At 40.6% G+C, this 144,179-nt stretch overlaps 2 protein-coding genes and 1 long non-coding RNA gene across 4 annotated transcripts; 1 reads left to right on the forward strand and 2 right to left on the reverse strand.

The window, feature by feature from the left end:
- Positions 1-5,219: 5,219 nt before the first annotated feature.
- msh2 (mutS homolog 2 (E. coli)) lies at positions 5,220-66,058 on the reverse strand. Its single transcript, XM_059985705.1, has 16 exons — positions 65,556-66,058; positions 64,286-64,440; positions 63,203-63,481; positions 60,266-60,412; positions 59,092-59,241; positions 57,857-57,990; positions 43,904-44,103; positions 41,074-41,183; positions 37,426-37,549; positions 34,593-34,743; positions 31,786-31,883; positions 25,627-25,872; positions 24,156-24,360; positions 16,697-16,944; positions 10,902-11,074; positions 5,220-5,733 (listed from the first exon to the last, which is right to left on the reverse strand). Exons 1-16 carry the CDS (start codon positions 65,767-65,769, stop codon positions 5,557-5,559), a joined length of 2,811 nt encoding a protein of 936 aa, XP_059841688.1. The 5' UTR covers positions 65,770-66,058; the 3' UTR covers positions 5,220-5,556.
- A 260-nt stretch (positions 66,059-66,318) lies between these two features.
- Positions 66,319-95,042, forward strand: LOC132402739 (uncharacterized). Of its 2 annotated transcripts, none has more exons than XR_009515056.1 (3): positions 66,319-66,610; positions 70,135-70,261; positions 93,406-95,042. It is a non-coding gene; the product is annotated as an uncharacterized LOC132402739 (long non-coding RNA). The 2 variants fall into 2 exon arrangements; XR_009515055.1 differs by lacking the exon at positions 93,406-95,042 and adding an exon at positions 72,344-74,893.
- Positions 85,851-96,218, reverse strand: epcam (epithelial cell adhesion molecule). Its single transcript, XM_059985706.1, has 9 exons — positions 95,972-96,218; positions 95,049-95,156; positions 90,617-90,869; positions 90,147-90,212; positions 89,629-89,689; positions 89,016-89,117; positions 88,532-88,744; positions 86,464-86,514; positions 85,851-86,382 (listed from the first exon to the last, which is right to left on the reverse strand). Exons 1-9 carry the CDS (start codon positions 96,042-96,044, stop codon positions 86,338-86,340), a joined length of 972 nt encoding a protein of 323 aa, XP_059841689.1. The 5' UTR covers positions 96,045-96,218; the 3' UTR covers positions 85,851-86,337.
- Positions 96,219-144,179: the final 47,961 nt, after the last annotated feature.

A 144,179-nucleotide genomic window follows, 5' to 3' on the forward strand; every position in this document is an offset into this window, starting at 1 on the left:
TGAGTTGAGAATCTGCGCACATAATTTCGGAGATGAAAATGTGGCGAGACGAACTAAAGTGCACAGTAATTGAATTGACCTGGAATTAAAACTGACACCTCAGTCACAACAGCAATTCTGATGATTGATGTGTACCTTAAAGGTCATAAAAACCTTTCTACAGCTGCTGAATGGCTTTAATTTCCTTTATTGCTATGATGGTTGTATAGGCATCCATTCTCTTAGCCACAACTTCCTCCAGCTCCAGAAAAGTCTGAAGCCATCTTTGAAATGCCGCAAGCCCCCAATCCTTGGCAATACTGCCATTCCTTCTCAAAATAAATGTTCAGAATAAGTGGCAATAGAAGTAGCATTCAACTTGCTCCTTCAACTGCACTCTGCTATTCTGCAAGATCGTAGCTGATTTGGTACCATAGCACCATTTTCCTGTACAGTATCTCTGTTCTGAAATGAACTCAATAACCCACTCTCCTTAGCCAGCCAAGGTACAGAATTCCAAAAATTCACCACCACCTGTCTTAAATCTCCATCCTTTTTCCAAGAACGTGACCCCTTATTCTAGACCTGATTCTATACTCTAGTAAAGGAAGCATCCTCCCTATTGAGCCCTGAAAGAATTCAATCTGATTCAATGAGAGCCCCTCTCATTCTTCTAAACTTCAGAGAATATTATCTAGTTTATTCAATTTCTCTTCATTCAAATCCACCATCCCTCAAACCAGAGACACAAGAGGCTGTAGATGCTGGAAGAACTGCTGAGTTTCTCCAGCAGCTTATGAGTGATCTCCCAGACTAGTCTATTATATTTTCACTGCACCCCCTTTATGGCAGGTATGTTTTAGGGAAGGAGACCAAGATTGTACACAATTGTACAAGTACAATCGATCCCTCTAAGACCCTATTTAACTGAAGACCTCTTTACTCCTGAACTATTCTCTAGTTGTACCTTATTCATTCTACTAGTCAGATCCTCAAAGAACTTAAGCACACTGTTCAATTTTGGTTTTCCTTTGGCTTTCTTAAGTTCATACTGACTTTGCTCAATCCAATTAGTCTGTACGAGACACCTCTGCATCTCTGATGTCAGGGCCACAGAAATCCCCAGTTCTCTTTTTTCCCCTTTCTTTTTATAGAAAGGTTCATATTTGCAACTCTCAAGACCACGGAAACAATACCAGAATCTGTAGAACTTTGCAAGATGATAAGGGTGGAGGAATTTAATCACTGGAGTATCCTGGATAATGGTTCTTTCGTGTAAATTGTTTACAATTGACATTGAAGACCTGGAGGAAAGAAGGAAATAGAAGGTTGCAAAGTTTGCCAATGATACAAAAATGCATGACGTGATGAGGACATTGTGATTCAGCAGAGAGATAGATTTGGGTGAAGATGTGCTAAAAGTTTAATGCGGAAAATATAAGATCATGTACTTGTAAATGGAGAGATACTACAACTGAGTGAAGCCCTGAGACCTAGATGTTTTATTCCATGAATCACAAAACATTAGCAGGCAGGTTCAACAAATGGTTAAGAAGGTAAATAACATTTTGGCTTTTATTGCAGAAAGGTTGGAGTTAAAGAATAGGGAGGCTTAGTTACAATTGTACAGGGTATTGGCAAGACCTAATCTGGAATACCCCCTTGCTCAACAGCCCACAGTAGAACCTGGAATGAGAGGTCTGTCCTATCAAAATAAGCAAGACCGTTTGGGAATGGCAAGGTAGACTTGAGAACTAAATTTGTAACGTGTTCAGTGTTTACCACCTTGATAGTAATCTCTTTCAAATCTCTAGTGCTTAGATGTTAGATATTTTAAATTTATACATTTTTAATTTCACTAATTTTTCTAGTACACTCAGACCCCACTTAATGCTGAGGATGTGTTCCACGGAGATGGAGCACTATGTAAATTAGCATTATGCAGGGTCATTATAACATTATGTAAATAGACATGTGTGCCTGTATTTTGAAAAATCAGACCTGAGATATATGATGTATTATTTTGTGCATTCACAGTAATGTGGAGTAAGAAACACGCAAATAGGCCTAACCTAGGAGCAGCAGCACATCGTAGCAGTGGAGGGAAATGGGTGGAGGTACATATTAGAGGAGAGACCAGGCTGTGGGTCCTCGAACTTTGGCTTTTTCTCAAGTAGGCGTCAACATTTGACTGCCTTTTCTTAAGTTTACTTTCATGAAAGTCTCAATGGCAGGAAATCATGTCAAGAACACCTCTTTTTGCCTTATTGCTTCGTTCCCAGTCAGGATCATTCTGATTATCGAGGTAGCCAATTTCAAAGAGGCGCTAACATCTACCTGACTCCAGCTTCCAAATGCCGTATCAGTTGCAGTTTCACATCCATGCTAATGCTTTTCCTAGACATCTTAGATGTATTGCCCTCACTGGAATTTGCAGGCCATTTTCTAGTCACTATGGGTGAAAAAATGGCAAGGGAGCAAGAACATTTACACACTTGGGGAGGCAGAATGTGAACTAATAAGTGGTTAGTTGTGAGTGGCACTGACAAGTGCTCTCATTGCCACTTTACAAGCATGTAAAGTGCTCTCATTGCCTGATAGAATGTTTACTGAAATGGCAGCTGCTCTTAAGCTTTAAGTGTTGTTTAGAATGAATTCTTGTCATTTAAAAAAATTTCAATAAAGGTAAGATTCCCCATGCGATGCTCATTCAGTAAGTAAGGAGCCATGGAATCCATGGAGACCTTGCTTTGTGGATCCAGAATTGGCTTGGCCACAGAAGGCAAAGGGTGGTTGTAGATGGTTTGCATTCTGCATGGAGGGTGGTGACCAGTGGTGTGCCTCAGGGATCTGTTCTGGGACCCCTCCTCTTTGAGATTTTTATAAATGACCTGGATGAGGAAGTAGAAGGGCAGGTTAGTAAGTTAGGGATGTTGTGGATAGTTTGAAGGGCTGTCAAAGGTTACAGCATGACATCGATAGGATACAGAACTGGTCTGAGAAGTCGCAGATGGAGTTCAACCCAGTTAAGTGTGAAGTGGTTCATTTTGATAGGTCAAATTTGAAGACAGAATATAGTATTAATGGTAAGAATCTTGGGGTCCAAGGTGTGTTGGCCATCAAGCATGTTCAAGAGCTGTGAGGTAATGTTACAGCTATACAAGACCTTAGTTAGACCTTAATTGAAGTACTGTGTTCAGTTCTGGTTGCCTCACTACAGGAAGGATGTGGATACTATAGAGAGAGTGCAGAGGAGATTTACAAGAATGTTGCCTGAATTGGAAAGTATGCCTTATGAGAATAGGTGGAGTGAACTTGGCCTTTTCTTCTTGGAGTGAAGGAGGATGAGTGGTGACCTGATAGAGGTGTATATGATGATGAGAGGCATTGATCATGTGGATAGTCAGAGTCTAGAACCTTCTGTAGCCTCTTGTGATCCAGTGCATTGGAGACTCCATACCAGTCAGAATGCCCTCACCATAAGTCTCTAGAAATTTGTAGGTCGTTTGTGACAAACTACATCTCCTCAGACTCATAACGAAGTGCTACACCCATGGTCTGTAAGCATCAGTTCATCTGAAACTTGTATAATTCATTCTATATTCCTTCGTATTTGTAACCAGTCTTCACTGATGTTCATTGAGCTGGGATATCCCACAGCCTACCTGCTACTGTCACAAGCTCACAGCTCTGCTCACTATTTCTGGATATAGAGGGGACAACCATGATGGTACCCCAACACCAGTAACTTGACTAATTTCTTTCCACATAGTTAGTAACTCCTTGCAGATGCAAGGACATTGTTCCAGCAGCAATTCTCCATGGTGTAAAGCTGACAGAATGGACTTTCTTCAGATGTACAGTTCAGTGGTGGATCAGTCAGTCAAGTGAGTATCCAAGCCTCAGGACGTTTTTGAATTGCTTATTTGAGTGTGAGGTTGAAGTAACCCAAGAGTTCCTGGGACATGAACTGATAGGCATAGTACTTGCATGCATGGCAGTGTGATTCTGTCCAATGAACTAAAATCTCAGTTTTATAATTCTAGTTCATTTAGATTACACTAAACCTTCATTTCCATTAAGGGTCAACTTCTATCCTCCTCAGCTCCTTCCTACCAAAGGGTTTCAGCCTGAAATGTCAACTGAGCTTTTTTCCATAGATGCTGCCTTGCCTGCTGAGTTCCTCCAGCATTTTGTGTGTGTTGCTAAGATTTTCTGGATTTGTTCTGGACACACAAAGCTGCTGCACAGGTTGATTAAGAAGGCATACAGTGCATTGGCTTTCATCAGCTGAGGGACTGAGTTTAAGAGCTGAGAGGAAATGTTACAGCTACATAGGACCCTGGTCAGACCCCACTTGGACTACTGTGCTCAGTTCAAGTCACCTCATTACAGAAAGGATGTGGAAACTATAGAAAGGGTGCAGAGGAGATTTACAAGGACATTGACTGGATTGGGGAGCATACCTTATGGGAATAGGTTGAGTGAACTCGGCCTTTTCTCCTTGGAGCAGCGGAGGATGAGAGGTGACCTGAGAGAGATGTATAAGGTAATGAGAGACATTGATCGTGTGGATAGTCAGAGGCTTTTTCCCAGTGCTGAATTGGCTAACACGAGAGGGCACAGTTTTAAGGTGCTTAAAAATAAATACAGAGATGTCAGGGGTAAAACTGTTCAAAAAAAAAAATGCAGAGTGGCAAGTGTGTGGAATGGGCTGCCAGCAATGGTAGTGGAGGCGAATACAATAGGATCTTTTAAGAGACTTCTGGACAGGTACATCGAGCTTAGAAAAATAGTGAGCTATGGGTAACCATAGGTAATTTCTAAGGTATGTTCGTGTTTGGTACAGAATTGTGGGCCAAAGGGCCTGCATTGAGCTGTAGGTTTTTTCTATGGTTCATTACAACTAAAGAGTATTCATATTTTATGTTGCTTTTTGTTTACAATTTGAACTTTCCTGATTAAACCATAATATCTCCCCTTAAAAATCTGCCTCTGAACAAGGGCTCAATGATTTCTCCTACAATTATTCAATTGACTTAATTTCATTTGGATTATATTTCTGGAAATAATCTGGGGCATAGATCTACATTAGAGGCAATATATAAATACAAATTGTTTTTTTCTTTCAGAATTCCAAAATTAAGGATTTTTTAAAAAAAAGTACTTAATGTGCATGACATTTTCCCCACTGCCAGGTGCAATTTGTTGTTACAAAAACCATAAAAAATATACAGCAATGGATTTTAATAATTTTATTGTAAATGTTATCTTTTTGAAAGAAAATCACAACAAAATTAACTGCAATGTGACTCACATTGCAATATACAGAATAAATGAAATAGAAAAAGCATGAAAAGCCCTCCAAGCAGACTTGTGTCTTCTGTGTAGATGGTGCACCTCTCAAACTCCGTTAAAATGATTAATGCAGCCATTGACAAGAACAATTCTTTTGTCTTCAGGTACACTTTTATACAGCAGCTTGTGCTCAGTGTGAAGGAATACTTCTGCTTAGTTTCCTTGACTGTCCATATTAGTTGCCAGGGATTCCATCTGTAAATTCATTCACTCTGAAGTTTACTTTAAAGCTGTCACCTTAGATCTTGCAACTATTTCATTGATGAAACTGTTATTCTGTGCCAGCACCTCAGACTTCAGCATCATCAGCTTCTGCTTTACCTGTTTTTCAGACAGGTCACAAATGGGCAATGCTTTGATGCTTGCTAGAAAATCAGCAATGATTCTTTCACCATCCTACAGAAATGGAAGGGAAATATTACTCCATGGCTGCAGTAAACACTGCACCATTTTCATGCTACTCAGTATGATTCAGTAATGACCACAGAGTGCTTCAAGTAAAATTATTTTACATGGAAGATGTTCTGATACCCATCAGAAATGCCAGTTGAGGTTCTTAAACTGTAGACATGGGCACACCTTATATTATACCTATTATCATAGAGGAATCTTCAGATTTTAAGAAGGGAGAAAGGATGGAGCCCAAAGTCCACATTAGCACGATTTTCCAAGATAAAACATAAAATTTTATGATATTCAGTAAGTCAGGTAGCATATACGAAGAGATAATGAACATTTTGAGTTCAAAGCCCTCTATCCGAACTGTTGTATCATCTCAGGGGTGAAATGTTAGAACGGTTTTCCCTTCATATATGAATGTTGAGTGTTTAACGCCGAGTCCATTCTGTGGGGCCTATCAGCAGCGGCAACAGAGGTTGGTGAATTAAATAAAAGTACAGAAGGGATAAGCAGAGCAGCCATTGTCAGGAGTAGGCCAGTGGTGAGAGTAGAAGTGACAGGCTTTGGCTCATTCAGGCTTCAGCAAGTGAAGTGGGAAGGTGGACTTCATTTTCGGTTTTCTTTGCATTCTTTTGAGGAATAGAGAGTATATCAGTAGGGTTATTATTTTGCTCTGGGTGTTAGATGTGGGAACTTGGGAATCTTCTGGTCTCCCAGATAGCCACATCTGCACCAGGTACACCGAGATGCAGTTCCTGAGAGACTGTATTAGGGATCTGGAGCTGTGGTTTGATGGTCTACAGCTTATTAGGGAGACAGAGAGGAGATACAAGGAGTTAGTCACTCCAAGGCTGCAGGAGTTAGATAAGTGGATGACTGTCAAGGAAGTGAAGGGAACAGCTTAGATATTAGAGAGCACCCCTGTGACCATCTCCCTCAGTAATCGTTATCTCGTTTCGGATGCGGCTGGGGGGGGTGTGACCTGACACAGGATGACCACGATGATTGGGTCTCTGGCACTGAGCCTGGTTCCATGGTGCAGAAGGGAAAGAGGAAGATGAGGAATGCGGTAGTCATAGGGGATTCCATAATGAGGGGAATAGACAGGAGGTTCTGTCAGCCTGATAGAGATACTTGCATGGTATGATGTCTTCCAGGTACCAAGGTACATGCCTAGTATTCTGAAAGGACAGGGTGAACAGCCAGAAGTCTTGGTACATGTTGGTACCAATGACATAGTCAGAAAGAAAGAGGAGGTCCTGAAGAGAGAATTCAGGGAGCTGGGTAGGAAGCTGAAAAGCAGGACCTCTACGGTAGTAATCTCAGGATTGCTGCCTGTGCCACATACTAGCGAGGGCAAGAATAGCATGATCAAACATATTAATGTGCGGCTGAAAGTGGTGTAGGGGCAGGGCTTCAGATTCCTGAATCATTGGGGCCAATCTGGGGGAGATATGACCTGTACAAAAAGGACAGGTTACACCTGAACCTAAAGGAGTCCAATATCCTAGTAAGCACATTTAATAGAGCTGTTAGGAAGGGTTTAAACTAATTTGGTAGGGGGACGGGAACCGAAGTGATAGGGTTGAGGAAGGGGAAAACAGAAATAAATCAAAGATAGCATGCAACAGAGATTATAAAAAGATTATATATGGGAGATGAGGCTTAATCACAGCCAGTGGCATCAGTTGCAGGGCAATAGAGGTGTGGTGTAGTTAAAACAGAAAGCAATACTGAACTGAAAGTGTTATATTTGAATGCACGCAGCATAAGGAATAAAATGGACGATCTTGAAATTCAGCTACAGATTGGCAAATATGATGTTGTGGCCATCTCTGAAACTTGGCTAAAGTATGGCTGCCATTGGGAGCTGAACGTCCAAGGATATATGGTGTATCTGAAAGATGTTAGTAGACAGAGGGGGTGGTGTGGCTCTGTGTATAAGAAATAATATTAAATCATTGGAAAGAGATGACATCAGATTGGAAGGTGTAGAGTTTCTATGAGCTGAGTTATGAAAGAGCAAGGGTAAAAGTACCCTAATGGCAGTTGTATACAGCCCTCCAAACAGCAGCCGGGATGTGGATTACAAATTACAGCGGGAGGTAGAAAGGGCATGTCAGAAGGACAATGTCATAATAGTCGTTGGGGATTTTAACATGAAAGTGGATTGGGAAAACCAGGTCAGTACTGGACCTCAAGAGAGAGAATTTGTAGAATGTTTAAGGGATGGCTTTTTAGAACAGCTTGATGTTGAGCACACTAGGGAATCGGATGTGCTGGATTGGGGGGTTGTGCAATGATCCGGAGGTGAAAGAGAGCTTAGGGTTGGGGAACCCTTAGGGAACAGTGATCACAATATGATCGAGTTCACATTGAAATTTGAGGGAGAAAAAATAAGATCAAATGTGTCGGTATTTCAGTGGAATAAAGGAAATTACAATGGCATGAGTGTGGAACTGGCTGAAGTTGACTAGAAAGGGACACTAGCAGGAAGGACAGCAGAGCAGCAATGGCTGGAGTTGTTGCGAAAAATGAGGGAAGACATATGTTCCAAATAAGAAGAAATTTTCAAAGGGACGAAGGACACTAGCGTGGCTGACAAGTCAGAGCCAAAGTAAAAGCAAAAGAGAGGGCACACAAGGAAGCCAGAGCTATTGGGAAGATAGAGGATTGGGAAACTTTTAAAAACTTGCAGAAGGAAACTAAGGTCATTAGGAAGGAAAAGGTGAATTATGAAAAGAAGCTGGCGACTAATATCAAAGAAGATACTAAAAGTTTTTTTTTAAACTATGTATAAAGGGTAAAAGAGAGTTGAGGGTAGCTATAGGACCAATACAAAATGATGCTGGACATATTGTAATAGCGGTAGAGGAACTGAATGCGTATTTTGCATCAGTCTTCACAGTGGAAGATATCTGCAGTATACCGGACATTCAAGTGTCAGGGAAGTGAAGTTTGTGCAGAGGAAAATTATGACTGAGAAAGTGCTCAGGAAGCTTAATGGTCTAAGGGTGGATAAATCTCCTGGACCTGATGGAATGCACCCTCCAGTTCTCAGGGAAATAGCTGGACAGATTGCGGAGATATTAATGATGATCTTTCAAGAATCGATAGATTCTGGCATTGTATCGAATGACTGGAAAATTGCAAATGTTACTCCGCTATTTAAGAAGGGTGGGAGGCAGCAGAAAGGAAACTATAGACTTGTTAGCCTGACATCAGTGGTTGGGAAGTTGTTGGAATCTATGTTAGGGATGAGATTATGGAGTACCTGGAGGCACATGACAAGATAGGCCAAAGCCAGCAGGGTTTCCTGAAAGGAAAATCCTGCCTGACAAACCTACTGCAATTCTTTGAGGAAATTACAAGTAGGGTAGACAAAAGAGATGCAGTAGACATAGTGTACTTGGATTTTCAGAAGGCCTTTGATAAGGTGCTGCATGAGGCTGCTTAGCAAGATAAGAGCCCATGGAATTACAGGGGAGTTACTAGCATGGGTGGAACATTGGCTGGTCAGCAGAAAACAGAGAGTGGGAATAAAGGGATCCTATCCTGGCTGGCTGCCGGTTACCAGTGGAGTTCCAAAGGGGTCAGTGGTGGGACCGCTGCTTTTTACGATGCATGTTAATGATTTGGACTATGGTATTAATGGATTTGTGGCTACATTTGCTGATGATACAAAGATAGATTAAGGAGTGGGTAGTGTTGAGGAAACGGAGAGTCTGCAGAGAGACTTAGATAGTTTAGGGGAAGGGGCAAATGAAATACAATGCTGAAAGTGTATGGTCATGCACTTGGAAGAAATAAACAGGCAGACTATTATTTAGGTGGGAGAGAATTCAAAATGCAGAGACGCAAAGGGACTTGGGAGTCCTTGTACAGGATACCCTAAAGGTTAACCTGCAGGTTGAGTCAGTTGTGAAGACGACGAATGCAATGTTGGCATTCATTTCTAGAGGTATAGAATATAAGAGTCAGGATGTGATGTGGAGGCTCTATAAGGCACTCATGAGACCACACTTGGAGAACTGTGTGCAGTTTTGGGCTCCTTATTTTAGAAGGGATATACTGACATTGGGGAGGGTTCAGAGAAGATTCACAAGAGTGATTCCAGGAATGAAAGGGTTACCATATGAGGAATGTCTGGCAGCTCTTGGGCTGCATTCCCTAGAGTTCAAGAGATTGGTGGGGGGGGGGAAGAGAGATCTCATAGAAACATCCCGAATGTTAAAAAGCCTGAACAGATTAGACATGGCAAAGTTATTTCCCATGGTAGGGGAATCTAGAACAAGAGGGCTGAATTCGGGACGGAAGGACATCCATTTAGAACCGAGATGCAGAGAAATTACTTTAGTCAGCGGGTGGCAAATCTGTGGAATTTGTTGGCACAAGCAGCTATAGAGGCCAAATCATTAGGTGTATTTAAGACAGAGATAGATAGGTTCTTGATTAGCCAGGGCATCAAAGGGTATGGGGTGAAGGCAGGAGAGTAGGGATGACTGGAAGAATTGGATCAACCCAAGATTGAATGGCGGAGCAGATTCAATGGGCTGAATGGCCTACTTCTGCTTCCCTATCTTATGATCTCATGCTTTAAAACATGTTGTGCTGACTTTCACATTTGAAGATAAAGTTGTTACAAACTTGCATACAAAACATTTCTCCTACTTTTCTATTTCTAATTGAAAGTATTTTATTTGTTGTCAGTTTGATTATGAGTTGGACAGTTTTTTCTCTCTGCCTATGGACATCTCCCACTCTAATAATCCTATTAAATAACATCAAAAATATTCCAATGCCCTACAGTGTGAAATGGTTGTCCATTTTAAAATCCTAGAGGCAAAAGAAGGATAAGTCCATAAACAAAAATTATTCACTTCTGGTCCAGTGATGCAAGATGAGCATGCCATATTCAAAATAATTTACGATCAAGAGAAAACATTTACTGTCAATGAAACAAATAATATAAATCTCTTTCTACTAATTCCGAAGCTCAGTTAAATTAGTACTCTAGAGGACTATGAAAAGAAAAGAATCCAGGCTAATTAGCACACTGAATGAAATTACAATACAGTACTAACTACAACAGAGGTCAGGTTTAATGCAAATTTCTGAGACAGCCTGTTCTGATAAATCAAAACTAGTTGGACACAATCACAAACCTGTTTTTCCTGACGAGATTTCTTGGCCAATGGTCCTTCCTCAGATTCTTCAGTTTTCCCTGTATTCTGGAACTCCTCAAGCTCCAGGGCTTTGTCCTTGGCATTTTGAATAACATGTTTGGGAAACTGAGCAAGCTCAGCCACATGAATCCCAAAACTCTGATCGCAAACCCCTAAGAGCAAATAAAAAATTTTTTTATCACTAATTTTTATTGCAACACCAACAAGTTACATTCAATATAACCAGTTGCCGATTACATTTTGACTGTTTAACATAGCCACCCCCGCAAACAAAGAGTACTTTTGAACTGTATTTTCCTTGTGAAGCAGTATTAATTACATCTGATTACTGAATTGCTTTTATTTGAAAAACACTCAATTGTAGCAAGAGGTATCACATTCATTGGTGTTATTATTGCGTTTAATCTGGGTGAAAGTTATAAGAAAATGCTATACAGATAGAGACCTTTTCATTAAGGCAATCCACCACTGAAAACACACCTAAAATTTGAAGGATAATGGTTCTTTGGTACACCATTCTAAGCAAGAATTCCCAAACTTTTTTTATGCCATGGACCCCAGATTGGGAACACGATATTTGCAGAGACCTAACAACAGAACACTTTGATGTACATAAGCAGCAATTCTTTCTCATAAATTCTTTCTTGCAGGACTGCAAAGGCTCAATTATATATATATTTAAAATCAATTTAATACAGAATGGTATAAATCCTGTTGATGCTTAACTGAGACCAAAAGAAATGGAGATACAGGCTGAAATAAGATTGCACACATAATGCATTATTGGGATGCTAGCTACTGAAGCAGCAAACAGAAATCTGGGTAATTTTCTATCCATGAGGCAAATGATTCTCAGATAAACAAATGCTTCATCTCGGTTTTTTTGCTCAACGGGAAAACACTTGGCACTTGTAAATCTTTGAAATCTAGCACCCTCATAATACATATTTTACTGGTATAATTAATATTTAAATAAAATTACAAAACTTGATCAAATGTTTTAAAACAGTAATCTGTAGACTAAATCTTGCTGCCTCAGTTCCAAGGGAGACTATTGAGGTGTGGAGTTTCCCAAATCCTGCCAAGATGTAAAGCCAACTAATAAGCAATAAAGCCCTCTGTTGAAAGTGGTACACCATGCAAGTTGCTTGCTCTTAGTTGTTAACTCTTTTAAGGGCAAGGGTTAAGTCAAGTTGTAAGCTCTTGTCTTTGCTGTACACCACAAAAGGATTGTGGTTAGCCACATCTGAAATGAAGTTTTTATGCAATGCAAATATACAAGTTTCCTTCTGGATTCTCAGTGATATATAACTGCAATAAGAGGGGGCACTGGTTCTTTCTTGTTCACTAATGGTACAGGCAACTGGAGCTAAAACTGGGAAACAAAGACCCATTAAGATGGTACAGGGCGCACTTTTTCATTTTTACTGTGTCACTTCTGAATAGTGACACCTAGTAATAAAGCTTCTTTATACTTTGGCCAAAGTAAAGCTCTTAAGAGCACAATTGTATGTGAACTACTCTGCATGTTGCTTTGAATTCCAGGTAGGCCATAAAAGAAATTCTAGAAAGCATTTGCGTATTTTATAAATACCTATCACAATTCACTATCTACATGTCTGCCTGTCACAATTCATGTGTCTTTGCTGATAAAAATACAACAAGATTAAAATGCAGGTTCAATCATTGCAGAGCAAAAGGAATGTTGATTGATATTACAAGTTAACTACAAATGATAGGAGCCCAGATCTTAAATCATATGATGCTCATTGAGCTATACCACATATTGTAATCAGTACTCTCCATGGCAGCAAAAAATTCAGTCCAAAGTCCAAAATATTATTGACAAAGGCAACATGAAAAGGAAAGGAGTCAATTGGAAAACCTCCTAGAGGACCTCAACTTTTCTGTAGTTTGGAGGCTTGCATGCCTCAATGACCCAGAGTGCCATGTTGGCTGGAGCCAGGGCTTTATGCTTCGGCTGTTGGTCAGGTGGCCCGTGCCAGACAGGCCAAAGGGTAAAGGCCAGACTAAGAGTGGTCCACCACTACTCCATGTTCAGAGGTCAGCTCTGAGCTAAAAACACTTACTGGTCAAACAAAACTGTCATGGAAAAAGCAATGAGGAACTCTTCTACACCAGGATGACCAAGGACAGACAGAGATGGAGGACCTTCATTGCTGCCCTAAATACTAGTGGTGTAACAGGCAGTAGTCACTGGAAAAGGTTCCTGAACTTTCAAGAAAGCAAATGGGAGAATACTTAATAATATTCTAGTGTCTAGAGTAGGTTACGTGGTTCGTACAACATTGTGGGCCGAAGGGTCTGTAACGTGCCGTAGATTATTCTTCTCTACATTTGTATTCTACATAGGTTCACAGAAGTGGTGGGAAAAGGTTAACAGTGAGCACAATTTCAAGTTAAAATAACGCAAGAAAACATAAAAGCAGGTTGTAGCAAGGTCAGGTGCAAGTGCACCAACTACATAATATGCTGTATTGTAGCGGTGTGTTACATGCAGCGCTGCAATAACAACACGGAGTTGGTGAGCTGCAGTTACAAAAGAGGTTTATTCAAACTTCACGGCCTCGCTTTAAAGCCTCACCGCCCCGCACGCGGGCTTTCCCCCTTGCTGGTGAAGTAGGCTTGGCACTCTCTTTAGGACCTGCCTCAATGAGGGCGCGCGCCACCTTGTGAGCCGGTTCGAGTGCGCTGGGAAGTGGGTCGCCACAGTATCATTAACTAGATTACACATTCAGGTAGTGTCAACAAAAGTTAAGACATTAAAATCACAATTAGAAGTTCTACTGCCATAACCTGGGAATAAAAGTAGATTGCTACAGAAAAAGAAAAATCAGCTACATTAGCCAAGTTCATCCATGGTTGATGCACAAGATAAATGGTCACAAAAAGAAACTACAGGACACCTACAGTGGCGCTAGAAAGTTTGTGAACCCTATAGAATTTACTCTACTTCAGCACAAATAAAACCCAAAATGTGATCAAATCTTCACATAAGATCAGATTTTCTCAATAAACAAGTATAATTGTATTGTGTTACTTATTTAATTGGGTTCTCTTTATCTAGTTTTAGAACTTACATAAAGATCTGATCACATTTCAAGTCATATTTATGCAGAAGTAGAGAAAATCTACAGGGTTCACAAACTTTCTAGCACCAATGTAGGCCTTTGAATATATGAGCAAGAGGATAGCAAACTATTGAAAATGTGGAAGAAAGAAGCAAAACTAAGCAAGCTGAAGCTCAAACAACTTTGAAAAGGAGTAGGAAGAAGGTAGAAGCAAAATCTTACGGTACAAATTGTATTAACAAGCATCCTGGGTGTCAACATCTCTGAAGATCTATCCTGGGCCTAATATATTGATGCAATTCCAAAGTAGGCATGACAGCGGCTATATTTCATTGGGAAGTTGAGGAGGTTTGGCAGGTTACCAAGACCCTCACAAATTTCTAAAAATGTACCATGGAGAGCATTCTGACTGGCTGCATCACCATCTGGTATGGAGTGTCCACTGCACAGGATTAGAAAAGGCATACTCAGCAAACTCCATCATGGGCAATAGCCCTTCCAACATAAAGGACAATTTCAAAAGGCAATGCCTTAAAAAGAAGGCACTTGTCATTAAGGATCCCCATCACTCAGAACATGCCCTCTTCTCATTGCTGCCATCAAGGTGGTGGTACAGGGGCCTGAAGATACACACTCAGTGTTTTAGGAACAGCTTCCTCCCATCGCCATCTGATTTCTGAATGGACAAAGAATCCATGTACATTACCTCTGTATATTTTGCAGTACATATTTTATGTGTAATGACATATGTGTATATGTCAGTGATATTAAACCCGACTCTGATTCTAAAGCAATATAGCTTTAAAGACATTGTGAACTCAATATTTTATTTCCAGTTACAAATGCTCCCTTCCCACGTTAATTATAAGCTTGAAATGAAGTGCCCACACTAATTTGCAAGGCTTCAAATCCACTGGCACTTACTGCTTTCCTAAAAAATGGTGACATTTTTCACAGATAGTCAATGTGAGCTGAACCCTTGTTCTCCAGCACAGCAAAAGTGTAGTCACAGCTACTTATAGAAACACAAAACGCTGGCAGAACTCAGCAGGCCAGACAGCATCTATGGGAGGAGGTAGTGACGATGTTTCGGGCCGAAACCCTTCATCAGGAGTGAAGTAACATGGGATAAGAAGTGGGGGGAGGGGGGATGAAGTAAAGAGCTGGGAAGTGATAGGCTGAAAGAAACATTTTCCTTCAGCCTATCACTTCCCAGCTCTCTACTTCATCCCCCCTCCCCCCACTTATCCCCCCTCGACCATCCCATGTTACTTCACTCCTGATGAAGGGTTTCGGCCCAGAACGTCGTCACTACCTCCTCCCATAGATGCTGTCTGGCCTGCCAGCATTTTGTGTTTTTATTTATTTCCAGCATCTGCAGATTTCACTGTGTTGCCTTTGAATTCACAGCAACTTATACTGGTCAACGCCAATTTCAATTTATTTATAAAACTGGAGCTGCTTTGCTATCAGGATCACTTTAAAACTCTTATTTCTTCCTCTGCTTTATTATAATCTAACATTTTGACTATTCATATCAGCTAAAGCAGTGTCTTGCTATGCTGAAAGCATCTCCCAGATCAATTGCCTCCAACAAAGAGGACAGCAGGGATTAGGGGTACATTCTCAACTACAGAGATCGACCAATTCAAATTATTCTTTCTTTGTGAAAATCCTGGCACTTCCTCCCCAAAAGCAACAAAAAGGTGAAAGCATTTCAAAGAGCCAACCCGTCATTACCGAGGGGATACCACATCCTGAAAAATATGAAAAACAAAACATCTGCTCTACTTGCATACAGTCAACAAGTAAACTATAGGTTGAGTACTCCTCATCCGAAATGCTTGGGGCAGGAATTCTTTCACATTTTTGAATACAGATTATATTGAGATAGCTTAGAATTGCCATCATTTCCAACTCTGACTTTACATGCTACCAGTAAGCAGTCTTTATCTTGAACAGCAACAAACAGCAGCAAGCTTTCAGTCTCCACCTACAATGCTGCATTTTGATCAAAGGATTACAGTACATTGTATTTGTATTTTACTTTTCTTTAAGGATTCATGTAAGGTATCAAAACAATCAGCATTGCAGATGTTCTGGTGTTAAGATTTTTATCAACACCAATCTTCACAAACTCAATGAATTTCTCTGCAGTTTTGTGACCAGCAGATGCTTTATCTTTAAAATTTGTTAAAGCCTTTAAAAATTTAATGCCATGCCATTTTATTCCTCCAACCCGCCTGCTGAATATTGACAATTTCCTTCAATTTTAAGTTCGTCATGATGGATCTTTGCTTGTTTCATAATCAACATACCATTACGATGCATATGTTTATTCTGACATTGACAAATCCACTCATTCAATACATGATCAAGATCTTAAGTTTTTGCTTTATGCAGTGTTTATCTATTTTTCATTAACTTCTGTTCATTACATATTTGAGGTCACTTCTGAGAAATGTATGTAGTGTATCCAAAGCTTGTGCATTATCTGGGAACCTTGGCAGTACCTTGTGGAATTTTCCATTTGTGACATTATGCCAATACTCAAAAATATTTTGCATTTTGGAGGTTTTCAGATTTTGGAATTTAGATAAGAGGTATTCATCTTGTATTATTAATTCTTTTTAGGCACATAACATATCAAATTAAACTGTTGCTACTCATGTCTATAGTTACCTTTCTTGACACGGTACAACATGGTTAGTGTTTCATCAGTGGTGAGGGCAGTCACATGCAAATTGTTCACTGTTGGTACTTGATCAGCCAAGGCAGTCAACTCATGAAAATGAGTGGCAAACATACAAAATGCACATATCTTGGTGGAGATATATTCTGATATGGCCCAGGCCAAGCCAAAGCCATCATAAGTAGAGGTTCCTCTTCCCAATTCATCAATAATGATCAGAGAGTGTTCTGTTGCTGATCTGGGAAAGAAAGAGTATGTCAAAATTATGATCACAGGGGTTAGCAGAAATCTATTTGCAATTAGTAATTTTCCTCCAACATTAAACAGCTGCATTCTACTTGACTATACAAGTTTGTCCTTTCCTTTTCTAATAGTTGGCCTCCTCGCTCACTCTTACACCAGGCTGAATTTAACTCCCTACATGGTTCATAATTCACACTGCAGTCTCTGTAACACACTACAATATATTCAAACTATGATTACATGATCCAATTTTAATTTATTTGGATTCAAAATTAGAACCATAGCTCCACCACCTGTTTCACCACTAAAGCCCTTTATTTTTTTTTTGAAATTTTTTATTGAAATTCAGCATCATACAAACATTACCGTAAGATGTATTTCAGATACTGTATGTATATCATATATTCATGTTTGCCACAAATCTCCACATAGTATTTATCTGAGGTATACACTTATAGAAAAGGAAGAAAAAAAAAGAACAAAAGAAACTATGTACATGTAGGGAGTAGTTTTTTTTACAATATAATCATTGATTTGTGAGAATAAAATCAGGCCTGTGAGGTAATCATTTTTCTCCAGTATGAATCAAATATGATTGACAGATGCTGCTATCTTTTCCACTTTGCAAATGTCCATTGTAATTTCCATCCATGCGTTTAAAATTGGGCTTTCCTGTGATGACCATTTCCTGGTAAGAGTCTTTTCACTAGCCACCAGCAATATATTCATTAAACATTTATCTCTTTTCAACCATTCTTGAGGTATATACCCAAAATATATGATCTTACTTTCTAAGGGTACTTCACATTTAAAAATGTTTTGTAGGGCATTGTGTATCCCACTCCAATAGTCTTTGATAATGGGGCAATCCCAGAAAATATGGTAATGGCTTGCATTTTGATTTCCACAATTTCTCCAGCAAACAGGGAGGTTACTATCATAATGGGATTTCTGAGAGGGTGTAATAAAATACCTTATTCTTAAAGAGTGGAGTGACATTTACAATCTTCCAGTCCTCCAGGACATGCCAGAATCAAATGAATCTTGAAAGTTCATGACCAGTATATCAGTTATCTCTTGAGCAACCTCTCTCAGGACTCTGGAATGTCTTATCCACCTTAGGACCTTTCAGTTTGCCTAGCACTTCTTCCCTTGTAAAAGCAATGACCACCCAAACTCCCTCCATTTCTGGTACACTTCCATTGATACCTCCATATTATTGTCCATTCTTCCTCAGATATAGTTATCCCTCCTTCCTTCTCCCATTTTGTTTTAATATATGGTTTTAATATATGAATTGTTTAATATATTAATTAATATATGAATTGTTTTAATATATGAAGTCGAGTGTGTTTTAAGATTTGACAGAACTTTATACACACTTGAAATGATTCTGCTACCATTATCGGAATTATATGCTTTTCTAAACAGTTCTATCAAACTTGTCCTTGCCTCAGTTACATTTTTCACCCTATTAACATAATGTCGCATCTGCAAATACCGATAAAAGTCTTGTTTTTCTAATAAGTGTTTCTCTTTAAGCATTTCAAAACTGAACAGAGTTCCTTCTTTCATTATATTGCATAGTAGTTATTCCTTGAGCTGTCCAATCCTTAAATCTAACATCTGGTTTATTCGGCATAAAATCCGAGTCACATACACACCATTTAAGAATTACAATATCTCCTCCTAGGTTATATTCTTTTATAATAGTTTTCCACATTTTAAGAGTCCATTTCACCCATGGGTTATCAATAGTATTTATATAGCTTGGTAGGTTGTTATCAGCCAAAATTGTCCCTGTATGGGGATGGAAGAGTTAAAGCCCTTTAATTTGGAGAATTGGAGTAAATGACAAATATTCCCTTTTTCTTTACCATTTCAACACACTAACATGCTGCTTTTTACCAATGTTTTGTTTTAAATTACAGAGCTGCATTTCATATAAGAAAACAAAAAAGTGGGATTTATTGTTTTTAACATTCAGAAGATTATGTCTTTTTCAAAAGACAGGGATCACTAACATGAAACCTTCAATTTCAAATGTTCGCAGGATATTAAAGTGTTATCAGTTATATAATGGTAGAGGAAACTGAGAGCTCTTATTGGACTGTGGAAAATGATGCTGGTGAGGTAGTAATGGAGGACAAAGAAATGGCAGAAGAACTTAATGGGTAGTTTGCATCAGTCTTCACTGTGGGAGACACTAGTAGTCTGCCAGAGGTTTGTGAGTGTCATTGCTATTACAAGGGAAGAAGTGCTAGGCAAACTGAAAGGTCCTAAGGTGGATAAGACACCTGGACCAGATGAACTACATTCCAGAGTCCTGAGAGAGGTTGCTCAAGAGATAACTGATATATTGGTCATGAACTTTCAAGATTCATTTGATTCTGGCATGTCCTGGAGGACTGGAAGATTGTAAATGTCACTCCACTCTTTAAGAATTCAGGAAGGCAAAAGAGATGAAATCGTAGGCCAGTTAGCCTAACCTCAGTGGTTAGGAAAGTGTTGCGTCCATTATTAAGGTTGAGGTTTCAGAGTACTTAGAGATGATAAGTCAAAATCAGCATGGTTTCAATAAAGGGAAATCTTGCCTGACAAATCTGTTAGAATTCTTCAAGGAATTAACAAGCACAGTGGACAAAGGAGAGACAGTAGATGTCATATGGCATTTGCTAAGGTGCCTCACATGAGTCTGCTTAACAAGAAAAAAATTCTCTGGTGTTGTAGGAAATATATTGGTATGGATAGAAGAATAGCTGACAGGCAGGAGGCAGCGAGTGGGAATAAAGGGGGGGCCTTTTCTGGTTGGCTGCCAGTGATTAGTGATGTTCCTCAGGGGTCATTATCAGGACCGCTACTTTTCACATTGTCAGTGATTTAAATAACGGAATTGATGGCTTTGTGGCAAAGTTTGCAAATGATACAAAGGTAGGGGGGGTAGGTAGTGCTGAAGAAGCAGTGTGACTGCAGCAGGACTTAAGACAAATTGGAAGAATGGAAAAAAAAGTGGCAGATGGAATATAGTGTTGAGAAATATATGATAATGCATTTTGGTAAAAGGAACAATACAGCAGACTATTACCTAAATGGGCAGAAAATTCAAACATCAGAAATGCAAAGAAACTTGGAGGAGTCCCTATGCAAGACTCCAAACTGTTAATTCACAGGTTGAGTCTGTGGTAAAGAAGGCAAATACAATGTTGGCATTTATTTCAAGGGGCATAGAATATAAAAACAAGGAGATAATGATGAGACTTTATTCAACACTAGTCAGGCTGCACTTGGAGCATTGTCAACAGTTTTGAGCCCCTCATCTCAGAAAGGATGTATTGTCATTGGAGAGTCCAGAGGATGATTTCTGGAATGAAGGGGCTAACATATGAGGATTGTTTGGCAAGTTTGGAATTTAGGAGGGCAGGAAACATCATTTCCAGATCTACTCAGTCTCACATCTTTTCAATGATGAGGGGCCCTAAACTGTTCACAGTACTCAAGGTGAGGTCTCACCAATGCCTTTTAAAGCCTCAGCAATACATTCTTGTTCTTGTATTCTGGACCTCTTTAAATGAATGGTAACGTGGCATTTGCCTTCCTCACCATCGACTCAACCTGCAAGTTAACCTTCAGGGTATTCTGCGCAAGGACTCCCAAGTCCCTCTGCATCTCTGATTCCTGGATTTTCTCCCTGTTTAGAAAATAGTCCACACACTTATTTCTACTATAAAAGTGCATGACCGTGCATTTTCCAACATTATATTTCTTTTGCCACTTTCTTGCCCATTCTCCTAATCTGTGTAAGTCCTTCTGCATCCTACCTGTTTCCTCAACACTACCTGCCCCTCCACCAATCTTCATATTATCTGCAAACCTGGCAAGAAAGCCATCCATTCCATTAGCTAAATCATTTATATACAGCATAAAAAGAAGTGGTCCCAACACTGACCCCCGCGGAACACCTCTAGTCACTGGCAGCCAACCAGAAACGGATCCTTTTATTCCCACTTGCTGCCTCCTACCAATCAGCCAATGCTCTACCCATGTTAGTAATTTTCCTGTAATACCATGGGCTCTTAACTTGGTAAGCAGTCTCATGCATGACACCTTGTCAAAGGCCTTCTGAAAGTTCAGATATATATAACATCCACTACATCCCCTTTATCTTTTCTAATTGTAATTTCCTCAAAGAATTCCAACAGGTTCATCAGGCAGGATTTTCCCTGAAGGAAACCATGCTGACTTTGTACTATCTTGTCCTGTGTCATCAAGTACTCCATAACAATTGACTCCAACATCTTCCAAACCACTGAGGTCAGGCTAACTGGTCTATAATTTCCTTTCTGCTCCTTTCCTCCTTCCTTAAGGAGTGCAGTGACATTTGCAATTTTCCAGTCCTCTACCACCATGCCAGAGTCCAATGATTTTTAAAAGAACATTTCTAATGCCACCATAATTTCTAACACGACCTCTTTCAGAATTCTAGGGTGCAGTTCATCTAGTCCAGGTGACTTATGTACCTTTAGGTCTTTCAGCTTTTTGAGCACTTTCTCTCTGGAAACAGTAACTGCACCCACTTTTCTTCCTTCACACACTAAAACATCAGGCATAATGCTAGCGTCTTCCACGGTGAAGACTGACACAAAATACTCATTTAGTTCATCAGCCATCTCCTTTTCCCTGTTATTATTTCTCCTGCCTCACTTTCTAGAGGTCCTATATCGACTCTCATTTTTCTTTTATTTTTAACACACTTGAAAAAACTTTTACAATCCACTTTGATATTATTTGCTAGCCTGCTTTCATATTTCATCTTTTCGCTTCTGATTTTTTTAGTTGCTCTCTGTAGGTTTTTAAAAACTTCCCAATCCTCTATCTTCCCAATAATTTTTGCTTTGTTTTGTTTGCCCTTTCGCTTGCTTTTACAATAGCTTTGACTTCCCTTGTCAGCCACAGTTGTACTATTTTACCATTTGAGTTTTTTTTCCATTTTTGGAATATACATATCCTGCACCTTCCTCATTTTTCCCAGAAACACACACCACTGCTGCTCTGCTGACATTCCTGCCAGCAGCTCCTTCTAATTTACTTTGGCAAACTTTGAATATATAACTACAACTTTTGCACTGTACTGTATAGTACCATTCAATTAAATTAAGAAAAAGGTAACTTTCTGCAGTCTGTATGGACAGGTGTAACACCTAGGCCGGTTGTAGGGATGTGCCTGGAGGGAGATTATTGGGAATGACAACAATAAAAGGGAATCACTGGGGGGGGTGGGGAGTGACCCCTGTGGAAAGCACCTCACCTCCATTCAGCCACCTTCTCCCTCACCTCCATTCAGGGACCCAAATGGACCTTCCAGGTGAGGCAACATTTCACCTGCAACTCTGCTGGTGTTGTCTACTGAGTACGGTGCTCCGGATGTGGCCTCCTCTACATTGGAGAGACCCATCGTAAATTGGGGCAACCACTTCATCGAGCTCCTCTGCACCATCCACCACAAGCAGGATTTCCTGGAGGCCAAACATTTTAATTCCGAATCCCATTCCTATTCGGATGTGTTGATCCATGGCCTTGTACCAAGATGAGGCTACTCTCAGGGGGTAGGAGTAGCAGCACCTTATATTCCATCTGGGTCGCCTCCAACCTATATATCATTTTCTCCTTCTGGTGAACAAATTGCTCCCACCCCCTCTATTCCCCACTCTGACCTTTCACTTCTTCTCACCTGCCTATTAATTCCCCTGGATCACCTCCTCTTTCCTTTTCTCCTATATCCCAATCTCTCCTCCTATCAGATTCTTTCTCCTCCTGCCCTTGACCTGGCTTCACCCATCATCTTCCAGCTAGCCTCTTTCCCCTATCCCCACCTTTTTATTCTGACATCTTTCCCCTTCTTTCTCAGTCCTGAAGAAAGGTCTTGTCCAAAATGTCGACCGTTTACTCTTTTCGATAGATGATGCCTGGCCTGCTTAGTTCCTCCAGTGTGTGTTGCTTTGGATTTCCGGCATCTGCAGACTTTGTGTTAGTACTTGACTTTCTTAATATCCAGCAGAGTCTTACAATCATAAGACGTGAAGGACGAATAATTACTTCATTAGCTGGAGATCAGAACGGTCACTGCAACTGGGTGCGCTGCCATCTGGATCTTTTATCATTCAAGAGCCCTGAGGTAATGTTGCAACCCCATAAAACTCTGGTAAAACCACACATGTGTTCAATTCTGGTCATTTTATTATAGTAAGGTTGTGGAAACTTTAGAGAAGCTTTGAAGAGGAGATATAACTGGAGTGGAGCATATCTTATGAGGACAGATGAGCTAGAGCTAGAGCTTTTCTCTTTGGTGTGAAGGAAGATGTGAAGTAAATTGATAGAGGTGTACAAGATGAAAAGAGGCATAGACTGAGTGGACAGCAGTCTTTTAGGCTATTGCTAGGGCAGAAATAGCTAATACAAGGCATAATTTTGAAGTGATGGGAGGAAAGCGAGGGAGAAATGTCAGTGGCAAGTTGTTTTTATACAGAGTTTGGTAGGTGCGTGGAACACACTGCCAGGGGTGGTGGTAGAGCAGATACATTAGGGACATTGAGGAGCTTCTTAAACAAGCACATGATGAAAGAAAAATTGAGAGATATGTGGGAGGAACAGGTTAGATTGATCTTAGAATAGGTTAAAATGATGGCATAACATTGTTGACTGAAAGGCATGTACTGAGAGGTACTGTTCTGTGATTCTAAGGCAGGTAAATGGTGCTCTGTTAAACTTTATTGACCAGTTAAGCAGATTAAAAGAGCTGTATAATTTTACCTGCTCTTATTTTTTCAGAACCCGTCAATCAAATTTCTGGGCCCACCAGTCTGGTTGGCATAAATTAAGCCATCAGCAATTGCTTTATAACCATGATACAAAATACATAGGTCTTAACTAGACATGCTGGGAATTTAATTACAGTGAGCTAAAGATCAATGAAAAGCCATAAGTATAGCATCATCTAGATTACCTGTCAGCACAGGGGACTCTGTTGCACCAAATAATTAATTCCATTTAATTCTGTTTTGGCTCTTCCATAGAAAAGATCTTCAGAACTCATAACTTAAAAGGCTAAAACAGATTGAATAATTGCTGACAGATTTAAACCTTTTTCTTAAAAACAGTGATTCACTTTTACGTAGAGCATTAAGATAGTTATGGGAGGTGCGTTCTTACCTCAGGATGGCTGCAGTTTCCAACATTTCCGCCATGAATGTTGAAACACCTTTAAGTTGACTGTCACCAGCACCAACCCGAGCAAGGATGCAGTCAACGATACTTATCTCTGCAGAATCACAGGGTACAAAACAACCAATCTGGGCCATCAGAACTACTACACCCGTTTGCCGGATATATGTTGACTTACCGCCCATATTCGGACCTAAAGGTATAAACAGAAGCAAATCAACAAAAAATAGAGTTTACAAATTCAAGATCCCAGAACATATTTATAATCTATCAGTTAATACAGGTTTTAGGATATCTACAGTGTGTGTTAAAAAACCCTCGTTGTACTTTGTCACTTTTAACTGAATGGCAAAGTTCTGGATCTCTACTGCCATTAGTGCACTGACAGTAACGATGCTTTAACTCATATGTACAGATCAATGATAACTAGCTGAATCACCCATATTTGCAGTCAGCTGTTGTCCTATAGTGAAATTACATTCTGTACGAATGTATAATAAGAGGGAAGAAAAATGAAACAAAGAGGAAGATCATATGATCAATGGACACATCAGCTGCAAGAGCAAAACATAGCCAATAGAAATTGCTGGAAACATTTAACAGCATCAAAACTACTTTTGATGAAATGTCATTAGCCTTTAACATTGGCTGTTCCTCTCATCGTGGCCTAGTGGGCAAGGCAACAGACTAGTAACCTGAAGGTCACTGGTTCAAGCCTCAGCTGAGGCAGCCTGTTTGTGTCCTTGAGCAAGGCACTTAACAACACATTGCTCTGCAACGTCACCGGTGCCAAGCTGCATGGGTCCTAGTGCCCTTTTCTTGGATAACATTGGTGGCATGGAGAGGGGAAGGCCTGCAGCTTGGGCAACTGCTGGTCTCCCATACAACCCTGCCCAGGCCTGTGCCCTGGAAACTCCAGGTGCAGATCCATGGTCTCTTGAGACCGATGGATGCCACCACCACCACTTCTCATCACAGATGCTATCTGACCTGTCAGTGTTTCTAGCATTTTCAGTTGTTCTAGTTTCTATTTCAGTTTCTAGTATCTGCAGCATTTTGCTTCCTGCTACAAGAAATCTGCAAGGAGTTAAACATTCCACTCAAAGCAAGGGATCACCTCTGTATACAACACTGTATTGATTGTTTTCTTACATAGTAACTTAGGTCAGCAAATTCTTCAGATACAATAAACCTAGTTTATAAACCATCACTCCTCAATAAAGATCAGAACAAGATTAAAACATCATGGGCCGCATCTCTGTAATGAATGTGTTCTGTTTATATGGGTGTCTGCAAGTTGATTTTGTCCATAAGTTAGCAAGCATGCAAAAATCATTTGATACGGTGACCATAGTAATGCAAGAGTGGAATCGAAAGCACATAGACTGATAAGAAAGAACAATTACTAATAAATATGTTATCTCACTCAAATATTTTATCTAATAAAATCATCAATTACCTGTTATTATATGAAACATTTGTATGTCTTTCTCAAATGTAACATCATTGGGTATAAAGGCCACATCGTCCTGGACCTCAATGCACGGATGCCTGGAAGCCTTTAGGATAATCTGCCCTTGACCCTTTGGAAGGATCACAGGCCGCACATACGGCACAGGTGCTCCATTAGCTACATGTGCAAAGCTGACCACAGCATCCAGTTGTGCAATTACATCATTTAGCGTCTGCTGAGGTTCGACATACCCTGAAAAAAAAGGGATATATCAATCTTTTGATATATTGTAAAAATCACAAACTTTGTTTGTAATGATTTTGGATAACTACTGCACAGATGCAGAGGATATTTGGAATAAAACTAAAAAAATGCAGTAAATATTCTGCAGGTCAAATAGTCTATAAGCAGAGAAAAAATTTAGTTAAGTTTTACATCAATAAAGTTTCATCATTCATTCTCATGAGATATCATAGACTCAAAACATTGTTTCACTTTCACAGGTGCTACCAGACCAACTATGTATTAACGGCATTTTGTTTTTCTTCAGATTTTCAGTTTTACTTCTTTATTAGGGTATGGAAACATACATTTAATGGGGAATTGGAGAAAGATGCAGAACACGTTAAAACTTTGAGAACATGAAAGCCAAGCAATCTCACCCTACCCACAGGCAAAGCCAGTGCCTTACCATAATGGGGAGGAGTGCAAAAAACGCCTGTGAGAGGTATGACAGAGCATTCTGACCCCATAACAAAAATACATTTTGAACCGATTTGTGATATACCAATCTGAATTTTTAATTCTATTTCTGCCTCTGAAAATGTTGCCCAACTTACTAATTTTCCCAACATTTTGTGCCTTTATTTGATACCCAATGATCCAATCTGCTCTATCTGACACTCCTGCCACCTAAAACTCCCTGCCCTATTGTCTGTTTCCAACCAGCTGGGACAGTTAATACTGAAGTTCCCAAGTTTTCTAATAGTATTCAACAGGCAAATTTACTCATATTTCAGTAAAGCACAAAAGATTCATTTAGAGTACTTACTACCTTACAGCAATTTTTGGGATTATTCTAGAGGAAGCAAGCAAAGTGTTTGCTTCCGCTCAACATATGATAGCCTTTTCAACTTCACTGGCTAGGACAGCTATTTTGCTACACTGGAAAGAATCTAACCCACCTACTGTTTTTTATTGGCTCTCCTCCATTACGTCATGTCTAAGCTTGGAGAAAATTAGAAGCCGGACATTTGATACATCCTTTAATTTTGAACAAGTCTGGCTACCCTTTATTCTATATTTTCACATGAAGCAATTTATTTATTTTTCTTTACTCTTTTCGGAACATCCTTATCCGTGAAGGTTTGGAGATGACTGGAAGGATTTTTTTTCCCTCGCTCTCTTTTTTTTAAATTTTATCCTCAATTGGACTGCCCCAATCTTTCTTTTTTCTTTCGTCTTAGTTAGTGGGTTTTTTTTCCTTCATTAAATAAAATTTCCAATCCTTTTTTTTATGATTGCTGTGAGGAGTTGTAGTTTTTTTTTAACCATTGTATATATAACAGCATAACATTTTACTTATCTGATTTTGACATTATAAATTTTGTTTTTTTATTGCTGTTTATATGCCTTTTATATTATCTGTTTGCTAAACTCCTTCTCTGATTTGTATATTCTTTATTTGAAAATCAATAAAAAGACTGAAAAATGAAATGAGAGTACTTATTACATCCATATGACCTGTGCAAGAACTAGCAGCACAGTTAGAATCTGAATTCTCAACCTTATTACCATTGGAAACACAACTTTGGGATATATTACCAGGATGAGATATTATTGGCTAATCTTGTCTACTGTTGAGCAATCAAGGAAATGAGCAAAACTAAAGGATTGCACATTGGAACCTTATGAGATTAATGGACTTGTGTAAATTCGCTCCACTCCATCCCCAACAAAAAAATCCATGAATAGAAAAGTATTGGATAATTGACGTAGACAAAATGTTAAATGTTAAAAGGCTATCATCGTATAAATCCCATATTCAAAATAGACAAAGATCTGTGTGTTAGGAAATCCATCAACTACCAATTTTTTTAAAAATTTAGAACCATCTATAATGCTTTAGAAACTGCATCCAGTTTTTAAACAAATGAGAGACTGACTGACAAACATCTTTTACCCCAATGCAAATTCAATCTAAACTGAAAGCATGAAAGTATACTCCAACAGGTATCAAGTCTGTCAATGAAATTAAACTACAGCAGTCTTAAAGCTGTTATGTTACATTATAACCCTTGACTGGTAATCTTTGCTCTGAAACTAATCAATATTACATCAGACTTACAAGCACTGTATGTACACACCGTCAAGCAACTGCTCCTGACCGTGTCCCCAGTACTTTACAAAAAAGGAACCAATACAGGCCAAGATGAATCATCACCCAAGTTACTCAGCAAGAATTCAGCAGAACATTGTACAGGACAGCACAGGAATTGTTATTTGGCCCATGATGTCTCTGCCAACCAGGATGTCAAAAGAAATTAAGCCCATCTGCATGCACAGGACCCATTTCCCTCCATTCCTTTCATGTGTCAGTAATTGTCACTATCATGTCTGCTTCTACCACCATCCATGCCAGTGTATTCCTGACACTGACCATTCTGTATAACAGAACTTACAAGTACTTCTCGCTTAAACATTTCCCTTTACACTTTAAAGACCTGCCCTCCTACATCTTACATTTCTACCATGGGGAAAAAAGGACTATGTCTACCCCATCTATACTTCAATTTCATAAACTTCAATAAGGTCTCCCTTCAGCTCCAAAAAAAAAACCAATTCAAAGCTATACAATCTCTCCCCTGCAAAGCCTCCAAATTCTCCTTGCATTGAGGTGTCTAAAATGAATGAACACAATAATTAAAATGTAGTCTTACAAGTTCTATATAGCTGCAATACAACTTCCTTACTCTTATACTTACTGCCCCAACCAATTAAGGCAAGCATGGCCATATGCCTCCTTTACTGCCCTATATACTCACTGCAATTTGCAGGAATCTATGAACTTGCACTCCAAGATCCCTCTGTATATTAGTGCTTTCTGGTGCCCTGCCATTAGTGTGTACAGTCCTCTCATTTGACCTCCCAAATTGCAATCACATTTGCCTGGATTGAAAATTTTGGTAGGATGATTTTTAAACAATTCTTAGATAAGATGACATCTGAATTGTCTACAGAATGGCAATGATCTTGTAATAGAAATTCAACATTTTCTTTTTTAAAAGAGGTTTGAGATTATTGTACGATCAGAATAATTATGGGGGTGGAGGAATGATGGCGCCTAACGGCGACTCCTTTGCTTGCATCTTCGGAAACAGCTCTATTTCTTCCTTTAATATCTTTATTTTTTCCTTTCAGGGTTCTTTTGAAGACCCTGACCTGGAGTTACACGCAGGTTTCAGTTCTTTGTGGGAATGGGACCCATTCTCAGGGTTCCACAACTGGCCACTGTTTGACATGCCAAGGATTTGGCCTGATAACCTTGATTGTGTTCAGAAGCCTAAGATCTCTGGGCTCTGAAGACGGGCGGATCAAGGGTCGGTGTCTTTTGCTGTGGGCCCAAAGACCCATGGTCTTTACAATCTTCGGACACAGTGCTCAAAAAAAGCGAAGAAATGGACTTTTAAGATCGTAAACGAGTTGGTAGTTATGTCTCCCACTCACTGTGAAAATGGGGGACACCTCCCTCTCACTTGCCAGGGAGAGAGAGAGAGAACCCGTGGGTTGTCGAATTCGGATGAAATGCGAGCTGCAAGGTCTGCGTCTTTGCTATCACTTAGCATATGTTTGGACTCAGTGATTGCACTGAAGCTTGTTTAATTTTGCTTCTGGGGGAGGGGGAATTGTTGCTCGCTGCTACTTACACGCACGAGGGGAGAGCTGGGGGGGGGGGGCGACTTTGGGGTTCTCACGTTCAACTGTCCATAGAACATAACAGCACAGAAACAGGCCTTTTGGCCCTTCTTTGCTGTGCTGAACCATTTTGCTGCCTAGTCCCACTGACCTGCACCTGGCCCATATCCCTCCATACACCTCTCATCCACGTACCTATCCAAGTTGTTCTTAAATGTTAAAAGTGAGCCCGCATTTACCACTTCATCTGGCAGCTCATTCCAACACTTCTACCACTCTCTGTGTGAAGAAGCTCCCCCCTCAATGTTCCCTTTAAACTTTTCCCCCTTCACCCTTAACCCATGTCCTCTGTTTTTTTTTCTCCTCTAGCCTCAGTGGAAAAAGCCTGCTAGACCCACCATAATTTTATATACCTCTATCAAGTCTCCCCTCATTCTTCTACACTCCAGGGAACAAAGTCCTAACCTATTCAACCTTTCTCGGTAATTCAGTTTCTCAAGCCCCGGCAACATCCTTGTAAACCTTCTCTGCACTCTTTCAACCTTATTAATATCCTTCCTGTAATTCAGTGACCAAAACTGCACACAATACTCCAAATTCAGCCTCATACAACCTCATGATAACATTCCAACTATTACTACACCTCCAATCTTTGTATCATTAGCAAATTTGCTGATCCAATTCACCACATTGTCATTCAGGTCATTGATATAGATGACAAATAACAATGGATCCAGCACTGATCCCTGCGGCACAACACTAGTTACTGGCCTGCACTCAGAGAAGCAATCCTCCACTCCCCCTCTCTGGCTTCTCCCACTGAGCCAATGTCTAATTCTGTTGTTCACACTTTGGGGCACTTCTCTGTTTTTGTGGATGTTTTGCAAAGAAAAATTATTTCAGGATGTATATTGTATACATTTCTCCGACATTAAACTTGACCTTTGAACCTCTGAGTTTGTTCTGCATAAATTCAGTTGGTTCCTGATCCTGAGGGGGACCAATATTCTCGTAGGCAGGTTTGTTAGAACTGCAGGGGAGGGTTTAAACTAAATTTGGCAGGGGGATGGGAACCAGACTGAAGGGACTCAGGATAGGATGGATGGTTAAAAAAACAAAGATAGTATGCAATCAGACTGTCAGGAAGGGTAGACAGATGATAGGGCAAAATTGCAGCCAGCAGGGTGAGTATCAGTGCATTAGGGATGCAGAATCAAAAAGGGTAGTGAATACTCTCCATACTCAAAGTGTTATATCTCAATGCACAGAGTATAAGAAATTAGGTGGATGATCCTTTGCACTTTTACAGATCGTCAGGTATGATGTTGTGGCCATCACTAAATCAAGGCTGAAGAAGGGCTGTAGTTAGGAGCTGAATGTCCAAGGTTGTATATTATATCCGTGGGATAGGAAGGTAGGCAAAGGGGGTGGCATGGCTCTGCTGTTAAAAAATGGCATCAAGTTAGTAGAAAGATGTGACATAGGATCGGAAGATATTGAATCCCTGTGGGTTGAGTTAAGACACTGCAAGGGTAGAAGGAACTTGATGGAAATTATATACAGGCCTCCAAACAGTAGCTGGTATGTAAACTACAGATTACAACAGGAAATGGAAAAGGCATATCAAAAGGGTAATATTATGGTCATGGAAGACTTTAACATGCAAGTAGATCAGGAAAATCAGGATCGTAATAGATCTCAAGGGAGTGCTTTTAACTGGAATATACTTTTGTTGAGCACTGTATTTTTAAAAAAATCACTTTTCAACTCTTCCACTGTTCTTCAACTGTCCCACTACATACCCTGTACTCAATCTAAGCTAGCAAGCTCCTCCTCCATCCTGTTGTGGTATCCCTTGTTTATGCAGATACACACTGGTTTTAAATCTAGCTACAGCACCCTTCAATTTCCAAGAGGATCTCTATCTACAAGATTGGTAACTTTACATGCTTCTTTTCATGGGACCAGATCTGAGATAGCATTTTCCTTTGTTGGTTAAACTTCTCACGAAAGGCAGTGTATACCAATGAGGCCACTTGGTTGTTATCTAAAAAAAATTATGGCTGCAGAACTAAATGTACAAGATATTTTCTTGATAGATTAATTCTGGCCAAGACAGCTGGAGAAGAGGTTTGTCTTTCAAGTTATGAATATCACTTATATGCAAGTGAATAGACCTGCTGGCCTTCCGTTCAATGCCTTACCTGAAATTTAAAAACATACAGTAAAATTTCTTCCAAAATATCCTACCTGCAGAGATATTGATGATTTCTTTAACAATTGCATTCTGGGCTTCTTCATACTCTTCTCTACTCTTCAGGTAGTCTTCATTATAAGAGCTCAGCTTACTAGAGGAGGATTCATAAAACAAGTTTCACAAATTCAGCACTTAAGGGATGAACATTCCTATAATGATGTAAGCAATACATTTTAAGGATACTGCATCTTTGCACTTGGGACAAGCAAAACATGAAAGCTGATGACCCTTTGGAATGAATTGAACATGGGGAAAGAAGGAAGAGACAACAGTGGGAGCTGGTTACATCAAACTTAAAAAGAGTTGGTATGTAACTTCAGAAAGAATTGGATGAAAATTCAAAGACACAAAGATATGTCCTAGATACTAGGTAGAAGAACAAAACCAAAAAATGCTGGAAATATTCTGGTCTGACTATCATTTCAGGTCAGTGACCTTTCAAAAGGAAAGTAAATGAATCTCACAACTCAGATACAAGAGAGACAGCAGATTCTGAAATCTGGGACCAAAAAAAAACAACTGAAGGAACTCAGTGGGTCAAGCAGCACCTGTCAATGCCCAGGGAGACTTGAAACAGATTTTTATTCCATTTAAACACTACTTGCAATATTGTGCTTTTGTCAAATACAACACATTGTCATTTTGATACACCTTGTATCAGAGATCCTTGCTCTTTCCATAACTCATCTTAGTGCTGGGTAATTTGTTTCTCAAAATCTATTACCCAAGTAAAACTGTTGCGTAGACCAATGAAGCATTAATAATGAAGAAGCAATACTTGACACACTCCAATGTTCAGCCCCTTGTACCAGATGTGACAATGGCATCCACAGCAGTTAACTTGACTGTATCAAGATGGTGCCAGCAACCAATGGCAACATCTTGCAGACAGTACACGAAACTGCTACTTCTTTTAAATATGCTTCTACTACTACTAAACTGCGTGCAATAGGAGCCTGTAATTCACATTTTATTATGTGTTTTTGGGCCGATTTTGAGCAATCTGGCGCTTTTGCTGTCTCTGGAGAATTCAATGAAGTTGAGAATGGAGTGTGTGGCCTAACGGTAGAGCAGGAACCCATGATCAGCTCCATTGCTCCTTGCCGATTAAAGTGCTGAGCACTTGAAATTGACAAAGACAAGAGTGGAAGGTGAGCGGGCACTCAGCACTGCCCGCCCGTGTTTGACCAGTATCCCTCTCCCTCTCATTCACTGCTGCCAGAGGAAGGTGCAGGATTCTTGGGTCTTGGGCAAGGTTTTATCAGTGTGACTTTTTTTTAAGAGAACTCTGCAGTTCATATTATCTGTGTTTCTGGTTACCCTTTTTTTATTGCTATTTCGCGCAATTGGATTGGGGCACTTTGGTGTGGACTGGGTCTGTGCCTGCAGCCAACAAATGTCACAGCAGTAAACCAAACTGAACATTCCTAGACAGTAGAGATCTCCGCAGTTTGGTATTTAATATTCTGTGTGTTATTCATTTGCTTTTTAATGTTTACATGATTCCTTCTTTCTTTGCACAAATTGGGTTTTTAATGTTTTCTTTGAACGGGTTCCATAGTGTTTCGTTTCATGGCTGCCTGCGGGAAAACAAATCTCAGGGCTGTATTCTGTATATATACTGATACTATATGTACTCTGAATCTTTGAATTAGGATTTTCAACCCATATTATTCAAATAGTACCAATCATTCACTTTGGGAAAATGGAAAATTGTAATGGTACAGGCAGCACAAAAGCTGAAGGGACAGAATCAGTGAATTCCATTATATGCTCAAAAGCATAGGTAGAACCTGGACTGAAAGAAGCAGTTGAGGTAGAATGATGAGCAAGGGAATAATTTTAAAAGGAATATTTCCTAGGCGAGGAGATAAGGTAAATGGGATTTAAGGCAGGTTAAGTTATAACTGAAGTTATGTGCATGCAAGAAACCAGCCAAATGGGCAAATGTCATAATTGTGTTTGAGGGTTTGGTGGGAGCAATTGGCTCATCTGTGATGACTGACATGGCAGCATTTGGACAGTACAGGGTGAACACAAACTGATGAGGCTAGGTGCTATGAAAATACCATGCATAGGTGTCAGAGAAGAAGAGGAATGCAAAGCAGATTAACCTATGCTATGTGCAGACTCGGAATGTTAGTAAAGCACACAATAGATAATGATTGGTAGGAAGCAATGGAACTATATTGCCAGATTGGATCAAGGCATAGAAGAAGACAAAGAAATGGAGGGAAATCCATTTGAAATTCACAGCTATATTTCCTTTAAACTAATGAACTCATTCATGCCCCTCCAAAAAGTAATCTGGATGCAATACTAGGTGGCTCTGCCAGCATTCTCCTTAACCCTGTTTTCAAGGTGCCATTAAGCAGAAGTGGCAAGATCAAGTGCAGTATGCAAGCTGCAACATAACCTAGTTCAGCATGTGCAGCACCAACAAAAGAACCAAAAAAAACCTTCCTCATATGGACAGCTCAGCTCTTCAACTAAAATCACACACTTCGGTGACTGTAACAATTTAACTTGCTCAGGCAGCTTCATTCTAAACTGAAAAGTTAGTAGTAAAAAGTCCTTGTTTACTCCAGCTATGTTTAATCACAGCTCCGGAATGTGTACCCATGTTTTTGAAACAAGTTCAAATTCTATCCATATAGCTCAACGTCAACTTACCTACAGTGACGAGCTTGATGCAATATAACTTTCAAAGAAATCACCATACATAAAGATTGTTTTGGGTATTCACCCAAATTTATCAATGATAAAAGCACTAAAGGACCAAACAAAATACAACTCTAACCTATTTGTGAACCGAACTCCATTCTTCTGAATATCTATAGTATTAAATTTCTTATTGTTGCGAAGGACCTTTTCCTCTTTGCAGGTGACGCGGAAGTAATATCCCAATTGAGCATTTGACTCCAGTTTCACAGTTTTTCCAGCTTCAAGACCTACATAAAAATTAATGAGACAATAAAAGAAAACCATCCCACAGGTATCCAATTACAAAATGCTCATTTTTTAATTATATTTTCTTCATCACTCGCAACACAATCTTTCTCAATCTTAAACTGTGGTAAACAAATCTCATTTACTAAAATCACATCAGTTACAAAGATCAGTGATTCTGCCAACAGAAAATTCTGGAGTTACTTGCAGTTCAATTGATCTGCTCTCTGCAATAGCTTTGTAGGGTGGAAAGGGATACAGCACTTGGATTTCAAGCTGCCAGTTATGGGAGGTAAAAGGAAAACAACTGAAATCTCTCCTAGCTTCCACAAAGCACGTTATATAAGCTTATTACAAAACTTTTGATAAGTGTCTTCCAGCGTGGAAAAAACGTGCAACAGAAAAGAAGCAGTGCAAGTTTATTTTAATTCTTCCCACCATAAGATCACTGTGCAAGCAGTTCTCTCGTAAAGTTTTCTTGGTCTTCCAGACCTCAACTTGACCTCCACTGCTCCTGTTAACTGCCATTTCTTAGTTATATTACGAACTGAGGAAACAGCTACCTGAAAACACTTTGTTACCTTCTTATAGCCTTCTCCTGCTTTGTGGACATCATTTATTTTAATTTTCAGTAGGCTAGGCAGCTGCTTAGAGGAGCTCATGGCTGCTTATTGTTGGGACAAGGTTTGAGGAGTCAGAGTATTTAAAAAGCTTTGAAATTTGCATCATCTGGCCTTTCCTAATGATGACCATGAACAAGCCATAGCTCTAACAAGCTAATTAAGTTCTGAGACCTTGGTAAAAGTTATCTGAGAGCTCATATCTCTTTGGGTGCCCAAACTTTTGCATGGTGCTCCTTCCCTTTTATTCCCACTCTAAAATTGTACAAAACAAAAATAATACACTAATCTTGCTTAAAATGGTGAAAAGAATGTTTCATCTTTAACTTTATGACTTTTGGAGATCAGTTCATCTTTTACTTGCTTCGCTATTCACAGTAACAGAAATTCTGACCAGGGTGCCCAAACTTTTGCGTGCCACTGTGTGCATGGGCTACAGCAGCAGAAGACCACAATGATACACTTGGTGGTCACTTTATTAGGTACGGTAGAAATCTAATAAAGTGGCCACTGAGTGTATATCATTCTTTGTCATTCACTTAAGCCACTTTCTTGAAGTGTAAGGTCCACTATATTATGCATCTCATCTCAAAAAAGAGGGATAACTTATATTGTCTACTATAGGGTAATAGAAACAATAAGAGTAATTGCAGCCCACTGTCTCTCCCAATTTTCCACACCCATAAGAAGTCCTTTGCCAGTTCACAAATCTCCCCACATGATATTGGGAACAACTAATGTCTGACAAAACCCTAGCTTTTAATATTAACAACTTGTAGATAAAGCAGTAAAACAGTATCCCCCAACTCCACACCTAATATTTCACAGTAGCACTGTCACTGAGGAAGGATGTAAGATTACAGGCAGGTGAAGCTAGGTAGGGGAGGTGAGCTGGGGCGGAGTTGGAAGGCTTTGGTATGTGAATGACAGATGAGGCAGACAGAGAGAGAGGAAGGGGGGGGGGGAATGAAGCAAGGTGGCAAAAAACACAAAACATTATCACAGATGGATTCAGATAAGTACAGAAGATGAGAATGGAAATCAATCCATAACCTATCTGTAAATCCTAGGCAAATTTTGAGTGGCTTTTCACTGAAACATGTTTTTTTCTTGAGAGCCATTTAAATCTACTTTACTGTAAAGTGAAGAGAAGGGAGATGTGACAGCTGGAACTAGATGGGGGTGGTGGGGAACCTCTGTGTGAAGTGAGTGGATGGAGCCAGGAGGAGGAATGAGGGCAAAAATGGGAGGACCAGAGGATGAGAAAGAGAAGGAGGAAGGGTTGCTGGGAAGGGACCCAAATAATCCTTCTAGATGAGGCAAATCTTTGGCTAGATCTCCTCTGGAAAGTGCCAGGGTTGAGGAGATTTGGGCTTGGAGGTATAAGCAGAACTTGGGAGTCTTGGAGAGAATCTCCCTGCAGAAGGCAGAAAGCGGTGGAGAGAAGATGTGGCTGATTGTGGGATCTTGTTGTAGCTGGTGGAAACAACAACTCATGGTGTGTTGGATGCAGAAGCTCACGGTCTGAAAAGTAGGAACAATGGGAATTATCTCTGGTCTATCTGAGATGAGGCAGGGTGAGAACATGAATATAAGAAACAGAATAGGAGTCCACCAACCACAGCAAAAGGAAAGCATGACTGCCCAAAAAAGGATTTTAGTTATCATGTAACACAAAACCTCATCTTGCGAGCAGATGTGGCAGAGACAGAGAAAATAGGAGAAAGGAATGGCATCCTTCCAGGAGACAGAATGGGAAGAAGTGCCATCCTGTGGGGAGTCAGTGAGTTTATACAAGTACTCGTGGATATTTTGTCTCCTGAGTTGGAGCCAGTGAGATCTACAAAATGGAGAGAATTGTTAGAAATGGTCCATAAGAATTTGAGAGCAGGCTGGAAGTTGGTGGCAAAGGTGATGTGCTCCTGGCAATGTCCTCCTTCCCACCCTCCAGATTCTAGCATCTGCAGTCCTGTAAAACATCTTAGGAACCTTTAATATATTAAAGCTACAAAACAAAAATTGCCATTGGTGTTGTTGTATGAACAAAAATAATCTATTTTATACCTAACTCTCTGGCTGCTTGGTTGAGAGCTGATTGCATACTTTTCTCCAGGTCATCCATCTTCTCCCTCAGTTCAGTTAGATTTGGATCAAAAGATGGCTTAACCAGAAACTCATGATTTTCCACCTGTTAAAATCAAGTGATTACATTCAATGTTGAGATAATTATCACAAAGATATCCAGTTGATTTATCATCACAAAGGACATTTAGCACACAGAAGCTCTTGCACTATTTCTGAGGTTGGGAAGGGAGAAAGGGGGAGAAAATATATTGTAATTACAGTAGATTAAGCAGCTTCTCTGAAGATAAAGTTTCTATTTCAGGTTGGTGATCTTTCTGATGAAAAGGTAATTGATCATATTAACTTTATCTTTCTGCAGATGCCTGATCTGCTTAGCATTTTCTGTTTCTTGAAAAAGCTCGACATGGATAATGAGGCAAAAGTGGAAACACAGAAAACCTACAGCACAATACGGGTCCTTCAGCCCACAAAGTTGTGCCAAACATGTCCTTATCTTAGAACTACCTAGGCTTACCCATAGCCCTCTAATTTTATTAAGCTCCTAAAAGCAAGAACAAATCTCTGTTTCTTAAATGGGATGATTAATATTTCAGGTGTTATACACTACAACAGTAATCCATCTGAATTCCTTCTTTCAATTAGAAGAGCATTTGGAAAAGATTTGAGAGCAGATTTTCACATTTTCAGGGAAGATATCGAAGATGAAAGGACCCCAGAACCGCAAATAACTCAGTAACTAAGAAAATCAAACAAATAACAGAATCAAAACTCAATAACCTTAAGATAATAAACAAACAGAACTGGACTATAATACAGACAATAATATTGGGGACATGAGTAACTGCAGATGCTACAATCCAGAGCAAAGAAGAACTGCTGGAAGAGCTAAGCAGGCCAGGCAGCAGCCATAAAAGGAAATGCATAGTGAGCCTTCCTGGTCGAGTTATATCATCTGAACTGAAAGATAAAGTGGAGGTACAGTAGTTAAAGTAGTGGAGGTACAGGATGATAAATGAAAATAAAAGGCTCATCTGTAATTTCAGACAGATGGAAAAAAAACAATGGCAACATGCAGTGAACTATCCCAGTGGTTCTTTCCTACAAACATGAAAAAGCAAATGCAGTTTACTGGGAACACCAGTAATGAAGCATAATGCTCACCTCTTGCACATTAGTGTGCAATGTCCTATCACACACTAATGAAGGCCGTTTCCCTTCATTCTACAGCACCTCTGCAAATGGGAGTTGGGTTCACTGAACCATGATACAATAAAAAAAACAATAATGCACATCACACAACCGGTTCAAGCAAGCACTCTCCAGGCAGACTTCCATCCCCAAATCCAATTAGTTCCTTGTCAACAGCACTTTAGGAAAACAAAACACTCAGGAGCTGGCACCGGCTCATTAAGATAAAACCAGCTCCAAGTCAGGTATTAGCAGTGCAGTTAGAGCAACTTCTGATCATCACAGGCATTTCCACGAATTGCATGCAATATGGATTTGACTGCACACCAAAGGCGCTATTTTGATGTTTATATTAGAGCTCTGCCCTCAAACCATGATACAACTTTACAATACAATGTGAGTAATTTAATAAGCCTTGTCAAATTTAATTTAGACATTTGAGAAATAAATTAATTTACTCACCTTAAAGGCTATTAGAGAATTATTTCCTTGTTTTTACTCTCCACAATGGCTGGATTAATTAATTTCACTCATTGAAAGACACTGCATAATTAGCAAATCTGATGTTATCTAATCCACAGAAGCTCTTAGAATGCTACTAGAGTGTCACAAGAAGTGCAAGTATGATCTCTGGAAAGCCATCTCTCAGGTGAATTGGAGATTCTGGACTAGACTGTAATCAATGAGGGATGCTAAAGCTAAATCTTGAACATAGGAGACAGCAGAGCTTCACTTCCAGATGAGCTCAAAGCCTTCTATGCTCACTTTGATCACCAGAAGAGGGTGGAACCATCACACACTGATCCTTTGGTTTCCCAATGATCCTTTGGCCTCAGTATCTGCAGATGACATGCCTTCAAGAGAGTGAATCCAAGGAAAACATCCGATCTGGACAGAATACCTGGCCGAGTACTGAAGACCTGTGCCAACCAACTGGCTGGTGTATTCAAAATATATCTTTAACCTCTCGCTCTGGCAGTGTGTGTTATCCAGCTGCTTCAAGCAGGCTTCAATCATACTGGTGCCCAAGAGTACCAGTACAACCTGTAAAAATGACCATCACCCAGCAGCACTTACATCCAGAGATGAAGTGTTTTGAGGGGCTGGTTTTGAAGCATATCAGCTCCTGCGAGTGGCGACTTGGATCTGGCCCAATTCATCTAACGAAGCATCTGCTGTAGACCTGTTGCTATCTCATTGGCTCTTCACACAACCCTGAAACATCTGGACAGCAAAGGTACATACAACAGGATGCTCTTTATTGATTACCACTCAGCATTTAACACCATCATCCACTCTAATCAGTAAACCCCAAGACCTGGCCTCAATACCCCCTTGTACAATTAGATCCTGGATTCCCTCACTTGCAGACCCCAGTCAATTCAGATTGGCAAAAAACATCTCCTCCACAATCTGCATCAGCATAGGAGCACCACAGGGATGCGTACTTAGCCACCTGCTCTACTCACTTTACATCTATGACTGTGGGGCTAAGTACAGCTCCAACACCATATACAAGAATGCTGATGATAGCATTGTTGTGGGCTGTATCAGCATACAGGAGGGAGACTGAAAATTTGACAAACTGGTGTAATAGCCACACGCTCTCACTCAATATCATTAAGACCATTGAACTAATAGTAGACTTCAAGAGCGAAACCAAAGGTCCATGAGCCAGTAATCATTGGAGGATCGGAGGTGGAGAGGGTCAGTAACTTTAAATTCCTGGGTGGCACTCTCTCAAAAGACCTGTCCTGAACCCATCATACACATATAATTGCAAAGAAAGAACAGCAGCAGTTCTACTTCCTCAGGAGTCTTCAGAGATTCAGCATGTCTTCAAAAACCTTGCCAAACTTTTATAGATGTGTGGTTGAAAGTGGGCTGACTGGATGCATTACAGACTAGTACGGGAACATCAATGGCTTTGAGTGGAAAATCCTACAAAAGGTAGTGGATTCAGCCCAATATATCACAAGTAAAACACTCCCAACCATTGAGCACATCTACTTGAAACACTGCTGTAGAAAAGCAGCATCCAAAGATCTTCACCACCCACTGTTTTCTTGCTGCTGTCATCAGATAGAAGGTACGAATACCTCAGGACTCCCACCACCAGGTTCAAGGACGGCTACTACCCCTCAAGCATCAGACTTTTGACAAAAGAGAATAACTATATTCTTTTAAAGAATCTTTTATCTTTGTATTTCATGCTCGTTTATTGCTATTTATTTAATACCTGCACTTGCATTTTTTTAAGTTACTGTTCTATAAATTTGCTATGTCTGCAGAAGTATCATCTCAGGGTTGTGTGTGGTGATATGTAGGTACTCTGATAATAAAATTTACTTTGAACTTTAAACTCTTACTTTCAATTTCCAGAGTTTGATTACATCTGTAAGATTTTTATACATCAGCTGCCTCAGCTATGTCACATACCTGATTTAGATCCAATGTGGTCTCAATTAACTCCTGAAACTTGGCAAAATCAGAGATAAGGTCAGTCAACGGGGAGATAAATACAGCTTTCAGTAACATCTGGTGTGCTCCTGTGGAAACAATCAGCAGCAATTACGTTAGATAAACTAAGGCCGTAACAGAGAAAATTTATTTTAATTAACAATATGTTAATGAAAATTGTAATAGTTAAGTCATTTCACTGAATGACTTAATTATGGACTTTTCATTGTACAATTAACAAATGTTATCAGTATTATAAAGTTCAAAATAAAAGTTAATATCAGAGTACATACATGTTACCACATACAACCCTGAGTTTCTTTCTGTGGTAACACGCATGCATTCTTAACAATTAACAGTTATCTAGGTCTTGTACCTACAGCAAAAACAGGTGAAGGCAAATGTGAAACTAAATACAGAAATCTATATTTGCTCAACAATTTCAGAAGAGGGAAACCAGAGGTCCATGAGCCAGTCCTCACCAAATGATCAGAGGTGAAGAAGATTAGCAACATTAAATTCCTGGGTGTGAGGGGGCGGGGGCGGTTGTAATATATAAAAAAAAAATTCCTGGGTGTTACTATTTCAGAGGATGTGTCCTGGACCCCGCACGCAAGTGCAATCGCAAAGAAAACACAACAGTACCTCTACTGCCTTAGGAGACTGCAAGATTCAGCATGACATCTAAAACGTTGACGAACTTCTATAGATGTCTAGCGGAGAGTGTATTGACTGGCTGCATCACAGCCTGGTATGGAAAAGCCAATGCCTTTGAGTGGAAAATCCTTCAAAAGTTAGTGGATTTGGCCCAGTACATCATGGGTCATTGCTGCAAACCCTGAGAGCATGACCTGAGTGATGAACTCCCTGTTGATGGATACTACTTTCCTGCAACACTCTGTGTAGATGTGCTCAATGATGGGGAGGGCTTTACCTGTAATGGACTGGGCTGTGGCCACTACTTTTTGTAGATTTTTCCATTCAAGGGCATTGGTGTTTCCATACCAGGCTGTGCTACAGCCAGTCAATATACTCTCCACCACACAGCTGTAGAAGGTTTGTCAAAGTGTTGTACGTTGTACTGAATCATCACAAACTCTGAAGGATGTAGGGGAGCTGCCATGCTTTCTTCATAATTGCACTTGAGTACTGGGCTCAGTACAGATCCTCTGAAATGGTAACACCTAGGAATTTAATGTTACTGAACTTCTCCATCTCTGACCCTCTGTGGACTGGCTCAAGGGCCTGTGGTTTCCTCCTCCTGAAGTCAATAATTAGCTCCTTGATCTTGCTGAGTAAGATGAAGTTGTTGCACCACTCAGCCATATTTCCAATTCTCCCCCCCCCAAAAAAAATTTCCAAGTATCATAATGTTTAGTGTAAATAGCAGTAAACAGTTTAAAAAAAAATTGTTTCAAGTTCCTGGGTGTCAAGATCTCTGAGGATCTACCCTGGTCCCAACATATCGATGTAGTTATAACGAAAGCAAGACAGTAGCTATACTTCATTAGGAGTTTGAAGAGATTTGGCATGTCAACAAATACACTCAAAAACTTCTATAGTTGTACTGTTCAACTGCTTCGTTAATGTATTATCTTTAACAATAAGATTAAAAATGAAAACGCTTGCTGATGTTGTTCATTTTAACTCTGTATAGAATGAGAGACTACAACAAAATCCAAAATGCGTTTAGGCACCGAATGAGAACTGGTAACATTCATGTCGCTATTTCTAACAAAGAATCTAATCACCTATTCTTGAAATTTAATATCATTACTATCACTTAAACCTACCCATAAACTTCCTGAGGGTCATGCTTAACCAGAAACTTAATGGACTAAAGAAATACTGTGGCTTCTTTATTATGTATTTGTCATTTGTAAGTGCAAGCATTGCTGTTAAGGTCAGCATTTATGGCTCATCCCCAATGGTACATGCTGGTGAACCTTCTTTTAAGCTGCTGTAGTTCACCTGGTGGAAATACTCATAAAACACTGCAGGGCAAAAGGCTCTAGAGGTAATGTGCACTTAATTTGCGCTTCTTTCAATCTAGTGTACTGCATTCTGTGTACTTCATGTTGTCTCCTCTGCATTGGGTAACTGCTTTGCAGAGCACCTGCAGTCAATCCGCAAGGATGACTCTAAGCTTCTTCTTGCCTGTTGGTTTAAATCTCTGTTCCACTCTGATCTGTCCGTCTGAGGTCTCCTAGACCGTTAAAGCTCAGCCCAGTGTTGCCACTACCTTTATCTAAATGGAACAAATAAAAATGGATACTCTAAACTGGACCACCTTCACTCACTATCAAATTCTATAACTTCCAGTTTGCATCAGAACTGGTTAGTTCTGCTGTAGGTTATCCATTGAATAGAATTAACTCAGTTTCCCTCTCTCCATGAGCATGAGCTAACCTACTGAACATTTCTTAGTCCTACACTTCGTAGCTTTTACCTTTGTCTGTGTTCTCCCTTTCACTAACTGCTCTAGTTTTGTAGCTTTTGTATTTCTTTACTCACATCTTTTTCAAACTGTTCTCTAACTTATGAAACAGATGACATCATCTAAAGTGCAATTCCGCCAGTGTCACACTATCAGAAATATTCCAAAGATTTCGTATCTCCCCTACCTTCACTGCAACTTAAAACTAATTTATTTTCTTTCCCAGATTTGACAAAGGGTCTTCGACCTAAAACAGTAACTCAGATTCTCTTTTCATAGATGGTGTTATATTTCTCTAGGATTTGAAGATTCTATGCAGAATACTATTTGCTTTATGTTGACCATTCAAATACTGTAAGTGTTACTTCTTACCTTGGTATCTTTCCAACACCTGCACCATATTTGGGAGATGATTGACAGCCTGGTAAATACGATAGCAGTCCTGTAGCACCGCTGCCTGACGCTGGAACTTCTTCGCCAAGCGATTGAGGTCAGGAAAACGCCGAAGAAGATCCTCTTGTAAATTCTGTCGAAGCTCTGTATCTTCCACAAAAGCCTCCACCAGGTTAAGCCTTGTCAAAGCAAATGATATGAAATCATTAGGTATTTGTTTCAATGGGTCAGTCTGAATTATTCAAAGATAATTTCAAATCAGAAACCCACAGACGACACAATATAAAATGAAAATATCCTTTTCACACAAAAATGGCAAATCCCAGAAGACAGGTCTGACCCAGGTGGGATTTGGAAAGATTTGAACCCTTACTATATCAAATTCAGTAGGTACCCAAGAGCTCATTGGTTGCACATCACTTCTGCTTACAGCTTTCATTCCTGGCCAAGAAAGAATAAAAGATGGATGAAGGACAAAATTAATGGAGACTTAAAATGAACAAAATGCCTCATCCCTTGACCTGAAGATGGTCAATTGAAATGAGAAGGCACCACCTTCACTCTGACTTGCTGTTCACAAAATAGAATATTTTTCCAACCTCCAGACAAAGTAGGTATAAACAATGCTCTCAACTTTTGAAATATGGTCATTATTAGACTGCAAAAGTTAACTCTGTAAATAAGATACAATAAACCTCAGCAATATATCCAATTAATGTCAAGGTTCTTCATGTCCAGATTACAGAGAAAGCAAGAAACCAGGACAAATAAACTCTTCTCAGGCTTCCAGCAGGGTACGATATCAATTATAACCAACGTTTAAGTGAGAAACTCTGCCAGCTTCTTCAGGGATGATGCCTAGGCATGTCTAGTCTGGTGGAATTTGCACCCCTGTGGTCCTTCCCTCTTGATCAGATGAGGACTAACCAATCAGGTTTCTACTCTCTCAACTTGTGTACAATCGAATTCTGGCGAGACCTTCGTCTTTTTAAAAATGCTTTGCCTCTCATTTTATTTCAGTGGCTTTCTTTACCAGGCAGTCCCAAAAGCCACTGGTGTGGCACTGTAGTTTTGTGCTGAAGTCAATCCTGTGGACATTGCAAATTCAAGGTTCTGCTACCACAGATTTCTCCAGGTAACCCAAACAGACACACCTTCCTGTGCTTCTTAATGTGGGTGTCCATCGTGCGTCCTGTCTGGAAACACCAGACATTCTGAGTCCCAGTTCATCTGTGACGTGCATAAGCTGTGACTTGAGCTTCCTTATGGGTTTTTGGATAGTATTAATCCACTATTTCTTCAGAATCCTGGCAATCTTTCTAGAAACTGAGGAAGCAGGCAGTAGCGACGGCCTCCTCCTCACTGTTAGGTGTCCTGGCTTTTCTGTCAGCCCTTTTAAGAGCCTGATCAATTTCTTTCACTTTGTAGCCATTCTATAGGAATGCTATGCATAATCATCTTATTTTCTTGGGGAGTCTCTCTGGGTCCGAAATAGATTTCACATGGTTAATCAAAGAGAGAGAACTGCTCTTCATTGGGATTGAAATAAAACTGGAGGAAAAGAATTTAACAAAGACGAAGGTCTTGCTCGAAAAAAGAACTGGATTGTAAACAAGGGGGGAGAGCAGAAAACTGATTGGATGACTAACCAATCATGAGGGACGGATCAAGGATATAAATACCACTGGACTAGACATGCCCAGGCATCATCCCGAAAGATGGCATTGAAATGTCAATTATAACTGATATCTAGAAGCCCAAGAAGAGCCAAAGGATAGTAAGGGATAAAGTTGGTCCTCTTGAAGATCAGAGTGGTTGGCTATGTACGAAGCCAAAAGAAATGGGGGAGATCTTAAATGGGTTTTTTGCATCTGTATTTACTAAGGAAACCGGCATAGAGTCAATGGAAATAAGGCAAACAAGTAGTGAGTTCATGGAACCTATACAGATTGAAGAGGTGGTGGTGCTTGCTATTTTGAGGCAAATCAGAGTAGATAAATCCCCAGGACCTGACAGGGTATTCCCTCAGACCTTGAAGGAGACTAGTGGTGAAATTGCAGGGGCCCTGACAGATATATTTAAAATGTCAGTATCTACGGATGAGGTGCCGGAGGATTGGAGGATAGTCACCTTGTTCCATTGCTTAAAAAAGGCTCTAAAAGTAATCCGGGAAATTATAGGCCATTAAGTTTGACGTTGGTAGTAGGTAAGTTATTGGAAGGAGTTCTAAGAGATAGGATCTACAAGTTTTTGGATAGACAGGGACTTATTAGGGAGAGTCAACATGGCTTTGTGCGTGTTAGGTCATGTTTAACAAATCTATTAGAGTTCCTCGAGGAGGTTACCAGGAAAGTGGATGAAGGGAAGGCAGTGGATGTTGTCAGCATGGACTTCAGTAAGGCCTTTGACAAGGTCCCACATGGGAGGTTAGTTAGGAAGATTCAGTCGCTAGGTATACATGGTGAGGTAGTAAATTGGATTAGACATTAGCTCAATGGGAGAAGCCAGAGGGTGGTAGTGGAGGATTGCTTCTCTGAGTGGAGGCCTGTGACTAGTGGTGTGCCACAGGGATCAGTGCTGGGTCCATTGTTATTTGTCATCTATATCAATGATCTGGATGATAATATGGTAAATTGGATCAGCAAATTTGCTGACGATACAAAGATTGGAGGTGTAGTTGGCAGTGAAGAAGGTTTTCAAAGCTTACAGAGGGATCTGGACCAGCTGGAAAAATGGGCTGAAAAATGGCAGACAAGTGTGAGGTACTGCACTTTGGAAGGACAAACCAAGGTAGAACATACAAGGTAAATGGTAGGGCACTGAGGAGTGCAATAGAACAGAGGGACCTGGGAATACAGATACAAAGTTCCCTAAAAGTGGCATCACAGGTAGATAGGGTTCTAAAGAGAGCTTTTGATACATTGGCTTTTATAAATCAAAGTATTGAGTATAACAGTTGGAATGTTTTGGTGAGGATGTATAAGGCATTGGTGAGGCTGAATTTGGAGTATCGTTTGCAGTTTTGGTCACCGAATTACAGGAAGGATATTAATAAGGTTGAAAGAGTGCAGAGAAGGTTTACAAGGATGTCGCCATGACTTGAGAAACTGAGTTACAGAGGAAGGTTGAATAGATTAGGACTTTATTCCCTGAAGCATAGAAGAATGAGGGGAGATTTGATTGAGTTATATAAAATTATGATGGGTATAGATAGAGTGAATGCAAGCAGGCTTTTTCCACTGAGGCTAGGGGAGAAAAAAAACAGAGGACATGAGTTAAGGGTGAAAGGGGAAAAGTTTAAAGGGAACATTGGGGGGGTGCTTCTTCACACAGACAGTGGTGGGAGTGTGGAATGAGCTGCTAGATGAAGTGGTAAATCCGGGCTCACTTTTAACATTTAAGAAAAACTTGGACAGGTACATGAATGAGAGGTGTATGGAGGGATATGGTGCAGGTCAGTGGGACTAGGCAGTAAAATGGTTCAGCACAGCCAAGAAGGGCCAAAAGGCCTGTTTCTGTGCTATAATGTTCTATGGTTCTATGAGTTTATTTGTCATATGTGCCAGGAAAGTACTACATCCTTTTTCAAGAAACCAAGATTCTAACTCCAAATTATTTTCTCATGCTATCCCCAACAGCAAGATTATTTGTGGTGCACCTCATTCACAAAGCGTCTATAGTATTACTGCAGATGTACATTGCAGAGACGATGCTAGAAAGGACAAGTAACACAAAGGGTGAGATTCTGTGAAATGGGTTAATGAGACAGTTAAAGTGTGATTTCAGTTTGCGTTATGTGTTGCTAATAGCAGGGCTGTGGGACATGCACAGCAAGTCAAGTTGTAATAGTGGAGAGAGAAACTGAGTCAGTATCACAGATGGACAGTTTCCAACAGGAATTGCCAGCCTTAATACAGACAAGGAAAACAAATGAGTATAGTTGATGAATTTTATATCATATTTGTAGGCTGCACTATGCCTGTATGACTGCAAATTATCCTTCAAGTTTGTTGTAACTATGCAGGAGACCACTGATGGAAAGGTCAGAGTGGGAAGGGATGTTAAATCTGTGTTTGCACATTATAAAAATTCCCACTCCCAATATTTCAACATACAGCTCCTTCCTAGCTTATGAACACCTGACTTATGTACAACCTTGTGCACATGAATTACAGCTGGGACGCCGATGGTATGGATTTGCCAGCTGTTGTGGGGTTGCAGGCATCTTCTGCTGCCTACGATTTTGGATCACGGCTATACACCTGGGTTGAAAACTGTTTGGATTATTTTAAAAAAGCTCATCTAGCAACTTGCATCAGGTTCCTAGGTATTATTCTACCACTATGTGGCTATAATGGTGAAGGATCAATAAAAAAAGAAAATAATTCAAAGGACCAAATATTTCTTCTCTTTCTGTTCCCCTGCACCTTATTTAAAAGGTACACTATTCTCTGAAACTGGTGTCAGAGACAGAGTGGTAATGATGGTATTTTGCTTAAGTCTTCAATGGGTCATGTCACTGGCTACAAGAATTGAAATGTCAGGTTATAACTGTACAGATCTTTGGCAAAATCACTTTGGAGTAGTTTCTGCTGTTTTGGGCAACAGCTAAAGGAGGGATATCATTAAGCTGGAAAGTAGACTGCAATCAATGTGGGCACTCACTTATGGGAGAGAAGTTTAAAATGAACTCTGGGCTTTTCAGGACTTTATGACACACTGCAATCATAATGATCTATTAGGCACTTGGCAAAAGCCCATAAAAAGCTAGGTATAAGCAGAGGGGTATGAGAGGGCCACTGTTAAGAGTGGTCAGGCTTTGGCTCAACAGGGTTAAGCTAAGTTAAGTTTCTAGTAAGAGTTTAACCCCCTCTGGCTGGAGTGATAGGGATAAGGATGAGGGCAATTGGTAGTTAAGTAGATGCAGTGTGACAGGCAGATGATAGGGTAAAATTGCAGTCAGTTTGATGTGCTGAAGTACAATATATAGGCAAAATTGAAAAGGGTGATGAATACAGGACTTCAGGTGTTATATTTGAATGCACAAAGTTTACATAATAAACTAGATCTTGTAACGCAGTTAGAGATTGCCAGGCATCACTGAGTAGTGATTGAAAGAAAATCACAGTTGAGAGCTTAACATCCAAGGATACATATCACATTGAAAGGACAGGCAGGTAGGCAAAGGGGATGGGGAGGCTCTGTCGAAAAAAATGAAATCAAATCCTTAGAAAGAGGTGACATAGGATCTTAAGATAGAATCCTTGTGAATAAAGTTAAGAAAGTGCAAGGGTAAAAAGACCCTAATGGAAGTTATATACAGGCCTCAAAGAAGTAGCCAAGATGTATGGTACAAATTGCAATGCAAGATAGAAAAGGGTAATGGTACAATTGTCATGGAGTAGATTGGGAACCAGGAATTCTGTAGAATGTCTATGAGATGGCTTTTTAGAGCAGCTTGTGGTTGAGCCCAGTAGGAGAAAATGGCAATTCTGAGTTGGGTTTCATGTAATGAACCACATTTGATTAGGAAGCATAAGGTACAGGAACCCTTAGGAGGCAGTGATCATATGATAGAGTTCAGCCTGCAGCTTAAGGGAGAAGTTAAAGTCAGAGGTATCAGTATTAAAGTGGAATAAAGAGAATTACAGAGATGTGAGAGAGGAATGGCTAAAGTTGATTGGAAGGGGACACTAGCAGAGATGACAGGAAAGCAACAATGGCTGTAGTTTCTGGAAGCAATTTGGAAGGTGCAGGATAGATACATCCCAAAGAAGTAGCAGTATTCTAAAGGGAGGATGAGGCAACCGTGGCTGACATAGAAAGTCAAAGACAGCAGAAATGCAAAAGAGAGGACATGCAACATAGCAAAAATTAGTTTGTAATTGGAGGATTGGGAAGCTTTTAAAAACCAGAGACAACTGAAAAGCAATAAAAGAAAAGACAAAATATGAAGGTAAAATATGAAAGAGGATACAAAAAGTTTTTTTCCAGATATATAAAGAATGAAAGAGAGTTGAGGGTGAATATCACACCACTGGAAATGACGCCAGAGAGATAGCAGTGCGGGACAATCTTAATAAGAATTTTCCTTCAGTCTTCACTCAGGGGTAGAAGTGGGTGTAGTTGCTATTATTGATGAGAAGGTGCTTGGGAAGCTGAAATAACTGAAGTCACCTGAACCATAAAATGTACACCCCAGAGTTCTGAAAGAGGCTGAAGCGATTGTAGAGGCATTAGTAGTGGTTTTTCAAGAATTACTAGAGTATGGAATGGTTCTGGATTGTAAATGTCACTCCACTCTTTAAGAATAGAGAGAGGCAGGAAAAGGAAATTATAGGTGAATTAGCCTGACTTCAGTGATTGGGAAGATGTTGGAGTCTATTACTAAGGATGAGGTTTTGCAGACATGATAAAATAGGCTTTAAGTCAATATGGTTTTCTTAAGGGGAAATTTCGCCTGACAAATGTGTTGGAATTCTTTGATGAAATAGTAAGCAGGATAGACAAATTAGAGTCAGTGGATGTTGTTTACTTGGATTTTCTAAAGGTTTTTGATAAGGTGCTGCACAATGAAGCTTAACAAGTTGAGAGCCTGTATTATTACAGGAAACATACTAGCATGGATAGAAGATTTGCTAACTGGCAGAAGGCAAAGTGGGAATAAAGGGAGCCTTGTCTGGTTGGCTGCCTAGTGGTGTTGCATAGGGGTTGGTGTTGAGATCACTTCTTTTCACGTTATATGCCAATGATGCAAAGAAAAATGGAGAGGCAGGTAATGTTGAGGAAGTAGGGAGCAAAAGAATGACTGAGACAGCTTATGGGAATGAACAACAAAAAACAGATGGAATATAGTGTAGGGAAATGTATAGTCATGCCCTTTGGTAGAAGGAATAAGGGGACAGACAATTTTCTAAGCAGGTAGAAAAAACTCAAAAAATTAGATGTGCAAAGGGACTTGGGAGTCCTCATGCAGGATTTCCTAAAGGTTAACTTGCTGGTTGAGTTGATGCTAAGGTATTTAAATACAATGTTACCAATTTTGAGAGGACCTTAATATAAAAGGATGTAATACTGAGACTTTATAAAGCATTGGTCCGACCACACTCGAATATTGAGAGCCCAAGATGTGACGACCTTTTAACCTGCTGTAAGATCAATCTAACCCTTCTCTCCTTCATAGCTCTCTATTTTTCTATCATCCATGTGCCTTTAAGAGTTTCTTAAATGTCCCTAATGTATCTGCCTCTACAAATGGCGACATTTATAATGTTTGAAAGACATTTACATGGGTACACGTGTAGAAAAGGTTTAGAGGGATATAGGCCCAAAGTAGGCAAAAAAAGACTAGCTTAGACAGACATCTCAGCTCGCATGGATGAATTGGGCTGACGTACCTGTTTCCATGCTGTGCAACTCTACATATTTCAAGATGATACTACTGCAGTCAAGATAGCTTATGTATAGTTTTGGTCTTCACATGACAGGAAAAAGTAATTGTAATGGAGAGGCTGTAGAAGAGATTAACGACATGTCAAGATTGGAAAATTAAAATCACAAGGAAGGAATGGATAGGCTCAAGTTGTTTGGCTTAAAACGGAGACATGAGAAGAGAATTAAGGTATATAAAATTTTGAAGACTAGGAACAAGTAAATAGAAAGTAGTTATTTTCCTTTAGCAGAGGAGTCAAAAACCCAGTGTATGGATTGACACTATAAGATATAGGAGCAGAATTAGGCCATTTAGCCTATTGAGAATGCTCCGCCATTTCATTATAGTTATTCCATTTTCCCTCAGTCTTCCCCACTATATGCCCTGATCAATCAAGAACCTATTGACCTCTGCCTTAAGTATGCATATAAACTTGGCTTTCTGGCTAAAGAAATTCCTCCTCATCTCCATTCTAAAAGGACACCCCTCTTTTCTGAGGCTGTGTCATCTTCAAGCAGAAGTATTAAAGGGGAACTGGAAAAGTACTTTCCAACCACAGGTTGATATGAATAAGAACTCACTGCCTGAAAAAGTGCTAAGAGGAAGAAACCCTCGTTTAACATGTGTACTTGAAAAGCCATAACTTGCAAAATACTGAATAATGAAGTAAAACAGGATTAGACTGAGGCTACATCCACACTAGTCTGGATGATGTTGAAAACGCCGGTTTCGCGTAAAAACGAAAGGCGTCCACACTATTGTGTTTTTGAAAATGTCTCTATCCACATTGAAACGGAGATTTCGGCGAATCTCCTCCTACTGTGCATGGCACTGACACATCTAACGAAAACAAGCGACATGTTTGGTGTCGAATCGCACTGTAAAAGTGCGCAATTGTGTAGTTTCAGACTAGAAAAACTTAAAACGACAGATAGTTGTTGGCTTTCATGCAGGAGAACTTCAAAGTAAAAAAAAACAAATACTGGACTGTACGGAGGCAACCGACAGGGAGTTTGTGGACAGATTGACCCAGCTGACGATGAACATTGGAAAAACTGACTAACTCTGTTGCATTAAATGTATAAAACATGTCTGCATCAGTGTTATCTTGTATTTCCATACAATGTTACATTAGGCTGTTACACACCTAATGTCAGAGAAGTACTTGCATAAATAGGTAAACCAACTTCATACGAGCAAAGACAGAAAACAGGACAAAGTGAGTACAGTATACTTATTTATTCAGTAAGTTATGGGTCAAAGTATTTGGTGAGTACATTTCTAACTCTTCTGGCTTCAGTCTCGTTGCAGTCTGTTCTGAAATTGTTAGGTTGAGTTCAAGAAAACTATGAAATAGCATGCTGCCATCTGACAGCATTTTCAAAAGTCTCAGGTTACCTCGTCCACACTGATCCGCCCGAGCAGCGTTTTCAAAAATACCCACCCTGGAAAGCGTTTCTGAAAAGCTCTGGTTTCGGGGGACGAAAACGCTGTTTTAGTGTGGACGAAGGGTAAAAACGAAGAGAAAAGCTTTGGTTACGGATTTATCCGGCGTAGTGTAGATGGAGCCTGAGTAGCTCTATTTTCATTCAGCACACACAATAGCCTGATTGCTCTTTTTCCATAATTGGCCTAATGACAATTGAACTTTGTAGGAAACACAATTAAGATCTGCATAACAACATTTCTGACAAAGGTATCTTAAATTCCCAATTATTTTTAGCATAACATTTTCCTGCCTTTTGCACATGCCACACTTATATCATTCACTGCCCAGATAAAGCATAGAGTAACTATATAACTGTATATCAAAATTTAATGAGATCAGCAAAAGTTTACTAAGTTTCAGATAATTTTTTTTCTGGCCAAAACAAAAAGCTTTTGAACCTATGGCTGTGCTACCAACACTCCCTAACCCACAGACATGAGATTGCAGATGCCAGGAACTCAGCTGAGGCTATAATTTACCTTGAAGGCCAGCAGGGGGTAGCCAATCCTACATTACATTCTTGCTAGTATTCTCCATTTCAAGAGAACTAAGTGAAGAACTAATGATATACAATACATTTACCTTTACAGAAGAAAAAGAAAGTATTTTATGAGACAAGAGGTTAAAATGGCTACCATGCCAAAGAAAGTGTAATGGAAAGACAATGATAAATACATGCTGTTTCTATCAAAATAAAGAGGCAACTTCTCCACAGTAAGCCACAACCATTCTGCTGGCCACAAGAAACAATCTAGTTATAGCCTAAAGACTGCTATAGTATAAAACATAAAAATGGGTAATTTATAAGTAGAAATGTCAGGCAAGGGAATTTACTAAGTGTAAATGACAGATGCAACTATCTGAAACAATGCATGCATTTCTATAGCTTCTGAGTATTTAAGTCAAAACACTGCTGTTCCCACAAAAAGGATGCAATGGGGAAAAAAAAAGAGAAAATAGATGGATCTGCAAGGTGTGATAATACAATATATAGTTTAGAAAAGAACTGACCATTATCTTCACTGGATTGCAGTTAACTATGTATAGGAACTCTACAAAGGCTACATAATTTTCATAACAGCAAGACCTTCACAAACACAAATCACTGTTGGTGGTTTAGTCTCCTGAAGCTTGTAAAACCATCTTAGCTCCTGCGCACCTTTGAAAATTACTTCTGGCGATATCTTGTCATTTCTGGCCAATAATTCTAATGCACATAGATTTTTCACATCTTAAAAAAGAATATGTGAGTCGACAATTCAAACTAGCTTCCAAGATTAAACAGCAGCCACAGCAGATCCGAAGTGCGCTTTAGTTTAAAACAGTTAATGTTTAACCATTAAACTGTCAATAATGAAGGAAACTTTCATGCCTAACTTTTGGCATCTGGAAATGCAGATGTGATGTCCTAGTTTTTTAAGTTTGCCTAAAGACAGTGTTACCTGTACAAGTCTTAGTTGAATGGGCTCTAGACTCTTGAATTTTCTTTGAATAGCTCTCCTCTTCAAAGATTTCCCTCCTTCTTCAGCAATTCTAGAGTTTCCTTTTCATTGTACAACCTGTTTCGGTTTTAAACCTAAAGGTGTTCATAAGGTGTTGCTTTATGGCAAGCATTTTCCTGATGTATCCTGATATCTCATTCTGAAATGTCAACTACCCAATTCCCACAGAGGCTGTCTGACTTGCTGAGTTCCAACAGTATTTTTGAGCACGTTGCTCAAGAATTCTAGTATCTACAGCATCTGTTATGTCCCTGAGCTGCCACAGGAAGTGGTGAGATAGGTATTGTACATTAAAATATTTAAAAGGCACTTGGAGCAGGTACATGGAAAGGAAAGTTTTAAAGGGCCACAGGCCAAATGCAAGCAGGTTCAACTAGCTTAGATGGGCTCTTGGTCAGCATGGACCAAAGGGCTTGTTTTGGTGCCCTATGACAGATAGGGCAAAATGTCTGGTTGGCAAAATGCTGGGGCTCAACTTTGTACACTTTTTATAAATGACAGATGAAGGATGATTCTAAATTTGTTGATGACACAAGGGAAGCATGTTGTGAAGATGACCCAAGGAATATAGCAGGAAAAGATTTGGTAAATGCAATATAATGTGGGAAAACATGAAAATTAGAAAACATTATCTAAATAGTGAGTGAAGAGTTCTGAAGATGCAAAAGAATCTGGGTGTTATAGTGCGTGGCAACCTAATAGTGTGCAAGTCACTATGTAGATTAACAGAATGTTAATATTTATTACTGGGGAACTGAATAGAAAATTAGTGAGATTGTGCTCCAGTTATGTAGGGCATTGGTGAGACATCCAATTCCCTGTGTCCAGTCTCGGTGCTCTTATTTCAGAGATGTAAATACGGTTCAGTGAAGGTTTACTAGCATGGTAACTGGCATAAAGTCAGGTAGACTGTGCCTGTATCTACTGTCATTAAAGAGGGAGACAGATTTGCTAAAAGCAAGGTCCTGAGGGGTTCAAACAAAATGGATACATTAGCATCTAGTTGAAATCCAGCAGCTACCTGGATACAGAATACAAGGAGATAGAAAGCTTACAGTGGAATGGTGTCAAGACAGCAACCTTGCTGTCAATAAGCAAAATTAAGGAACTGAATGGGGGGGATGGTTGAGAATTTCAAGTTCCTAAGTGTAAGTTTGTCCTGGTCCAAGAATGCTCAAGATGGTACCAAGCTGTGACCTCTATTGAGTTGCAGCTCAGAGATTTAGTGGTTGTTGTTGTTTGTGTTTTTTTTAAATTGTTCAATTTTTAATATTTTTTGGGTTCATAAGAACGGCTTTGGTCATAGAGGGGAGCTAGGGGTCAGCTTACAGTTTAGGAGCAGGGATGTGGGGAAATTAGAGGTCAGGCTAGAGTCTAAGTCTCCACTTTGCGTTTATAGACCAGTGATGTGGACGTAAGTCATCCATTGTTGGATGTTGGACCTGCAGAGGACCATCCAGATCAGTGAGTTGTTGGTGGATTCCAGACTCAGTGATTCATGCAGGCAGGAGGAGCAAGCTCCAATGACCGCCGGGTTCGCGAATCAGTGAGACCAGAGCTTGAGGCCTAGAGTTCAGTGATTGAGATGCCTTGTGGTCGATCTGCAGATGGGAGATCTGTTAATTCTTCTGTCCCTAAGAGGGGGAGTTGGGGATTTGGTGCTACTGTCGCTCGTCTTTTCTGCGAATGAGGGGGTCGGGAATTGTTATGCTTGGAGGATCGTTGATTGTGGCTGCTTTTGTTGCAGGCAGGAGAGGAGGGGGATTTTGGAGTCAGCAAGTTTCTTTTTTTCCCCCCATCAGGTTTGGGGGGGGGGGGGGGCAATTGATGGCTTTTCTTTCATCATTTAATGACCACCTGGAGTGGATAAATATCAGAGTTGTATTATACATGCACACTTTGACAAATGAACCTTTGAATCTTTAAGATACTAGTACTTCTTTGGGATTTACCTATCGTGCACCTTCTGAAACTCCAGCCATTGCTGCTCTGCCGTCACTCCGGTAGTGTCCCCTGCCAACCAAGCTTGGTCAGCTCCTCTCTCATACCCAATTCCCTTTACTTCACAATAATATTGACACATTTGACTTTAGCTTCTCCCTCTCAAATTGCAGGGTTATTATATCTTCTTATGATCGCTGCCTTCTAAGGGTTCCTTCACATGAAGTTCCCTAATCAAATCCGGTTCATAACACAACACCTAATTCAAAATAGCTGATCCTCTAGTGGACTGAACCATGATTTATTTTCTAAAGCCATCTTGTAGGCATTCTACAAATATGCCAAAGATAAATTCTTGATCTGCTAATCTACCTTGTCATTGCCCTTGCATTGTATGTAATCTGAATTTTCTCTGTAACTATAACACTTTTATTCTCTGTTCTCTTTTACTTTATACTACCCTGATGTACCTGCATATGATATAACCTGTCTGCATGGCAAGTATACAAAGCTTTTACTCTGTATTTTCAGGCTGATAATAAACCAGTCTGATAAACCAAGCTGAGTGCTTAAAAACAAAAATGTGCCAGAACTTGGCAGGTTGTCAACTAGTTGCTAACCTACTTGCACAAATTTGAAAGTGCTCTCTATTTTTCCTGCTAAAACCTGCCAGACAGATTAAATTGGGAATGCTTCTATCCTCTCAGATCCAGTGCTCTGAGATCCTTATGGCAATGTTGCTTTTAGCAAAGCAATTACAAAAACCTTCTCACCAGTAAATTAACTTAGTGAAATGATTAGGTTTAAACACACACAAAATAAAAGACCTCATCCTGTTTGATCACATTAAATCTTCAGCAAGTGAAACAAAACATCTCAAAAATTTTCCATATTTTGAATGTTCTATTTATCATTGCACTTACTGCAAGAATATATTTAGCCAATAGATGTAGTCATAATTTTTTTTTAAATTAAGAACAAATATTATATGGATGAAACAATGTCCGAATGAATTGGATAGATACTAAAAATGTCTGAATGAATGTAATAATGGATGCATTAAAATATATGTTCTTTCAGAGATGCAGTTTGTTTTAATGGAAGCTTATTTGGTAAAACAGCAGTTTGTTCAGGAACAATTTTTCAATGTAGACCATTAAATTTCCAAAAACCCTTACAAGTCTCTGCAACAACAGAATATGGGAGCAGCAGTAACAGACTTTTCTTCAAAATAATATACAGTCAACCTCTGAATAATGAAGAACAATAATCCCATGCTTTGTGATATTCATTCTTCCTCATTTTTAATCTAAACTGCAGTATTTACAATATCTACTATTGTGTTTTTGTGGGTAACAGGTTATGGGTAAAATGAGCTAGACTTGCTGGAGTAGAGTTCACTGATGACCATGTTAAATTTCTGCAAGGATAACACACTCAGCAACTGCACGTAACATTTAAGAAAACCATGAGGTTTCTCCAGGGCCTAGGGACTATGGCTGACCTGACTTACACAGAACAGGCACCCACAATTTTAAAAAGTGTGGATCAAATAAAAATCAGTTTACCTCTCTTCAATCCTGTTCTTGTCCATCAGTGGCTGTTTGATCCACTGATTGACAAGGCGCTGTCCCTGAGAGGTCTTGCACTTGTTCAATAAACCAGCTAGTGACTGTGTATTGCTAGAATCTTCTGATGAGCCCTTGGGTTAAAAAATATGGCAGTCATATGAATACAAAATGAACAACAGCAAAAGTATAACATTTTTTAAAATTTGGATCAGATGCAGTATGATAAACAGATGTCAATGGAAGGCAAGGTAAAAGAGAAAAAAAAGAAACAAAATTGCAAGTCCTTGCCCTACTTTCTTTGGAATTTAACTCCATATCTGTCCCTTTTGTTCCAAAAGGTAACATATCTGCATTTCAATGTATAGACTTATTGCTTAAGCAGACACAAGCAATTTGCTCCAATACAAATTTAGTTAAAACTAAATTGATATGGTTTTACTATCTGTTCTTTGACCTTGTATTAAATTTCTCAACAATTGCAACTTTACGACCAAAAGCGTCACATTAGATTTCAGAATTAACTGCAGCAAACCTGGGTCAAAGGACATGATTTGGTGAATATCAGTCAAAACGTGACAATAGATAAGCCAAAAAGAGCTCATCAATTGAAATTAAAATTCAGCCTTGTATGCCAGTTCTTAATCATAACTTCTAAGTTATAGCACATCAAGTGGTCATCCAGGAATTTTTTGAATCACTTTGGGATTTTTTCTTCCCCTTTTCAAATACTTTCTTGCTCAAAGCATTATGCATTAATTCTCACATACCCTGCAACATTAGAACTATTTACTAAATCACTAGAGCATGAACTATGAAGAGAATTTTCTCTCATATTTCAAGCTGTTACAGCACTTGGGACATGATCCACAGCAATTACAGACTGAGATCTTTAAACAAAAATACCGAAGCCTGAAGGCACATACACAGTGATTCAGGAACAGCTTCTTCCCCTCTGCCATCTGATTCCTAAATGTACTTTGAAACTTTGGACACTACCCCACTTTAAAAAAAACAGTATTTGTTTCTGCACATTTTTTAATAATCTATTCGATATACATAATTGATTTACTTGTTTATTTATTGTGTTTTATTCAATTTATTTTTTTCTCTCTCTGCTAGATTATGCATTGCATTGAACTGCTGCTGCTAAAGTTAACAAATTTCATGTCACATTCCAGTGATAATAATCCTGATTCTGATGTCTTCAGACAGGGTTAGGCTGCAAATCTCACCTGGAAAAGATTCAGCGCGCTGACTGCTGCATTGTCCAGCCTCATATATTGGTTCAGATCAAAGGCTGTCAGCTCGTATTGACCAAAATTAGTGCTGTCTGACAAGAGATCCAAATATTTAATGACAGCAGAAACAGAAGACATGGCAACCTTTGGGGAAAAAAAATATCAAGAATTCTGAAATAGCAGGATCAACAAAGTATGTCTGTCTGTCTGTTCAATTTTTCTCTACAGGTGACCAGATTAAAATAATGTACATCTACATACAAGGACAATTCTTGAGTATCTTATTTACATCTTAACAACAGCGTGCAAGTTGCAGCCTTTTTCCACAATAATAAAGCCCACTGCAAACAACGATTTTCAGATTTTTAATCAATGAACAACAGATTTTTGTGTGAGGGAATCAAGCATTATGCGGTTAGTGCAGGAAAAGTAGCACCAAGGTAAAAGGAGTGATCTTATTGAAATGAGAATCAGATCCTAGGGGCCGAATGGCTTACACCTCCTATTAAGCCAACCTGGTATCTGATATACAGATAGCCACAGCCATGCATGTCTCCAAGCTTGCAAATTATATACAATTAGAATTTATGTTTTTTCTGACATTGAGAGGATTTTCCCCTTATACATCCCAGAAAACACAACCCATAAAGTTCAAACAGGTCTGTTCAGTCAGGATGGGCTTAAACCTGGGACATTGTCACAGGGATTTTTCAACTGAATTCACAGTGGGTCTGTCTTTAGAAACATCAGAAAAGAAATGTGATGATGATACTTGTGCCCATAAGGTCTAACCCATATTACTATTGGGTGGGAGGAAGGCAGGAGAGAAGAAAGACAGTTATGAATTACGATCAGAAACTGTCCTTCCAGAAGTCAACTTCCCACTGCCACATTTCTTTCTAGCCCTTTTTGGGATGACTATAAGAAAGGCTTAATAATAAAAGATGCCTGCAAACAAACTGACCAAAAACTTAACATTAAATGCGATGAGTAGAAGTGACGGGCTTAACTTCAGAATAACCAATGTATTCCATTCTCTAGCACTTGAATGATTAGTACAAGAATAATGCAACATAAAATCCAGATGTTTCCTTTAGGTGTATAAGAGGAGGAACCCAGAATATAAGACCTATAATTTATGAGAATCAATGAGAGATTCTTTACTTACCTGCTTTTCCATCTCTGGCAAAGCAGCACTTGATACTTGTTCTCCTTTTTTTCCTTTCAGCAGTCGGTTCAAGTCCTGTACAATGTCTTTATTTGTAAATTCGCTTTTTTTCCTATCTGTAATTAAAATGCCTCCTCGTTGTACTACCTGTATCATACATTAATAGAAAAAGACGAGCTCAGACAAGAACAGGCTAGTTCAAACAATCTCTATGTCTATTAGTACATGGTAATGTGGCATTCATTCCTCACAATCACTTTTTTTTGCTATTTTATGCAAGTATGAAATGACTCAATCTTCCCAACCAAAACAGTAATGATTAGTATATGTATATCACAAATCTAACATATCAAGCCCTTGATAAAGCATTTTTGACACAGATTACAAATTTATCCTCGCTAAGGGGGTAAGATGTATTTGTGTCAAGAGAATAAGAACAGAAAAAAGTTTTGTCATCTTGGGTCTATGTGACATACAACTTTCTGGAAAGAGCTTGTGGTTCTTTACAAAAGCACTGCCAGGGAAGAAGCTCTGCTGAGGAGTGCAACTGTGTCTTTGTATTGCAAAAGGGAAGAAGCAAAACAGCAGGCAATGTTCTCTTGTGAGAACATGCAACACACAAGAAATGCTGGAAGAACTGCAGGCAGCATCTAAGGAGAGGAATAAACATTTGATGGTCTGAGCTTTGACCCTTCATCAGGACAGGTAGGAAGGGGACAAAAGCTAGAATGAGAAGGTGGGGGAGGAATACAAGATGGCAGGTGAGAAGAAAGGAGGGTGGGTGGGGGAGGAGATATGTGGAAGAGATAAAGCACTGAAGGAGGAATCTGATAGGAAAGGACAGTGGACCAGTGGAAAAAAGGAGAGGAGCCAGAGGGAGATGATAGGCAGGTGAGAAGGTAACCAGATAAAGTGGAGGGAGGGAGGAGGAGGGAAAAATTAATGGAATATGGAGAAATTGATGTTCATGCTATCAGGTTGGAGGCTATACAGACTGAATGAGGTGTTGCTCTTCCAACCCAAGTTTGGCCTCATCATAGACAAACATGCCAGAATGGGAATGGGAAGTCAATCTGAAATGGGTAGTCACTAGCAGATACATATATGAATAGGGTCGCCAACATTCAATAAAGTACATTTTTTAAAAAATTGCAACTAACATTAATTCTCCTAATTTAAGTAATTTTAAGAACCAAATTTTAATTATTCACATTTTTCCAACATTTTCTAAATAGAACAATGATTAAAAACATGCAGAAATTCTCAAAAAGGCTTTCTGACAGCACAAGGCATTAAAAGGCCATCAAGCTGATCTTGCCGTTTGGGAAAAGGCTCCGAAGCATTCGGACTCTCATGACCAGACTATATAACAGTTTCTTCCAAGCTATCAGACTCCTCAATACCCGAAGCCTGGACTGACACCTTGCCCTACTGTCCTGTTTATTATTTATTGTAGTGCTTGCACTGTTTTTGTGCACTTTATGTAGTCCAATGAAGGTCTGTAGTCTAGTATAGCTGTCTCTGTGTTTTTTTTATTACGTAGTTTCAATCTAGTTTTTTGTACTGTGTCATGTAAACCATGGTCCTGAAAAATGTCTCATGTTTACTATGCATTGTACCAGCAGTTATGGTCGAAATGACAATAAAAGTTGACTTGACTTGACTTTAGTAGACAGCAACTGTGAGAGACATTTTGCCACATGGAACATTCAGAGCAATGACCTGGATTCCATCTGACACACAGAAAAGGGCAACTCTAGATCCTCAACTTCTTCACTTGCAAACTGCAGTCAATAAAAGTTGGCAACATCTCCTCCAAAAACACTTACAGCACAAGTGCACCACAAAACTGTGTGCTTAACCCCTGCTCTACTAGCTTTTTATCTATGATTGTGTTGTTAAGTACAACTCCAATGACATTTTTAATTTTGCTGATGACACCACAGTTGTTGGCTGAGTCAAAGGCAGTCACAGATCAACATGTAGAAGGGAGATTGAAATTCTGGTTGAACAGTGTCACAAGTTCTCACTAAATATTGGCAAAACCAAAGAACTAGGAAGAAACTGAAGCTCCATGGGCCAGTTTTCATTTGAGGATCAGAGGTGGAGGGTCAGTAACTTTAAATTTCTTGGCATTAACATATCGGAGGATCTGTCCTGGGACCAGCACATAAGTAGCATCACAAAAGAAGGCACCACTGTTCCTCTACTTTCTTAGAAGTTTACGCAGATTCAGCAAGTCACCTAAAACTTTGAAAAACTTCTACAGATGTGTAGTGGAGGGTACCCTAACTGGTTGCATCATAGCCTGGTATGAAAACACCAAATGTCCAGGAAAGAAAAAGTCTACAGAAAGTGGTGGATTTGCCACAGTCCATCAGTCAAAAACCTTCACTATTTACAACGACTGCCGCCACAAGAAAGTAGCATCCATCATCAAGATAGCCCACCATCCAGGCTGCACTTTCTTACTACTACCTTCAGGAAGGAGATACAGAAGCCTTTAGGTCCCACACAACCGGGTTCAGGCACCATTAACCCTACAACCATCAGGCTCCTGAACTGGCATGGATAGCTTCACTCATCTCAAATCTGAACTGATTCCACAACCTAATGACTCACTTTTAAGGACAACTCATGATCTCAGTATTATTAATTTTCTCAAATTTGCAAAATTTTTCTTTTACACACTGGTTGCTTTGAGTCTTTATGTGTAGTTTTTCATAAATTTGGTTATGCTTCTTTATTTTCTTGTAAGTGCATGAAAACATCTTAAGATAGCATATGGTAACATATACATCGATAATAAATTTACTTGAGCTTTTTTGGCAAGGATGACCGACTGATCCAGCACATTTCAGCCCACGTTTACTAAATCTGAATGATGAACAAAGTTAGCATTCAAGATACAAAAAAAATCCAAAGCCATAGATTCACCTGTCTGAGCTTAGTGATATCTCCTGCACTCTCACCACCTGAAAGCACACATTCCTTGGGTCCAATTTGCACCAGCAAAGCTTCCAGATTAGAAAACTGATCGTTGTCCGGGAACTCGCATACACCCATTTTCCGGAGTGTGGAATCAACATAGCCAACACCAACTAATCTCTGCCCATCTCCAGTGCCTAATTTAACACCCACCACACCAGCTGCAGTGGACATATCATTGTTGCCAAACAGAATCTCTTCAAATTGTGTGAGGTTACCCGGAGAAGCCTAAAGAGAAGAAAGAGAACTGTATTTTTACTAAGCAAACAACACTTTTAGACATTTCTAAATTAGATACATTACAACTATTCCTTTGTTCAGGGAACAATACTTTAATGGGTATAAATGTTTCATTATAATAGCATTTCCAGAAGGGGACTGCATACATTTGTGATATGCATCTTAAAGAACACAGTCTCAGAATAGAGGGACATCCTTTTAGAATAGAGATAAGGAGGAATTTCTTTAGCCAGAGTGGTGAATCTGGAATTCTTTACCACAGACAGCTGTGGAGGCCAAGTCTTAAAGTATATTTAAGGCAGAGGTTGGTGGATTTTTGATTGGTCAGAGCATGAAGGAATACAGGGAGAAGGCAGGACATTGGAGCTGAGAGGAAAATTGGATCAGCCACGATGAAATGGCAGAGCAGACTCGATGGGCCAAATGGCCTAATTGTGCTCTTAGATCTTACGGTCTAAAGGACCCTGCTCACATTCACCTTCTTGTTGAAAATCTGCTCTTTACCTCTATTACTAACATGAATATCATGCCCACAACTTTGACACATAACTTTCTCATTATTCTTCCATCGACAATCTCTGAACTTTACATAGGTAAACTCCAACAGCTGTGCCCAACACATTGAGTTTTCCTCCTAACTTAAGGACAAATGCTTATTTACTTTTAAAAATGATGTACAGAAAAGCCTGCCATGCAATCTGCAATGTTTTTCCTACCCACCGCTCAAGTTAACATTATGTATTAAAAACTCTAGCCCGATTTGGAGCATAATCTGATAGTTACAACACTCACCTTACAGGCTAAGTACCAATCATTCTCCTTTGAGGATTTACCTGCAGCTTTGTTTCTATAAACCTCGACACGATATTGTCGGACCAATAGAAGATCCCTGACCACAGATTCAAAATTCATTTTGCTCAGCACAACACTTTCAATCTTATTGTTTCCTGTAAAGAGGAAAGGTAATTATTCAAAGCAACACACACCATATGTTGAAGGAACTAAACAGTTTTGGCAGATCTATAGAAATGAGCAAACAATCAACGTTTTAAGCCAAAACCCTTCTTTAAGACTAGAACGGAAGGAGGATGAGTCCATAAGCAAGAGTGACAATAGTGATATATCAAAGCAGATTCCAAATCAGAATCAGGTTTATGACATGAAATGCCATGACATGACAAGCATGTCATGAAATTTGCCAAATTAGCAGCAGTTCAATGCAAAATATCAAAGAAAAATAAGTAAATCAATTACAGTATATGTATATTGAATATATTAAAAATTCTGCAAAGAGGACATATAAAAAAGCAAGATAGTGTTCACAGTTTCATATAACTTATATAAAGCATTTGGCTACATCAGAAACTCTTTTAATACTGCTGACCACAATATAGGAAGGATGGAATGCTGAGGAGATTCACAAAGATACTATTTGATTTATAGTGTTTTATTCAAGACAGGAAGCTGGATTTGGTTTCTTTAGAGCAGAGAATAATCAGCCAGGCTGCCTGGGATCAGAAAGCAGTAGATTCAAGGGGAGAGAGAATATGAGAATTGCAACTTTCACCGCTATGGCAGCTGAAATCTGGAAAACACTAACTCTTGGCGTGGTGGAAATATTTAAGAAGTATTTAGATAAGCATTTGAAACGTCACGACGTAGAAGGCGGAGCCAGGGGGGGAAATCAGCGTTGATAAACGCTCATGGCCAGCTTGCCTATGTTAGTGCTGTACATGCAAAAAATATACAATCATTATATTGGGAAAAGCAAAGCATTATGAACTGATTTCAGATTAGCTTCCATACAAAAGCAGTGACTGCATAAAGATAATTCTCGATTTAACCGCAATGGCCGCAAATTGAAAGTTGTTGCGATTGGAGAGGGGAAAGCAAATACTTGAAGCTACCTGTGTGCATGTAAAACAGTGATTGAGATCTGGCCAGAACCCGCCGACCCAGCTCGCAAGGGTTCCTGCCGATCCTGCAGCGAATGAGATAGAGCCCGAGCGACACAGCTCCTGACCGAGCTGTAAGCTCCAGAAAGCCTCAGCTTCAGGCTCACCTGATCCTAGGGACTTGATGACACCGTTGGTTTTGAAGACCTCCTTGGCGGCGAACATTGCGTCTTTCCCGTGCACCGTGTAGTAGTCGCTCCGGTCAAAGACGCGGAAGGTGGTGGGAGGCTGCTCGGGCATGGACCTGTAAAAGGCCACGAAGGCGCCGCCATCCTGCCCGCCATCACCGCCGCTGAGTCGGTCGCGCGGCTGCACAGCCATCTTGCCCGTTACAGCCCGCGAGGCGAGTCGAGGCGCGAGAGCGCGGGAGATGAGGCGCCAATTCAGACGTCACCCGACAGAGGCGTGGCCGAGGGGGCGGGGCAAGCAGGAAAGCTAAAGGAGACCCTGGAAGGGATAGATAAACGGAGAAAATGCCGAAAATGTTTGGGGGATCGGTAGTCTGTGAAGAGGAAACAATTGTAATATATCTAGTTCATGGAAATTGGTGAATATCGACATCAAATGCCTTAAATTGCTGACACTGAAGGGGGAACCGGGGAAAGGCAGCCCTCCGCTGTTGTATCCGATTGGATATAGTAGCGACAGCCAATCAGAAAGAGAAGGTCCTTGGATCGGTCAACCAGTAGGAGTCAAGGGCCTCCGCACTGCCAAATAGAGGGGCGGGGAGGAAATTCCGACCAACCAATCAGAGTAGAAGGAGCCTCAACGTGCCATCCAATGGGAATGACAGTTTAGGAAGGGACCTCGGAGTGAGGAATTTGAGGTGGGGTCTCGTACCTGTGTGGCTGTGGCTGTGGCTCCCCCAGTAAGGGGGAGGTGCTGCAGCGCGGGAATAATCAATGTGGGTGGAGTGTCTGCTTAAAGGTAGAGCGAACGGTGTTCGTGATGCACCATCAATAACTCTCGGAGGCGAATGATAGGCTTTCATTAGCTGCAAGAGACCACCACACAACATCCTGGAGACTGAGGGAGGAGCACGGGAGCAGTCAGCAGAGGGCCGCGTCCAGACAGCTATACATAGTTCACCACAGTTCGCTTTGGGAAAGGGGCGCTGTGCAGAAATTAGTTTCTTCAATAAACTCCGCTTTCTTCCCTGCATGTAAGTTATCCAGAACTCCATATTCACAGGAGTCAAAATCATTTATTGCTCATTCCATCTACTCAATGACAGGAACAAGAATAGAGGTCAAGTGTTAACCAATGTTGTATTTCCATGTGAGGCCGCGAGTAATTTGAACCACTGATGCCCATTTCATGCAGAGATTATGTAGAATTCTTTTTTTGAAAACCAGCTGATATAAGGCTAAAGATTTGCTTATTATTTTGCCAGGATCTGAAGAACGAACATGAAACTTTAGCATTTCACTGACCTGAAGCATTGCCATCTGAATGACTGTTCTGAATATCCTGAAGATGTTAGTGACAGAATTATTTCCCCCATTTTGGTTTTCACTTTACAATATTTCCCTCTCATGTGTAATTTGCTTTTCTGCTACGTGAAATCGCTAATTTGGAGATCAAAACTTTATACTGGCAAGTTGTTGTGAGGCTTTCATTTAATGTGCTACAGAACTCTCCCTATATCAGAGCACTAAAAATAGAACCATTATAGCCGACGCTGTAGTTTTGATCATTTTTTCAAACTTCACGGAGCATCTTTTCATTTCTGCGGTGTCTGATCATTTGTTGATCTTAGTTTTGCAGGTTCTCAGTAGATTAAGCTGCATGTGGGAAGAGAAGCAACCCACCATTTAGGGTTGCACCAGGTAGGGGAGGGGCAGGGTTGGAGCTGGGAGGCAGAGACGGCTGCGCAACTGACGGAAGCCACGGGAAAAAAAAAGAGAAAGCAGCATCACAAAGGTAGCAGTGTAATAAACTAGAAATTCTGCAAGCGGTGGAAATCCACAGCAACAGGTGCTAGAGAAACTCAGCAAGTCAAACAGCATCTGTGGAAGTGAATAAACAATCGATGTTTAAGGCTAATTATATCATTCATCAAGACTGGAAAGGAAAGGGAAAGAAGCCAGAATATAAATTGGGGGGGGAGGAGAAAGAGGATAGCTAAAAGGTAGGTAGGAAAGGTGAAGGACTAGAGAGGAAGGAATCAAAGTGCCAGTGTTTAAAGAACAGGGTATCCCATCCTCCACTATTGATGCTACCCTCATCCACGTCTCCTCCATTTTCTGGACTTTTGCCCTAAACTTGTCTTCCCACTGCCCTTAATGGTGATAAGTGTTCCTCTTGTCCTTACCATCCCATGAGACTCCATGTCCATGAAGATTGGCAGAGTTGTTGCCAGTGTGAAAGACTACAGTTCAGCATTCAACACAATCACACACTCAGTTTTAATCAACAAGCTCCAAAACCTGTGCCTCTGTACCTACCTCTGCAAGTGGATTCTTCTTACCTTCCTCAGTGGGAGACCACAGTCAATTACAGGTTGGAAATAACATCTCATTCTCTGACAATCAACACTAGTGCATCCCTAGCACACGTGTTTAGCCCACTGCTCTACTCTTTCTACAGCTATTATTGTGTAGTTAGGTAGAGCTTGAACATCATCTATAAATCTGCCAACAACACAACTATTGTTGGTATAATTTCATTTGGTGATGAGGATGCATACTGGAGCAAAATAGACAGTAGTTGAGTGGTGTCACAGAAACAGCCTTGAACTTAGTGTCAGTAAGACCAAGGAATTATGGACTTTCTTGGGGAAGAAGGGGAAGTTGTGGGAACATACACCCAGTCCTCATTGAGGAATCAGAAGTAGAAGGGTGAGCAGTTTCAAGTTCCTGGATGCCAACATCTGTGGGGATCTATCCTGGCCGCAACATATTGATGCAATGACAATGAAGGCACAACAGCAGCTCTATTTCAGTAGGAATATGAGAATTGGTATATCACCAAAGACACTCACAAATTTCTACAGATGTATCATGAAGAGCATTCTAACTGGTTGCATCACCATCTGGTGTGAAGAAGCCACTGCAAAGGATTGGAAAAAACTGCAGAAAGTTGTAAACGCTACCACCTCCATAATGCACACTATCCTCCCCAGCATCCAGGACAGCTTCAAAAGGCGATGCCTCAAAAAACATGGCATCAGTCAGAATTGGGTTTAATATCACTGGCATATGTCATAAAATTTGTTGTCTTTCTGCAAAAATACAGAGAAAAAAACTGAATTACAGTACACACACACACAATTCCTGATTTTTGAAATACAGAAGGCCTTCTGTATTTCCTTCCTGATGATAACAATAAGAAAAGGGCATTTCCTGGGTGATGGGGATCCTTACTGATAAATGTCACCTTTTAGAGTCATCGCTCCTTGAAGATGTCCTGGATGCTACGGAACCTAGTGCTCGTGATGGAGCTGACTGCTTTTATAACTTTGCAGCTTACTTTGATCCTGTGCAATTGCCCCCCCCTGCGCCCCCCCCCCCACCATACCAGACATTGATGTAGCCAGTTAGAATGCTCTCTATAGTGCATCAGTAGAACTTCACAAGTGTTTTTGGTGAGATACTAAATCTCCTCAAACTCCTAATGACAGAAAGCTCTGTCTTGCCTTCTTTATAACTGCATCAATATGTTGACTCCAGGTTAGGTTCTCAGAGATATTGACACCCAGGAGCTTGAAATTGCTCATTCTCTCCACTTCTGATCCCTCAATGAGGTCTGGGTGTGTTAAGGAAGCCATCACCCAGGACATACTCACTTCTCATTGCTACCATTAAGGAGGAGATGAAAAGCCTGAAGGCACACTCAGCATTTCAGGAACAGCTTCTTCCTCTCTGCCATCAGATTTATGAATAGAAAATAAACCCATGAATACCACCACAGTAATATTTTCTTTCTTATTGCTCTAATTTAATTTTCTTTTTTATATACGCTTACCATGATTTATATTTTTATCATTATACATTGCAATGATGCTATTGCTGCATAACAAGAAATTTCAAAATATACCACTGATACTAATTCTGATTCTGATATAAGCTGTAGATTGATATTGCACTCCAGGGGACTCGGTGTGCAAATCTGACGATCCTTGAAGGTGGGAGCATAAGTAGACAAAGTTGAGAGGAATGCAAATGGGCTACTGGCTACCATTAATTGCTGCATTGATTATAGAAGTAGGGAAGTTATATTTCAGCTTTATAGAACCTTGGCCAGATCACAGCTGTTGTTCTGCATACAGTTCTGTTCACCAAGATATACGAAGGAGGTGATAGCAATGGGAAGGGTGTGGAGGAGTTTCACCAGGTATTGCTTTGGATGAAGCACTTCAGCTATGAAGAGAAATTGGAGATGCTTCTCTTTCTGAAATGGAAGAAGTGGAGGGGACATGATTGAGGTATATAAAATTATTAGTGTCACAGGTAGCGTAGAGGGGTATACAGTGTCTATAAAAAGTATTCACTCTCAGCCCCCTGGAAGTTTTCAAGTTTTATTGTTTTACAACATTGAATCACAGTACGACTGGTGAAGCACTTGTATTCATCTCCTGACTTATGCTTTTCAGTAGCCTTTTTGTGGAGTTGCTTGGAGTGTTCTTTTGACTTCATAGTGTAGTTTTTGCCAGGATAATGACTCACCAGCAATTCAACCTTCCAGATGCAGGTGTATTTTTACTACAATCAATTGAAACACCTTGACTGCATTGATCTCCATTTAACTAAATATGTGACTTCAAAAACCAATTGGCTGCACCAGTGATGATGTTGTGTGTCATACTAAAGGGGTGAGTATAATTTTTTTCTGTGTAATAATTGTAATAAATTTAGATCAACTTGTAGAAATCTGTTTTCACTTTGACACAAGTCTTTTCTGTTGATCGGTTTCAAAAAAGCCAGATTAAATCCACTGTATTTCAATGTTGTAAAACAATAAAACATGAAAACCTCCAAGGGGGTGAACACTTCTTATAGGTGCTGTAGACAGATAAATAAAACTTAAGGCTTATAAGTTGTTAACTGGGTGTCAGACCAGCAAAGACAAAGTATCCGTTGGAGTCTGGTGGTACTGTATTCAAAAGTGTTTTTTAGTAAAATAAGCAAAACAATACCAATAATGCAAATATACATATAACACAGGTTAGCAATAATAAACCTAAAAGTGTAGGAATACTAATAAGCAATAATAAACAAGCTCTATCCATGTCTGGGGTAAATGAATTGTCATAGAAAAGTATAAAGTTCAGTCCAGTTCATGCGTGCTGAGGTAGTTATGTTTGTTGTGTTGATAATCATTGGAGAGCGAGAGCGAGCAAGATGTAACAGCAACTGTTGCGGCAGGCAAACCTTTTATTCCTTTCTTTTAATCCGTCGTGTCATTGTGGCCATTCAGTTATGACCCCTCTGTCATTCAGCTAGACTGTTCTTCTGTGGTGGACTCGTCACTCTGGCATGAGTGGACACACACACGTCCCCACCGGCCCTGCTGTAACACTGTGAGTTTTACTGACCGATCTCCTGGTTTGGTCTCCGATGCCCCCACTTTTCCTGTGGGTTCCAACACTCAACCAGTGTCCACTGGTGTGTCTGAAGGGTGTCTCTCCAGACCTGTCTTTTATCCCTACTCACGGGGTCTCAGCTATCCATCAAATCTGAATGACTGTGTCCATCAAACCAGCCCACTCCTGCAGTCCACTGAGGAATGTCAACAAGCAAAAATACTGTCCTTGCAGCGAAAAAGTAAATAATCCAGGAAGAGTCACAACACAGTCAATCAGCAGTCTCCCTCTCTGTCTTATCTGTCGCAGATGTTCTTGCCTGTTTTCGTCTCTCTCTCTCATGAGCAGCTTAGCAACAGTAATAGTTTGTGATTCCCGAGGGCGGGATGGGTAACTCTGCACCCCTTTGTCCATCAGATCTGGTCATCACTCATAGCAAAGTTTAGAGTAAAGGAGAAAAGATTTAGAGTGGAAATGAAGGAGGTTGTCTTCATTGAGATTGTGATAAATATCTGGAATGTACCACCTGAGAGAGTGGTTGAATTGTCTTGATGTGCCAAGGAAGAAGAGCATGTCAATACTCTGCCTTAAAATCACAGGCTACTTCAAGTCTTGGCTGCCATTTCTGAAAGATCTTCCCATTATCTGAATCAAATAATTTTATGGAACTTCGTTTTCCATACCACCAAAAACTTTACATCACCAATTAATTGTTCCTGAGCTTGTATATGGTGTATATAATATAATATATAGTGTATATAATGTTTTGGCACCCTATAGAGGAGAGTATCCTGACCTGTTGCTTAATTGCCTGGTATGGAAACACCAATGCCCAGGAACATAAAAATCTACAGAAAGAGGTGGATACAGCCCAATCCATAACAGGCAAAGTCTTCCTCGCCATTGAGTATATCTAAATAAGTGCTGCCACAAGAAAGCAGCATTCTTCAGTGAAGATCCTCATCATCCAGGCCATGCTCTCTTCTCACTTCTGCCATCAAGCAGGAGGTACAGGAGCCTTAGGTACAACACTACCAGATTCAGGAATAGTTATTACCTTACAACCATCAGGCTTCTGAACCAGTTAGGATAACTTCACTCACCACAAACTCTGAACTTATTCCACAACTTACAGACTCACTTTCAAGGACTCTGCTACTCATATTCTAAATATTATTTATTAACTTTATTTTTGCATAGCCTGTTTTCTTTTGTACACTGTATATTTGTCTTTATGTATAGGTTTTAAAATAAATTCTATTGCATTTCTTTATTTTTCTGTAAATGCCTGCAAGAAAATGACTCTCATTATAGAATATGGTGACATATACATACTCAGATAATAAACTTACGTTTGCTTTAATTTACCAGCCTGTAATGGAGATGCTACACTGAGTCTGCGTCCTAAAGTGTCAAGAGGACGATAATGCAAGGATGTAATGCTGAAGCTTTATAAGGCATTGGTCAGACTGCACTTGGAGTATTGTGAACAGTTTTGGGCCCCTTATCTAAGAAAAGATTTGCTGGCTTTGGAGAGGGTACAGAAGAGGTTCACGAGAATATTCTAGGAATGAAAGGATTAACATATGAGGGATTTTCATGTCTGTGGGTCTGTACTCAGTCTAGGCCCATGCTTTGATTCTTTTTTCCCTTTCCATAGATGCTGTCCAACCTGCTGAGTTCCTCCAATATTTTGTGTATCTTACACTGGATTTCCAGCAACTGCAGATACTTTTGCATTTAATATTAAAAGGCTGTATTTTTAGCAATAGTTTATTTGCTACCAGTCAACAAGTGTGTTAACTTATTATGCCTCTTGACATTGGATAATCATCCCTGAGAACAATATGGGCCAGGTATCACAAACTCAGATTATTTAATCACAATCACATTGCTGTGTGTAGAAAGTCTATGCAAGAATTAGCAGTGCATTTCCTACATTACCAATGTAACTTTGTTTCATTGATTGTAAAGAGTCTTGGATGTTCTGAAGTTGGGAAAGGTGCTACATAAGTGGAAGTTCTTTCTTTTCTCCTTAACTAAGGAAATCACTTGCATGGGTTTAAACTGGCATTGCAGCATGGCAATAGGTGGTAGGTTGGAGGACAAGAAAGATTGTGTGACTCATAAGATGGAGAGAGAGGACAACAAGAGACAGGCTAATAATTATTGTCAGACTGACTGTTGTTGCCTTTACAGAAACCTGGTTGCATGAGTGAGAAGACTAGCAGCTCAATGCTCCTGGATTTTGATGCTTTAAATGTGATAAGAGAGGGTGAGAGCTAAAAGAGGTAGAAGGGTTGCACTACTGACAAAGGAGAATGTGACAGCAGAACTCGTGAGGATAAGAGTTTGTTTACAGGAGGCAATTTGGGTGCACTCAAATATAAAACAGGTGCATTTATGCTGATGTGATTATAGTATAGCCACCAAGAGGTGGAGGAACAGATATATCAACAGATTTTAGAAAGATGCAGAAACAAAAGTTGTTGTAGTGGGTGACTTTAATTTCCCTAATATTGATTGGAACTACTTTAATATAAGCAGCATAGATGCGGCAAGAATTCTTCAGTGCATCCAAGAATGTTTCTTGAAGCAGTATGTGGAGAGTCCAATTAAAAAACATACTGGACCTGGGTTTTGGAAATGACTTGTTAGTGGGTGAACATTTTAGGAACAGGGACCAGAATTCATTATATTTTAAGATAGTTATGAGTAAGGATAAAATTGGATTTTGTGGGAACATACTGAATTGGGGGAGGGCAAATTACAACAGGATCGAATAAGTGCTAGGGGTCATTGATTGGGAGAATTAAAGACCAGCAAGGATGGTAAGGTAAGGGAACCTTGGAAAACCTGAAATATCTTACATTGAGTCAGGAAGAAAAGAAAGTCATATGTAAGTTTTAAGAAGCTAAAAGTAGAAGGGGTTGTAGTGGAATGTAATGATTACAGGTAAATGCTCAAGTAGGTGATTAGGAAGGCCAAAAGGGACCATGGAGCAGGATCAACAAGAATCCCAGGACATTTTATACTTGAATTAAGTAAGTAGAAGGTAGGCCCACTCAAGAAACATTAAAAAAAACTCCAGCACAATACAGGCCCTTCGGCTCACAATGCTGTGATGCACATGTACTTACTTTAGAAATTATCTAGGGTCACCCATAACCCTTAGAATAAAGGAGAGAATTTGTGCTTAGTGTCAGAGCAAGTGGCTGAGGATCTAAATTAGTAACTTATGTTGATATTTATTGAGGAAAAGGTTTTGAATGATAGTGAAGGCAGAATGGGGTATGCCAATATGCTGGGAGATTTTGAGATTAAGGAGGAGATAGTGCTTGACCTTCTGCGAAGCATTTAGGTGGGTAAATTTCCAGGGCCTGATGGCATATATTCCAGAATATTGAAAATAGCAAGTGAGTACTTTGACAAACAACTTTCTGTCCTCACCAGCAACAGGCAAGATCCCAGTGAACTGGAGATTAGCAAATGTAGTCCCTTTGTTCAAGAAGGGAAGTGGGGATATTCCAGGTGTTTAGGCCAGTAAACCTCACGTCAGTGTAGGGAAGCTATTGGAGAGGATAATGAGGGATAGGATTTATACACATTTGGAAAAGTATGGCTTGCTTAGACAGGCAACGTGGCCTTGTGTGGGGCAGATAATGCCTTACAAACCTAATCCAGTTTTTTAGGGAGGTGACAAGGAAGCTTGGTGAGAGTAAGGCGATGAACTTTACCTACATGGACCTTAAGGCAATTACTCCACCATTTAGCACATTTACAAGTAAACGCAAAGTACATTGCAGATGCTGCGGACCAAGCAACACGGAGGAACTCAGCAGGTCGGGCAGCATCCGTGGAAACAAGCAGTCAACATTTCGGGCTGAGACCCTTCGTCAGGACTGAAGAGGGAGGGGGCAGGGGCCCTATAAAGAAGGTGGGGGGGGGGTGTTAGGTGCCAAGTGAAAACCAATATGAGGAAAGATCAAGGGGTGGGGGAGGGGATAGGCAGGAAAGGTGAAGAAGGGGAAAGCACTATGTGTAGTAGAAGAAGGCAGAATCATGAGAGAGGTGATAGGCAGCTGGAGGAGAAGGCAGAGTGAAACTGGGATGAGGGAAGAGAGAAGGAGGGAATTACCAGAAGTTGGAGAATTCAATGTTCATGTCAAGGGGCTGGAGACTACCCAGATGGTATATGAGGTGTTGCTCCTCCATCCGAGTTTGGCCTCGTCATGGCAGCAGAGGAGGCCATGTATGGACATATCCGAATGGGAATGTGAGGCAGAGTTGAAGTGGGTGGCAACTGGGAGATCCTGTCTGTTGTGGCAGACAGAGTGGAGGTGCTCGACGAAGCGGTCCCCCAATCTGCGTCGGGTCTCACCGATGTAGAGGAGGCCACACCGGGAGCACCGGATGCAATAGATGACCCCAACAGACTCAAAAGTGAAGTGAAGCACACTTACAAGGATGACTGCCACAAGAAAGCTACATATATCATCAAGGATGCCATCATCCAGGCCATTCTCGCTTCTTGCTACTACCATCGGGCAAGAGGTGCAGGAACTTTAGGTCCCACACCATCAGTTTTAGGAACAGTTATTACTCCTCAACCATCAGGTTCCAGAACCAGTGTGGATAACTTCACTCATCACAAACTCTGAACAGAGTCCACAACATACAGACTCACTTTCAAGGATTCTACAAGCATTGTTCTCTGTATTATGATTTTTGAATTTGCACAGTTTGTCTTTTGCACGTGGGTTGTTTGTCAGTCTTTGTTTTAAGTAGTTTTTCATAATTCTATTGTATTTCTTTATTTTCCTGTAACTGCTTACAAGACAATGAATCTCAAGGTAGCATTTGGTGACATATATGTACTTTGATTTTGATTTGTTATGATCTCTCATCTCATGATTCTTATGCAGAAGATGAGGATGTGTAGGATCCAGGAGTGAATTGCAAGTTTGGGTTGAGAACTGCCTTGCCCATAGAAGACACACAGAAGGGATGGAAGGCTGTTATTTGACTAGAGGTCTGTGACCTCTGTGATTCCACAAGAATCATGATATATGTCAGTGAATAGGAAGAAAGTGTAAATGGGTGAATTAGCAAGTTTGCGGAAAATTTTAAGGTGACATGAGGGGCAAGTTTTTTTTTCCCAGAGAGAATGAATGGTAGATGCCAGGAATAGGTTACCAGTGGTGGTAGTGGTAGCTAGTAGTTTGGTAGAGTTTAAGAGGCTTTTAAGTAGACACATAGATGCATGGGGAATGGGAAAAAATGATAATAAGGTGGAGGACATTTAGTATAAATTGGCATTAAGATTGGTGCAACAGCGTGGGCCAACTGACCTATCCAGTGATGTATTCTATTCTTGGAATTTTGCTGTAAGTAATCCATTCAACATGGATTGAACTGGGATGTTCATGGTTAGTTCGACTCAATTGTAAAACACACTAGTTTCTTTCCAAGACCACTAGACTGCAGACCTCATTACAGCCTTGCTCTGAATATGAGCAAAGAGGCCAAATGTTAAAGGCAAAGCAATAGCGTGAGTAGGAGTGGTGGGGGCAGGGTGATAGGCAAATGGGGAAGGGGTTGAGGAGGGATAGTGCCCTGAAATGGGAGGTGATAAGTGGAAGTACCGGTAACAAAGCTGAAAATAATGATTGAATCTGATAGGAGAGGGTGGAGAATGGAACAAGGAATTGGGGAGGCCAAATAGGAGTAGTGGGGGAGGGAAACCAGTGGGAGGATGGGCAGATGGAGAAAGAGAAAGAGACAAGTAGAAAAGGGACAAGTAGGGCAGCAGTTTACTAGCAGTTGGAGAATGCAGTGTTCACGGCACCAGGTTGTAGACTACCGATGCAGAATATGAGGCGCTGTTCCTCTAGTTTATGTTTAGCCACACTTGCCAGGACAAATACATCCTGAGAAAAATGAAGGTAATGGGGAAACATGTTATATTGTGTTTGGAGATTAATGATCCCAGCCCAAGGACATCATTAAGCAAGTTGCTCAGGGCAGTGATCAGGGCCTAATCATCTTCTCTTGCTGTATTAATGACCTTTATTTATTTTGTCATACTGTCAAAATTAGAATTACTGTTTACATTCAATTTCATTCACAACTCATCTTCTGAGGCAGGGAAATGGGATTAATGTAGGGGGGCAGAAAATTGGTTGGCTCTGATACAACGGGGCAGACACCTATTTCTTTGCTGCAACTCTGATTCCACTGAAAAGGAAGCCACTTTTGTCTGCATGCAGCAAGATTTAAACAACATAGACCAATAACTGGTAAGGACCTTATCTACCACTGGAGGCTAGAGGAGAACTATTTACAAAATGCACTACAGATTATCAAGGCTTCTTTCACAACACCTCTCTGATCTGTGGCTCCTGCCAAAACTTCCAAATTCCTCTTCCAGTCACATGCTTTTCTAACTTGCAATTGCTATTCCTTCATTTGTGGGTCCAAATTCTGAATCTCCCTCATCAATAGTTAAAGAAGATGAAGTATCCATAGCACTGCTGAATAGAGGTGTCCAGGAAGAGCAGATACAGGATTCCAATGGCAACCATATCTCATAAAATAGTTTCAAAAAGCGATTAAAAAGGAACGTACGTGTGTGTGTGTGTGGATTTCTGTTATGAAAACAGTTTGTGAATAAAAGCAAGTAAGATATTGCTAATGAACCGGGACTGTGACAGGAACAGAATGGAACTGTTCCCCTTAGAGGTGACTAACCCCAAAGGAAAGTTCCTGATGGGAACCACAAAGTTATTGTATCAACATGAGGAAGTTGATGAGGTGAGGTAGACAGCATAACCAAAAATCATTTGCACACAGCACAAAGGTTGTGGTGAGTTTCAGAAAGTTCCTCTATGAACATTTATTTCATTTCATTTCTACTTAGCCAGAACTCATACTTGGCCTGTTTGAAAAGTGGAATCTCTCAAGATGCAACAATGAACAGCAGTTGTAAAATGTTGGAAGTGTTTAGAACATAGAACAGTACAGCACAGTGATATATTAATGCAAGAAGTGTAATCATTTTACAAAACCACTCACTTTTTTAGTGTCTCATAAAGTAGAAGGTGGAATTAACTACTTGCCCCCTCAAGGTGGCTCTACCATTCAATATGACTATGGCTGACTTGCCCCAGGTATTGTCTCCTCATCTCTGCCAATTCCCCAGTTTTCACTTCTCTGATTTTTGAAACATTTATCTACTTCCCCCACCTCCCTCCCCCAGTGATTTAATCTCCACAACTCTCCGAGGTAGAAAATTCTGGAGATTCAATAAGAAGTTCCCACTCTTCATGACCACATGCAACAGTCTTTTATCGCTCCATGTTAGAATATTTGGACCGTTCTCAGCTTCTCATAGCTATTTAACTAAAATCTTTTTTCTGAGATCATAACTCAGGATTAAGGAAGGTGTGCTTTTACCCCAGTCTGAGGATTGGAAAATTCCTCTGTGTATATTATTTTAACGTGTGGTGACAAATGCACACCAGCCACCAGAGTCCTGTCTGGGGGGGGGGGGGGGGTGGTTGTTCTGATCCAGTAGCAAGGGGTCACAGAAGATAAATATGTGGTGTCGAGTCTCTCACATAGTGTCAAGCCATAAATGTCCTTCTCCTACTCCCTGTGGTTCCAACAAATTAAATGAGTAAGTTTAAAATGTGGAGGGGTGTTCGCAAGGGAGGGGAAACTAAAATAAGAGCAGCGAATATTAGAAACTCACGAGAGAAGCTAACATATTATGAAAGGGACACAGCAGATCAAGAGCCCAGATGCTGTATTTCTTGATTTTTTTTAAATGATTTTTACAGATTTTATTCCTCTCATTTTCTTATGGCAAGTATACACTTCCTATACTCAATGTTGCTTTATTCAATTTACCTTATTTTCATTATTTCAGCCAGTTAAAATTTCAAATTCAGTTTTCATTTCTTTCCAACTTTCTAAAAAAAATGACCTGCAGCATATTTAATTCTCGTGTTAGCATTGTCAACATTCTTGACTTCAGACCTTTTGTTCTCTCCCTTTATTCCCCCAATGCCTTTCATCCATCCTCCTTACAGATGATTGTACTGCCGTTTTCAAGATCTAATTGGTCTTCCAGTTTCCTGTGGAGGTGAATGTTGCCCACACAATATCTAAGTCAACTTTTCAGATGCAGTGTCCTGTAAATTCCTTTCTTGAGTTAATGATCAAGAGCATATCTGTTTAAATGCAAACTATCAAGAATTATTCCACACACCAGACTAATTAATCTTCAAACCATTCAGAAAATCTTTATTCAGTAGGGTAAAATGTAAGAATAATCATTAACTTCATTGCAAATTAATTTTCAACTTCAATCAGGAAGCTGTGTCTTAATGCACTCTGTGTTCATGTACAGAACATCAATAAGCAACTTTTCATTAGCTACATTGAGAACAGAAATAAAATATTTAGCACATCAATATAAATCCTACACACCTTCAGTTTAATTTCACTATAACTCTGAGATCATCCTAGAATCATCTTTTTTAAAAAAAGACAAATTTGTAAATTTATAATTCAATTTACATGCCAATTTGAAGACAATTTTCCCTAAATATTATCAAATGTCTGCCACTTTTTTAGGTCCCATAAATGGAAGTGTGATAAATAGTGAGGTCAGTAATTGACTATAAAGGTGTAGATAGGCTGACTGGGTAAACATTTGGCTAATGAAATTTAATACAGATCTATGTGAAGTAGAAAAAATAAAGAGAGGTGATATTGACAGTCATATGGCATGGAAAGAGGCCATTGACCCACCATGTCAATGCCCGTCAGTATTAATGCCATCTTCCAGCACTTAGTCTATAGCCTTCTACACCTAATGTCCAAACTTTAATTCTTAAATGCTGTCAGCAACACTGCTTCTACCACTCTCTTCAGCATTCTCGATACTCACCACTCTTTGGGTGAAAAGGATCTACTCTAAATCTTTTACCTCTTACCCTAACTCTATGTCCTGTTTTATTCAATCCTGATGAATTTCTTACCATCTACCCATCTGTAGCCATCATAATTTTACATACCTCAATTATATCTCCTCTTAACCTTCTCCACTCCAGGGAGACCTAGTTTGTTCAGGCTCTCCTTGTAGCTAAAATGCTGTATTCTATGCTTCATCTCGTCTACACGCTCTCCATCAGTACCACATATTTCCTGTAGTGGTGACCCGAACTGCACTTGGTACTGCAGTTAAAGGTTACTTTGCTTGTGTGTAGGTTTTCATTAGCCAATTACGTTTTTTTGTTCTGTGAATGTCTGCAAGGAAATGAATCTCGGAGTAGTACAAATTTACTTGGAACTTTGACTCTAGCTGACTTGGTGTTACAAAAATTCTGCAGCTGCCTTGGCAAGCCCTTCAACCCAATCAGATGTATGTGTGTGGGCATTTATAGTAGGACCATACATAAAAACACTGGAATCAGGCAGTATTCACATTTTATTTAAATTGCAGCACCTAATTTGAGCTGAACAGGTAATTTCTTTTCAAGATGACGATTGAGGGATAGGATGCGAGGGAAAATTATCTTGCTGTTTCAAAATGCTGTTATAGTATTTTTCACCATCTCATAAGAGCTATGAGGGAAAGCAAATATATTCTCGTTATTTTACTAGATCTTCAATCTGGATTTGTATGATCAGATCTCCAGATCAGAGTGTGAAAACACAGCACATGTACAGATTAAAACACAACACACATGTAGAGTAAAACAGCACACGTATAGAGTAAAACACTGCACGCATATTGAGAAAACACAGCATACATATATGGTAATGGCACAGTCAGCTAACCAAAAGTCATTGCCAGTGTCAACCTCCATCCTTACAGATGGTGCCACGCGTCAGTTTGCTCCAACTCATTCACTGGGTCACTCTTGTTGGAATGTATCAACATTACATTGGGAAAATCCTGTAGGATTGGACCCAACTGATTTCAATTGGGATTCTTAGCCTGCAGACTTAGGGAAAGGCAAGATTTTTTTCAGTCCTGAAGAAGGATCTCAGCCCAAAATGTCGATTGTTTACTCTTTTCCATAGACACTGCCTTGCCTCCTGAGTTCCTCCTTCATTTTGTGTGTGTTACTCGGATTTGCAGCATCTGCAGACTTTCCTGTCATCATGCAATGTTTTTTTTAAAATTATTTTGCTCTAATGTGATGAAAATGCTGTCACAGCTGCAGGTGCAACTTTGCTCTCTCTCTCAGGACTCTACAGGATTGGGCCTCAACATTACACTGCCCGATGTCTACTCACTATGACTATACCACAACCCTAAACAGTGTGGTAGGCTAGTAAGGGTGACCCTCCATAGGTGGCTCACCCAAATATGGGAGTCACAAGCAGATTCTGGGCAGTGATTGTGGGTTGACATGATAGAGCAGGCATGGGCAAACTACAGCCCGCGGGCCATATGCGGCCCGTTAAGATTTTTAATCCGGCCCGCAGAACTTGGTGAAATTATATTAATAAACCTTGTTAACGTTTTTTCCCCGCAATTCTGGCGTCTTCCCAATAGATGACGTACTCTATATACATTGACCTTTGTTGAGGTGCAGCGTATTACTCCACATTTGCGCTTTACTTTGTGACCTTGTGGTGACCCATTTCCTGGCACATCCGAACCGGCTCACAATTAGCCAGCGTTCCGGCTAAGGGAGATAGCCTGCGGGGATTTGTGAGCACAGAGCTCCGCATATTGGCGCGCTCTCACTGTTCTGTCATTGTGCGGGTCGTTGTTGAGTTTTGGCACAGGGGACAATTGAATAAGAAGGAGCAGGACAAGTAGACCTGCATCTCCTACTGTTTTTGAAATAAAGACAGTCAGGAGGAGAGTGATGATGATAATATCTTGAAGGATAACAGAATTTTCAGTGCTTTAAAATAATAACTGTTACTATTAAAAAAAGCTGTATTTTCATTTAATTTTCAGTGTTTTAAAAGACATTTCAATAAATAGCTAAATACCATGGGACTTCAAAGACAGATATTTTGTTGTAATGCATTTGTTCATTTTCAATTGAAATTAAAGCACATGTTTTCTACATATCCCATGATATTTTATTTTCTCTTATGAGGTGTAATACCAAAACACTCCATCCATCTGCTCCTGGTCCGGCCCCCCCTGTCAAATTTTAGAACCCTCTATGGCCTCAAGTCAAAAAGTTTGCCCACCCCTGTGATAGAGCAACACAAAATATTGCAGGAATTCAGTAAGTCAGGCAGCACATAATGGCGAGGAATAAACAGTTGATGTTTTGGGCTAAAATCTTTCAGCAGAACTCACGAAGGTCTCGGTCTGAAGCATTGACTATTTATTCCTCTTCATAGATGCTACCTGACTTGTTGAGTTCCTCCAGCGCTTTGTGTGTATTGCTCAAGATTTTCAGCAACTGCAGAAGAATCTCTTGTGTTTATGACACAATACAGGTTAAGTTTCAGAAGTTGGTTAGAAATGTAATCAAGGTTCTGGGAAGCATTAAACACCGAGACTAATCAGCACTGGGGACACACTCAAAAGGAACAATGCTTTAGGAGTATGGGGATAAAACTTATAGGGATGCAGAGATAGGGTATGGTGAAATCATGGAGTGATTGAGATGAAAATAGATGAAAACTGGATTTAATCTTTCAAGTGACAGGAAGCTGTTGATGGTCAAGTACTACAAGCTAATGGCAATCAAATCTTGAATAAATTGGAGCTAAGGAGATGCTGGGTCAGGAGTATACCTGGAACCAATTAAACAGTTTAGCTCCAGTATTTTCAAACAATTAACACCTTACAAGGAATTAGTTAATAAATTGACTGAGTTGGAAACAGCATGACAAATGGATTATAATCTGGAACTTCAAGAACGGAAAAGAATCATACTTAAATGGTATACAAGCAACATGCAGCCACATACAATATTGGCCTTTAATGACAAGGATAGAGTACAAATGTCTCGCAACAACTGCACAGGACTTTGGAGAGGCGGCACCAGGAGTATTGTGATTTATTTTGTCTTACTCTGGGTTAGATACATTTCACTTGGAGGCAATGTAAAGAAGCTTCAATGAAATGGCTGTTAGAATGTAGGGAATAATCCCACTCAGCAGATGGGAGGATGATAGCAATCCTTGGAGAGAAAGAACTAAATACACTCCCTCTAGTTGACAACAGCTGTAACAACATTTAACTTGGTTTTTTTTGCATTTGTAAACTGGACTCATTTCTCTCCCTGAAGATGGTCAAATGGCCTGATTCTGCTCCTATGTCTTATGGTCTTGTATTTATTCTTTAACTCTAGTTGATACTGGATGGAGCTGGTTGACACTGGTTACTTGGTTTATTCTGCCACCGACTTCTTGCAGATGTCCCTTACAAGGATTCATTCTTTAACTACAACTGCTTCTCCAAAGACATTGTAATCAGAGGCAGAATAAACCAAGTAACCAGAGTTAGAGAACAAATACAAGACCATAAGACATAGGAGCAGAATTAGGCCATTTGACCTATCAAGTCTGCTCTGCCATTCAATCATGGCTGATTCTTTTTCTTCTCCTCCTCAACCTGTTTCTGGGCTTCTCCCCATAACCTTTAATGCCATGTCCAATCAAGAACCTATCAATCTCTGCCTTAAATACATCCAACGACCTGGTCTCCACAGCTGCATGTGGCAACAAATTCCACAAATTCATCACCCTCTGGCTAAAAAAATTCTCTGCATCTGTTTTGAATGGATGCTCCTCTATTCTGTGCAGTCCTGTCGTAGACTTTCCCACCACAGGAAACATCCTTTCCACATCTACTCTGTCTAGGCCTACCAACATTCGAAAGGTTTCAATGCAATCCCCCCCCCCCCCCCCAATCCTTCTAAATTCCAGTGAGTACAGACTGAGCATCAAATGTTCCTCATATGATAACCCTTTCATTCCTGGAATACATCCCTTGTGAACCTCCTCTGGACCCTCTACAATGCCAGCACATCTCCAAGATGAGGGGCCCAAAACCATTCACAATACTTGGGGTGAGGCCTCACCAATGCATCCCTGCTCTTACAATATCTTCAAAGGTTAAAGCAGGATAGAACATTGAAGTCCTATTGTAATCTTTTAAAATTATGTTACACAGGATTAGTGAAGACATATTTTTTCATCATCTTTGATTATACTTGAATATTGATTCACATTAAGAATTCATTTGGGAGTTCAAAGTTGTACTGCTCCAATGACTTCGGATTCTAACCACCATCCGCCCCCACCCAAAAAAAAACAGGCTCAGCCTAAAGTCAAATTAATGGCAAGAAAAAACATCTAGAGTCAGAACACTACATATCTAGTCTATGCTGAACTGTTATTCTGCCTCATTGCATCAGGACCATATCCTTCCCATCCCTGTACCTTTACAACACGTGCCACAGTGGCATAGCAGTTAGTGTGATGCTGCTAAAGCTTGGGGTGTCAGAGTTTGCAGTTCAGTTGTGACATCATGTGGAGGGAGTCTTTACACCCTCCCAGTGAAATGCATGGGATTTCTACAGGTGCTCCAGTTTCCTCCCATAGTCTGGAGATATTGGTTAGGTTTATTGGTTATTGTAAATTGTCCCATGATTAGACCAAAGTTAGAATCAGATATAGCTGGGTGCCACAGCTCGTAGGTCCCATTCCACACTCAATCTCAATAAATGTCAAAACCAAACCTGCATTAACTACTTCTGCTAGCAGTTCATTCCACACACTACCCTAAGTGAAGTTACCCTTTAGGTTTCCCTTAAAATATCACCCTTTTCCCCTAACCCAAGACCTCCAGTTCTAGTCTCACCCAACCTCAGTGTGAAAAGCCTGCTTGTATATACCCCTCAATTTTGTCTACATTTTAATCAAAGATTCCTCCATTCTATGCTCCAGAGAATGGAGTGCTAACCTAGTTAATCTTTCTCAAAACTCAGGTCCAGGTCCCAGTAACACCCTTGTAAATTTCCTCTTTCAATTTTACTAATAACCTACCTCTTGTTGGGTAGGTGACCAGTACTGCATACAATACTCCAAATTTGGCCCAAAGTGGTTTCATAATTTCAACATACCAACTCCTATATTCAGTACTCAGAGGTATGAAAGTCAATGACCTAGAAGTTCTTTAATCCTATGTATTCCTAGACCCCCACTTTAAAATCTCACCCTAGTTTGTCCTCCTAAACTGCAACACCTCACTTGTCAGCATTAAGACCCATCTGCCATTTTTTAGCTGGTCCCAATCCAGTTGCAAGCTTTGATAAACTTTGCATTCCAGCATGCTCCCATCTTGTTGTCAATTGTCCACTACAACCCAATCTCAATGCCATTCACTTATTCTATGGAACAAGATAGTCAAATTAGGTTTATCCAAGAACAAGCACTGGTGGTAGGCTGGACTAGATCACATTTTGCAGTTAACCTCCCTGCATTTTTATTATCTGTCCTTTGACTCGATCAGTTCCAAGCATGGTTTCTGGGCTATAATAGTAGTGATATTAGTGTTGAAATTACTGTCAAGTTAACTGCCTTTATGGCCCATATCCTAAACATGGAGTGTACAGTTTTTAAGTTGTTAGTACACACCAGCTGTAGGAGATGGATTGAATTCTCATCCCTTACTCAGTTCTACCTTCGTTGGCGAAGGGATGGTGAGGAAGCAAACCATCTTCGCTGCTAATCCCAGTCAGAACAAATTAGTGCCATTTTAAAAACAATTTATTTTCAGTATTGAAGCTGGGTAGGAAGCTTGATCATTGTTCCTCCAAACCCCTCCCTCCAGTTGATAAAGTAGGAGTTAAAGTGCAAAACAGCAAAACTGGGATTTCAATTTAAGTCAAATTTGTAGTCTTTATTAAAAAAGACATTACAATTTAAAAAAGTATTTTGTACACAAGCTCCAATGAATTGCTAAACTTAAAACATGACCCAAAACAAGCTTTCAACTATACAGTTTAAAAGGTTAACTATTTCAGAGTTTTCAATATTATCCCAATATGCAATGCTAGTTTAAAATGCCAATATCAAACATGAAAACACAAATTATTATAAACAAGCTACAATTCAGTAAGACCATTTGAGAATTTGCAACTAAAGCCTTGGGAGCAAAGTCCAGTAACATTTACCATTTTGTATTAAGCAAATCTCTCAAATGCAAGTAGAAAAGATGGAATTACTTAAAGGAATGGAAGTTAGGGGCTGCACAGCAACCTTGTAAATAATCCAAAATTAGATGACTATCCACTTGCTTTGGCTCAATGGCTCAATATTCCCAGGTTGTAGGACATCAATTGGTCCCAAACACATCTGTTTTAGGATTAGGTAGTCAACTGCTGTTTCTGAATTTCATCCAGTTCTCTTCCCTGTAACAGACACATGTACACATTAATCTAAAAGCATTTTTAATTAAGAAACTACAGTTTACAAATGGTGAAAAAACTTACCTCTGCTTTTTGATATATGTGTGACTTGGCTGCCTTCCTTCGGGCAAAGAACTGGAAAAAGGAAACAAAACATTAAGTTCTGTCTAGAAAGCCAAGTGCAGATATGGGATTCTGAAAATAAACTCAAACTACAATGGCAGTTCTATAATCGAGTTGCAAACAAATCAAGAACTTATCAGTAGTAAATTTCTACCAAGATTGTTTTGTGGGCAGAATGACATTTTTCCTCTGGCTTTTAAATTTATGGGCATACTATTAACAAGCCACCATTTATTGGTCATCTTCAGTTACTGATGAACCACTGACCAAGCTGCTAAAGTCTGTTGGTATAGGTGAATGGAGTTGGTGTTTCAGGTTGTATATTGTCCGAACTTCTTAGTGACATTTTTGGGAATGGGAAGTGCTGATCAAGCAAGATCTAGAGGTTGCTCTAGTCTAGTGGAACTTAACTAATCAGTATTAAAACTATACACTTCCATACTTGGATGGAAGAGATTCTGCAGATGCTGGAACCATGGAGCAACACACAAAGCTAGGAGTCAATGCTTCCCTCGTCAACTGAATCCTTTACTTTCTGAGCAGATCCCAATCAGCAAGAATAGCAGCAACATGTCCTCCACAATTCTAGACACTGGCTGTGTCCTTAACCACTCACTCTACTGCCTATATGCTCGTGACTGCATGACCAGGTTTTGCTTCAACTCAACTCCTCTAGTGGTATCACCCAAACTTCCACGTAGGACTAATCTCACACACTTGAGTTAGTACATGAATGAGAAAACTTAGTAATAGGGTGTCATGAAATTTTTCTCTCAAAGTCAGCAAATCAAAATAGCTGGTCAGTGACTTCAGGAAGTGAGGTGGTGTATAATGCTGCTGTCTATACCGACAGTGCTGAGCTCCTAGGAGTGAACATCAATCACTTGTCCTGGGCCAACCATCTAGATGCCACATCTAAGCTCAACAATGCCTCGACTTAAAGGTTAAAGAAATTTGGCATGTCCCCATCAACCATATTCTATCTGGATATATCATGGCTGGGCATGGCAAGTGCTCTGCTCATGAATGCAAAGAACTGTTGGGAATTGTAGATAGTTGAACAAGTGACCAAAACCAGCCTTCCCCAATGGATCTTCTCACTCCCTCAAAAGCAACCTAGTATAATCAATAATCTAATCCACAAGGCATTCTCTCACACCCCTCCTTTCCATTGGCAAAGATACAAAAGCCTTCAAGTACTTACCACTTCTATCCCACTATTAAATTGTCCCTAATCCAATAAGATGACCTTGACCTGACAATCCACTTCATGATATTCATCTGCACTGCATCTTCTCCATAGCCATTGCACTTTATTCTGCATTTTTAACCTTATTCTACACCTTAATGCACTGAACAATGATTTGATCTATTTAAACAGTAATGCTAGCTTTTCACCATCTTGCTAAGTGTTAGAATTGTAAACCAATTTAGATCAGGCAGCATCCTTTCCTTCCAAAGATGCTGCCTGACCTGCCAGGTTCTTCTAGCAGAGAGGTTCCCAATTTTTTTTATGCCGAAGAACAATACCATTAAGGGGTCCATGGACCCCAGGTTGGGAAACCCTGCTCTAGCATTTGTTGCCCTTCATATACTCAGCCAAACAGATCCTTCAACAGTATCCATGCTGACCAATCTCACATTCCCTTCATGAAAGGGATTTCATTCAGTGACCAATTAACCCACCACATTATATGGAAGGAAAATGAACCATGCAAGGAAACTGACGGGAAAAACATCTGTAAGCCTAAGTGGGACCCAAGATCAGGGCTGAACCAGAGTTGGAGCTACTTACTACCTGCACCATTCAAATTTAAACACCAATAAACCAGCATTTGATATTTTACTGAATGATTTATTGGAGACAAGAAGATTGAAGAAACTAATCTGCAGATCTCCAACTAGTCAAGCAGCAAAATGGACTACGAACTCATTTGAGTTAAAGAAAATTTGTGACTTTAGAACTGAATTTCAAACTATTTAAGCCAACAAAATTGCTTCAATAAATGCTGTTATGTTTAATACTTACAAGCACAATGAGTCCAGCCACAACTGCAAGGCACACTACAACAACAACGGCAATAATCCCAGGGGTCATTCCCTTCATGGAGAACTCTGGATTCTTTGAATCAATGTAGTATACATAAGCTTCGTCAAAAGCAAGCTTAGTGCCATCATATGGAATACCATCATCTTGGACTGATCGATTATAGTTGAAGGAGAACAATGAGTTACCCTTGATCTAACAGGGAAGGGAAAAAGTTAGTTTTAATATTGTGGTCAGAATTGTACACAGACTAGTCATTTAAGCTCTATGAAAGAGATTAAAATGCATTTGCACACAAAGTCCTCTTTCCATTAACCAGGATTTCCAAAGTCCTCTGCTTATTTGCTTTTAGTTGACAGCAAGCAATTAATGAATACCATCCAATCCAATAATTGCTATCCATCTGAACCAAGGCAAGTTCAGCTATTAATTGCTATTTGTTATCAGGATATTGAAAGCTACTTACATCCTTTTCTAGATAATATGCTGCTGTAGCAAGATCAGTTGGCGAGTCCACAGTACGATTTTGCTTCAGGTCCACATATATATAACGGTCATCCTTGAAATACTGAAATAAGAATGTTGGCATGTAAGAAATAAAATGGGTATTAAAGGCCCAGGTTCTTTTAATAGCTTAGATACAAAACGTGAGAAAATCTTTAACTGTCTCCATTAACCCCAGATTTTGGGGAATCTGTCAGGACTTAAAGATCCAGATTACTTGTTAAAATATTCCCTGCAACTTTGTTTTGGAAAGGAAGCTCAAGAAGTCCACTAACAAAGGTTTACAGATGAATCAGCATTTAAAGCTACAAAATTGGAACTGCAAACTTAGAAGAATCAGTTTGCAGACATAGGCAACACAAGCCAAGTCAAACATCTTCAAAACAGTAAAGGTAAAATAAACAATGATTTCACCATCATAATTACTTTAACACAGATTATAAATATGGCACCTCTGTTTGACCATTTTAAATGAGAAATTTGCTAATGTTCAACATTCACATGGCTTTGATACAAGCATTCCACAAATGAAAGCCAATTTTCTAGACAGGATGCTGAAACAATTATTTGCCTACCTCAATTTTCTCAATGTAGCCTTTGTCCACTTTGTAGTCTGCAAACATTTTTTCGATTGTACTGTTGAGAGAAAAGCCACAAACATTAGCCATTGAGCTTTTGTAATTTATAGACTGGCTTACACATTTAGCTAAACAGTTTTAAATTAAAAATCAATGCCAGTGATTCAAAGACAAGTACCCAGAACAAAGTCCCACAAATCTGCACTTGAAACAGCACCTTCCTAGGCTTTCTAATGTGTTTCATAGCCAGCAGCTTCTGAAGTTATATTGTACAAGTGATGCAGAAGTAAAATTTTGTACAATTACACTTGATATTAGAATAGCATACTATTCTGGCATCCATGTAATGCAGTGGTTAAGACAAGGGGATCATAAACAGAGACCCACTGTTTTAAAGCTGCACAGTGCCACCAGCATAATGAACCAAACAAAACAATTACATGCACACATCCATGAATTGGGAGCACACTACCGGGCACAAGTTATACTGACTAATTAAACTTGGCAGTGCTTACTCTTTAAGTTTATCTTCACTGATCGCTTTATTGATGGGTTTGTGTCTCAGCTGAACTTGAAACCAACTATGAAGAGCAAAACAAGGGGAGATATACATTAATACAAAATGGTCCATATACATTATTATCATTTTTTTAAAGAAGAAAGCTTGAAAACAATTCTTACTGATCCTTTTCATTAGGTCAATATGAAATTCACAAAAGGATTGAACTTCTCCCCCCCCCCACTTATTGTCAGTAATGGTCAGTGTTGACACTGGTGAACATTTTTCCACAAGCGTGTTCCTGTCTGCCACCCACCCCACTCCCCAAATGCAACATTATGCCAAATAAAACTACAGTCTGCAGTCTATGACTAGAAATGGGTCCACTTCATTGATCTTTTTTTTTTTTTTTTTTTTTTTTTTTTTTTTTTTTTTTACACCCTTCACCCTGCTACCCAGTCCAATTTTGAACTTCAGTGTACTTACAAGGTCTTCACAAGCTCCGGGCACATAATGCCTTTATCTCCTTTGTCAGTTCTCCGAACACCAGCACTGTTAACACACCAGCATGTGTCAGTCCCATTGCATTGCTTGGCATGGAAGTCTCCATTATTTTTGCAGTCAGGATCATAAATGCCATCATTATCCAACATAGCATGCTCAGTGGGCTTTCTGCGGGTTCCAATATTATTCTTCTTTCTGTACATTTCATTCTTCATCATCCAACACTTGCGGGTCACTAAAATGTTTGAAGACCATTAGGTTTTGCCAGATCTACTTTGAGAATACGCTTTAGTACATACAAGATTTAATTCTACTGTTTGGTCCTTCAGACAAGTGGATGAGTGCAGGGCAGAAATATACTTGCTCATTAATTTGAATGATTTTCACCATGAAGTATTCCAACTGGCACCCAGTTTCCAGTTGAATAGGAGTTACATTGAATCAGAAGCAGCAACTCCACGTCACAGCACAAAATCCATTTCTACCCAGAATGTCCAAAGCAAAATGTATGCAGGTCAAATTTTCCCCACTCCTTTACTAAAGAGAATGAGCCAGCTGGTGTGTTAAATTAAGTTACAAAAATTTTAGTTACCATAGTCTTAATTTGGCAACACAAGCTAGTTCTGTTAGAAATCTTTTAAAAAATCAATTCACTCAATTTGCTGGATCCCAAGAGAGCCTATGAAATGGCTGTTTAGAGCAGGTTGTGATTGAGCCCACTACAGGAACAGCAATTCTGGACTGGGTGATGTAATGAGCCAGATTTGCTTAGGAAGCTCAAGATAAAGGAGCTATTAGGAGACAATCATAATGACAGAATTCACCCTGCAATTTGAGAAGTTAAACTCAGATGTGTCAGATTTACAAAGGGAATTACAAAGGCATGACAGGGAAACTGGCCAAAGTTGATTGGAAGGGGACATTAGTATGGATAACAGAACAGCAATGGCCTGTATTTCTGGGGAAATTTCAAGTGCAAGATACAGCCCAAAGATAAAGTATCCTAAAAGGGTCGGCAACCATGGCTGATGAGAGAAGTCAAAGGCACACAAAAGCAAAAAAAACACAACACATAATATAGCAAAAACTAGTGGAAAGGTAGAGGATTGGGAAACTTTTGAAACCAACTCAACTCAAAAAAGATGAGTTACGAAGGTAAGCTTGCCAATAATACAAAAAGTTTAAAAATTAGAGGCAAGGATGGATATCTGATCACTGGGGAGGTAGTAATAGGGACAAAGAAATGGTGGACAAACAAGTATTTTGCTTTAGTCTTCACTGGAAAACATAAGCAGTATGCCAGAAATTCAAGAGTGTCAGGGGCAGTAACGAGTAGTTGCTATTTCTAAGAAGTTGCTTGGAAAGCTGAGGGATTTTAAGGTACACAAGTCACCCGATCCTGATGGACTACACCCCCAGGGTAATGAAAGATAGTTGAAGAGATTGGAGACATTAATAATGATCTTTCAAGAATTACTATTCTTTGAGGGAGACTGAATAGGAAATTTCAGGCCAGTTATTTAAACTTCAATAATTAAACTGGGAGTCTTCTAGCAGGATTCCTTAAAGGTCAACTTGGAGGTTGAATCAGTGGCAAGGAAAGCAAATACAATGTTAACATTAGTTTCCAGAGGACTATCATACACAAGCCAGGATGCAATGCTGAGGCTTTGCAAGGCATTGGTCAGACCACATTCAGGATTAATGAGCCTAAAAATGCTCAATATTTAAAAAAAAGGATGTGCTGGCACTGGAGAGGGTCCAGAGGAGGTTATGAGAATTATCCTAGGTCTAAAAGTTAACTTATGAGGAGCATTTGATGGCTTTGGGCCTGTACTTGTCAGAGTACAGAAGGACAAGGGAGGCGAGGATGGGAAGTCTTATTCAAACTCAAATATGGAAAGGTCTGAATAAAGTGGGGGAGTTTAGGACCAGAGGGCATAACCTTAGAATTGAGTGACATTTAGAACAATTCCTTCAGTCAGAGGGTGGTCAACCTGTGCAGGCCAAGTGATTGGGTACATTTAAGGCAAAGGTTGATAGGTTCTTGATTAATCAGACAGTCAAAAATTATGGGGAGAAGGCAGAAGAATAGGGTTGAGGGGGATAACAAGTCAACCATGATAGAATAGCAGAGCAGACTTGATTGGCTAAAGACCCTAATTCGGCTCCCGGGTCTACAGTCTTAATTTTGTTACATTTGAAAAGGCATGTCGGCCAAATACTCATTATTTCTTTTCCTGCACATGAAAAACAGTCAAGACAGACAAACAAATGACTACCAATTAATTACTCAAGTATGCTAGGATTCAATCCCCATCTTACATTGGCTAATGATGCACATTTCATTGGCAATGTCAAAAGGAAAATGCAGCCATTTTCTTGGTCATAAATAGTTACTGATACCCCTCTAACATCTCCCTCAAATAGTGTAAGCAACATCCAGAGTAACTCAAATTGTTTAGTTATATCCAGACACACCACAGGACATCCAGGTTTACTCAATGCAAGTGTCTTTATATTTGGCATTTTATGATTAAATTCTGGCTCCTGATATTTCACACAACACCAAAATTTAAAATTACTATAGGTTGAACAATGTTGTCAAACTCAAACCTGGGATATTTTAGATCAAGTTAAAAATGGGAAACAGTTTTGAAACATCAGGTCACTGATGGGCAGAGCCAAAGATAGCTCCAGAGGGTGGCTTCTCCCAGCTCAGTGAAAGAATTGCACTCTTTCTGTTGTAATGCCTCTATTTTCCTTTACAGGAGGCTGGGGTCCTATCGGGATCTTTAATCTAGAGCAACACTCAAAACTGCGTTTTGCACTGTGTTGTGTTCCCTTTCTTGGAACTTGGCGATCGGCAGTGTTTCATTATGTCAGGAGTGGCTGCAAGGCAGGCAAATTTGGGGCCTTGCAGTCCTGTAGACACAAATTCTCACCAGTGTCACGAACTGCAGCTTAGTGGGAGCAGGAACATTGAAGACAGCGAGAGTGACCATCAAGAGGGCTCTGCACTTCAGATCAATCTATGGTTTTTTTAAAAACTTTTTTTTTATTGTATTTCAAGTAGTTACAAAATAAAAGTAGAGAAAAAAATGTATATTACCCATCCCCCCTCCCCTTAACCCATCCTCCCTAGCATCCCTATAGAAAAAAAAGAGAAAGAAAAGAAAAGAAAAAAAGAAAGGAGTGCCTGGATATCGGAAGATCCCCACATGCTCCATGGAGTTCGTAATAACTTTAATATATATATTTATTTCTTTCCCCAAATAACCAATTATTTCATCTTCGGAGCATCTATATATTTAATCCCATCTTTTGTAAATAAGGGCACCAAATTTTCAAAAATGTTTCATATTTATCTCTTAAATTATAAGTAATTTTTTCAAGTGGAATACAGCTATAAATTTCTTCCTTCCAACGATCTATACTTAAATATGTATCCAATTTCCAAGTAACTGCAATAGCCTTTTTGGCTACTGCCAATACAATTTTTATAAATTCTTTCTGATATTTATTCAATTTGAGTATCGGTTTTATCCCTTCAATATCACCTAATAAAAATAATATTGGATTATGTGGAAGTTGTATTCCAATAATTTGTTCCAATAAAACTCTTAAATTTGTCCAAAAAGGTTGAATTTTAGAACAAGACCAAGTAGAATGTAAAAAAGTACCAATTTATGGCGATCGACAGTGTTTCAAAGATCAATCTATGGTGAGGAAGAGTTTGTTGCCAGCCCTTGAGTTGGGGAACTCAAATTAAAAAGCAATACTGCATGCTGACAACTTTGAAATAGCTGCCCTTCCCTCATTAGAGCCTGTGGAATGTTGAAATGCTGGAGTGAACAGTTAAGTTTTTGATGTACTGTAGACCATGGTCTCTCTTTGGGGCTTTGCTGTTGCTTGCATGGCAGGTGGTGAGAATGCTGATGCTTTATGCTGGAGTAAGTGGGAGGGGAGGGTGAGGGTTAATACTGTTTGTGCATGGGGGGCAGGGGGCTTTGGAGATCCTGTGTCTTTGTCATTCATTCTTTGAGGTGTTCTTCTGTTTCAAGGATGTCTTGAGAATAAGAATTTCAGGATATATATACTCTTATACTAAATGGAACTATTGAACTTTTTACCCAAAGTGTTGCCCCATGAACATGGTTAATTGGCCTTTATGAAAGTCATAGTTCAATCAGGTGTATACATAATGGAAAACTTGCCTATTTCTTTCAAAATAAACAATTATCAATTCTTTCAAATTCCATCCCAAAAAATGCCTAACATCCTGGCAATAACTTGAGCAGCAAAATAATGATAAAGGAATAATAGAAAGTTGTCAAGAGAAAAGAACTTTTCATAAAAAGTATAATGTGCATTACTTTGCTGTCCACCACAGATCTTTCCATTCAAAACTTACATAGTGTGCAATTTACTGGTTGCTTCAGATCCTGAGCCAGTTTCATTGTACATTCACATTCAGATCCACTGCATTTGGCATATTGGTTTGTTAAGCACAAAGGACAAACTGAAAAAAGAAAATATACAAAGTATTAATACAAACAGATCATATCCTAACACTGAGGCTAGAGAATGAAAGCTAAATAGATTTATCAAACTGTTTTAGTGAAGGGATTTTGAAAGAAAATTCATTCACACTACCAAATTTAAGGTAAGCAGCTCAAATTTCCATTTCCCTTCAAAAACGATGCTCTTACGTTACAATTTTTAAGAAAAATGACTACGTGTTTTGACATCATGTCCACGAAGGGGTTCCACAGATGCCTCGGTTAATGGTAGAGGTCCAAAAGGGTTGGGAACCCCTGGCTCCAAGCCAAGCATATCCATGCAGAGTATTAGTAGAATTTACAAAATACTACCCGCCCCTCATTTACATGCAAATGTTGGCCAGGTTCGTGTTTGTTCGTTGTTAAAATAGAGTATATAATTAACTAGCTTAAAAATTGGATTCTTAAAAAGGGATCTGACGACTCAGCTTTACAACCCATTTGATAATAAAGATTAAAATTTAAACCCAAAGAGATTCGTGACTGTAGAGAGAAATAACTGAAAACTAACACACGAATCGAAGCCCACGCCCAGACACCGGGCGGCCCTGCAAAGCGACCCCCAGCGGCGGCCGCGGGAATTGCCCGTGCGCCCAACGCCCCAGCGCACCCTCGCGGACGCCGCTTTTTCTCCAAGTTTTCGATGTTACATCAGTGATAGAGGAGAAAGGGTCAAAGACAGCAAACCAATTCCAACCACTAAAGTCGACATTTGGAAGAGTTAATAAGTAACCAAAGCGCAGATCCTTGCTGAACGAAACTTTCTGTCACTCACCTTCATCCTCGTCGGCCTGCGCCCAGGCGGCCAACGAACACAAGGCCAACGCCAAGAAGCTCACCACACGCATCTCGCCCGCTCACAAACAAATCCCGCTTCAGAACAGGTCCTTTTTAACAGAGGCTGAACACCCGGCTCGCAGGTCACGGCTCCAATCGAATGGTCAAATATTACAGACTAGCAACAGCTCTCCAATTCCAGCTCAACCAGAACTTCCTCTACCTTCTTTGTTACAACCTGCACTACAGAGTTCCTCTTCCTCTCGGACATTTATACCTTTGGGAAGCTGACGTCAGGTTATTACCTGGTGAAACTGGGACGAGTTTTTTTTCTGTTAGGTGATACCAATTGGTCGTCAAGTCACTACCACTCCACACCATATTTGTCGCTTCCTCTTTGGAAAGATCAGGGCGTGATCACCCGCGATGCTTACCACAACAACAAAGAACATGTTAAATTCTCCTCTTATCCCATCCTGAAAGTGGAAAATGCCGATGAGCACATGAGACCGAATCACCGAGATTCAAAAGACGATGGATGTTCGAGTTACATTATGTTCACTAACTAGGTGCACAGACTTACTTCAATTCAGTAATGTCATGCTTTTATTGATTTTCGTTATTACTTTGCAAATAAATAGAGGTGCAACAATTTTAATTAATAAATAAAAACAGAAATTGCCAGGAATCTTTAGCAAATCGTCTTTGAATCTCTCTCTCTCTCTCTCCCCCACCTCTCTCTCTCCCTCTCCCTCCCTCCCCCCCCCCCCCCCCTTCCCTCACTCTCTCCTCTCAGAGAGAAAAAAACAATTACAGGTCAGATGGATGATCGATCAAACATCGGCAAAAAATGAAAAGTTTTTAAGTACAAAGGCGAAGAGGGACTAACGAATGACAAAATGAAGGGTTAGAAGCAAGGGTTCTAGAGACAGAAGAGACGGTAAGCCTCGCAATTGTTGCATTTCAAAGATATGCTTTATTGACAATTTATACAATAAATAATTGAACCAGATTTGTAAAGGAACCCTTGGAGGCAGTGATCATAGTATGACAGAATTCTCCCTGCAGTCTGAGAGGTAGAAGCTAAAATCGATTTTATCAATATTATATTGAGTAAAGGTAACTAACTACAGAGGCAGAGAGAGGAGGTAGCTAAAGTCGATAGGAAGAGCAGCAGTGGCTGGAGTTGCCGAGGGTAATTCAAAGACGTAGGATCATTTCACCCCAAAGAAGCCTTCTAGGGAGGATGAGGCAACAGTGGCTGTCAAAGGAATTAAAACAGCATAAAAACAAAAGGTAGGGCGTACAACATTGCAGAAATTAGTGGGAAGCTAGAGAACAGGGAAGCTTTAAAAAACCAGCAGAAGGTAACTAAAAAAGCCACCTGGAGAGAAAACATGAAATGTAAAAGAGGATACTTGGAAGTTTTTTTTCAGACATACAAAGAGTAAAAGAAAAGCTTGTTTGGCATTGGATCATTGGAAAATGATGATGGAGGAGTAGAAGAAATGGTGGATGAAGTGAATAGGTATTTTCCACCAGTCTACACTATGGAAGATACCAACAACATGCCAGAAATTTGTGAGAGTCAGGGGGAAGGAGTGAGTGTAGTCACTATAACTGAGGAGAAGGTGCTTGCAAAGCTTGAAGGTCTGAAGGTGAATAAATTATTTCCAAACATGAGAAAATCTGTAGATGCTGGACATCCAAGCAAGACACACAAAATGATTACTTGGACTGCATCCCAGTGTTCTAAAAGATAGCAAAAGAGATTATGGAGTCATTAATAACTACTTTTTAAAAAATAACTAGAGTCAGGAATAGTTTCAAAGGACTGGAAAATCACTCTTTAAGAAGGGAACTGGGGATAATTCTGGAAACTAGAGCAGTGAGTTTCATGTCTTTATTTCTTACATCCTTCACTTACATGAGGAATAAAAATCTTTACATTACACCTCCATCTAAATGTGCAAATTGCAATCATAGTAATGTATAATAAATAGAATAGTTAATGCAACATTAAAATGCACTCAAATCAGTGTGAGTTAGTCAGTCTGATGGCCTGGTGGAAGAAGTTGGTCCTGGCTATATTGCTGTGGTGCCGTTTCCTGCATGGTAGCAGCTGGAATAGACTGTGGTTGGGGTGACTCAAAGGTGGAAAGGTATAATTTAATGTCAGGGAAATGTATACAATATATTTCCTGAAATGCCTTTTCTTCGCAACCATTCATGAAAACAGAGGTGTGCCCCAAAGAATGGACAAGTTAACTGTTAGAACCCCAAAGTCCCCCCCAGCTCCTCTCCCTCCCACATGTAAGCGGCAGCGAGCAGCAATCCCCCTTCACCCCACCAGTAAAAAAAAAGCATCAGCACCACGACTGAGCACTCAAGCATGAGCAAATCAATGGCAAAGACTCAGACTTGCAGTTACCCCAAAGACTTTGCATTTCGCCCAGTATTTGACATACCACAGGTTCTCTCTCTCTCCCTAATAAGGGAGAAAGAGATATCTCCATTTTCCCAGCGAGCGAAGAGACATAACAAATAACTCGTTGGTTTATAATGTTAAAAGTCCACCGTCGCTTTTTTTGTGCTGTGAGCCCAAAAATCTGAGCACACAGCCGCAGACATCCCTATTCCCCCGATGACACACGGGTCTCCTGTCGTGATACTGACACTTGATCTGCCCGTCCCGAGACCCTAGGCTTTTGAATCCGAGCCGAACACTTAGGCCAAGTCTTTGGCGTGCTGAACAACAACGGCCGGTTGTGAAACCCCAAAAGCAGGTCCCATTCCTCCAAAGAACTGTAGTCAGCGTGCAACTCCAGGTCAGGGTCTTCAAAAGAAGCCTGAAAGGGAAAAATAGAGATATTAAAGATGAAAATGAGCTGTTTCTGAAGATACAAGCATTTGTCGCTGTTAAGCGCCATTAACCCTCCTATGTTCCCCAGTGATCCTTCAGGCCCTTTTCTCATACCTGGCTTTGTAAACGCCCTGAATCATGAGAAGTTCACATGTGTAGGGAGGTTACTAGGGAGAATTCTTAGGGATAGGAATTATGAGCATTTGGAAAAACTTGTTAGGGAGAGCCAGCACAGCTCTTGAGCGTGGTAAGTTGTATCTTAATGACTGAATGTTTTTGACGAAGTGACGAGGGTGATTGATAAAGCCAGAGCTGTGGATGTTGCCTACATGAATTTTAGTAAGACATTTGACAAGGTCCCTCATGAGAGGATCATCCAGAGAATTAAGACGCATGGGATTCATGGTGAATTGGCTGTTTGGATTCAGAACTGGCTTGCCTATAGAAGACAGAGAGTGATGGTCAAAAAGACATTCTAGCTGGTGGTCAGTGAGTAAACTGAGTAAACAGTTGAAGTTTCAGGCTGAAACTCTTCATCAGGATGGGATAAAAAGCTAAGTCAGAGAAAGAAGGTAGGGGAAGGTAGAACAAGGTGGTGGGTGATGGGTGAAACGAGGAGAGGGGGAGAACTGGAAATTGAATGGTGAAAGAGATCAAGGGCAGGAGAAGGTGGAAGAGCACCAGAGGGACATGATGGGCAAGTAAGGGGATAAGGTGAGAGAGGGGAACAGGAATGGAGGAATGGTGAAGGAGAGGAGGCAATAACCGGAAGCTGGAGAAATTGATATACATGCCAGCATGTTGGAGGCTACCCAGATGGAAAATAAGGTGGAAAATAAGTGTGACCTCATCACAGCAACAGAGGAGGCCATGGGCTGACATATTGCAATGGGAATAGGAAGTAGGATTAAAATGGGTGGCCACCAGGAGATTCCACAATGGTAGTAGGTGCTTGGCGAAGTGGTCTCCCAATCTGCGTCAGGTCTCACCGATATAAGGGAAGCCACACCAGGAGCACCGGCTACAGTTGACGACCCCAACAGACTCAAGGTGAAGTGTTGCCTCACCTGGAAAGACTGTTTAGGGCCCTGAATAGTAGTGAGGCGGGAGGTGTAAAGGCAGGTGTGGAACTTGTTCTGCTTGCAAGGATGAGTACCAGTAGGGAGATCAGTGGGGAAGGACAAATGGACAGGGAAGTCACATGGGGAGTGATCCCTGCCGAAAGTGGGAATGGGGGGGGGGTGATTCCCATTGGAGATGGCAGAAGTTACGGAGAATTACATGCTGGATGCAGGGGATAGTTAGATGGTACATGAGGTCAAGAGGAGCCCTATCCCTGGTGAGGTGGCAGGAGGATGGGGTTGGGGCAGTGGTGCTCAAAAAGGAAGAGATGCAGTTGAGGGCAGCAGTGATGGTGAAGGAAGGGAAGCCCTTTTATTGAAGAAGGAGGACATCTCATTAGTTTTGGAATGAAAAGCCCCATCCTGAGAGCAGATGTGGCGGAGACAGAGGAACTGAGAGAAGAGGATGGCATTTTTACGAGTAATATGGGAGATCCCCGGTAGAATTCCCTCTCTTACGAGCTCCATTGAATTGTGCATTCCCTCCAGACTCCTGTAGCTAGAGGTTGGATGTGTATCCAGGATTGGTGTCAGGTTGGATGTGATTATACGGATGGTGGGGATAGGTGGAAATGACAGTTAAGCAAACATAGTACTGTAATTCTCCCAAGGTAAGGGTATCAATGTCAAGAGGGCATGGGTTTAAAGTCACTGGATGGAATGTTAAAAGGAATGTGAGTGGTTGACAGAAGAGATGGTGGAAATAATCATGTTTAAGAGGCATTTAGACAGACACTTAAATAAGGCATAGGATTCAGTCCTAATGTAGGCAAATGAGATTAGTGTAGGTGCTCAAAATGGTCACCATAGATGTGCTGGCCCTAACGGCAGGCTTCAGTGCTGTATGACTTACTGACTATGACTTTATAAGTCTTTACCTCACATGGAAATGGCAGATGACTCCACTGACGTATAGCAGGTAAGGTAGGACCTCTTATCTATCACTGAAGCAAACATCAGTGCTATAATTTGTATCTGCCATGGTGCACAATTCAGTCTTAGGCCCTCATATTCAAAATAGAATTTTGAACAAGCATTATCAAAATATGCACATAATGTATAAAGTATAAAACAGACATCTACTACACATTTTTGATAAAATTTAATGGCACGAAAGCCTTGCAGTTCATCATACTACTATTCACTGTAGTTTTATGATGAGTCATCTTGCTGTAAAACTGCCAGCAAAATTGAGACTCAGTGGCATATTTTTATATTGTTAGGCTGATAAGATTAGTGAAACAAACAATACAATCTATAACCTGCTTATCAGTGCTGTTACAGAACTAGACATACTTTAGATAATTAATTTATTTTTGTATAAACTTTCTTAATTGCATGTGCAAGCTTTTGTATGCTTTGTGTTCGGTACAACTAAGCATCAGATTTACAGTTTTCAGAATCAGAATGGGGTTTATTATCACCGGCATGTGTTGTGAAATTTGTTAACTTAGTAGAAGCAGTTCAATGCAATACATAATATAGAAGAAAATAAATAAATAAATAACAGTATATGTACATTGAATTGATCAAGTGGAATAAAGATATAGCATTGCATAGATATTGCATTGCATAAGTTGACAAATATCATGGCATATACCAGTGATACTAAACCTGAATCTGATTTCTGATTTTATTCTGAAATGGCAAGTAAGTTAAGCTAAGGAGTGACTAATGTTTACCACACTGTGCATTACCTCACGTTTAATCTGAATTGTTTATTTGGAAATTTGAAATAAAAACGGAAAATGTCTGAATTTAATGTCTCAAGCTTAGTTGCTGCTCAGTGATTGCATGTGTTGCTCAGGGATTTTGGGATCAAATCCCAGGCACAGGGATTTGGGATCAAGTTCCATTCCTGATACTCTAGCACAAAAATCTAAGCAGTGCTATGACAGTCCTGCATGAAATGTTAGTTTGCAAAATCAAAGCCAATGGTATTGGGGGCAATACATTGCCTTGGATTAACAATTGTTTGACAGGTAGGAACTGATGGGAATAAATGGACTTCTTCAGGATGGCAGGGATCAGCTATTCACAAGGGTTTGTATAAGGGAACGGAATGTAATATTTCAAAGTCTGCAAAGTAAACTGGATTGACTGTGATTTGTGAGGAGAATTCAAAGAGACTTCAAAGTGACCAAGCAAAAACGTGGCCTTCACCAGGAAGTTGTCTGCAGTGGAAAACTTTACATATAGGGAGAGATTGGATAGGGTGGGTTTACTCTCATTGGAACATAAGAGGCTATGTGGTGATCTTTCAGATGTTTATAAAATTATGAAGGGCTTGGGTAGGAAAGAGCCAGAGTCCTTTCCTAGGGCAGAGAAATCTAGAACCCAGAGAACATCGGTTTATGGTGAAAGAGGAGAAATCCAAAGAAGGTCTGAAGGGCAATTGTTTCCACAGAAGGTAATGGTTATATGGAACAAACTGCCTGTGGTGAACTACATATACCTGTCTGGACACGCCCCCCCCCCCCCCCCCCGCTGACTGCTCCTGTGGCTCCTCCCACTGACCCCAGTATAAAGGCGATTGAGGTCTGAGCCCGGCCTCTCTGTCTCCAGGATGTAGTATGGTGGTCAACCACTGCTTGTTCCTTCTTCCAGTCAATAAAAGCCGATATCTCACCTTTACGTCTCAGAGAGGGTTATTGATGATGCATCACTGCCGGAGGAAGTTGGAATGTTCTTGGATAGGAATGGAACAGAGGAATACAGGCCAAATGCAGGAAAATTGGTATCACATTTGGCATGGATGAATTGGACAAAAAGGCTAATTTCTTTGCACTATGACTCAGTGACAATCTTCATCCCAAGAAATTGCCTCTTTTGGACTGCCTACAATTCCAACACAGTATATCCTTTCTTAAATAAGTGGATTAAAAATGCGTACAGTACTCCAGTTGTGGCCGCATCAGGACTTTGTACAAATGCAGTAATAATCTATTTCTAAACCAACCTCTTACAATAAAGGTGAATATGCTGTTTATTATACTGTCCTGCATTTATGTAATATGCCGTTCAAGGATTCTGCAACTCATGTTCTCGGCATTATTACTTTTCTGTTGTTTGTGTGATTTGTCTTCTGTTGCACGTTGGTTGTTCGTTGGTTATATGAATAGTTTTTCAGAAGTTCTATTGTATTTTCCTGCAGGGAAATAAATCTCAAGGTAGTATATGGTGACATATACATACCTTCATAGTAAATTTACTTTGAATTTTGAACTACCTTCCTATGCACTTGCTGAACCTGCCTGCTATCTTTTTCTGATTTGAGCAGTAGAATGTCTAGATTCCTGTGTACTTCACTCACTCCTCTGTAATCTTTTTCTATTTAGATAATAGTATGCTTTTATTTTTCTTATCTAAGTGCATGACCTCACACTTCCCACATTAAATTTCATATGCCAAGTTTTCACTTCACTTACTCAACCAGATCCTATGGCAGAGTCCGAATATTGCCATTTCCTCATGCACTCCTACTTATTTTGGTGTTATTTGTAAACATATGCATCGTCCTTTCCTCCAATGTAGTAATATTAGGTGTAAATAATTTCAAGCTAATAGCTGATCATTGGGACATGCTGCTTGTTATAAACAGTACTTCCAGCCTGAAAGCAATATTTTTTCTGATTCTTTGTCTTCTATGCAATATCCAGTCTTTGATCCATGTTAACACACTTCACTATGTCATAGTATATTGTGCACCAGTCATTAATGTGGTGCTTTATCAGCAGCCTTCTGAACATACAATAATAATTAATCTACAGATTCTACTCAGTCAACTAAATGATTTGCTACTTCTTCCTCAGTTATAGACTCCAGCATCTTGCCAACGAGAGATTACAGGCTTTTGGCTTAGTTACTGTACTGAACAAGGATTACTATCCTCCTTTCAGTTTTCTTCTTTCTTACTAATTGTTAATAATTACTAATTTGATGGTTTTCAATCTGCTGGTACTTCACTGGAACTTACTGAGTTTTGAAAAATGTCTACCAATGGCTCCACTGTCTCTACAGCTGCTTCCATAAGACCATAAGATATAGGAGCGGAAATGAGCCATTTGGTCCATTGCATCTGCTTCACTATTTCATCATGGCTGATCCAAATTCCCTCTCAGCCCCAGTCTCCTGCCTTCTCCCCTTATCCCTTCATGCCTTGACCAATCAAGAATCTATCAACCTCTGCCTTAAATATACATAAAACTTGGCCTCCACAGCTGCTTTTGGCAAAGAATTCCACAGATACACCACTCTCTGGCTAAAGAGATTCCTCTTCATCTCTGTTCTAAAAGGACACCCCTCTATTCTGAGACTATTTCCTCTCCCAACATAGGAAACATTCTCTCTACATCACCCCTATCAAGGCCTTTCACTATTTAATGTGTAAAGGGGGTTTCTTCTTTTTTCTTTGTTACTGTGTTTGTAATCAAAAGGGCTTCTTTGTTTTGTTAACTAGCAGGAATGCTAATTTACTGATAACGAGAATGTATTCCTTTGCAAACCAAATGGGGATTAATGTTCTTTCTTCTGAGTCTGTAAGCTTTTGTTGACGGGCTTTTGGGCAGATTGGCGCGAGGGGGTCGAGAGAGAGGACGCAAAGCTGTAAGCTGGGCGAGAACGGACCCCAAGCGGGGGTCCGAGGCCAGGAGGTACTCCGAGGAGGGGGGATGAAGCTAGAAGTGCTTGGTTGACCACTTCGGAGGGTCCTGAGCTGCGAGTCGAGGAGTTCAGAGGGGATCGAATGGTGGCCAGAAGACTTCAGTAATTGAGCTCCAACGGTTGTGCATGAAGTGGTTTGGACTTTGATAAGTTTGGCGCCTTTTCTTTATTTTTTTCTCTTCATATATACTGTATCGTTATTAATCACTTCGTTATAGTAACCTTTATAAATTGTACTCATTTAATCGCTTATGGTGTACTGTCTGTTTTTGGGCGAGGCGAGGACATCACACAGCATCCACACCAGCTGATTACCCAGTTTGGCGGGGCCGAAGGCTGCTCCCCCTAGACGAAACGTGCTGAGCCAGCCTGAGGCGACCCGGGGGTTACAAATAGATTTCAATGAGGTCACCACTCATTCTTCTGAATTCTAGTGAATACAGGCCCAGAGCCATCAAACACTCTTCATATGACAAACCATTCAAGCCTGGAATCATTTATGTGAACCTCCTTTGAAACCTCTCCAGTTTCAGCATATACTTTCAAAAAATAAGGCTCCCTTTAAAACCTTTGGCGCAAGCCATTGGGATCTGGTGACTTAACTGCCTTTAGTCTCATTAGCTTTTCTAATATGTCATGTCTTATCATAATAATATGACAAGTTCCTTTCTATTATTTGGAACTAGCCCATGAGATATCTCTCGAATAATTTGTGGTGGTTATCACCATGAATACTGATATAAAGTGTTGATTTATCTTATCTGCCTTTTCCTTGTTTTCCATTAATAAGTCATGTTTACCAGTGTCCCACAATTACTATAGCCTCCTTTTATATATTCATAGAAGTCTTTGCCATTTCTTTTGATATTACTTGCTGTTTTCTCACTCTCACTTTCATTATTGACCAATGGACCTATATGATATAACCGTCGAAAATGAGTGAGGGCACTGGCAGTGCATTCAATGTAACATGGGCAGCATGTGGGCTCCAGGCTGCTTGTTCATTCTCATGTTTGCTGTGTTCTCTGGGGAACAAATGACCAGATCATTGGCTGTCTGTATCAACAATGATGCATAAAGTTGTGCCAGTCCCTCTGATATAGTGAACAGCTGCAATTACATTCAGGCGTTCCTTAACTATTGAACATTCTGTTTATGAGCTTTCACTTTAAAACATAGGATTTCAAAATACTGATGATACCCTTCACCTAGCATTTTAGGTGTACAAAATTCACTTAATGAAATGTTTTCCAGGATATCTTTGATAAATTGAGGAATGGCATAGCTTCATTTTAGATTAGAGAGCAACAGTGTCCTGCAATATGGCCCCCATGCTGGTTAAAGAGGCATTTGTCATGCCAGTCCTCATAACACATCCTATAAAGTTTGTTACTTTCACAGCTACACCAGTGGCAGAGTCAGGAGAACCAAAAGGCACACTGGTGGGTTAATTTGCTCCTGCTAATTGCCCCTGATAGGAAGAGCTTCTTCCCTGAGGCTGTGACCCTGCTGAACCTCACATCACAGCGCTAAGCAGTATTACACCCATATTGTACTGTCTCAGTACTTCTATATTTGTGTTATTACGTACCTCATAACTGGGTCACTTAACAGCAAAGATAGAGAGGTCCGTTGAAGTCTGATGGTACTATTTTTAACAGTATTTATTGATAAAAATACACAAAAATAATATTAATGCAAACATACAGATAATATACGTCGTCAATACTAAATCTAAAAGCACGGGTATAATAATAATCAATAAGAAATAGCTCTATCGTTGTCTAGGGGATAATGTATTGTCCGATGGAAATATAAAAGTCACTCAAGTTCATTAAAGCTGCAGCTTTTTGGTTGGAGAGAAAGACGGAGGTTTAACTTGCCCATTCCTTTTATGATGTCAATCATTTCAGAGTCGTTGGGGACTGGTTTCCCCTTTGTGGTTAGCTAAAGCCCGTGCTTCCGTGGTAAAGGCCAACTGATTCCGAGGCAAATGGAAAAGGACGCACGTGGGCTTTCCACCGGCTTTCGCTATTACGCTGTTACAGGAGTTCTAGCATTTCTTCTGGTGCGTCTGAAGGGGCTGTTCCCCAGACCCTCTTTTATCCTGTGACTCACAGGGTCTCAGATGTCAATTAGGTTGGGATGATTCAATCCCTCCACCAACCCCCCCTCGGTTCATTGCCTGGGTGCTTCGATGCATCGTACAGTATTCAATACACAATTCCATCTCCAAGAGACAATAGCCATTATCAACGGTTCTGCCTTTCGGAGGCCAGGACACATTCCAAACTCTTTGTGGATTCTGCATGTCTTTCTCTCATTTCCTGGGTCTCCTGAACTGACTTAATAGTGATCTTGCGATTCTCAAAAAGGAGGGGGCCACGGACGTAACAGTGTGCTGTAGCACTTACTTTTTATTCGCAGTTATTTTATAAATAACACTATTCTTTGCATTTCTGGTTAGATGCTAACTGCATTTCATTGGCTTTGTATCTATACTCAGCACAATGACAGTAAAGTTGAATCTAATCTAATCTAAGTACACTATGTGGTAAAAAATCAAGGGAGAGTTGATGGACGCATAAGCAACAATAAACTGCAGAGCTATTGGGGAATAAGAAGAAAGGGAATGTGACAAATGGGATTGCTCTGTAGGGAGCTGGCATGGACAATAGCTTCTACAAGTAGCTTGAGCACTCTCATCCCAGATTGGGGAATGTATTCCCAAAACAGTAAATATTCCTGTAATCTGTCCCAGGGAAAGAATCGATTGTTGTTGAAATAATTGCTTAAGCAAATAGTAAAATTAGCAAGTAATGTTTATTTAATATTTTGTTCTTATGTAGTCATTGTGTGCAATGCAATATTTGCCAACAGAAAGATAAACAGTGTAAAGTTAACAGCATTGTTACTTAACAGGGCATTGTTACTCTCCCCGCCCCCACCCCCTTTTCTTTTTTCTATGATCTTCTGTCTTCTCCTATTAGATTCCTGCTTCCCCAGCCCTGTATTTCTCTCACCAATCAACTTCCCAGCTCTTTACTTCATCTCTGCCCTATTTCACCTATCACCTGATGTTTCTCCCTCCCATCCCCCCCCCACCTTTTAAATCTACACCTCATCTTTTTTCCTCCAGTTCTGGTGAAGGGTCTTGGCCCAAAACGTTGATTGTACTCTTTTCCATAGATGCTGCCTAGGCTGCTGAGTTCCTCCAGCATTTTGTGTGTGTTGATCGTTACAAAGCTAAGCTAGCTGAAGCCAGTTTGCACGACCTAAAGCAAAGGTGTAATTGTGACTGCTGAAGATCATTCAGAGTTTTGCTATGCCACACAACCAATAGTGGACAGTGAGACTGAACAACATCAAACATTTTGTAACGTGACTGAAGGTCTTGTTGGCAGTATGTGGAGGAGAAAGAAGAGAGTGGAAGGGACTCGGGTTACCTGAAAAAATGTAAACAGACAGCTGCCTGGAAACAATTTCATTTTAATGATATTTTCACTCCATTTTCAGGAAGTCAAAGCACTTTCGTACTTATGTAGGATGTTTGGTGTTATAATGTAGGAAAGGAGGCAGCCAGTTTGAGCAGGTTCTCGCCAACATGATAATGACCACATTATTTGTTTTAGAAATGGTAACTGAAGGACAATTTTTGTTTAAGAGTCCAAGGATAACATCACTGTTTTCATTCTGAATTGTGCCAAGGCATCTTTCCAGTGCACCCATGAAACTGGCTGGGATTGAACATCAGCCCTGCTTTTTAAAACACAACAACCCAAATTCAAGTAATTGGTTCAATGCCAAATTATTTTTCTGTGCTCAATTTATCTTGTACGCAGTCTTGCTGAATTAAAAACAACTAAATAGTTTAACAGTCTTTATTTTCATCCAACTGTTTTAATGATGCTGTAGTACACAGGCTTCTGTAAAATATATTTTCTTCATTTTATAGTTTAAACAATTACAATAATTTAACAGAGCTCAATTTGCATGCATTATTCTTCCTAATTCAAAATTTTCTGAGTTTTTTCCGCCTCTTGTTTGGGCATCTTTATTATTCATTCTGACGTAAAATTGGTGTTTTGGAGCCTTTTCCTTCAGTGGATCTGTTCTCTTTCGGCCAAGGAAAAGCTTATTTTGCCTCAGTTATTTTTACACATGCAGCTGCTTTGATTTCACAAGCATATTGTTAACTTTCTCTGAATTTCTTAACACCCCCCTTTTCATTTTCTGTGTCGTTTATTTCCAAAGCAACACACACAAAATGCTAGAGAATCTCAGCAGGTCAGGCAGCATTTATGGAAATGAACAAACAGTCGACATTTTGGGCCAAGACCCTTCAGTTTATTTCCATATTTGTAATAGTGTGATCAGAGTTATCTAGTATTGGTTTACTCAGTTTATCCCATTATTTATGCTATCCAAATAGAAACATGGGCAAAATCTTGTTGAAAGATATAAAAGCATAGCCTAAATAATGCATGCATATTAGAAGGAATAAAAATAAATGAAAACAAAGGTCCAGTGTTGCTATTGTGATATTGATTACATTCATGTTTCATTTAACTCTGGTCCGCTGGCCCTTGAGTGAACCAGCTCCTCTGACTTCTTCCAGAACTGTCAGATGACCAGTTTGGCCATGAGTCAACCCAAGGAGGGAGACAGGAGGTACATTTAATGTAATGCAACACACACAAAATGCTGAAAGAACTCAGCAGGCCAGAGTCTTATGGGTCTCAGCCTGAAACGTTGACTGTTTACGCTTTTCCATAGATGCTACCTGGCCTGCTGAGTTCCTCCAGCATTTTGTGTGTGCTGCTTTGGATCTCTAGCATCCACAGATTTTTGCATGTTTAATGTAATGCTTGAAAAGCAGCATCTCGAGCAACGCAGTACCCCCATCCCCCCACCGTACTGCTAGCTCAGGTGTCTTTGCTCAACCATCTGGGCTGCGGCTAGAACTGAGATGACACAGGAAAGGTACCCGCTGAATCACAGGTGACTCTCAGAGGTTGAGAGGGATTTGACCTTCAAAGTAGTAATGAAAGTGAGTTTATGTTGTCTGACTTTTGGATTTGCCTTTTCTTTAGGCTTTTGCTCCAAGATTGCTTTGCTACAATGGCTCCTAGCTTGTGTTGCTCTGAAAGTATGCAAGCAGTCATACAGGTGGCATTTTGAGATCCTAAAGGCCATTGTGACTCCCAAAAAGTGGTGTAATTTGTCTCCTATGACTTCAAGGGATGTTGAAAGAATGTTGACTGAGAGGTACAATGAGAACTTTTACCAATCACATGTACTCAAAATTGTACTCTGTTATTTACATGATTTAGCAGGAGACTGGGCTGGGATAAGTTGTGAGACTGGACGTACTTGTTTTTGAATTACATCTACATTAATAAATCCTGGTTGTTAGGGTGTAGTCCATAGCAACCATTTCAGCGAGCGAGTGTTTGGCAGTGCGGTGGGGCAGAATGCTCACTTCATTATACATTGAGCTCTTTTAACCCTTTCCTGACCATGCTGTAGTTTATGCACCAACAACTGGAATTAGAGGATTGTAATGGCACAGAAGGAAGCCATTCAGAACAGCCCATCTCAACTTTCTTCAGCTCAATAATGGCATAATTTCTTTCATAGCATTCAACTTTAGAATTGTTTTTGTTGTGCTTTCGTTCACCTGATCCTTCTGTCTGTGACCAGCAGCTGTGAAGGGAACTGCCTGTGTTCAGATATCAAAAACATGTCCAAGAAATATTATAAGTATGCAGTAAATCCTGGACAAGCTGTGCGACTGATGGTATGCAAAGTTACGGGGTGAAGGCAAGAGAATGGGGTTGAGAGGGAAAACCAATCAGCCATGATGGAATGGCAGAGCAGATTCAATGGGCCAAATGGCCTAATTCTGCACCTATGTTTTATGGTCTTACATTTGATTTTCCCTCTGCCAGTGGTCTCCATGTGTTGTTCAACAGATGAGTCTAGACAAGGAGCAATTCCCTAGCCTTGAGGTGATGACTCCATCTTTCTGCTCCAAAGCCTGTAAGACTTGGAGTAGGGCAAGGGGCATCTGTCCTGGAGATTAGAAGGAAAATGGTTAAATAAATTATTGACTTTTTACTTATTGTAAGAGTATCAATTATTTTAGTTAATTTTATTTTAAGAGGTTGATCTTCTTTAATTATTTATTGCAATTATAGTTGTTTTTAAATGTCATTGTCAAACTCAGGGTACTTTGGGGATGGGTGGGTCATTTTTTTGGCACATTCTGAGATTATGTAATTGTAGCAGATTGATGGTTGGGGTTTATACACTTGCCTGGTGATCTACACTTGAAATACAGTACCTCCTCTAGCCGACAACCTTTAATGCTGTTTTTGAGCTGGTGTGTCCTAGGGTTAGATTAACACTGTTGTGTTAGGAAGGCAGAGCTCTTCTTCCTGCGTTGGCACAATTACAGAGCTCGAGACGCAGCTGCAGTTTGCTGCGCGATGTAGGAATAGGGAGAGGGGGTGGTTCCAACACAGCAGCTCCTCTACGACCATGTGAGATTGGGAGCAATATGGATGCTGAAGCCATGTGTCAGCGGTCACACTCCATGGAAGGATTGAGTTCAAACTGTTACCCTTCTTAATGCTGACGGTCTGAGACTGCTGTGATTATTGGTGTGGACTGTTGTCTATGTGGTCTCTTTCAGTTTTCTGTATTTTCTTTCTTGTTGCTGTTTTCCAGGTGAATGATATGTTGTGTTTTGTGTGAGGGAGGGCTTGGCAATTTAAGTCTGTTGCTCTTGGTGTTGTTTTCCTGTGAGGGCGATCTGTTAGTTTTTTGTATGCGGGAGAGGAGGTTTGGGGTTTGATGTTATTGTTGTCTTTTTTTTTGCGTGGAAGGGGGTTGGGGATTAGGGATTTGATGTTCTAGCTGCCTTTTTCTGAGTGGACAATCTGTTTGTTGGGGTTTACAAGATTTATTTATTTTTCTTTTTCATGTGGGGGGGTGTTGATATTCTTTTTTTCAATGACATCCATGGTTTTTCTGTATTTCATATTTCGTGGCTAACTGGAGAAGACGAATCTCAGAGTTGTATTCTGTGTACATACTTTGATAACAAATTGAACCTTTGAACTACCAATCTAGTGGCCTAAGTAGGTAGTCCAACAGGAGCAGTTAAATTCAATTATCCAAATACACATGGAACAAAAAGCAATCATCAATAATTGTGATTACAAAGCCACTAGAGTACTGTTAAAACCTAACTGCTTAACTAGCACTGATTGTAGAGGCTCCTGTGTGTATGAGAACAGAGTAAAGAGATGAAGTAGGATGTCATGTAGTGGTGGTAGAGAGGGGAGTGTTGCAAGGCTGGTCATGGTAATAGTATGATTGAGATCAGAGTAGTTGAGGGGAGAGATTCGATAGAGATTGAATTCTTAAGAACTTCACTAGATTTGTCAACTTTTTTCAGAATTTCAGTTTACTCAGAACGTTGCTCTCGATTTCTCATTGATGGTGAAGGTGTTATTGTTGGATGTCCCACTCCCATTCTGACCTTCATCTCATTAAGATGAGGGTGCACAGAGACAAGGCGGCTTCCAAAAGTGGTGCCAGCTTTCAATTCTTAGATAATGTTTCAAGTTTTTTAGTCAGAGATTTTAATCGGCCAAAACTCTGCGAACACAGTGCCACCGAGCTCTTGGACAAAATTACATTTAGTCTGCCAGCAGCTGAGTTAATAGCGGTGCTCAATAGAGCAGGGATTCTAGGGACACCAGAATCAATGACAGCAACCTGGTCAAAGTGACCCAGTGGATGAAGAGGCAGGCGCAGGCACTGTGAGAGGAAGCAGAAATGTGGCAAGAGAGCTAGGAGGAGAGCTAGACGGACCAAACCTGTGGTACCATCACTTTTTCTGGCCAATGTCCACTTGCTGGATGATAAAATGGACCGACTGAGAATGAACATCCAAAAGGAGATGAGAAACAGCTGCATACTGCTTTTAACCAAACCATGGCTAAACAACAACATGACTGATTGGGCATTTCAACTCGATGGGATGACTGTTCCACGCAGACAGGACCTCCCTGTCAAAGAATTCCAGAGGAGGTGGAATCTGTGTGTACATTAACAATGGTCAGTGCACAAACTCATTTGTAGCTAGCAGTAACTGTTATGGGGAAATTTTGCAACTTACAATTAAATGCCAGCCATATTACCTGCTCAGGGAGTTTACTGTTGTGTTTGTCACCACTGATTGTCATCCTCCCGAGCCAAGGCTGCACTGGGAGAGCTTTACAGTATCACCAGCTCTCTACAAAGCAAGCATCCAGACAGTCTCTTCCTAATTACAGGAGACTTTAATCATGTTAACCTGCAGGAAGTTTTACCCAAATTCAACCAACACATCGCCATGGCCAGTAGGGGACCATGTTTATACAAACAGACACAGTACTTGAAAAGCCGACCCACACCCTCACCTTTCTTTGCCTCTTTGACTGCATATCCATAATGTTAATCCCAGCAAACAGACCACGCGCAAAATATTCAGGAGCACTCCAGTCCTGAAGAAGGGTCTCGGTCCGAAACATCAACTGTTTATTAATTTATATAGATGCTGCCTGACCTGCTGAGTTCCTCCAGAATTTTGTGTGTGTTGCCTTGGATTTCCAGCATCTGCCAACTTTCTTGTGTTGATTCACAGATGCTTGACAGATTATTCCTGACAACATTTGCAATCTCTTTCTCTATTGTCCTCCCCTCAACTGCAAAAACATTGTCTCCAAATATCCACAATTTTAATCATCAAATCTGCAACAAAAGGCTGTCTGTTGAGGTGTGGACAGACAGGACCAGGACAGTACTGAATGTGTGGTGACACTTATAGATTGCCCTTAGCACGTCCTTGGGTGTGTTGGTTACTGACACACGTTTCACTGTACGTTTCCATGTAATAAATGATTCTGGATATGAATCTGCTTTCGTGAGAGTTAACTTATGGGTGTGGCCTACAGGGATTCAAAGCAGTGTGGAGACATGTGACTCCAGGTTCCTCTGGCATTTTGTGAGTGTTGTTCCAGAAGAAGTATGTTTTGGATTTTGTTATTCACAAAGACAAATCAACATCCATTGGTTTTGACATGCTTTCTAATATGAAGTGTTTATCCAATTTTTTTTTTCTTAAGATAAATTCTGTGTTCTTAAAGGGAGGTATTTAACATGTAAAGCTTCCCTAGTATATTTTAAAGTGACATTCCACAGCAGAGAGAGGATAAGGCTAAATGGTTATAATCATAAACTCAGTCAGAGTGTGACATAATGCAGCAACATTGCTGTAAGTCTTTAACAGAGAGGAAAAGCACAAACAAGAGTAACAAGGTGTCACCGTGAGAGAGATAATAATCATGTTAATATCTGTGCGTAGTTCAATGTGTGTAACTTCCCTTCCGACTACCAATCCTGCGTCCATCTTTATGACAATGATCATCCAGATTCAAGATAGGAAAGATAATGTGGGCATGATTGTAATGTAAATCAAGAAAGAAACTGCTGAGGCTGGAAATCAAATAAAATTAAATGGAAAATGCTGAAAACATTTAGCAGGTCAGGCAGCATCTGTGGAAAGACAAAAAGTTGAGGTGCAGCCTCTTGCTGGCTGTGTTGTAACATGTTGAGTTCTGATAGTTTCGGTGAGGGCGTATTTGGACTGTGGTATCACCACCCCGTGATGCACAGACAGGAAATCCTGACATTATCAGTGACATAAGATCCAGTAAACACTTAGCATTCACGCCCTTCCACAATGTTTCTTAATCCTCAGAGAAGGAAGAAACTTCGCTCCGCAGGCCCACGGGGTCCAGAACTGGGAATTCCCCCAATGTCTGTCATTCCCACAAGGCTCAATGAGTATTTTTCTTGGATTCAGATGCACAGCCTTTTGAATACTCTTAAAGAAAGGTGATGATTTTCATTTTACGCTGAAATGTCACCTTCAGTGCCTGGTAGATATTGTGATGGAATATTGTACATCTCTGCCATTAAAATAAATACATTCTCAACAAGCAAGGTTTCAAACCTGATTATGCACTTGAAAAATTCTGCCCTAATATATATACTGGGGAGGACTGCACCGGTTGAAAGAATGAAAGAATACCTAAATTAGATTTCAAATAAACGAGTGAAGATTCTGACTCACCAAGACTCAACCGTATCCATTCCTACATTCCTACCCTCCTCAGTATCCTTTTCAGTATACTATAGATTGTCTTTGTTAAATTCCATTTCAGTGACATTGGAAACTTCAGAACAGGTAAGATGTAAACTGGGATCTGATGGGCTATAAACAGCATTCCACAAAATCCCCTTTGCTGTTAAAATTACTCAAGTTCATAAAAGGTATGAGTCTGTTCAAGAAGGCAAGAACCACATATATCCAACTGACTGGCATAATCTCTGGTTCCTGACCAAAACTCCTCACACACTCAGTGACTTTATCATGTAACATAAATGGTGGCTTTGTTTTACTGATTTGCAGTGTCTGGCCCTCTTATTTGCTAACTACCCAATAGGAGGACAAATCCCATTAATATACTTTGCTTTATAATTTCTTCTTGCAATTTGATGGGAAATTAGTTTGCTTATTAAAATAAATCTGTTCCTCTTTTTTTTGCACAAGTATAGAACTTGAGTGAAACATTTGCAAAGGACATCTCAAGGGACTAGAATACTTTCTAGTTCTGTATTCAACTGATTTTACAAACCTTCTCTCCTCAAGCCACCCTCCCCAACCATAAAAGCTAACTACTTGACTGCATTCAGTACTATGAGAAATCTAGGAGTAAAACTAGGAGTTTGTTGGTCAGCTCTTTTGGGCTTTGCTGCTGTTCCCCCTGCTGAGTGAGGGGTCAGGGTAGGTAGGAGGTAGGGTGGGAGCAGTGAATGATCAGTATCTACTTAGTATTATCTTTGCTGGCTCTACATTAATGAATCCTTTCAGTCTCTGTGAAAGTAACATTTCACTCATTTAACTTCCCAGTCCAAAGTAATCCACTCCAGGTCTTCCAGGTTTGTCCTTAGGCAGCCACTTCCATTCCAGGTGGCTCCACTCCAGGACTCCCAGGAACAAGCAGATGCAGCCATGTACCTCTGAGGTTTGGTACAAGTCCTGGGCTGCAGGTAATTCTGAAGTAGCCTGAATTCATGTCAACCCTCCCAAGCATAGTGCTATAGCTAATGTTCAGGCCGTTGAGAACAATTACTGCTGTTGTTGGCAGAGTCTCAGATGGAAATGAAGAGGCATACAGGAATTAGATAGTTCATCTGGATGAGTTGTGTCACAGCGGCAACCTTGCACTCAACATCACAAGGCCAGGGAATTGATAGTGGACTTCAGGAAGGAGAAGTCAAGAGAACACACACCCGTCCTCCTTGAGGGATCAGTAGTGGAATGGGTGAGCACCTTCAAGTTCCTGGGCAGAGGAGTGATAGTCATCCATCCTGGACTGTCTCATAGTGAAGTATTGCCCATACTACCTGCAGATGCTGGGAATCGTTCCAACCTGATAGCATGAACATTAATTTCTCAAACTTCCGGTAAATGCCCCACCCCACCTTCCCCATTCCCCCATTCCTGTGTTTCCTCTCTCACCTTATCTTACCTCTCTCTGGTACTCCTCCCCCTTCCCTTTCTTCCATGGTGTCCTATCAGATAACCCCTTCTTCAGCCCTTTATCTCTTTTACCAATCAGCTTCCCCAGCTCTTTATTTCACTCCTCTCCCTCTCCAGGTTTCATCTATCACCCACCATCTTGTACTTCTTCCTCTCCTTTCCCCCACCTTCTTACTGTAACGTTTCATCTTCTTTTTCCCAGTCCTGATGGAGGGTCTAGTGTTTATTCTTGTCCATAGATGTTGCGTGGCCTGCTGAGATCCTCCAGCATTGTGGGCGCGTGTTATCTGCCACAAGATTTCATGGCAGTCTATATCTCACCCCAGGTGGATGTGAAGCCTGCACTCAGTCAATGATACTCCATGAACTACAGCCTTGAAATGGGTTACCCTGAAGCCCTCTTCATCATTGCCAGTGACTTCAACCAGGCCATCTTCAAAAGTATCGTAACACATTACTATCAGCTTGTCCCCTGTCCCTGCAGGGGCCCAAGCAGCCTTGACCATTACTGAGTGAGTGAGGCCTCCCTGGGTAAGGGTCGACCATGGGTGATGCTTCCTTGCTCTCTGGATACTCAGGCCTGGACAGTAAGATATGGAGAGCAAACTGTTGCCCATGTAGCAAGCTCCTCCTCTCTGAGCATCTGATGAACCCAAAGAAACAGCAGACACTGATACAGTTTGGTAGCAGCAACTTCGCAGGAGTTGCCAGTCAGGGTAGAACTCAACATAGGACTACCTTAGGGACTCAAGCTCCAGATTTTTCCCTTGGGGTTTACTTCCATAGCCTTCCCCATGAGTGGATATAGCCACAAGGCAGTGGAGGTTTGAGATCAGAGTTTTCCTTCTCCTAGGTGGGCTGCCAACCACGTCTGATGAGCCCCATCTGCCCGAAGCGACTGGTTTTATCACTTTTCCTTCTCCTCTCAGTTCCACCAGACTTAGTACCTAAACCACACATGAAGGCCAGGAGCTGGACTTGGTTGTCAGAGGCCATTTGAGGTGAACAGCATTAGGAGCATTTTATAGGTAGTGGGAGTTTGTCTCCATTACCACCCCTGGCTATAACTACCTTAAGGAACCATTTAAGGACCATTGCTACACAGCTCTGAAAGCCACGTACAGAGCCTTTCCTATCTATACTTTGGTAAATCTGACCATCAGGTTGTTCTCCTTATTCCTGCATACAAACAGAAGCTGAATTGGGAGGGTCCAGTACAAAGTTGTTCGGTGATGGTCTGAGGAAACAGACAAGCTTCTCCTTTACTGCTTTGAACTCATGTTTAAAGACTCAGCAGGAGGCCTAGATCACTACTGTCTCAGATTTTATCAGCAGGTGTGTAATGGACAACATACAAAGTAGGACAATCTGGGAACTGCAGATGAACTGGGAGTTACACTACATACAAAAGTCTAGGTGACCCTGACCAATACAAAAAAAATGAGATACAACCTCTCTACCATCATCAGAGATGCCGAGAGACAAGTCCCAGACTAGCTGTCAGTTGGGGCAGGGATCACACACTATAACAGGCTACAAAACACAGTCGCTCAGCGTCAGTAACAATAGTGTATCCCTTCCCGATGAGGCAAATGCGTTCCATCCACGTTCTGAATAGAAGCAGGTTGCAATGTGGCCACGCTTATCAGAAACCATGGGAAGTGTCTGACCTGGATGGTGTCCTTGTATGGGGCCTATCAGTGGCGTCAACAGAGCTCTGTGAACTAAATGGAAGTATAAAAGGGATTAGTGATTGTCTCGTGTAGGCCAGTGGCGAGAGTAGAAGCGACAGGCTTTAGCTCAAAAAAGGCTTTGGCTTGGAAGAGGCGTCAGCTCTGTGTAAAGTGTCTGCTAAGGTTCCTTTGTGTTTTTTTGTTTTTTTTTTCTCTCTTACTGTACCATTTAAATGGCTGTGGTGTGTTCTTCATGCCAGATGTTGGAGAACTGGGAGACTCAGAGTCTTCCGGGGAACTACATCTGCGTGAAGTACATCCGGCTGTAGCTCCTTGAGAACCGTGTTAGGAATCTGGAGCAGCAACTGGATGACCTTTGGCTTGTACAGGAGAGTGAGGAGATAATTGATCAAAGCTGCAGGGAAGTAATCACCCCATTGTTGTAGAGGGTGAGTAGCTGGGTGACTGTAAGGAGAAATGGAAATAGGCTGTTAGACAGAGCACCCCTGTGGCTATTCCCCTCGAAAATAAGTACATGGCTTTGGATACTTTTGTGCGGGATGACCTCCTGGGAGAACGCCATGGCCACCGGGTTACAGGCACTGAGCCTGGGTCAGTGGTGCAGAAGGGAAAGAGAGAAGAAGGGAGCGGTAGTGATAGGGGACTCAATAGTGAAGGGAACAGACAGGAGATTCTGTGGACATGAACGGGACACCTGAATGGTATGTTGCCTCCCGGGTGCCAGGGTCTCAGATCGTGTCCACAATATTTTGGAGAGGGAGGGGTAGCAGCTTGGTACATGTCTTGGTACATATTAGTACCAATGACATAGGAAGGAAAAGCAAAGAGGTCCTGAAAAGAAAGTTTAGAGAGCTAGGTAGAAAGCTGAGAAGCAGGATCTCCTGGATAGTATCTGGATTGCTGCCTGTGCTACACGCCAGTGGGGGTAGAAACAGGATGATTTGGCAGATGAATGCATGGCAGAGAAGCTGGTGCAGGGGACAGGGCTTCAGGTTCTTGGATCATTGGGATCTCTTCTAGGAGAGGTATGACCTGTTCAGAAGTGATGGGTTGCACCTGAATCTGAGGGGGACCAATATTCTTGCAGGCAGGTTTGTTAGGTTTGTTGGAGAGGGATTAATCTAATTTGGCAGAGGAGTGGGAACTGGACTGAAGGGGCTCAGGATAGAACAGATGATAAAAAGGTAAAGATAGGGTGCTGTCAGACTGTCAGAAAGGGCAGGCAGGTGATGGGATTTAGTTGCAGGCAACAGGCTGAGTATCAAACATTAGGGATACAGAATCAGAAAGGATAGTAAATACGGTACTCAAGGTGTTGTATCTAAATGCACAAAGTATAAGAAATAAAGTGGATGATCTTGTTGCAATATTACAGATTGCCAAGTATGATGTTGTAGCCATCACTGAATCGTGGCTGAAGGATGGTTGTAGTTGGGAGCTGAATGTCCAAGGTTTCATGTTATATCAGAGGGATAGGAAGGTAGGCAGAGAAGGTGGTGTGGCTTTACTGCTAAGGAATGGCATCAAATCAGCAGTAGGTGTGACATAGGATCAGAAGATGTTGAATCCTTGTGGGTTGAGTTAAGAAACTACAAGGGTAAAAAGAAGTTGATGGCAGCTATACACAGGTTTCCCAACAGTGGCTGGGAGGTGGACCATGGATTACAACAGGAAATAGAAAAGGCGAGTCAAAAGGGCAATGTTATGGTAGTCATAGGAGATTTTAACATGCAGGTCGATTGGGAAAAGTAGGTTGGTAATAGATCTCAAGAGAGTGAGTTTGTTGAATGCCTAGGAGATGGCTTTTTAGGGCAGTTTGTCCTGTATACATACACCCTTGGAGGTCGACCGGGAGGGGGGTGGGATATGTGGTTGCGGGGGTGGGGGTGCTCCCTCTCTGAAATGAGTTTTTGCAGGGTGGGATGTCTGGGTAGCAAACGCCGAGGAGGAAACAGTATTGGGGGAAAATGCTGGAAAATGCCAATCATCTTGAGGAAAAGTACAACTGTGTTTGTAAGGAACTGGTAGCTGGACATTTGAAAAATTGCTTCAACATTGGACAGAGTCAACCTGGACTTATGGAAGAGAGTTTTTGAAAGTTTTGCAGCTGTAATTGGCAGAATATATCGGGACATGCTAGCAAGGTAATAAAACAAGATTATAGCACAATCTTGTCCATAACTTCTTGGGTGGCTCTCAGTCCTGACGAAGGGTCTCAGCCTGAAACATTGACTGCTCATTTCAACAGATGCTGCCTGACCTGCTGAGTTCATCCAGCTTGTTTGTACCTCTTGATTTGAACACAGCTTCTGCAGTATACTTTGTGTTATCTAATCAGCCAATCATCTGGCAGCAACTCAATGCATAAAAGCATGCAGACATGGCCAAGAGGTTCAGTTGTTGTTCAGACCAAACATCAGAATGGAGAAGAAATTGGATCCAAATTACTTTGACTGTGGAAAGGTTGCTGGTGCCATATGGGGTTTGAGTATCTCAAAAACTGCTGATCTCCTATGATTTTCACATAAGATAGTCTCCATTGTTTACAGAGAATGGTGCAAGAAACAAGATCTTCCAGTGAGTGCCTTGTTGAAGGGAGAGGTTGGAGGAGAAAGGACAGACTGTTTCAAGCTGACAGGAAGGTGACAGTAACTCAAATAACCACATAAAACAGCAGCGATGTACAGAAGGGCACCTCTGAAAGCACAGCACATCGAACCGTGAAGCGGACTGGGTCACAGCAGCAGAAGACTACACCGGGTATCGAATAAGGTGGCCACTGAGTGCATTTGTGGCCCTTGACTTGCAACAAGACACTCACTGCATGAAATGACAATGTTTGCAGATGGAAACTGCAAGTTTCACTGACATTGCCATTGCTGGTTTCACTGGGGTACTGTCATTGACCGTGCTTGTTTCACAGGATATTTACATTTACATTACCGGTTTCAGTACAGTACTTAGGGTGAGATTGTTGGCTTTACTAGGGCATGGATATTGGCATTGTCCCTTTTAGTAGAGCACTTGAAATCAACATTATTAGTGTCAGCAGGGTGCTGCCTACTTATATTTTGTAAGCACTTGTGGCTTTTGGCATGTAGCAGTAACTCTAAAGGCAGCTCTTAAAGGGACATACCACACCATGTACCGTACTGTGTGGAAGTATTAAGGCACATATATAAATAGCTAGGGTGCCTAAGACTTTTGCACAGTACCATATTTGTACTGTGAGTTTGTAAATCTGGCACGAGCAAAGGATGTTAGGAATTGAGTGCCACGGGTGGGGTGTGGGGCAGGTCTCCGAGAAAGAGTGCCAGGGGTGAGGGATGGCAGGGGTGCAGACATGCCCCACCCCTGAGACACCAAACAGGGTCAATTGATTCCAAACAATTGGATTAGTGATCATTATGGAATGTCTCTCTGGTTCTTCCTGCTCCCTCCCCCTTCCCATCCCCTTTTCCCAACCATGATTCCCCTCTTCCCATTCTCAGTCCACAATAGAAACCCATATCAGAATCAGGTTTATGATCACTCACAAATGTCATTTGTTTTTTTTTGCTGCAGCAGTACAGTGCAAAACATGAAATTACTACAGTACTGAGCAAAAGTCTTAGGCACCCTAGCTGTATATATGCACCTAAGGCTTGCACCGTACTGTACATCTCTCTTCCAGCCATAGGTCTGTTTCGCTTTGAAAGAATGAATAATGACGGGTCAGACTGATCAGGATAACTGAAGAACATTACCTTAAAGAAACATATTCATTCTCTGAGGGGATCCTGGGCTTCTTCCTGGGCTCTACCCAGAGATTTCCTGGCATTCAGTTAGCAGGGACAAGATCCCTGCTAAGGACAAGACTGGGGGCACCGTAGACAGCAAGGAAGGTTGTGTATGGCTACAGCACAATAAGGATCAGCTGGAAGGAACAAATGGACTTTAATCCCAACAAGTGCTAGGTGATGAACTTTGAGAGGGCAAACAAGACTCTTAGTAAATGAAAGCATCCTTGGGAGTGTTGATGGGACTTGGGTTATAAGTCCATTGGCCCCTGAAAGTGAAAGCACACATGGGTGGGTAAGGTAATGAGGAAGGGTTGTGAGACCCTTGCCTTCATCAGCCTGATATTGAATATAAGAGCTATGACGTCAAGTTTGTGAATCATTGGTCAGGTGACACCTCAAGTGTTGTGTGCAGTTCTGGTTACCATGCTATGGGAAGGATACGATGGTGCTGTAGAGGAGATTCACCTCTGAATCTGTTGCCTGAACTGGGACATGATGGTAACAAGAAGAGACTGAATAGTGGGGGTTGTTTTCCATAGAGTAGAGAAGGCAGAAGGGAGGGGTCTTGATAGAAATATATACAAAATTAATAAGGGCATAGGTAGGGTGGGTGGTAGAAATGTTTTCCCTTGATGACTCATCAAAGGCAAGAAGGTTTAGTCAACTGGAGTTTATTCAAATGCACAGGTATGGTGATACATAGATACAATAAAAAACTGCTGGTTGTAGTGTCATAAGCATGTGGCTACAAGCAACACACAGAACGTAAGTTCTTATACAAGACAGTGATAAAAGGTGAGAGGTAAGAGGTGTAGAGGGATTTGCGAGGGAGATTTTTCACCAAGAGTCTGAAATGCTTTGCCTGAGGAAGTACTGGAGACAGATATGACAGTGATGTTGGGTAACAGAGAGACAGAAGCACGTAGGCAAATTCTTGAGGCATCAAGGCACAGAGGGCTGGAAACTGGCGAAATGCAGGTAAATATCTGCTGGGCCAAAAGGCCTGTTTCAGTGCTGTGCAATTCTATGAATCTATGACTCTGTTACTGCAGTCTATCCATTCCTGCAATCCAGGCAAACGCCATGTCTTCTCATCCCACTGCTTTGTGCTGGAGGAAAAGTCAATACAGGTGACGTCCACACTGTAGGGAGCAGCAGACTGTGTCGAGTGGATCAGCTGCAGTAATTTTTGCACACGCGAAGCTAAAAATCTTACTGCCAGTGATCTTCGGGGGTTGCTTGAGTGTTGGTGTCATTCGGGGAAGTTCATGCATGCTACATTTTGGGAGTTTTATGTAGAAGTAATAACGTTAGAAGCATGAACGGTATTGTCCTACCTCAGGCTAACCTGATTTTTATCAACATGGATTCTGGTTGGAGCTATGGGAATGAAGTTTTAATGCTTGTATCTAAAGCTGTTAAGTTACATTGGCAGCATGTATAATTGTTCATGTGAGTTAGAAGCAAAGTATAAGAACTGGATAGTGTTAGCCAATCAGCTCAAGGAATAGAACAACTTCACAGCTTGGCTAAGTGATTTCCGGAACTTTCTCCTCCAAACCGATAATTTCTCAATGCTGCTCTAGATGGGTGACTGCCTTCTATGATACACAATTCACTGTGTAATCTGAGAGGTTTTGTGACATAGTGAAGCATGAATCAGAGCTACAGATTATTCTCGAAAGAAATAGTCGTACTTCATGAAGTGAAGTCATACTTCATGCCCCAGGCATCAGTCCGTATATCCTGTGAATCACAGACTTCAAATGCAAATTGTAGCTATTCGGTGTGTTCACCTATTTGTAAGGATGAAAAAGCTGCAAGGTGCAGGTGAAGTGCCTGTGAGGTTGCTTGGAAACTTGTGTAGAATAAACTCAAGTTTGTTGGGTAAACAATGGTTACATTTGTGCTCCTTCTCCAAGACTATGTACATAATGTTCATGTCCATCTTGAAGGCAATCTGACATAATTTCAAGGCTGCTTTGAATACCTGTTTGTGCACCAAGATTATGGCCTCTTGTAACCAAAGCAAATGTTGTATGACATATACACAATAAACATAATTTGAAGATACAGTATAACATTAGGGACCCCTTGTGATTGGAACGGGTATTGCATTTTTGTGTGAACTCATAGACAGTGATTCACTTCAAAATTCAAAGTTTGAAATAAGTTCATTATCAAAGTACGTAAATGTCAGCATATACCACCCTTGAAGCCATTCACAGTAATCAGTGAAAAACTGCACATAACAACGACAACCTGTGTGCAAAAGCCAACAAACCCTGCAAATACAAAAAGAGATAAAACCCCAACTAATAATAAATAAACACTAAATATCAAGAACATGAGTTCTAGAGTCCTCGAAAGTGAGTCCACGGGTTGTGGAATCATTTCAGTATTGGGTGCGTGAAGTTGAATGAAGTTAACCCCGCTGGTGCACATGCCTTTTGGCTGGTGGGAAATAACTGTTCCTGAATTCTCACAAGGAATATTTTACTGAGACAAAGTGTGGTCCAAATTAACTGTTGCTTCATTTTACCATTACTGGCTTAATGTATGCTTGGAAAGCTGTCTTTATAAATGTTATTGCATCATTCAAAAATGAATGAGATCAATAAATAAGCCACAAGCAGGAAGTTGTTCTGTGGCTCCAGTTTAGGCTTGCTGTCAGGCAAGGCTCAGTTATATCCTGTGAGTGTCTGCAAAGCAACGGCTCACTCACCTGTGACTGGGGCCATTTATGGAACCTCACAGGATCACCTGAGGGCGAAGGAAAGAGAATGGTACTTTGAGGTCGTTTTGAACTTTCCTTTGCTGCAGGTTGCTTCTATTTTACTGAGGCATCGTATAGCCTTCCTGAGAGTGAGTTCTTGGAATGTGTCCTGCCTGGACAGAGTCCCCAGCCATATCCTCAGATCCCACACAGATCAGCTGATGGAAACTCTTGTAGATACTTTTAATCTTTCCAACTCCAGTCTCAGGTTTCCAGCTGATACATCATTCCAGTGCCTATGAAACATAGGGTAACATGTTTTAATGAAAACCACCAGGTGGACGGCTCTGACAGCTATCGGTACGAAGAACTTTGAGAGGGTGGTCACGTCAAGGATCACCTTCAGCCTCTCAGGCAACTGCAGTCCACTGCAACAGGTCTACAGCCAATAGAGGTCCACCTTGGTGCAGCATGGTAACGTTGTGGTTAGCATAACGAGTCTGCAGCCAATAGAGGTTCACCTTGGTGCAGCATGGTAACGTTGTGGTGAACATAACGAGTCTGCAGCCAATAGAGGTTCACCTTGGTGCAGCATGGTAACGTTGTGGTGAACATAACGAGTCTGCAGCCAATAGAGGTCCACCTTGGTGCAGCATGGTAACGTTGTGGTTAGCATAATGAGTCTGCAGCCAATACAGGTTCACCTTGGTGCAGCCTGGTGACTCTGTGGTGAACGTAACGAGTCTGCAGCCAATAGAGGTCCACCTTGGTGCAGCATGGTAACGTTGTGGTTAACATAACGAGTTTACAGTGCCAGCAAGCCAGGTTCAATTCCACGTCCTCCCTGTGACCACGCAGGTTTCCTCTGGGTGCTCCGATTTCCTCCCACATTCCAAAGACACACGAGTTCGCAAGTTAAGGTCACATGATGTAATTGGGTGTTATGGGCTCACTGGGTTGGAAAGGCCTGTTACTGCCCTGTGTCTCCAAACAAATAAAAATCTCTCTAGCTCTACACTCATCTCCAGGAACATCTGGTGACAAAGACAGTTACATCAGATTATTGCTCGCTTTCATATTCCACTTTCAAGTGCATAGTCCAAGCATTGTACCCTTATACATTCTATGAAATTTTATAAACCATTGTTCCCTTTTCAGCTAGTGTACTCTGTATGTGTGGTGGAGGGGTGGCATGTTGTAACAGGAAGTAAGCAGGTTTCAAAGATTTGGATCAAAGAAGGAGAAAATACACATCAAAGTTGCTACTATATATGTATTGAAAATATAAGAAGATAGGAATACAATGTATTCCAGTTAATTAGGATACATCGGGGCCAGTACATTTTAGCCCAATTACATGGCTGCCCCAATTAACTGAAGCTTAATGAAAATAGTTAAAAAGATATAAAATAAAGACAAACTACCATTTACGTGAGTAGCAAATTATGCATTTAAGTAAAATACAGAACAAATTAGAACTCTACTAAAACTACTACAGTGTAAACTGCAACAGTATAAAGCTATGTGTTAGTTCCTAATAATTATAGCTGCCATGTTCTTTTGATTGACTGCAAATTAACAAAACCAGTGCAGACACCTCATGCAGGTAATGGACTACCTTCAAACAATGATTTTGATGACTGCATCTTCCAACTCTTCATTTTCATTGTAATATTCATGATGATTGTCAATACCTTCAAATTCTTCAAGGTTTCTAACTTGCTGAAATAGAGAAATCATTTCATTTTCAATCCCAGCTTTTTCTGGCATCTCCAAGCCTGAATGTTTGAACCATCAGTGAACAAATCAGTTCTGAATTGTCAGAATTACTCACCACTATCAGTAACAAAAATCACTACTTTTTGAACAGAAACACAGTCAAGTGACACCATCTAAAACTTGTTTGCTCCAAGTACAGTGCAGTGTCTAACGGTCATACAGTGTTCATGAGGCTGACTCTGGTTAGACACCATTTGACAACTGTCCCCTGTCCCAATTAGGCATAGTGTCCCAAATTAACAAGGGAATTCTGCCACTTTCTTGATTTGTTTATGTTCGTTAAGAGTTGTCCCAATAAGTGATTGCCCCACTCAACCAATGGCCAAATTAATCGAAATCTGCTGTATATACAAAAGAATGCATCTAAAACACAGTGTAGAATGACTGATGAAAGAATAAGTCCCATGCCTTTCTGCTCATCAGCGACTCCAGTTTACAATGACTGGTCTGGAGAATCTCAGAGGTCCTCGGCATCAATCGCAATTTGATCTGAGGAAAAGTCTAGTGAGCTTGTTCACTACAAACACTTATATAAACAAGGAAACTCTGCTTCTTTTCTAACTCAAACATGAGGAAATCTGCAGATGCTAGAAATTCAAGTAACACATACAAAATGTTGGTGGAACGCAGCAGGCCAGGCACCAACACCTTCTACATATTGGTGAGACTGATGCAGCCTAGGAGACCGTTTCGCTGATCACCTACGCTCTGTCCGCCAGAGAAAGCAGGATCTCCCAGTGGCCACACATTTCAATTCCAAGTCCCATTCCCATTCTGATATGTCTATCCATGGCCGCCTCTACTGTCAAGGTGAAGCCACACTCAGGTTGGAGGAATAACACCTTATATTCCGTCTGGGTTGCCTCCAACCTGATGGCATGAACATTGATTTCTCTAACTTCTGTTAATGCCCCCCTCCCCTTCTTACCCCATCCACTATATATTTATTTGTTTGTTTATCTATTTATTTATTCCCCCGCCCTTTTTTCTTTTCTCTCTCTGCCCCTCTCACAATCACTCATTGCCTGTTCTCCATCTCCCTCTGGTGCTCCCCTCCCCCTTTCTTTCTCCCTAGGCCTCCTGTCCCATGATCCTCTTCCTTCTCCAGCTGTGTATCCCATTTGCCAATCAACTTTCGAGCTTTTAGCTTCATCTCTCCCCCTCCTGTCTTCTCCTATCATTTTGGATCTCTCCCTCCCCCTCCCACTTTCAAATCTCTTGCTATCTCTTCTTTCAGTTAGTCCTGACAAAGGGTCTCGGCCCGAAACGTCAATTGTACTTCTTCCTATAGATGCTGCCCGGCCTGCTGTGTTCCACCAGCATTTTGTGTGTGGTGCTTCTTTTCTAACTTCTGTATTCCACTCAGCTATAGTTTTAAAGCTAGTTATCTCTTAATGAATTTTACATTGTCAACTGAACCAGTCTCACTCGTCTCTGGGAAAAAAACAATTGATCTTGTCATTTCACACTCCTTAATGTCTCACATGTTCATGCTTCGGGACCTCAAGGACCCCATGAACATCGGCTGTTTCTTTCCCTCTGTAGATGCTGCCTGACATGACGAGTTCCTCCAGCAGTTTGTGTATTGTCATGAATCATGGCCTTTTGTTTTATTTATTGTCCTGATTAACATACCTACTCATTATGAAAACTACGGCCTGACAACTCCATTTTGAATGAAAAGAAATACTTTTAACCCCCTCATTACACATGCAGAGGTGAGAGATCTACGAAAACGGGTCCCGGGGTGAGACATTGCAGATACAAGGATAGATTGGAGAAGTTTGCAACAGCTATTTTGGTGAAGTTAAGTCTCAGGGTAAATTTGATAGAAGAGGAATTAAAAGTGACATGGCAAAATTTCGTTTGAAACTGTATGTCGATGGAATACACTGTCCCGAGGTGTGGTGAAGGCTGGTTTCAATGTGGTCTTTGAAAAGGGAACTGGATAAGTTTAAGGCAGAGAAATTGTATACAGAATAGGTATGGGGGTGGGGGGTGGAGGGTGGAATTGATTTGGTCTGATAGAGCCATTGTGGACATAAAGGGGCTGAAAGGTAACCTATTTATTTTTAATTCTCTTTGTTCTGATGAAATGTTATCAACCTGATATATTAACTTTAAGGGTGCCTCTCTCCACAGCTGCTGCTTGTGTGCCAAGTTCTTCCACCTTTTTTGTGTCTTTATTCTATTTTTTCCCATTTGATTCCCCTTTACAATCAACTGCATTTTTGCACTTTGGGAGATTTGCAGTCAGCGAGGAGCCTTGAAAATATAATCACATTCCCATTTTCCTTTTCTGTTACTGCCAACAAGGCTCGCAGGCAGAATGTGCTAACAGCCCCAAGGCACAGCAGACATCAGGAATGAACCCAGCTGTCTGTACCTGTGAAACATCAGCACAGAATGCTGCATTACCACCCTGACTTCTTTTCCATCCACCATTCACATCAGGAGTGTGATGTCCTGCTTTCCAGTTGACTAGCCACGCGAAGCTGCAGCAACTGTGCTTCTCCAATACCAATTCAGTGTAATGTAGGCCTCTCGAACCTCAGCTTTCACTCCCCACCCCCCATCCACTCACCCACAGTCACTCTCACCACTTGCAAAATGTGATGCAACAACTCATGCTAATTTATTTGCCATTTCCTCCCAAACTATGCAGCCACTACCACCAGGCCAGCCGCAACAAGGAAGCAGGATCACCTGCAGGTTCTCCCCCAGACCACATGTTCTCCTATATTTGCTGTTGGATGTAAGTATCTCCTGCAGCCCCCTAATTATCAGCACCATGGGAAAATTGAAGCAGTGGTTCTGGAAGATGGCTGACCACGACCTTCTCAATGAAATCAGGCTTGACCATCATCTATAGGCCTTATCTTCAATAACCACATCCTGAAGATGGGATCTCAATACCTGAACACAGTACATGGTATGTGGTGCTTTATAGCCTTCGAAGATTATATTATCTTCATTTTGAAAATAGATTTTTTAAAACATTCTCTAGATTTGTGTGCATTGGTCCCATCTACATTGGTCATCAAGGAAGTTTGTTCTAAATTTCAGTTTCCTTAAATGGGAAGTGGGCTGACCGGTCTGTATCTGTGCTCCATGGTTTATTGTTGTTTTGTTTGACAGATGTTCTTTCTCCTCACACTTCTAACTGCTTTTTGTCAAACCACTCCCCCTGTTCGTGTCTGCATCGATGGACCACAGCAAAGCTGTCTTGGATCCTGTTGAGAGGGCATATTTGGACCAGGTGGGCATCCTGGGATGGGGCACCATTAGGGTAAAGCTGGGGTTTGTTGGGCGCTCCATCAGTGTGGTGTTTGCACTGTTTTGGCATACCAACTTCTAAGTCTCTTTGCGGCTGTCCAGGTTTTTTCTGGTAGCTGTTGTAAAGCGCAGAAGTGAGGTGGGGTGGTGAATCAGATCTCCTCTGGGAGGGGTGGGGCATGTTGGTGTGCCATTCAGTGTGTTCATTATAGGAGTCAAGGTGTTTTCAAGTTGTAGAAAGGTTTTTGGGATTTGAGTCGGGAAGTTGGAGGAGCGTTTTTGATGAGTTTACGAATCGAAATGCTGTTGGACATACTTTGGATATACTTGTAGAATTTTGCTGAAGCTGCTCTCTACAAATCTCTGGGGGTACTATATAATACATTCATTGTTTAACCAAGTGTTGACTGTCCCTGATAGCTGGGCTCAGATTTTGAGGATTTGACTGTGAACCTTGGCCGCCCCCATGTGGCTGAATACCAACTATTTACAAATGATTGCACTTGCATCTCATAACCCCCTCAGCATTTTACATTCTGCAAGGCTATCCTAATTATTTTTCCAGATTAATGTACAAACTAATGTAATTATACTGTTCCATGTGTGCAAATGACCTTCCATTATCTTGAAAGGGAGCTTTTCTCATCAAGAGTGTTAGTTAAGCTGTAACAAGTCTTTGAACAAATTGTAATATCAGATTTCCTGTGCATAAATGGCAATTTGGCTGCAATGTATTTTTGATTGAACAAGTTGCTAACAGGGAACTAAACAGGTGAATCTTTTGATGTTCATTGCAATAATGTTATCTAACAAACCAGAGACTTGAAACCTATACAATCAACACCTATACAAGTGTCAACACGTTGTTCTGTGAAAGCCGTTATTACTGATTTATCTTTCCTTCAGCTTTGAGAAGAACATGTCCGGTCCTTAAAGGGGTGAGAACTTACTGGACGTCTAGGCAGCAAATCTACCCGACCTCATCTTCTAATATAAAATGGAAAATTTGCGAAATATTCAGCCCATGAAGTTAAAATCAGAGTTAGTATTTTGAGTGCAGGACCTTGTTGAATATTTCAATATTTTCTCCTTTATTGTGAAAATCCATCTTCAGCATTTCACCTATCTTCTCTTTTTTCTGATTTATCTCACAGATCACTACAACAGTCTCAAGAACGATCAGTCAATCTATCAGAATCCCCGATGATCACAATTATGGCATTGGTGAAGCTTGCTCCTCACGTTGAGCTCCAACTCTTGAATTCCCTTGATCTCCCCACCCTGGGTGCTTTTTCTGATTATTGTCTTCCTTCCCCTTGCACAAAGCCTGGCTTGCTGGATGGAATAAATTTTGAAAGTCTCATGAGTGCAGGACCTCATCCAGTCAGAGCTTGGACTAGGAAGGAAGGCATGGATGCCAGCAAGCCCAGTTGAGTTGTTTTTACACTTTCTGTATGTGAGGTTTTTTTGAGTGACACGTCCAATTCTTCAGTATGCATTTCCACTAATCAAGATTCAATTAAAGAGATGCACCTCATAGGCAGCTTTTTCTTCTTAATCATTAGTTTCTGTTTTACTTTATTTTCTTTTCCCCTTGGCAATTTATATGTTGTTTCATTTGCAGATTTCTCCATTTGATCTGAAATACCAACTTAACTTTTATTTCACACTAACTGCTTGATGTAATGAGCAGTTACAACATCTGTTTTTTTCTACTGAAACCTATGTCAAATGAAAAGTATGCACAACTTTAACCATCAGTCTGAACATAGAGGGTGAAATGAGAACTTACCCTAATAGGTCTTTGCCCATAGGTTTTCCCTCAGGACATGCATATTTTTATGCTGAGAAATTGACACAAACGTTTGGCATATAAAACTGTTGTTATGCATAGCAATAACATAATAACATTTATCGGTCACCAGAAGAGTTCTCAACTTTTTCCATTAACCTATCAAAATACTTCTTAAATGTTGCAGTTTTACCCTCTTCATCCACTTTCTCCGGCAGCTCATTCCAGGTAATCACTACCATCTGTGTAAAGAAGTTACCTCTCAGATCTTTTTTAAATCCCTCTTCTCTTATCTTGTTCTATTGTTTTTATGTTATGAGATAAATACTGGCATCGTGCAAGGATGGAGCAGAGTTTTCCAATGCACAGATGAAAGATTTTATGATTAGTGAGCCTTCCATTAGATAAATAAAATCAAGGAATAAAATTAGTTTCCATCAATTTATTTCAAACAATATAATTGTCACTTGAATATGACTTCTGCCTATCATGAAATTCTTTGCAGTCCTTCTGCAGACTCCCTGTTTCCTCAACACTACCTGCCTCTCCATCTATCTTCATATCTGCAAATCTGGGCACAAGGCCATCAATTCCTTCATCAAATCATTGACATACAGCATGAAAAGAAGCAGTCTTAGTCACCGGCAGCCTACTGGAAAAGGCCTCCTTTATTGCCAATCTTTTCCTCTTGCCAGACAGCCAATCTTCTATCCATTCAAGCACCTTTCCTGTAAAGGTACAGTAGTGTAGTTGATGGCACAATGCTTTACAGTACAAGTGGCCCTGGTTCAATTCCTGCCGCTCCCTGTAAGTGTTTGTATGTAGCATATAATATGCATATTCTGTGTGGTTGTATTTTTACTGATATTTTATATGAGTTTGTTGACTTGTATGCATCAAGACACAGCATCACGGGAGGTAGGCTTCAGGACTCTTATTACGTGATTGTGACCTCGTGTGTGACTGTTGGTTCGGTGTGTTGTACTTTGAACCTGTAGTAATGCTGTCTCGTTTGGCTGTATTCATGTATTGTTAAATGACAATTAAACTTTTAACGATTAATTGATATTGAAAGGGCCTATTCCACGATGTATTGCAAATAAAATAAATAAAAATACCCTGGGCTCTTATCTTGTTAAGCAGCCTCATGTGCAGTTCTTTGTCAAAGGCCTTCAGAAAACCCAAGTAAACAACATCTATTGACTCTCCTTTGTTTATCCTACCTGTTATTTCCTCAAAGAATTCCAACAGATTTGTCAGGCAAGATTTTTCTTTTGGATATCCATGTTGACTTCAGCCCATTTTATCATGTGCCTCGAAGTATACGGAAACCTCATCCTTAGTAATCGACTCTAACATTTTACAGCCATTGAAGTCAGACTAACTGGCCTGTAATTTCCTTTCTTCTGCTTCCTTCCCTTCTTAGAGACTGGAGTGACTTCTGCAATTTTCCAGTCCTCCGGAACCATTCCAGAATCTATTGATTCTTGAGAGATCACTACTAATGCCTCCATAATCTCTACAGCTACCTCTTTCAGAACCCCAGAGAGTGGTTCATCTGGTCCAGGTTATTTATCTACCTTCAGTTTCTCAAGCACCTCCTTCTTGTTAATAGCAACTGTGGTAACTTCTGCTTTACAAAAAGACCACTCGACAATTTGGTGGCCAAAAGAACATCTTTATCTGGGACGGCAAATGATATTTACAATACAGAGGCTTCCAGGTACCTGGTGCGGCCTGGGTAGAGGAACTATATACAATGCATACTGGGAGTAAAAAGAGCGGAAGTAAAAGCCCCGCCAATCCCAGATCCCACCTCTTGCTACCAACAACTTCCCGATTAGTATTAACTTACTTTTAATAATACTCACGTTACAATACTTCTCCCCCTTTAAAATCCAACATTCCCCAAATATAGAACTGGGGAATAAAAACAGTGGTATCGTTAGCAACAGGTTACCAATACAAAAACACCTAAAAAAGTGGCAAATTCAACATTCAATCTAACAACAAAAAAATCTATCCAATCAAAGATTCAGTCTGTCAGGAGGTTTGCCAGGGCACTGCGATCTACGCACTACCCCCGGTGACCTAGCAGGCACCGCTGGTGAGGATGTTTTGGGTGGATCTAGTGTTGGGGACATGAGAGGGGTCTGTGTGTCCATGTGAGAATGTCCATCCTCTTCAGGGGACTCTGCCCCCTCTGCCAGTGTCTCTCCCTCTGGCAAAGTCACTGGTGGACATGCTTCCCCAGTAGTCTGTCTCACCATTGGAAACTCCATGGAACTGTCTACCTCTGAGCCGGAATCATGACGCAGGCGCACATTACAACAGCAACTACACTCACTTCTGCCCCCAACATTCTCAAATTTCTGACATACTGCTAGTGTTTTCCACAGTGACAAAAATACTTATTAAGTTTGTTTGCCATTTCTTTGTCCTTTCCAGTGTCATTTTCCAGTAGTCCGATATCCACTCTCACCTCTCTTTTACTCTTTAAATATCTGAAAAAAACTTTACTAGCGATTTACTGGGAGCATAACTCCCCACCTTAGCTCTGACTTCTATGCCTATGCATTGAAGCAGTGAAAACCCTTCAGGCTTTTCAGCTTCCCGAACACCTTCTCCTTAGTAATAGCAGCTACACTCACTTCTGGCCCTGACTCTCTCACAGTTCTGGCATTCTGCTAGTGTCTTTCACAGTGAAGACTGACGCAAAATGCTTATTAAGTTCCTCTGCCATTTCTTTGTCCCCCATTACTACCTCTCCATCATCATTTTCCAGCTGTCTGATATTCACTCTTGTCTCTCTTTTTCTCTTTATGTATCTGAAAACAAGCCCTGTTCCTCCCTCCAACCCATGCACATACAGCCCCTTCCTTTCCAGTCTGCTCCCTTCATTTCCACTCCTGACACTTAAGTTTTGATCTGAAACCTCGCACCTTTATTCGCCTCCAAAGACACTGTCTGACTTGTCGAGTTCCTCCAGCATTTTGTGTGCCAATCTCTCTTCGTACTCACTGAAGAACTGGTTTGGTACATATACTCTTGTCAATTAACAGAGGGAGAATAGGCAAGAAAACAGGGCTCTGAGTGTAATAAACACTGCTTAGGCACTGCACTGACTCAAACCCACACACAGTGCTGGCATAGATGTGCTCAGCTGATCCCACTTGATATGCTGCCATAGGGTTGGGCCCCTCAATTTCTGTCAGACACGAGTAGTCCCAGATTTTATGCTCTAAGCTTCTGGACAATTCTAGCAAGGCCAAAATGTAATGCCTTCTGTAATTACTTTTGAGAAGATGGTGAGTTCTGGAGTACAGTTAAACTATAGTCTGGTCTTTCAGCCTTTGCTACATCACTTGCAAGATGATCCATTAGTTTTTTTCAACTCCCTCTTTGTTGCCTTTAGCTCTTCGCCCTCTTGCTTTAATTCATTTGTTTCAAGTACCATATTTAGTTAGCATATTCCTGGCAAATTTCATTTACCTCTCTCATGTAGCCGGAAAATTGCTAAGCTTTTGGAACAGCTAGTCTTTAAAACCAATTCAGAAAGTGACTTGTCATCAAAGGTTAAACAAGCAATGCATCAATACTCATGTCAAGATAACTTTGAACCCTGTGGATTGTCTAGCTGCCCCGTCCCAGTCCTCCTTTTCAATTAGTGTTTGTTTTGATCTCTCAGCTTCCTCTTCCACCTTCCTCTCCTCCGTTCATGAGCACAGTGAAGAGACATTGGCCCCTTGTCTTGCCATTCCTTCTACTAATTTGCATTTTACTTTCAACACAGTAGTTATTCAAAATTTTTACTTGGCCTTTCTGCGAACCTCAACCCGATTCTGTACAGATTTGCTTTCTCGCCCACAGTTTTGATCCATGGCAAACCATTCGTTTTGGAACATCACTCACCTGAACATTATTCCAGTCTCAGAGATCCACTTCTGTGGGAGTTCAATTACCCTCCAAGTTCCTCATAGTAATTGTCCAAAACTCATGCTTCTTCATTCACCACTTTACAAAGGCAAGTGCAAGGACCTCAGCAGTGTCTATGGAAAAGAGTAAACAGTCAATGTTTCGGGCCAAGACCCTTCATCAGGACTGGAAAAGAAGATGACAAGTCAGAACAAGAAGATGGAGGAGGGGGAGGAAGTACAAGGTGAGAGGTAAAACTGGTAGAGGGGGAGGGGTAAAGTAAAGAGCTGGGAAGTTGATTGGTGAAAGAGGGAATCTGAGAGGAGAGGGTAGAAGACCGTGGAAGAAAGATAGGGGGACCACAGAGGGAGGTGATGGGCAGGTAAGGAGGTAAGGTGAGAAAAGGAAACAGGAATGGGGGAATGGTGAAAGGGGGGGCAACTACCAGAAGTTTGAGACATCGATCTTCAGGCCATCAAGTTGGAGGCTGCCTGGATTCGAATATAAGGTGTTGCTCCTCCTCATCGTGGCGGTAGAGGAGGCCATGGACTGACATGTCAGAATAGGAATGGAAAATAGAATTGAAACGTGTTGCCTCCAGGAGATAACAGTTTTTTCTGGCTATGGAGCATAGGTGCTCAGCGAATCTACGTCGGATCTGCCTGCCTGTGACTGCTAGGAAAAAGCAGAGAGTTGCGGATACAGATCACTACATCACAGGAGCCAGCCGCCCTTTTATGGAGTTTGTCTATACTTCTGACTTCCTCAGTAAAGCAGACAGAATAATCAAAGACCCCCCTTCAGCTTGGACATTCTTCTTCTCCCTTCTCCCAGCAGGATGAAGATACAAAAGCCTAAAAACATGTACTACCAAGCTCAAGGACAGCTTCTATTCAACCGTCAGCAGACTCATAAACAGACATCTTGTGCAAAAAGCTGGACTCTTGCCTCCCAATACACCTCATTATGATCTTGCACTTTATTGTTTACCTGGTAGCTTTTACACTTTATTCTGCGTTGATATTGTTTTACCTTATTCTAGCACAATGCCCTCTGTGATGATGTATGAACAGCAAGCTTTCCACTGTATCTTGATACATGTGACAATAATAAACTAATACCAGTACTAATATCTCATTTTAATCATTGACAGTAGTGCTGTTGATCACCTGGTTTGATACTAATGGGAAAGTGATGGATATACCATAGTATAAGCCTACAGGTTATGATGTGTACGTTTCTGGTTGGAGTGATGGTCCGCAGTGTCTCGTGGGTGCACAGTTTTGAGCTGCCATATCTGTTCTGAGTCGAACCTAATGGATACTAATATAGTGATGTGCTACAAGATGGAGGTCCTTGGTGTGAACTGCGTCCTCGCAAGGACTGTATGCGGGTCATTTCAACCGTACAAGTATACCGCCAAACAAAACAACATTTCCCCAGACCAAGGTGCACAACTCAGCACCTATAACTCATTCATTACACATAAAATAATATTATCGGAAATAAATTCACATTTAGTAAGGTGCATTTGCAACACAAGTTATAATGTAAACAGTATAAAACTACTGGTGCTTCGTGTGTAATGAGACCTGGATGGTGTCAGGGAGTTCCATTGTCACATGGCCTGGGGGAAGAAGCTGTTTCCTGTCCAAACAATCCTTGTCCTAATGCTCCAGTACCTCCTGCCTGATTATAAGGGGTCAAATAGATTGCTGGATGGAGTGGAGGGGTCATTGACAATGCTAACTGCCCTGAGGGCACAGAACTCCTGGTAATATTTCAGATCAGACCATAAACTATAGGAGCAGAATTAGGCCATTTGGCCCACTGAGTCTGCTCCACCATTTCATCATGGCTGATCCAATTTTCCTCTCAGCCCCAATCTCATGCTTTCTCCCTCTATTCCTTCAAGCCCTGACCAGTCAAGAATTTATCAACCACTGCCGTAAATATAGACGGCCTCCTCAGCTGCCTGTGGCAAAGAACTCCGCAGATACGTCACTCTCTGGCCAAGGAAATTCCTCCTCATCTCTATTATAAAAGGATGCCCCCTCTAATCTGAGGCTGTGTCCTCTGGTCTTAGACTCCCCCACCTCAAGAAACATACTCCCCACATCCACTCTATCAAGGCCTTTCACCATTCAATAGGTTTCAATGAGATCACCCCTCATTCTTCTGAATCCCGGTGAAACCAGCCCCAGAGCCATCAAACTCTCTCATATGACAAGCCATTTAATCATGGAATCATTTTCGTAGAACCTCCTCTGAACCCTCTCTAGTTTCGACTGTTTACTCTTTTCCATAGATGCTGCCTAGCCTGCTGAGTTCCTCCAGCATTTTGTGTGTGTTGTTTTAACTGGTTTGACTTGTTTAATCAGTGGTCTGTATGCAGGAATTAATGTAACAGATAAGTGGTCAGAGTATCTAAGATGGGGAGTGGGGAACAGCTTTGTAAGCACCATAGATGTTGCTATAAACCAGGAGTAATGTGTTCTCACCTCTGGTAACAAAGTAAATATGCTGATAGAATTTAGGCAGGACTGATTTTAAGTTAGTCTGGCTGAAATCACCAGCAACAGTAAAGAAATCATCAGGGTGGGGGCAGGGTGGCTTGTATATCTCTGACGACGCTGCAGAACTCACAGCATTAGCACAGTGGGGGATTTCTGCCAATACTTCATGAACTGATACACACAGCATTGAGGAAGAAGTTAAGTTGGTTGATCACTTGTTGGTTCTCTCATCATTGGCCACTGCCTTGTGTCGCTGATGCCCGAGGTCATGAGAAACAGCATTCAGATTTTTGTTTCAATAGAAAATTTATGACCAAAAGTCATTGGACCAATTGCTCTGTCATATATGCTGGTGTATGAAGTGCATCTAAGCATAGCCAGTGGAAAATTCAGTAAGGCTGAAAGTGGAAAACAATTTCATCCCACTTTACACATCTGCTCTCCTAGTTCATTTCAGGAATCATCAGTTGAAGAGGTTGGCATTGAGCCAGGTTTACCACTGGTCTGACTGTGCAGGTGAGTTGGGCTGAAGAGATGCAATAACTAGACGAGCTGTTCCAGGTATTGCTGACTCAGAAAGGAGTGCTGGTACAGATAAACTGATAATGATGTGCACTTTCTGTTATCCTTAAATGGTGCCTGAATATCTATCATATCCTCCAGAGGAGACTTTCAGGATCCAGGATTGATGTTGTAACTGAGCCAATTGGCCTCCTCTAACATGTCTTGAACTAGAGAGTCAGCTGAAACTACTTTTTGGTAATGGTTTGGACAAAATGCTATGTTTCAAGGGTGTAGGTTATATGAAATCCTGTGTAATTTCCTTTTCAGATCAAGAAAGTTTAAGACATTACCTCTACATGAAATAAACAGGCAAGAAACTTGTGTAGTTCACAGATAGTTGATACCAACAGTTTACGCCCACTTGTATTATCAGGCAAAAGTATGATTTTACAAAGGGCAGATCACTTGTTCATTATAATAGGTTATTAAGGAAACATGATCTGGAGGCATCATTGTAATGGTGTATTAATTTTCTCTCTGTATCACAAGGTAGGGTATTCATGTGCCTCTGGTAACATAGTTATATAACTGAATATGATCCATTCTCAGATTTAGTACAGATATTGAAACAGCATGATTATCATAAAACAGTACTTGAATGTGTGCTAAATGGTGTCTAAAAATGACATAGTAAAACATAGAAAAGACAGAAGGTCTTGTGAGAAGTGTGCTTGTATTTGACTTCAGAAAGAGACGAGTGTTCAATTCAACGAAAAGGCGGCAGGCAGAAGGTAAGAGAAAATTATTTCTAGGAACCACCTTTTACGTGAGTCAGTAATATATCTGGATGAATGAGATTGCTAAAGTTGATGTTTGGTATGCTGCCTCTCCCTTTGCGATCAACCCACTGCAACTTCCACGCTCTGTGATATTCTCTGAAATACATGTAAACCCTTGCTTTCATAGAAATCTGGATCCCAAAGAGGTTATTAGGAAAGCAATCACACTCGCACTGTGTAGGTCGATCGAGATTGCAAAATAAACATCAGCCTGTGTGCCCAAGCACTGCAGCAGGAAGTTTAATATATTCTTTAGTGTCGATTTGGAAGAATCAGGCAGCTTCGTCCTGATTGCTCTGAAGTACTGGTCTTAGCTAGCATAGACCCATCCCTGCTCAAAGCCAAGCCGGCCACATCCTGACAGGAGAGCTGCAAACTCTTTAGTATTCACAAACTGCCTGACAAATTAAAATGAGATCAGATTACCAAAATTGGGACACCTCTTCACCTCCTGAACAAGCGGCCAAGGACAGACAGGACAAATGTCAAAACCTTGGCGTTCTCTTAAACATTTTTGAAAGCTGTGGGTTTTGATCTGGCAGTGAAGAGAGTAGCTGTTGTTATTATATCTTACGAGTCTATGAAAGCTGTTTCAAAATTAAATAAGCTCATTTTTAAAACCGAGTCTTCCTCATTGATTTGTTGATCAAAGATTTACTGGTTATAATTTGCATTCTGATTGGTTTTGATGGCTTTGTGTGTTCTGGAGTATGGTTTCAGCCATGACTTCAGGTCCGGTCACTTCCTAGGCTTCGGTATATAGGGGTGTGACATAACTGAATGTCCGGTTTGATCATTCATGTAATCTGAGGAGAGCCTTCAATTAACCAAACTCACTGTAGTTCTCACACGTTGGAGGTGGCCATTGCAAAGCCAGCTGAGTAGGTTTGTAGCAATAGAGAATTATGTTAAAGAAAGGGTTACTAACAAGGTGTGCGGTATTGTGGGGTATGATCAGATTCCTCTGTCCTTCCAGGCAGTCTAGCAGGTCACTGTTTCCCACCACTGAGGCAGTACAAAATGGGATTACAAGGTTTCTACCTATGAAGCCACTGTCAGGCCCAGGGTATCGAGATGCAGGATGACCTCGAGCTGTCCATAAAATGGTTCAGCCATCCTTTACATCATTGTGTACATCAGGCTCGGTGTGCATGTAAGGAATGTGATCAATTGCTAGTATTATTGATCCGTAGTCAGCCAGGAATGAAATAACCAAATTCATTCTGTGGAGAAGCCGTCAGGGATACCCCGCAGCCTTCTCCCTGCCAATGTAATAATAAACCTTGAAGCTTGTAATGGATATGGATTCTTTAATGAATGATTTTTTAATAGTTCGATTTCCCCAAAATCATATTACAGTGTATATAGTGTAAACGATTGTAATTTATAGAAATAACATTGTCTTAAGTACCGAAGTTGTCAATTACAATGAATAACCATGTACTCATGTAGAATGAGTAACAACAGTAACAACTTTAGCAAGCAGAGCTGGGGCAATGAATTCAGGTTCAGACATGGACACAGAAAAAATAAAAGGCAGCATAAATCTTGCAGCCATTAAAGTGGGAATGGAGCAAGGATACAGCTCAGAACAAACTAGGTTCTATCAGAAACCTTGGCCTTCATGATAAAGCCTATGATAAATATGAGAATTGATAGAGAAAGGGCAAAAGATGACTGATTAAAGTGAAGTGAGCTGACAATATAGGAAAGCGATCTTACTGACAGAAAGAGCTACAGATATGCAGGTTGCTTTAACCGGCCTTCTGGAAACACACTGGATATGCAGAAGGTGTTTCATTTGATGAAATCATTGAGAGATTGCAGAATCACTTTTGGAGATGGAGATTGTTACATCGGAAACTAACAACCAGAGATATCGTATAGATGCTTTGACAAATATCATGCTATTTGTCATGTTAGCATCTTTCTGAATCAACACTGCTGGACCAGTCTGCATCAGATGAGCAAGTTTCATCTGGCTTCTGCAGTTACATTCATAAGGCTGCTATAGAAAGATCTGAACACAGACTTAGGAATGTAATATTAGCCCCAGGCAGCAGAAAATAATTTCCTTATAACAAATGTGGAGGGAGCAAAATTAATGCAGAGGAGTCCAGTATTAAAGCAGGTATAATGAACAATTGGATTGATTTGAACATGTTTAGTTGAAAATGTAAATACTTGCTTGCACAGACATTATGAGCTGTTCAGAAATCAAAGACTCCATCAAGTGGAACCATTGTTCAATCATTAGTGAGTGTACCTCCTTCAGGTACTTTGATGGAAGGAAGGTTTTTGATGAAACAGCTAAAGGTGGCTGCACATGGATCACTGAAGAACTCCTACATTTAGGTTCAGGGATTTAATGGTTGAACTCCAACAATCGCAGGCTTCTGCCTTTGTGCAAGGTATGACTCCACCCATGGCAGTGTTTTCCCTTTGATGAATATTGACCAGTTTTATCAGGACACCTGGATGCCAGATGTGCATGGTGTCCTGATGCCAAAGGAGTCACTCTGATCTTATATCTGACACTCCCCTCATAAGGACTAAGGCTGCCAAGAAGTCTCAAACTAAGTAGTCCAAGTAAAAGCTAAACTGGGTATTGGTGAGCATCTTGCTGGTATGTAGGAGGTGCTTGATGACACTGTCAATGATCTCTTCCATTAATTTGCTGATAGTTGAAAGAAGATTAATGGTAGGTACAATCAGATTGAATCAGTGAACAGCGCATACTTGTGCAACTTTTCACATTGCTTGGTATTTACTAGTGTTGTAACAGTAGTAGAACAATTTGGCTGGAGATGCAAGCTAGCTGTGAAGCACAGGTCTTCAGTGCTACAGCTGGGATGTTCTCTGATAATGTAGCCTTTGTGAGATCCATTGCTGTCCATGTTTTTTTTTAATATGATGCAAAATGAATTACTTTGGCTGGGATTTTTGTGATGGTGGGCATCCCAGAAAGAAGCACAGATGACTCTTTGCTGAATGTGGTTACAAACGCTTCAACCTTCTCATTAACACTCACATGCTGGGCTCTGCCACCTGACGGTGCAAAATAATGTAAGAAAAAGGTTTTGGGTAATCAAAAACACAAGGAAATCTGCAGATGCTGGAACACCAAAACCAAACACACACAAAATGGTGGAGGAACTCAGCAGGTTGGCAACGTCTATGGAAAAGAGTGAACTGTCGATGTTTCGGGCAGAGACCCTTCTTCAGGACTGAGCCAACAGGGGCGAGATGCCTGAATTAAAAGGTGGGTAATGTTAGTGTAAAAGCAATGGCTCCTTTAATTTTTTCTCAGTTTGCCTGCTGTGAGCAAGTATCTGGAGTAGCTAACAAGCAAGTGCACATTTGCCAAGACTGCAGACACTTGTACTGAGAGCATTACTCGCAATATGTCTTTTTCTGTGTCGTGTGGTTTCCTTCAACATCACAACCACTTGTAGGTTAAATGACCACTAACGATTGTCTCTAGTATGGTGTGGATGGTAGAATTGAAGGGAATGAGGGGAGAATATATCTTTGGGAATATTACTGGGAGAATGGGATTGCTCTTTTAAAGAGAGCAAGTTGTGTGGTTTATATACATAATTAAATCTGCATTATGTTTTTGATTGGGCATGTTTAGATTAGAGAAAAAAACTGAATAAACCAGACATGTCTCAAGCTGTCTTTGCTTCCCACACATTTCCCCACAATTCTGCATGTTACTTGTTCAGATGCCTGAAATGTGCTGTAAATTCCAGGTATTATGTGTGCCTACCTTTAGTAGAGAATGAGAGAACTCCAAAGCTTGGTCTGTTGCAAGTAGATACATGTGAGGTTGCTATGAACGGAAAATCCTACAAGAAGTAGTGGATACAGTCCAGTCCATTATGGGTAAAGCCCTCCCCACTACTGTGCTCATCTACACAAAGCGTTGTCGCAGGAAAGCAGCATCCATCATCAGGACTCCCGTCACCCAGGTCATGCTCTCTTCTTGCTGCTGCCAACAGGAAGAAAGTACAGGAGCCTCAGGACCCACACCACCAGGTTCAGGAACAGTTAATACCGCTCAACCATCAGGCTCTTGAACAAAAGGGGATAACGTCATTCAGCTTTACTTTCCCCATCACTGAACTATTCCTACAACATAGGGACTCACTTTGAAAGACTCTTATATTTCTTTCTTTCTTGTATTTGCACAATTTATGCACACTGGTTGAGCGCCCAAGTTGGTGTGATCCTTCATTGATTCTATTACAGTTATTATTCTATAATGGATTTGTTGAGTACCCTGCGAGAAAATGAATTGCAGGGTTGTATACACAGACGTATATGTACTTTGATAATAAATTTACTTTGAACTTTGGTAATGCTGTGAGTTGCACTCTGTCTCAGGTAAAGAAACCACTGTTATGCTCACCTTCAGAGATTGCTAACGGCACATTATGTTCTTTCCCACTTCACCCCATTCCTTGCAGGTAGCAAAAGTGACAAAAAAGGTCCTTGTGGACGTTCTCTTGTACACTGAGATGCTGATAATTCCTTTAATCAGATAAAAATGCCTTATCTTGTATTCAGAATTGCAGCAAATGTCTCATATCTAATTACATGATAATTCAATTTCTAGATATCATGTCAGGGTCCCCACATGGTCAGATCTGAGCAGTGAGTTTGTATTAACCCCCGCACACTGAAATTCTTAGTTTCTCACAAGGATAATTGAAGCACTTTACTAAGGCAAAGTCTGATCCAAGTTATCAAGCTGCTTCATTTTGCTCATTAAAGTCAAATGAATGGATTTACAGAAGTAAATAAACAATTCCTTTTCCTCAATTATTATTCACTTTCCCCCTCCACAATAGGGAAAAGAAAGTGAACTAGAAATTCTGCAAAGGTAGAGTCATTTAAATATTTAGTGTAGACATCCTCTGCCTGTAAAGGTAACATGGCAGATGTATTATCGAAATAGTATGGAACCTGCTCCACTCTAAAACTGGATGGATCCAACTGCATAGATAGGAAAAGCTGAGAGGGATATAGGCCAAATGTAGACAAATAGGATTGGCCCTGGTAGGCAACTTGATCAACATG

The sequence above is a fragment of the Hypanus sabinus genome, chromosome 12 (assembly GCF_030144855.1).
Source record: "Hypanus sabinus isolate sHypSab1 chromosome 12, sHypSab1.hap1, whole genome shotgun sequence".
NCBI lineage: Eukaryota > Metazoa > Chordata > Chondrichthyes > Myliobatiformes > Dasyatidae > Hypanus > Hypanus sabinus.

Coding starts and splice junctions, on each gene's coding strand:
- epcam (XM_059985706.1), bottom strand. CDS start 96,044: ATGCGTGTGGTGAGCTTCTTGGCGTTGGCCTTGTGTTCGTTGGCCGCC. Junction 88,745..89,015: donor CATATTATCTAGAAAAGGAT/GTAAGTAGCTTT, acceptor CTTCCCTGTTAG/ATCAAGGGTAACTCATTGTT. Junction 86,383..86,463: donor ACATATATCAAAAAGCAGAG/GTAAGTTTTTTC, acceptor TGTCTGTTACAG/GGAAGAGAACTGGATGAAAT.
- msh2 (XM_059985705.1), bottom strand. CDS start 65,769: ATGGCTGTGCAGCCGCGCGACCGACTCAGCGGCGGTGATGGCGGGCAG. Junction 63,482..64,285: donor ATTGGTACTTAGCCTGTAAG/GTGAGTGTTGTA, acceptor TCTTCTCTTTAG/GCTTCTCCGGGTAACCTCAC. Junction 24,361..25,626: donor AATGTTTCATATAATAACAG/GTAATTGATGAT, acceptor TTATACCTTTAG/GTCCGAATATGGGCGGTAAG.